The sequence below is a fragment of the Osmerus mordax genome, chromosome 6 (genome assembly GCF_038355195.1).
Source record: "Osmerus mordax isolate fOsmMor3 chromosome 6, fOsmMor3.pri, whole genome shotgun sequence".
NCBI lineage: Eukaryota > Metazoa > Chordata > Actinopteri > Osmeriformes > Osmeridae > Osmerus > Osmerus mordax.
In genome coordinates this window covers 13,897,197-13,999,742 of record NC_090055.1, presented here as the reverse complement: position 1 = coordinate 13,999,742, position 102,546 = coordinate 13,897,197, and the positions used below count along the sequence as shown (strand labels likewise).

Here is a 102,546-nt window from a genome sequence, read left to right as displayed (position 1 = left end):
TTGCCTGGACGGAAGGCCATTTTGATCTTGATGAAGGCCTCATTACAATCGGCTAGCAGATACTTGGCCTTCCTGTGGTAGATCCTAACCACGCCCAGCAACAGGTGACCAGATGTGCGCAGAGCCATTTTCACCTAAAAACATATTTCATTTTTAATTGGATTTAAATCTGTTTTTGAACTTAATTTAGGACTCATTTGTATAAAAAAAGTTTCACAGTTCTTCCCATACCTTGGGTGAGATGATGCTCTCCACACTGCTCTCAAGGTTGCATTCAAACACGTGAGCCTTGGTCAGCTTCTTGTCCCAGTGGGCCGCCAGCCAGATCTTGGCTAGCGGCCCCCTTTTGCTGAGGACAAAGTGGGCGTAGAACATTGCCCCTGTTCGTGGATCTCACACAAGGGGGCTACTCCGCCTAGGGTAGAGATTGTGCAGAAAAACAGGAGTAGCTCAAATGTCTGCAAGAGATAAGGCATGTGACTTCGAAACAAGAAAATTATCAAAAATCAGTCAATACATACAATTTGAACTTTAAGTATTTGATAGCAACCGTTTTGATGAAAAACCACGTATTCCCGGCACATTTCATGATTTGAAATGCCATGTAGAAAGTACTCTACTAAATAATGGGATTCTAGATAGTTGGGCATAAAGCAAGATAGCTGATGGATCAGTATAAACGTGTTAATAAGCGAACAAGTGAATCACTCCGAGATTTTGCCAGGCATCTATGCTACCATTAGCTCTAGTTATATTGGCTGAGCAGCCATGGGAAGTTTCAAACGTCAATGTGCGCAAATCTAAAACATTATGAGAACCGTTGTTATTGTCCGCTAACTAGTTCGATTGTAGTTAACTAGTTAAATATGTCGATGTCGAGAGATGAGCAAACTAGCTAACTACTTAGCTAGGGTAGCTAGCTAGCCTTGTTGCGAGGTAGCACCAACTAGCTAGACTAGCTGTCTTGCAAAAGATGGCTTCGTAAATAATTATGAATAACTCGCTGGCCAACAAGCAAGTACTACAATAAACGGATAACCTATACCTATATACACAAAGCTACCATAGTAAGCAAATGCGTTGCACTGGTAACATATTTAACGAGACATGGAAAACGCGCGTGCTAACTAGCTAGCTTATTAATTAACGCAACTGTAAACATTTTTTTGCGCCGCAACTCGAGCTACCGTTGTCGGTAGGCTGTCTATTCAGTGGCGTGGAGGCCATGATTTGTAAAACTCAACAATTCATGTTGTAAATGTAGAGCAAAAAACCACACACCGATTCATAAACGGTGCAGTACAATCTCAACTCACCTATTCGACCCCCAAATTAAATATAAATGTTTATGTTATTTCTCCCTGCCAATTCTTGCTTGTCGTACTCATTAATACAACCAAGATGGCGCCAGTTGCCTTCCTCCCGCTCAGTGTCCTTTTAAATGAGCAGGATGTTTACAGTCAAAAATGGCGAAGGAGGAGTCTGTTGGTTTGGCCAAAGCAAACGAATGATAGGGGGCGACATAGTATAACTCTTAACAGTTATTTAAAAAGCAAGTGTTAGCTACCAATAATAACGTCTGGGTGTGTATAAGAGAGCTTTTGATTTAATTACAATGTGAGCGTCAGTTCATCTCTGTAGCAGGTTTAGGTTCACACAATGAGTTAAGAACCAAGCAAAACGGGATGCAGGGAACACATTGGATGTGGACTGACCGGAAAAAAAAATGACAGCATCTGTTGCAGTTATCAAAGCCAATCATATTAAATGCGTTCATGATGGTCTGTCTGCCGTTGTAGCCTAGTTTGTGTTCGGGTTAAAGATCCTGTAAAGCAAATTCCATGATTTGCTTCTCAGTACAGTATAAACGTGTGAAATGAGTTCCTGAAATCACGTGCAAAGCGCGAAAACTTTGTCGCACTGAAATGTGGAGTCAGGCTGTAGAACAGTTTCTCTTCCGTTTACAGATCAGGTTTTAATGGGCGGAGCCAACTAATTACCCATCTATGTCAGATCACTGAATGGCTCCTCCTGCTGTACTGTTATTGTAGCCTACATCAGCTAGCTAGCTAGCTTCAGGATGTCTCCCTCCACCCGCAACTGCATCTTCCCTGGATGCAAGAACTTCAGCTGCGCTGCAACGCTATTTAATTTCCCTATTGATGAGGAAAGGAAAAATAGGTGGATTGATTTTGTGAAGACCCACGCTGATGGAAAGCTTCGGATAAACTCCAACAGCCGCTCTGCGCTGACCATTTCATGGCGGATAATTTTAACATGGATCAGAGACAGACGGGGTTCAGGGACACATGGCTTCTCTTGCAGCGCGGAGCCTTACCGAGCATCGCCCTCCCGGCCGTTCCTCCTCCGGTCGCACCTGGACCATCAACCGCCGCCAGCCATTCATCACTCAGTTCTGTGTGCTTGTTATAATTATACTAGATAACTTTTCCAGAGGTATCTCTGCTATGAGTTAGTGCAAACCGCTAACTTGATATTAGGCTGTAGAATGATGGTATTTTGGTGAAATGGTAGCTAATGTGCTAGAAGTAGTTGAAGAGCTCACTGTCTGCTGTCTCTGGTGTCCATTTTTACTCCTGTGTTACAGCTCAGGGGAACAATTCATTTATATGCATCTGTATGTTTCACTCATTGAACAAATAAATTCAAATTCTATACTGTTTTGTTCGGCTTGACGTAGCGTCCATTATCTGGGTCGTAGGTAGGCAGCGAGGGGCGGAGCTTCTGCTCCTTCAGGCGACACGCCCCCCCCCCCAGTCTCAAGCAGAGAAGAGTGCTGATTTTCTCTCGATTTCAAAGCCTAATTTAACATACTTGTCTGTTTTTTTCCATTCGAATTTGGATGGGTAGTTAATAACACATTCTTCTGTGGTGTGGAGAACTTAAAACTCGTTTTCAATTCCACTTTACAGGATCTTTAACTGAGATAAATAGATGTGTAACGTACGTCCCCCTAGGGGTGTCCCGTGGTATTGGGTAGTGATGGGTCCAATAGGGTCAGCGCAGAGCCATATAATTTTTTTTTCGACCGCTTCGCTTTAGGCATTTTAAATGCACTAAAAGCTAGCTAACGATAGACTAGCAGAGCAAGTGTAATATGTATACTAGCGATCACGTGCAGTGAATGGTTAATATGCTTTTATGTCCATTTTGGTGAGCCCAGAGGGAAAATATGGCATTTTGAAAGTAGACTTAACAGTAGCCAGCTAACGGTAGACTACAGAGAAAGTGTGAATATTTTACGTCCGTTTCGGAGTGACAGAGTGAAAATATTTCAGTCGACACATTATGTGGAACCCAAATGATTAACCGAAATGTGTGTTTTAATCCGGTCCGATTCCTACCGGATGCATAGGAACCGGTTCCATAGGGGAACTGGGTTTCGGTACTCAACCCTACTTGCAACTAGCTGTATACGTCATACTTTGCGACATCTGGTCGCGAGCGTGTGAGCTAAGGCATTGCAGTAGAGTCAGAAAACTTGTAGAATGGGGAAAAAGTCAGATTAAGAATCAGATACAGTACATGATGCGAACTCAATCAAAATCAATGCTATCACTGTATACTATAGTATTGCGTTCACTTGGTTTTTAGTAATATAAGCCTGTTCTAGATGGAATATATGTTCCACATACGACTCAGACTCACCACATATACGTTGTTCTTTTTGCTTCGTGTTTTTAGTATGACTGCTTAAGTATTGTGTCGGATTAAAGAAACTGTAAACTTGAATATCTGGCTCCTTCGTTGTTCTAGCTCGGTAAAGAAAGCTAAGTTAAATAGGCCTATGTATATGTTACTATTATGATGATGATGTGTTGTTTTACTATTGCTAGCTTACTGTTATTGTTAATGCCATCATTTTCAACTGACATAACGTTGCATAACCATAACAATATTGTGTTTATTAGACATGATTTATTCTACATCTTTGTATTTGCTCCAGAAGAACATGTCAACAATCTATAATGACGGTAATTATATCGGTGTTAATACCTCGGCCAGTGTGCGAAATACGGGGGGTCCGGGGGGGCTCGACCCCCCCGATTAACCCATGAGCCCCCCTGAAAGCCTCAAAAGCAAAGGTTTGAAGGGGGGTCTCAATTGTTTTCTGAATAAATAAATATTGTCACTAATGGTCACTAAAATGTTTTTAAGATCACCATGTCCAGTATTCAGAAATCAAAACATTTATTCACCATTCTTTTGGCCAAGCGGAGCCAGCAAGTCCTGTGCGCCAAACATAAACGTTGAGAAGTCAATGGCTAGCAAGCGAAAGCTAACCAGAGTGTATCATTCACACACTTTGGGTTCACATCCAAAAAGGTGGCACTCAGAGATGAAGAGGCACCGAATGACAATGCTGTTGCAGCTAGCACAGTGGGCCCACTCACTACCAGAACAGAGGATCCTCTCCCACCCAGTGATTCCCCAGAAGAAACGCGCCGAGTGCTCCGAAGACGCAGCAGGTGCTGAGGTAACGTTAGCTGCTACTGCTGTTAGCACAAGTGACTTGCAGGCTGGTTGGTCAACGAAGCAGGTGGGCGCATGGAAAGACCGCAACTGTCTCCGATAGGCTATACCTGGCATTTATTCAGTTAATTGCTCTTGTAAGTGCGCCAGATTGATGCCAATCATTGTCATGTCTGCATTGTAATGCACAACTTTGCCTCCTTGTTATGAAACAACGTGCATCCAAACAACTTTAGCCAATGCAACCTCTTATGTCAGTGTTGCTTTACGAATACTAGCCTACCATATAGAATAGTGGAATAGTAGAATACTAGAATAATAGCATATCGGATTATCAAAAATGGTTAAGTGTGTGCGTGTGTTGTCATGTAGTTTATCGACTGATTGTCTTAGCTTGCATCCATAAAATAGTTACTGTAATGTTATACCTACTGCCAGTAGCGGACTGACCATCGGTAGCGCCATGTTTATTTTACATAAAGCTCCCAAAAAATGTTTGCGCTCAAATCAGCCCAAAGAATTTTCTCGCGCGCCGTGCGCGCTCGCATTAACTGTAGAACTCTCTACTAGTATTACATCAAACCCAGAATGTGCATGCATTAGCAGGGCACTTTGGTGGCGTATACGGGGCCGGTTCTGGTGGGCCGGTCTGGATCAAAGTCCAAGGCCTATTTTTACTCCCAGTCCGTCCCTGCCTACTGCATATTGAGCAAATTTCGATCGGTATTGCGCATCAATCGAGAGATGGGGACCCCCCCGAATATTGACGGGTATTTCGCACACTGACCTCAGCTACACCTGAAAAGAGGGGCCTGAGGAGAGAGTTCTGGTTTCAGCGGCCTGAGAGATTCCGGTTTAGAGGGGCCTGAGGAGGGAGAGCTGCAATTGGACCCTTCTCGAAACCAGAGCCATGTAAAGAGAGAGTTGCGTTCACTCCAATGGACCTGTTTTTTAAAACAATGGCGGATCATGGAGCCTTTCTGTAGTTCCCGGAGGTTAGCACCAAATACTATCAATGCAATAGCGTTGCAGCGGAATAGAGCGTTTGTGCGCACTGTTGAAGGATAAGACGTTTCAAGAATCAGATTGTATATTATTAGCACATCTGAATGTGTATTAAAGCATGTTAGTGGATTATCCCCCACTAAATTAGTACATTTAGGGAACACTATAACAGATTTGTCTAGGATACTGGATAATGTTGGCAACAAATGTCGTAGATTCGAGTTTTTAGGTTGTGCTACCATGGCGACGTTGCCACCTCGTAGATAGTTGGATGGCAATGAACGGAGATGAAATGTATAGCTAATGTGTATAAGGCAAGGAGAGGGAATGAATCAATGCCGATGGATTGGTCTTGACAAATCGTTAGACAGAGTGAGAGTGGAGTCAATGTTTGTCTCTATCAAGTAATGTACAGAGTCGTCGGATTCAAAGAAAGTACAATAGTTTAATGCTTGCCGGTGTAACCGGTGTAACTTCTGCGTTATAAACTGCGTAAATAAATGTGACCCGTGGACAACCGTTGCTGAGACGTGATATTTATTTCCTGGCAATATTTATTAGATTGTTTATCCCACTGAAACTCAACCGCCTACCACATTCCCAGCATATATCAAACATGAAAGAGGAAGTGGGGGGGGGGGGGGGGGGGGAAACAAAACAAGGGGAGACAGGGGGGGGGCTACCAGAGACCCCCAATACCAGTGTGCTTGTGATTTCAAAATAAAAGATTAAAAAGAAACTGAAATACACATAACAGAATATCTTGTGCAATTATTCAAACTGCTTTTCTAACCTGTTACAATCACCCCTTCAGAATTGCGCAAATATCTGCAACCTCCCCATACAAAGAATACAGGCCATTAGAAACCCCAGCCCTAAAAGCTGTCTAAATCGCTAGGCTAAGAGGAGTGGCGGCTGGGACTGTTCAGAGGCCTCCCCGCAAAGTCGGAGCTCGAGGCCCCTCCCCTAAATCCACTCATAATGTATCTCCATCTATTATCTTATTCAACTGCCAATAGACTGCTTTCTGTCTACCTTTAGCATATATTCAGCAATGTGAGAGAGAAATAAAAAAGTTTAAAAATAACAAAAACACAATTGCGTCAGCACAACAGCAGCCTATTTGTCATTGTTCAAAAGACAGCGCTATAGCCTTTTGATAGTTCAGCATCGCCACTGAAATAACACAATCAATGGAGGGAAAGGAAAACATTCATTCTTGACAATAAGTAAGCAAGTATATTGGTTGCTGGTGAAGACGTGGTGCTGCTAGCTACCTGCTGCTGCGGTAGTGTTTCGTCTGTGGAGATGCTGATGATAGTTTCCTCTCTGGCTGGTCTAAATAAATGTGTAATCTTTGGGTATTTTGCTCGAGCTTGTTCAGACAACAGTTTCTTGCTGCGCTTTTGAGCACCGCTTGCATATTTTCTTTTACTTAGGCTATGTCTCTACCGTCATCTAGAAAAATGTAAAGATTAGCATTTTTGAAATGTGCGCGTTCAAGAGGCGTAATTGTAACCAGAACAGACTCGGATCCAAGGGCAGAGGCTTTTATTTTAACGGGGTAGTCCAGGAACAGGCAAAAGTCGGTACACAGGCAAACGGGGCAATATAGGTAATTCTAATTCGTGGTCAAAGACAGTGGCGGCTGGGAAGCCCCTGCAGCCCCCGCAAGACGGGGGGCCCCCACGCCCTAAGGGCCCCGCCCTGCATATCAAAAAACAGACTAGGCCTATATAAAAAAATATATATAAAAAAAAACAAGGAAAACACTTTGAGGGCGCTCATTTAGAGCCCCAAGTTTCAACTGCCAGGTTAAGGAATTCCGTAATGTAGGCAACGTAACAGACCTAAATAGGCTAAATAGTCTCAAAATCCCTGAATCTGGCAACAATGGCTTTTGCGTATCTTACGTGCCTTTTGGGCCATTACGCCTATTGAACGCGCACATTTAAAAAATGCTAATCATTAGGCTACGTTCTGCTAGATGACGGTAGAGACATGAGTAAAAGAAAATATGCACGCGGTGCTCAAAAGCGCAGCAATAAACTGTTGTCTGAATAAGCTCGAGCAAAACACCCGAAGATTACACACTTATTTAGACCAGCCAGAGAGGAATATTATCAACATCTCCAGACGAAACACTACCGCAGCCGCAGGTAGCTAGCAGCAGCACGTCTTCACCAGCAACCAACAATAAATATACTTGCTTAGCCTACTTATTGGCAAGAATAAATGTTTTCCTTTCCTCCATTGATTGTGTGTTATTTCGACGATGCTATCCTTGGTGCTGAACTATCAGAAGGCTAGTGCTGTCTTTGGTTTTGAACAATGACAAATGTGTGGCGGCCTGCGGAAACTTTTCACATCGTGAACATTTGGGTCTTTCTGGTATTATACATATTTGGAAACTACAAACTATCCTGAATACAAATATGTTTAAATCACTCAGATATCTTTATCACAACTGAAGTTACATAATTTTAAAGTTGACCTTTGTCAATAAAGTGATAACCGAGAAAATTGCATTCCACTCCACTTTCATTCTAATTCTGTGGCGAATATGGAAAGTAAATCCTTTTGTTCGTAATCACGTTGTGAATGTAAATGTCAGTTTAAGTATAGGCTACATTAATAACTTCTCAGCAAGTTATTTTTAAGTTTAACAGCCTGACTTCATTGATCAGTTGTTTGGGGCTGCTGCAGCACTCAAAAGAGCAAACAAACTGAGCATTTGATTTGAAATGGCTTGGAAATCTTGCTAGCTGACATGTCCAAACAACTTTGAAATTAACAGTTTTTCAGAAGCTATACTTTTTGTACATTACAATGAAGTTTAGGGTGTTAACTATAGAAAACATCAAAAATCTAAATTTTGACAGAAAACAATTTTCGATCTTTTATGGCTTATAGCAAGCAATGACCGCGCGGCCGCGACATCCGACTGGTTTCCGCAGAATGCCACACAAATAGGCTGCTATTGTGCTTTTGTTATTTTTAAACTTTTTTATTTCTCTCACATTGGTGAATATAGACTATATTTAAAGGTAGACAGCAATGTATAAGATAGGATGGAGATACACAACCTAGAATCAATTTTTGGATTTAGGGGAGGGGCCTCGAGCTCCAACTTTGCGGGGGGCCTCTGCAAAGTCCCGGCCGCCACTGGTCAAAGACAGGCAAGTGGTCGATCGGAGAAACGGACAAAACAGAATAACAAGGCTCAGACTGACTATGCAAGAAACGAGTAAGACTTCGCAAAGAAGCTACTAAACACTGGGGTTTAAATAGGAAACTAAAATGGGTCAAACAAGCAACAGGTGAAATCAATAATCTTAAAAAGGGGAAGCAGAGTACGGAGGCGTGACAGTAATGGTGTAGTCGTGCACGTAAAATACCAAAAGCCATTGTTGCCAGATTTAGGGATTTTGAGACTATTTAGCCCATGGAAGTGGATGAAGATCTGTTACGTTGCCTACATTACGGGATTCCTTTACCCGGTAGTTGAAACTTGGGGCTCTCAATGAGCGCCCTCAAAGTTTTTTCTTTTTTAAATATATATATTTTTTATATAGGCCTAGTCTGTTTTTTGCTATGCAGGGCTGGGCCTGGGGTCCCCCCCGCCTCGCGGGGGCTGCGGGGGCTTCCCAGCCGCCACTGGTTGAGAAAAAACAGAGGTTGACCAAGTCTCATTTTCTCCATAGGAAAAAGGGATGACGTATACACCCCATACACTAAGGCCTACCTACCATGCCATGATGGTAAAGAAACAAAAACATTAAATGTAAATGCGTACCTGGGGGAAACATGCTATATCACAACCCATCACTAACTGGGTTAACCAACTATGTGTCGAGAGACACACAAAGTCAAACATGGATGGCAAATCTCTCAAGAACATCGTCATTCAAAACTGACTGGAGCTGAGCCATAGACTCAATTAACCTGAACACAGGCTTCATAACACAACTAAACCTAGACGTGTGAGGTGCATGTGGTGGGAGTGTAGGCTGCGGTGTGGGAATGTGGGACTGTGTGGATGAACTAATGTCAAGGCAACTAGAAGTATCAGTCAGACCATGGACCCCTCAGACTCAGGAAGGGAGTCTGAGGGGGCCTGGACCAATCCTGGATCCTCAGTCAGGTCTTCCGACACCTGTGTCGTGACATCTGAGTGCTTCGAGACCCATGACAAGGTACGTCCCTCAACATCTGCATCAGGAACGGAGATGGCGTCATCCAAGGGAGAGGCAGATTCCATGTCACTGAGGGCTGCTTGGACAGAGTGAGGACCATCGGGCACAGGATCTCCATCAGGCTCGTCGCTCTCTGTTGAGGTTGCATCAAGCTGGCCGCTCAGAGGAAGAAAGTTTACATCCAACAGCAGATTCCGATGTACTCTTTCCTTTCCTTCGGAATCACGAATTCTGTAAACATGGATATCTGTCTTTGCGGCAACAACTGTGTAGATTATGTCTCCCCATCGGTCCGCTAATTTGCGCTTCCCGCGGCAGCCCTTATTCGCCATCAGCACTCGGTACCCTATTGTCAATGACTGACCTTTCACTCTCTTGTTGTACTGATCCGATTGATGTTTCTGCTCGGTCTCTGTATGCTTCTTAGCAACAGAAATGGCAGACTTGAGGTTTTTTAGCAGAGAAGCCACAAAGACAACAACACTTTGAAACATCAGGTCCACTGGCAGACACGGTATACGGCCAAACATCAGATAAAAAGGAGCAAAGCCAGTTGTCGGTGGCCAGTTGGAGGTGCAGTTATAGACGAATGTCATGGTCTGGATCATGTGAGGCCACTTGAGCTAATGTCTCGGAGGCAAGGAGCGGAGCATGCTACCCAACGTCCTCTTGAACTTCTCGGTCCCACCATTCCCCATAGGATGGTAGGGGGTGGTGTGAGACTTTGAGACGCCAGCAAGTTGGAGAAGCTCCGCAATCAGCTCACTCTCAAAGCTCGTCCCCTGGTCAGAGTGGATGCGGTCAGGGAAACCATAGACACAGAAAAACTTCCCACAGCGTCTTAGCCACTTTCTTTGCTGTCTGGTCCCGAGAGGGAAATGCTTGGGCTAGCTTTGTGAAATGGTCAGTGATTACAAGGACATTCACAGACTTGTTGTTATGATCTTCTGCAGACCAGCAGTCGATGCAGATGAGTTCGAGCGGGGCAGTGATTCATTGTGGCTGTCCAGCAGTGTAGACACCTCATCTTCTGAGAGAGACGCGCGGGAGCTGGCTGGAGACACATCCATGGAGCTGAGTGCCTGTGGCTGATTAGTCGAGTGGAAGACGTCCTGGATGAATCCGTCTCCAAGATCCTTTGCACACTCTATCAGACGACTGTATGGCTCTGAAAGCAGGCGCTGGCTCATCGGTTTGACAAAAGGGTCCCTGCTCAGTGCATCAACAACAACGTTCAATCTGCCTGGAACATGCTTGATCTTGAAGTTATATTGGGCCAATTTAGCAACCCAGCGCTGTTCACAGGCGTCCAGCTTGGGCTTTGTCATGATGTAGGTGAGTGGATTGTTGTCAGTCCATACCATGAAATGGCTGCCCTTGAGCCAGTGGCTGAACTTATCACACATTGCCCATTTCAGTGCCAGAAATTCTAGTGTGCTGGGTAGTTGGCTTGGCTACGGCTGAGTGACTTGCTTGCAAACGCCACGGGTCTTGCTCTGTCTTCACCATCCTGGACTTGTGAGAGAACAGCACCTATGCCGTCAAGAGATGCATCAGTGCAGAGGATACAAGTCTTCTCAAAATCAGGATGGGCAAGGGCCACACACTCGACCAATGCAGACTTCAGGTCATCAAAGGCCTTGTCACATGCGGCCGTCCAGTCTTGTGGAACCAGTCGGTGGAAAGTGCCACTTTTACCAGTTTTAGGCACTCTGCCCCTACGCTTATAACCAGCGGTCAAACAAAACTGAGGTTTCGTTATGGATGAACAAATGGGGATGAAATGCTGGTAATATAAGACCATGCCCAAAATGACCTTATCCTGTTCTGAGATGGGGTGCAGCCATCTGATTCCATCAAGTCACCCTTGGCAAAGGGCGAGATTACAGAAACCTTTTCCAAATCCACAGAGACCCCATTGCTGTCTACTATATGTCCCAAAAATGTAACTGACTGCCTCAGGAAGTAGAACTTCTTTTGTGAAAGTTTGAGATTGTTGACCCGGAGACGGCTGAACACAACTCTTAAACGTTCCAGTTGCACGTGATCAGATGGGGCAAGGACGAGCAGGTCATCCAAATAACAAAGAAGACTGGAAAATGTAAGTCATCAAAATGCTAAGCGTCACCCTCATAAAGGACGCGGGACTGTTACAGAGGCCTTTTCTAAACTATTGTATTCATACAACCCCAGTGGCATAGTAAAAGCAGTGAACTTCCTATCAGCTTCATGGAGGGGAACATTGTAAAATCCAGACGTCGAGTCCATTGTGCTAAAAAGAGAATTGCCCCCAGGCGCAGCAAGGCAGTCAGACTGATGGGGGAGAGGATGGGCATCTTTAATGGTCCTGGCATTCAACCACCTGAAGTTTGTGCAGATCCGCAGGTCCCCATTTTTCTTCCGGACCATGACTAGAGGGGAGGCATAATCAGTAACAGATTTCCTGATGATTTCGCGCTCCTCCACCTCAGTCAGCACCCGTCTCAGTTTGTGATAGTGCGCTGGTGGGACATGCCGATAGGGAAGTCGAAAAGGGCGGTCATCCGAAAGATGGATTCTGTGAACAAAGTCTTTGGCCTTCCCACAGTCAAGGGAGTCTTTGGAGAAGATGTCACTGTACTCCAATCGTAGGGCGGCGAGCTTGGCCTTATCAACAGGGGAAACTTCACAGCCCTCCAAGTCAATATCGCCCAAACCAGCCTCCTTCAACGCCTGGACAGGATCAGTGGGCTTGCTACCCGACAGCACTAGAACAGAGGCTTCGTCCTGAGTCTGATACATTCCCTGGGTGATGTTCAATTCTTCCATTGCCAGACAGGGGGAAACATCAGCTATCTTCGTGTTGCGACGTAGTGTGATAGGATCCAATGTCGGGTTGAGGATCTTCATCGGAACCAAACGATCACCCCACATAGCAGTGACAAGTTTTCCAACAAAAATGTTCTTCGGGGCAGAGCGTGCTGAAGTGGGCTCAACAACTATGGAGTCAGGTGGCTGAGCGGTTAGGGAATCGGGCTAGTAATCTGAAGGTTGCCAGTTCGATTCCCGGCCGTGTTAAATGACGTTGTGTCCGTGGGCAAGGCACTTCACCCTACTTGCCTCGGGGGGAATTTCCCTGTACTTACTGTAAGTCGCTCTGGATAAGAGCGTCTGCTAAATGAATAAAAATGTAAATGTAAAGGTAACTATGGTACTCCCAGGGGACACAGGAACATCAACAGGCAGCCTTCCCCACACTAGGTGCTATTGTTGTGGGAGGAGTGTAATGCTACTCGCAACCTTCACTGTTCCAATTTTGTCGCACTCGCCTGGACCCTCCCACCTGGACACACTGCTCAGTAGCTCAAGAAAGCGGTCAAATTCAGGGTCATCGTTCTTAGAGGAAAGGAGTCACCAGTAGTCTTTTCTTTTTCTCATGTCACATAGAACAGGCTTTATCACGTTAGTGCCAATTATGAAGTCATCTCTCTGGCCCGGAACAATTAGAGTAGGTACGATGAACTTTGATTCATACACTTCAACTTCAAGGTCATAGAAGCACTTCGGGTAGGTCGTCTTGCCACCACAGCCCACAATCACCACATTACCAGGGATAGGCTGAGCACTGGGCAGAACACCAGCAGCTTGAAGTTTCTTCACTGCCTCTTCACTGAGTGTACAAGACATGGACCCAGAATCTAACATTCCTTTCAATGTGACCTTGCCACTCACCAGCACTGGTGCATAAAACAGCTCACTTGATCCTTCGAGTTTCTGCGAGCCAATGAGAATCGGCACCTGGTCTGCTTGCAAGAGTTGACGGTTGTCACTGTAGATTGAAAGTAGATCTGGTTCCCTGGTGAGGGCTTCGGCACTGCTACCCACACTTGCCCTCTCACAGTGTGGGCTACCTAGTTTAACTGCATGTGGCTGGGCTTTGCGGGCGCTCCTGCCGGACGAGAGGCACTTGGACAGTTGTTTTTAAAGTGGACAGCTTGGAAGCAATGACGACAGAGTTTCAGCAGTCTACAGTGGCTGAAGGTGGAGTGGTCAGAGCTGCTGCATACCTCACAGGGAGAGGACACAGAGGGCCGGGCACTGATGGTACAGGGGCTGAACATGCCTAACACTTCACGCATACCTGGCTCTTCCTCTGCATGGTTCACAGCCATTGATACAGCTGCGGGCGGCCGACGGTCACGGCACCAGTGTTACCGGTGTAACTTCTGCGTTGTGTAATAAATGTGACCCGTGGACAACCGCTGAGATGTGATATTTATTTCCTGTGTAAGCACACCAACAGAAACACAGTTTGGTGAGCCTCTCCCGTTTGCTAGCTCCACTCTTAATGGTAGCCCCCACATGTAGCAAAAGGAAAAACATAAACAATATGTCAGAGGGATATTTCACAAAAATAGTTCAGGTATATTATACACATATTAATAATCAGTTGTAAGAGGATAGATAATAACATAGATGACTATTTTTAAAGGCAATATTTATTAGATTGTTTATCCCACTGAAACTCAACCGCCTACCTCATTCCCAGCATATATATCAAACAGGAAAGAGGAGGGGGGGGGAGGAACAAAACAAGGGGAGACAGGGGGGGGCTACCAGAGACCCCCAATACCAGTGTGCTTGTGATTTAAAAAAGAAAAGATTAATGAAGAAGAAACTGAAATACACGTAACAGAATATCTTGTGCAATTATTCAAACTGCTTTTCTAACCTATTATACCAGCAAGGAGACAAATCTGATCGCAATACAAAGCTGCCTGGTTCTCAAGTGCAAGGACCGCTACTGACTCTGTCTTACCCCTACCCCTAATCCCTAGCCTTTAGTTTACCCCTAGCCCTTAGCCCTCGAAACTGAGGGGTAAGAATCTGAATTGGTTTTTATTCACCATGAAAGTTTTCACAGACAAGGAATTTACTTTGGCCGGAAGGTGCCGACCGAGGCAGCCATCATCGCCGCCATCTTGAAAACTTCAGCAGAACATGAGGAGAGGGGAGGAGAGAAAAAGGCAACCCCCAGACTATGCTCCTAGAGGAGTTCAGTGTGGGAACAGGAAAAAAAAACACCTCAGCACATAAGCACATACATTGTACAACATTACATAAACAGACTTGCAACGGGGGTGAGGGGGTGGGGTGTAGAGGTAAGCCATTGCAAACAAGCAGCACTGGACCTGCAGCCATAATAGATGCTGGCCACAGACCCGCCTGCCACACTGGGGGAACGAAGCAGGCGAAGGCGTTGGATGGGGTTCGGTGGGCGTGATGGCATATCTGTAGTAGGTGAAAGTTAGTGTATGAGTAGGCCTGGGTTGTCGCCTTCGCCTAGGCCACAATCAGTCAGATTCTCAGTTCGCAGATTGTATTGCCATGGAGACAGCCTTGCTCATGTCCCAGACAGAGACAACAATCCACAGGTGTCTGTTGGAAGGGGGGAGGAAGAGGGAGGAAGGACGGCAAGAGAGTCTTGCAGCAGCACTCTCCAGGGGAGTTGTTGTTCCAGCAACAGCCTTGGCCAAGGCCTGTGCTGGGTACGGGGCCGAAAGCAGATAAGATCGGGGTTGTTTGGGCGAGTAACCGCATTAAATTTTCTTGTCTACTCATTTTCTTTGTCCAACAGGTCTCCGAGTCGGTCCAACTTCCTTTGCAGAGCCCGAGCTTCTCCGTGTTGTTATCCATAGTGCGGTTAAAAGCCACAGTCATAGTCACATTTAGGGTTCCCTCCTACCGGAGGAACCCTAAATATAGCTGCAAGCAGCGATGCGGGTTCCTCTGCAAAATGTACATTGTAGAAGGTCAAGAGTTGGACAACAAGAGAGCAAAATTAATACATGCTTGGAAAACAACAGACTGAATGGAGATTCGAACTCAAGAGCATGTGCTTACAAAACAGCCTCTCTATCCTCTCTGCTACACATCAACTGTTGAGTTTTTATGAATAGAAAGGGCAGGCTATTAGCTTTGGTCAGCTTTGGGACAAAGTTTAAGCAGTTTAAGCAGATTCAGTCATCTTTTGACATATCAGGGAGTCAGGTGGCTGAGCGGTGAGGGAGTCGGGCTAGTAATCCGAAGGTTGCCAGTTCGATTCCCGGTCATGCCAACTGACGTTGTGTCCTTGGGCAAGGCACTTCACCCTACTTGCCTCGGGGGTATGTCCCTGTACTTACTGTAAGTCGCTCTGGATAAGAGCGTCTGCTAAATGACTAAATGTAAATGTAATATCAAAGGCTAAATTGTGCACGGTACTTCAGAGTAATGTCCTCTTGAAGTCTGTTAGGTAAAATCATCTGTCAAAAGCATTTGCATTCTTGACACATAGATATTGAGGTAATATTGGGATATTTACATAAATAAACTTTATGCAGTCATTTTGTATTTCATACCTTATTCCTGATCACCCTATACGAAGACATGTATCCTACACATGAAAAACCCTGACTTAAATCAATTGGACCTATGGTTCATGAGGGGAAGATATTTGAAGGTTTTCCCAAGTTTTCAAAGTACAGCAAAATCTATCATGGTGGACCTTAAGGGTCCTTGAGGCTTTTTTGTTCCATATGAGAAATAAGGCATGTACACCAAGTTTCAGAAGAATTGGAGCAAATTAGAACATTTTTGACCAGGGACCTTTTGAGATATTGGGGCGCAAGGAGAAGATAAATAAATATAGCTGCAAGCAGCAATGCGGGTTCCTCTGCAAAATGGCAAAATATTATAAACATGTACACTGTTGAAGATGGAGAGTTGGACAACAAGAGAGCAAAACTACTTCATGTTTGGCCAACAACAATAGGCTGAATGGGGATTTGAACTCATGAGCATAAGGTCACAAGTCAGTCTCTCTATCCTTTCTGCTACACACCAACTGTTGAGATTTTATGAGTAGAAAGGGCAGAGTATGAGCTTTGGTCAGCTTTGGGACAAAGGTTAAGAAACGGTTGACATGTCAAGGTAAAATTGCATAAAATTGCGCATGGTACATCAGAATGATGTCACCTTGAAGCCAATAAGGTTTGAAAAACCATTAGTCAAAATTATATTTGATTTATTGACACAAGGATATTGAGGCAATGTGGACATTTACATAAATACACCCCTTTCAGACATTTTGTATTGCATTTCTCATTCAAATCAAATCAAATCAAATTTATTTGTATAGCCCTTTTTACACGCAAGCATGTCACAGAGGGCTTCACATATGCCCATAGAACTGCCCCTCAACCAACCTAAACCCTCAAGGAAGACAAGGAAAAACTCCCAAAAAACTCTCAACAGGAGAAAAATGGAAGAAACCTTGGGAGGAGCAATTCAGAGAGGGATCCCCTCCTCCAGAGACGGTTGGTGAGAGAGAGGAGCAGAACACAGGCTAAACATAGTCATACAGTGTCGGTGGGTTTTTAAAACACCAAAATCCATTGTTCAACTTTATAGATGTAGGACAGGACCGGGAGACTCGCGACCAGGTCCAGCGTTGGCTGACCGACGACCAGGCAGGTGCTGACAACTCAAACCCCCACACCACAAGGGATGTGTGTGGGGGGGGACAGAGAGAGGAGAGCAGGGATTAGAGGATGCCAGGAGCAGATAACAGTTACAGTCATAATAGAATGAGATCCCCACCGGTCAAGTGTGGACTGGTGCAGCAATTTAACAGAGCAAAAAAGGGGAATTTGATGCAACCCCACACACCAAGACAGCGACAGCCCCCCCCCCATTTGGAACATGAAATCTGTTCCAGGGGAAGAGAACTCTAAAATAAGTTATACTTATAGAATAAGGATGGAAGCAACCCGTCCCCCATTGCCTCCAACTAGTAACATACTTACCTTTAACAGTCGTAGAATTGACTAAACAATAACGTTTTTAACCTAATTTTAAATGTCGAAACAGTATCAGACTCCTTAATTGAGACGGGTAATTTGTTCCAGAGAAGAGGTGCTCTATATGAGAACGCCCTACCATTTCCCCTCCATTTCACCCTATATAAAGACACATCAGCCCGCAAACTATCCCCATCCATGCTGTTTCCCTCTCTCCCAGCGCAGGTCATGCCAAAGCAGAAATGCTGCAGCAGCCGCATGAGGTTTAGATGTAGTCCAAAAATTACCTCCCACAAACAATACATATCAACGGCAACATTGTTATTAAACTTTCTCAAAGATGGCTTGAAAACCACGGATATTCACTGTCTTCTTGAATAGATCTGAAAATAGCCTCATAGGCAACTGGCTAGGGTACAGCCCACGTCCAGCTCCTTGCGAGTGTAGCCTCTGACAGTAAATTAGCCGACTCTCTGTTCCCATTAAACTACACAGCATGCACACTCAGGGTGACCAACAAGATGATATTAACTAACAAACAATAACATTACTGTGGTAACCTAGCCAAGGACACAGACCACGAAGAAGGATATATCAAGCGGTAGCTTTATATGAAAGAGCCGCGGTTGCCATACAGGGTATACTCAGGTACTTTCCTCGTGCATACGAGAATCAGAGGAAGTGCTAAACTGGTGTTAATTTATACTAGAGCTCCCCCCTGGTGGTATAACGAAAGAACCATTACAACACTCCTCCCCCACCAAATTCCAACATTCCCCGCATACAAATCAACTCGTCAAATTAAGCTAAGTTAGTGTCCTTGTCTTTCATAACCCTAATTTCAACAACATTTCTATTTGGCATATACACTTACAACTGGCACAGTCAATTCAATTTAACCCATACAGTGATTAACCCACAATCAGTCTGTCTGGAGACTTTCGAGCACGCTGTAACCTGCGCACCATCTCCGGGGCTGTAGCTGGCACTGCCGGTGTAGGTGGTTTGGGTGGTTCAGGTGACGGGGTCACCGGAGGGGTCTGTGGGTCCATAGTCAACTGTCCGTCCCCCCCAGGGACCGCCGACCCGTCCCCGAGTGACCTTTCCTCTGGTGATACTCCCACCGTAGGCTGGCTCACCAGGGGGCACTCGGAGGAGCGGATGATCTCTGGGCTGATGTCATGACGTACGCGGACATGGTCTTGATGTCTGCGGAACACTCGTCCATCAGTCAGCTCAACAACATAGGAGAGAGGACCTCTCTGCGTCAGGATACCCCCAGGCAGCCATTTCTGACTAGAGTTGCAGCTGAAATTTCTCACATAGACATTGTCCCCTGGTTTCAGATGTCTCTCTTGTGCATGTTGATCATGTCCCTCCTTCTGCTCTTCCTGCTTCCTCATCACCGTGGCCTTTATGTCTGGACGCAGTAGGTCCAATTTTGACTTAGGCCTACGCCCCATCAACAACTCTGCTGGAGCCCGAGCAGTAGTGGTCTGTGGCGTCAGACGGTATTTAAACAGAAAACTGGAAAGCCTGGTGCTTAGCGTGTCACCTTTCATTCGCTTCAGACCCTCCTTCACCGTCTGGACAGCTCGCTCCGCCAATCCATTCGAGGCTGGGTGGAAAGGAGCTGTACGAACATGCCGAATTCCATTCTGTTCCATGAACTCCCCAAACAGCTCACTGGTGAACGTCAGACCATTATCCGTGACCACAGCGTCAGGCAGCCCATGAATTGCAAATATTTGCCTAAGCTGGTCTATGGTTTTGGGGGCTGTTATGTTGCTCGTGATGTGCGCTTCTATCCACTTGGAGTGGGCATCCACCATTATGAGAAACATCTCCCACATTTACATTTAGTCATTTAGCAGACGCTCTTATCCAGAGCGACTTACAGTAAGTACAGGGACATTCCCCCCAAGGCAAGTAGGGTGAAGTGCCTTGCCCAAGGACACAACGTCAGTTGGCATGACCGGGAATCGAACTGGCAACCTTCGGATTACCAGCCCGATTCCCTCACCGCTCAGCCACCTGACTCCCCCATGAACGGGCCAGCGAAGTCCAGATGTAGTCTAGACCAGGGGTGGTCTGGCCACTACCAGGGATGCTAAGGGGCTGGTGGCGACATGCGCTGATTAGACTGACATTGTGTGCATGATTTCACCTTGGTCTCCAGGTCTAAATCCATCTTTGGCCACCAGACATAGGACCTCGCTAGGCTCTTCATTCGCGACACCCCCGGATGGGTCTCATGTAGCTCCTCCACAATCTGCCAGCGACCTGGGGGAGGGACGACTACTCTCGCACCCCAGAAAATGCAGCCATCCTGTAGGCTGAGTTCAGTCTTGCTCGTGGAAAATGGTTTCAGTTCCTCACTGTCCACCACCCTGGGCCAGCCCTGTAGCAGGTAAGTCTTTACTTTGGACAGCACCGGGTCTCTCTTTGTCCACTGCTTGACTTGGGCGGCCTTTACTGGTGTCTGTGACAACTTCTCTAATGAAAAAACTGTCTCCAGAGGCACATATGTTGAGACCGGTGTCTCAGGCAATGGCAGGCGACTCAACGCGTCAACGTTTGCGTTGTCCTTCCCTGCTCTGTACACTATGCTGTATTGGTAGGCTGACAAGATGAGTGCCCACCGTTGTATCCTTGCTGATGCTAGCGGCGGAATGCCACGCGTTTCACTGAACAGGCTCATCAGGGTTTATGGTCAGTATAGATCTTAAAAACACGCCCATATAAGTACTGATGGAACCGCTTTACTGCAAAAACAATGGCTAGACCTTCTTTGTCCAACTGTGAGTACCCTTTCTCTGCAGCTGTCAGTGTCCTTGAAACAAATCCCACAGGTCTCTCTGAGCCCTCTTCCATGACATGTGAAAGGACTGCCCCCACTCCATAGGGCGAGGCATCACATGAGAGCACCCTGTCTTTATCTGGATCATAGTGAACGAGCAGCTTTGCTAAATGAAGGAGTTCTTTCACCTCGGCAAACGCTTTCTCCTGCTCCGCGCACCACTGCCACTTTGTGTCATTGTGCAGCAGCTTGTACAGTGGGGCTAACACCTTCGATAGATCCCGCAGGAATTTTCCATAGTAATTCACCATACCCAGGAATGAGCGGAGTTCTGTGACGTTCTTAGGGCTTGGAGCTTCCTTGATAGCCCTCACTTTGTCCTCAACTGGACAGAGCCCCTCTGCGTTGATCGCATGTCCCAGATAAGTCACCCCCTCTGCCATAAACACACACTTTTCCCGTCTCAGGCGCAGCCCTGCGTCTGAGAGTCTCTTGAGCACCTGCTCTAAGTGTTCAAGGTGCCTAGCGTCAGTAGCCCCTGTGATTAATATGTCATCTAAGTACACGGCTACATGGGGAATCCCTTGCAATAGAGTGTCCATTGTCCTTTGGAAAATGGCCGGGCTGGATGCCACTCCGAACACTAGGCGATTGTACTTGAATGATCCTTTGTGCGTATTTATGGTGACATACTGTTTTGAATCCTCATCTAGGAGTAGTTGCTGGTACGCATGGCTCATATCCAGCTTTGTGAACGGCTGACCTCCAGCCAGTGTTGCAAACAGGTCGTCCACCCGTGGCAACGGATACTCCTCCAGCTTTGAGACTTGATTCACGGTCAGCTTGTAGTCTCCACAAATCCTTACGGTTCCATCTGCCTTCAAAACAGGAACGATGGGCGCTGCACCTTGAAAACTGGACAGGCTCCACGATGCCAAGCACCTGCAAACGTTCCAGCTCCTCCTCCACTTTGCTTTTCATGGCATAGGGCACCACTCTGGGCTTAAAGAAATGTGGCGCTGCCTCGGGGTCAACATGCAACTTCACCGCCACGCCCTTAAGTGTGCCCAGTTCTTGTCTGAACACCTTACTGTAGCGCTGCAAAATGTCCTCTGTCGTGTGAGCATACTTAACCTCATGCCAATTCAGTTTAATTTTGCGAAGCCAGTCCCGACCCAATAAACTAGGCCCCTTACCCTTGGCTATTACACATCTGCCTTGAGCCCTCTGACCTCCAGCTGAAATGTTCACATCCAACACCCCCACAGGAGGTATAGCCTGACCTGTGTATGTCCTTAGTCGGAGTGTTGATGGCTTAATGGGAGGTGGCTCGTGTCCCCATGTCCTCCTGTAGGTCTCCTCACTGATGACTGATGCTGTAGCCCCAGAATCAATTTCAAACAGTATGTCCTTTCCTTCGACAGTCACTGTTGCATAATAGGGCATGGACGGTTCCTCATTGGTATCCACAGCAAACATGTTGAAGGCACAGGCTGCCTCTCCTTCATCTCCTTCAAGATACTGGGTGGGCGCTTGATTCTGCTGGCTTTTCCATCTTTCATTCTTTGGCCTATTTTCAACACCCCTGCATTTTTTCGCTAAGTGTCCCTTTTTATTACAGGCATGACATACAGCTTCTTGGAATTTGCAATCATTTGCATAGTGTGCCCCTCCACACCTAAAACATTCAACTCTCCTTGCTGGTTTCACAGCCTCTCTCTTGACGTGGTGCACCGCCTGTGATGGCGATCCCACCTGACCACTTTGAATGTCCTTGGCATTATTCGCCGCCTCTTCCATCCCTCGCGCCATTTCCAGTGCCTTCTTGAAACTCAATGGTGGGGGTTCCCCCAGCAACCGGCGCTGAATGGCGTCATTGTTAATGGCGCACACTAATCTGTCCCGGAGCATGTCATCTAAAACTGTCCCAAAATCACAATGTTCTGATAGCTGCCGTAATTCTGCAACAAAGTTAGCTACAGACTGACCTGACTTCCTAAACTTGTTGTGGAATTTGAACCGCTGGACTATTACCGATGGCGTTGGATTGTGGTGGTTCCCAACGAGCCTGACCAGGTCAGCATATGGAATTTCCCCCGGTTTCCTCGGTGTGGCTGAGTTCCTTATCAATTTGTAAGTCCTTGCCCCACACACACTCAGGAGAATTGAGCGCTGTTTAGCCTCCTCTGTAACTCCATTAGCCACGAAAAAGTGTCCCAACCTTTCCTCATACTCCGTCCAGTCCTCGTCCCCCTCCACAAATTCACCGATCGTCCCAAACGTAGCCATCTGAACACGAGGCTCTCCTGCCGCCACTGGTACTCTGAGCTGTTGGCTCCCGTCTCCAAGCTCCTCTTCACTGCTTTCACTCATGGAGAAAGCCGCCTAACTCGCACACTGTTTTTAGCTAACGCTAACAAACAACACGGAATGTAAAAAAACATCTTCCAATTTACCTCGTCGCCAAAATATGTGGTAATCTAGCCAAGGACACGGACCACGAAGAAGGATATATCAAGCGGTAACTTTATATGAAAGAGCCGCGGTTGCCATACAGGGTATACTCAGGTATTTTCCTTGTGCATACGAGAATCAGAGGAAGTGCTAAACTGGTGTTAATTTATACTAGAGCTCCCCCCTGGTGGTATAACAAAAGAACTATTACAACAATTACAAACATCTAACTGAACGAAGACAACAACTGAAATCCCTCGCATGTCCGTTGTAACTGAACTATTTTCCATAAGTCTTTGCGGTTTTTGACATGCCGCACTGCATGCTGGGTACTCAAGAGCGCTGACAGCTGATTATCTAGCTGTGCTCCGACTGCGTGATATGACGAGATGCTAGTGACGCGCTAAGGTCTCTGAGTCTCCTGCATTAACAAGTTCTGCTCGATTAGCAAGCTATTTTTACTAATGTTTTGTTAGCTATTGAATGGTAATGCAAGCTAGCTAAAAACAATGTTAGTTAGCTTGGCTAAACTGGTTTTCATAGCAACAGAAATCAACAAATCAGATCAGTTGAACTTTATTCAGAAAGGGGGGGATCTGTATTTTTTACTCTACTCTTAACGCATGACTATGTTTAACTTAATGTCAGGGGCGGTTTTAGGCACGGGCGGACCGGGCAGCCGCCCGGGGCGGCATTTTTTCATGTCACGTGGGGGGCGCACGAGCATAAAATAAATAAATAAAAATCTCTGCGCCGCGAAGCGGTTTTCTCTTTTCTATCATTTCACTGTGTGGGGAATTGGCAAATTGGCGCCCCCTTCAGGCAGCTGCAGGCACCCCTGCTTGCTGAGAAGGTGCCTTGCACAGAAGCTGTGTGACAAAAGGGGAGGGACAGACAGCTCATCTGACTGGGTCTCCCAAATGGAACGGACAATTCATAATATTATAAATATAGGCCTAAAGTTCCTACACATTTTAGTTTTTTTTAATTGTGTGAAATGGCGAATAAAAAAAAATGGGTTTAGGCTAACTCTTACGTTTGTTAGCCTTTTTGCTATGATGCTTGCTATGCAACAACAATATTTCGGTTTTAACTCAACAAACACGAGATAACATTTCACCATAACAGTGTGCTTTGCAACAAAACTGTTACAAGTTCAGTTATTATTTATTTTCATTATTTAGGTTAGACCCTGTAATTAGCCAACGGAATTTTCAAATCTGTAGGTAGTTTCAAAGACGAACATTTGCTATTTGCTACAACTATATTTCGTGACAAAGTATAGTTTAACGTCATAACTAAAAGTGTTCCTCCCTAAAAGTTATATTAATATAGCATGTAATAACATACATTTAGCGTGTAAGGGCATGTTTATGTAACCCTCCTATTATGTTTGGTGCCAATTTGACACCAGGCTGTTTTACCTGTATAGAACATAATCGGTCTTACCACAACAGCCTTTTGATTTCAATGGGGGGGGGGGGGCGCGAAGGGCGTCTCGCCCTGGGTGTAATTCAATGTAGAACCGCCACTGCTTAATGTCTGCACCTCTCTGTCACCAACTGTCTCTGGAGTGGAGGGTGGGGGCTTCATGTCCAACAAATTACACCCCTGAACTTTTAAAACAGATCTAATGGCCTACTACAATTGTAAATATCCTATGGCTTCTTCTCCAATTGGGCCACGATACAATGTCATCTAATATTTTCTGCCCATTCTGCACAGTTTTTGTGGACTTTCCACACCAGCACCCTTTGCCCAGTCCCTCTATTCTGCCCTTCTACATGTGTTTTCCAACACCAGTTACAATCAACCCTGGGCAGGGACGGCGCCAGAGAATTTTAATACAGGTGCTGAGGAGGTGCTAGATCATTGACAGGGGGAGCTGCGCAATTATATATACATAAATACTATTAATAAAGAAGCAGTACTTCTCTTGAGTGGTTTTTATTCAGATGAATAATCATTGGATTCAGGTCAAAAGTCTATCACTTGAACTGGTTTAATCACTTAAGACACTAAAAGTCAGCAGCTTGGCATACTGGGACATGGAAAGGATTAAACATTTAGACTTTCATCAAATAAAAAAATGCTGGTTTTTCCTTTTTCATCAATGTCCTCAAAAAAGCAGTCTGCAGAGCTGCTGTGTCTGTGGGGTGACTGTCTGTCTCTGGAGGGCTGGCAGGCAGGGGCAAACAGGGCCTGCAGGCAGGCAGGCAGGGCAGGCCAGCTGGATGAAGCTGTCCAGGGGTCAGGGCTGAAGAGAAGCTGTCCAGCTAGAGAGGGGTAGTCCAGCAAGGGGTCTGTGTTGATCTCAGCATCCTCTGTTGAACTCTGTTGAGCAGGCCTCTGCATGACCCTCCAGACCTGTAAAAGTGAAGAAAGGATCCATGTCACTTCAGTTGTGAAAAACAAAGCTTTTTCCATCTACACTTGACATAAACTACAGTTTTGACTGTGAAATGCAGTGGCATTACTTGAACTTGAATCCAAATGTGTTGACCTGATGGAGACCCATGCAAAGTCACTCAAAACAAGCGAGGTGAAGTTAGTTTCATATTCGACATTCGTCTCACATTCGGAAAACGCTACTTTGCAGCATCGAGTTAGGGACCGGGTGAAAATTACCCATGCAATTTTGAAAAATGATTACTTTTATAATATTTTTTGGGATATTTAAACCAAACTGTCACCAGATTATTCTAATAATGTCTGGCCTACTTCCACACCCTTTTTTTCAATAAAGTTTTGAATAAAATTCAAATTAATCGTTAATCTATGAAAATAGCATGAAATCCTCGCTAATCTCAATATCTTTTTCAAACTTGTGTCAAAAAATCTCAAATATACACCAGATTATTCTAATAAGGTCTGGCCTACTTCCATACCCTTTACTTTTTCAATAAAACTTTTTTTTAAATTATAGAAAATTGCTAATCTCTGAAAATAGCATGAAATCCTTGCTAATCTCAATATCTTTTTCAAACTTGTTTCAAAAAATCTCAAATACACACCAGATTATTCTGATAATGTCTGGCCTACTTCCACACCCTTTACTTTTTCAATTATGTTTTTAAAAGAATGATAGAAAATCGCTAATCTCTGAAAATAGCATGAAATCCTCGCTAATCTCAATATCTTTTTCAAACTTGTTTCAAAAAATCTCAAATTCACACCAGATTATTCTAATAATGTCTGGCCTACTTCCACACCCTTTACTTTTCAAAAATTGTCTTGAATAAAATTCCAATTAATCGCTTATCTCTGAAAATAGCATGAAATCCTCGCAAATCTCAATATCTTTTTCAAACTTGTGTCAAAAAATCTCAAATATACACCATATTATTCTAATAATGTCTGGCCTACTTCCACACCCTTTACTTTTTCAATAAAACTTTTAAAAAAATGATAGAAAATCGCTAATCTCTGAAAATAGCATGAAATCCTCGCAAATCTCAATATCTTTTTTAAACTTGTTTCTAAAAATCTCAAATATACACCAGATTATTCTAATAATGTCTGGCCTACTTCCACACCCTTTAATGTTTCAATTATGTTTTTAAAAGAATGATAGAAAATCGCTAGAAAATAGCATGACATTTTCACTAATCTCAATATCTTTTTCAAACTTGTGTCAAAAAATCTCAAATATACACCAGATTATTATAATAATGTCTGGCCTACTTCCACACCCTTTACGTTTTCAATTATGTTTTTAAAAGAATGATAGAAAATTGCTAATCTCTGAAAATAGCATGAAATCCTTGCTAATCTCAATATCTTTTTCAAAATTGTTTCAAAAAATCTCAAATACACACCAGATTATTCTAATAATGTCTGGCCTACTTCCGCACCCTTTACTTTTTCAATTATGTTTTTAAAAGAATGATAGAAAATCGCTAATCTCTGAAAATAGCATGAAATCCTTGCTAATCTCAATATCTTTTTCAAACTTGTTTCAAAAAATCTCAAATTCACACCAGATTATTCTAATAATGTCTGGCCTACTTCCACACCCTTTACTTTTTCAATTACGTTTTTAAAAGAATGATAGAAAATCGCTAATCTCTGAAAATAGCATGAAATCCTTGCTAATCTCAATATCTTTTTCAAACTTGTTTCAAAAAATCTCAAATTCACACCAGATTATTCTAATAATGTCTGGCCTACTTCCACACCCTTTACTTTTTCAATTACGTTTTTAAAAGAATGATAGAAAATCGCTAATCTCTGAAAATAGCATGAAATCTTCACTAATCTCAATAACTTTTCCAGACTTGTGTCTAAAAATCTCAAATATACACCAGATTATTCTAATAATGTCTGGCCTACTTCCACACCCTTTACTTTTCCAATAACGTTTTGACTAAAATTCCAATTAATCGCTAATCTCTGAAAATAGCATGAAATCCTCGCAAATCTCAATATCTTTTTCAAACTTGTTTCTAAAAATCTCAAATATACACCAGATTATTCTCATAATGTCTGGCCTACTTCCACACCCTTTAATTTTTAAATTATGTTTTTAAAAGAATGATAGAAAATCGCTAATCTCTGAAAATAGCATGAAATCTTCACTAATATCAATAACTTTTCCAGACTTGTGTCTAAAAATCTCAAATATACACCAGGTTATTCTAATAATGTCTGGCCTACTTCCGCAACCTTTACCTTTTCAATTATGTTTTTAAAAGAATGATAGAAAATCGCTAATCTCTGAAAATAGCATGAAATCCTTGCTAATCTCAATATCTTTTTCAAACTTGTTTCAAAAAATCTCAAATTCACACCAGATTATTCTAATAATGTCTGGCCTACTTCCACACCCTTTAATTTTCCAATTATGTTTTGAATAAAATTCCAATTAATCGCTAATCTCTGAAAATGGCATGAAATCCTCGCTAATCTCAATATCTTTTCCAGACTTGTTTCTAAAAATCTCAAATATACACCAGATTATTCTGATAATGTCTGGCCTACTTCCACACCCTTTAATTTTTAAATTATGTTTTTAAAAGAATTATAGAAAATCGCTAATCTCTGAAAATAGCATGAAATCCTCGCTAATCTCAATATCTTTTTCAATTTGTGTCAAAAAATCTCAAATATACACCATATTATTCTAATAATGTCTGACCTACTTCCACACCCTTTAATTTTTCAATAAAGTTTAAAAAAAATGCTAGAAAATCGCTAATGTCTGAAAATAGCATGACATCCTCCCTAATCTCAATATCTTTTTCAAACTTGTTTCAAAAAATCTCAAATTCACACCAGATTATTTTAATAATGTCTGGCCTACTTCCACACCCTTTACTTTTCCAATAATGTCTTGAATACAATTCCAATTAATCGCTAATCTCTGAAAATAGCATGAAATCCTTGCTAATCTCAATATCTTTTTCAAACTTGTGTCTAAAAATCTCAAGTACACACCAGATTATTCTAATAATGTCTGGCCTACTTCCACACCCTTTACTTTTTCGATTGTGTTTTTAAAAGAATGATAGAAAATCGCTAATCTCTGTAAATAGCATGAAATCCTCGCTAATCTCAATATCTTTTTCAAACTTGTTTCAAAAAATCTCAAATTCACACCAGATTATTCTAATAATGTCTGGCCTACTTCCACACCCTTTACTTTTCCAATAATGTTTTGAATAAAATTCCAATTAATCGCTAATCTCTGAAAATGGCATGAAATCCTCGCTAATCTCAATATCTTTTCCAGACTTGTGTCTAAAAATTTCAAGTATACACCAGATTATTCTAATAATGTCTAGCCTACTTACACACCCTTTACTTTTTCAATTATGTTTTTAAAAGAATGATAGAAAATCGCTAATCTCTGAAAATAGCATGAAATCTTCACTAATCTCAATAACTTTTCCAGACTTGTGTCTACAAATCTCAAATATACACCAGATTATTCTAATAATGTCTGGCCTACTTCCACACCCTTTACTTTTCCAATAACGTTTTGAATAAAATTCCAATTAATCTCTAATCTCTGAAAATAGCATGAAATCCTCGCAAATCTCAATATCTTTTTCAAACTTGTTTCTAAAAATCTCAAATATACACCAGATTATTCGGATAATGTCTGGCCTACTTCCACACGCTTTAATTTTTAAATTATGTTTTTAAAAGAATGATAGAAAATCGCTAATCTCTGAAAATAGCATGAAATCCTCGCTAATCTCAATATCTTTTTCAATTTGTGTCAAAGAATCTCAAATATACACCATATTATTCTAATAATGTCTGACCTACTTCCACACCCTTTAATTTTTCAATAATGTCTTGAATAAAATTCCAATTAATCGCTAACCTCTGAAAATAGCATGAAATCCTCGCAAATCTCAATATCCTTTTCAAACTTTTGTCAAAAAATCTCAAATATACACCATGTTATTCTAATAATGTCTGGCCTACTTCCACACCCTTTACTTTTTCAATAAAACTTTTTTTTAAATGATAGAAAATCGCTAATCTCTGAAAATAGCATGAAATCCTTGCTAATGTCAATATATTTTTCAAACTTGTTTCAAAAAATCTCAAATACACACCATATTATTCTAATAATGTCTGGCCTACTTCCCCAACCTTTACTTTTCCAATAAAGTTTTGAATAAAATTCCAATTAATCGCTAATCTATGAAAATAGCATGAAATCCTCGCTAATCTCAATATCTTTTTCAAACTAGTTTCAGAAAATCTCAAATACACACCAGATTATTCAAATAATGTCTGGCCTACTTCCACAACCTTTGTTTTTCCAATAAAGTTTTGAATAAAATTCCAATTAAGCGCTAATCTATGAAAATAGCATGAAATCCTCGCTAATCTCAATATCTTTTTCAAACTAGTTTCAAAAAATCTCAAATACACACCAGATTATTCTCATAATGTCTGGCCTACTTCCACACCCTTTAATTTTTAAATTATGTTTTTAAAAGAATGATAGAAAATCGCTAATCTCTGAAAATAGCATGAAATCCTCGCTAATCTCAATGTCTTTTCCAGACTTGTGTCTAAAAATTTCAAGTATACACCAGATTATTCTAATAATGTCTAGCCTACTTAGACACCCTTTACTTTTTCAATTATGTTTTTAAAAGAATGATAGAAAATCGCTAATCTCTGAAAATAGCATGAAATCTTCACTAATCTCAATAACTTTTCCAGACTTGTGTCTAAAAATCTCAAATATACACCAGATTATTCTAATAATGTCTGGCCTACTTCCACACCCTTTACTTTTCCAATAACGTTTTGAATAAAATTCCAATTAATCGCTAATCTCTGAAAATAGCATGAAATCCTCGCAAATCTCAATATCCTTTTCAAACTTTTGTCAAAAAATCTCAAATATACACCATGTTATTCTAATAATGTCTGGCCTACTTCCACACCCTTTAATTTTTCAATTATGTTTTTAAAAGAATGATAGAAAATCGCTAATCTCTGAAAATATCATGACATCTTCACTAATCTCAATATCTTTTTCAAACTTGTGTCTAAAAATCTAAAATATACACCAGATTATTCTAATAATGTCTGGCCTACTTCCACACCCTTTACTTTTTCAATTATATTTTTAAAAGAATTATAGAAAATCGCTAATCTCTGAAAATAGCATGAAATCCTTGCTAATCTCAATATCTTTTTCAAACTTGTATCTAAAAATCTCAAATACACACCAGATTATTCTAATAATGTCTGGCCTACTTCCACACCCTTTACTTTTTCAATTATGTTTTTAAAAGAATTATAGAAAATCGCTAATCTCTGAAAATAGCATGAAATCCTTGCTAATGTCAATATATTTTTCAAACTTGTTTCAAAAAATCTCAAATACACACCATATTATTCTAATAATGTCTGGCCTACTTCCCCAACCTTTACTTTTCCAATAAAGTTTTGAATAAAATTCCAATTAAGCGCTAATCTATGAAAATAGCATGAAATCCTCGCTAATCTCAATATCTTTTTCAAACTAGTTTCAAAAAATCTCAAATACACACCAGATTATTCTAATAATGTCTGGCCTACTTCCACACCCTTTACTTTTTCAATTATGTTTTTAAAAGAATTATAGAAAATCGCTAATCTCTGAAAGTAGCATGAAATCCTTGCTAATCTCAATATCTTTTTCAAACTTGTGTCTAAAAATCTCAAATACAAACCATATTATTCTAATAATGTCTGGCCTACTTCCACACCCTTTACTTTTTCAATAAAACTTTTTAAAAAATTATAGAAAACTGCTAATCTCTGAAAATAGCATGAAATCCTTGCTAATCTCAATATATTTTTCAAACTTGTTTCAAAAAATCTCAAATACACCCCAGATTATTCTAATAATGTCTGTCCTACTTCCACAACCTTTACTTTTCCAATAAAGTTTTGAATAAAATTCCAATTAATCGCTAATCTATGAAAATAGCATGAAATCCTCGCTAATCTCAATATCTTTTTCAAACTAGTTTCAAAAAATCTCAAATACACACCAGATTATTCTAATGTCTGGCCTACTTCCACAACCTTTATTTTTCCAATAAAGTTTTGAATAAAATTCCAATTAAGCGCTAATCTATGAAAATAGCATGAAATCCTCGCTAATCTCAATATCTTTTTCAAACTAGTTTCAAAAAATCTCAAATACACACCATATTATTCTAATAATGTCTGGCCTACTTCCACACCCTTTACTTTTCCAATAACGTTTTGAATAAAATTCCAATTAATCGCTAATCTCTGAAAATATCATGAAATCGTTGCTAATCTCAATATCTTTTTCAAACTTGTGTCAAAAAATCTCAAATATACACCAGATGATTCTAATAATGTCTGGCCTACTTCCACACCCTTTACTTTTTCAATAAAACTTTTTTTTAAATGATAGAAAATTGCTAATCTCTGAAAATAGCATGAAATCCTTGCTAATCTCTCCTTTTCAAATTTGTGTCAAAAAATCTCAAATATACACTTGATTATTCTTGTAATGCCTGGCCTACTTACATTTACATTTAGTCATTTAGCAGACGCTCTTATCCAGAGCGACTTACAGTAAGTACAGGGACATTCCCCCGAGGCAAGTAGGGTGAAGTGCCTTGCCCAAGGACACAACGTCAGTTTGCATGACCGGGAATCGAACTGGCAACCTTCGGATTATTGGCCCGACTCCCTCACCGCTCAGCCACCTGACTCCTACTTCCACACCCTTTACTTTTTCAATAATAAATAATAACATTTCAATTAATCTCTAATCTATGAAAATAGCATGAGAGAGATTGAGGTGTATGTGTAAGATTATTCTGATGTATCCCCTCGACACACCCATCACATGGAGTGTCTGCCTGTCAGAAAAATTGAAGATGTAACTTTTTTATTCTGTATAAAATGATACTGTGTTCAGCATTCCTTGTGTGCAAAGAGAGGCCTACCCCCAAATCTGAACTCTGGGTACACACACAAGACCCTTATCTTGGGGCTGAGGACTAAGGGTTTTTTTTTTGTATCAGAGATACTGTTTGACAAGGGCTAGATGGAGACGCAAACTCTGGTGACCATTTGCTTGACACCAGTGGCGGCCGGGACTTTGCAGAGGCCCCCCGCAAAGTTGGCGCTCGAGGCCCCCCCCCCTAAATCCACTCAAAATGTATCTCCATCCTATCTTATACATTGCAGTCTACCTTTAAATATAGACTATATTCACCAATGTGAGAGAAATAAAAAAGTTAAAAAATAACAAAAGCACAATAGCAGCCTATTTGTGTGGCATTCTGCGGAAACCCGTCGGATGTCGCGGCCGCGCGGTCATTGCTGGCTATAAGCCATAAAAGATCGAAAATTGTTTTCTGTCAAAATTTAGATTTTTGATGTTTTCTATAGTTAACACCCTAAACTTCATTGTAATGTACAGAAAGTATAGCTTCTGAAAAACTGTTAATTTCAAAGTTTTTTGGACATGTCAGCTAGCAAGATTTCCAAGCCATTTCAAATCAAATGCTCAGTTTGCTTGCTCTTTTGAGTGCTGCAGCAGCCCCAAACAACTGATCAATGAAGTCAGGCTGTTAAACTTAAAAAGAACTTGCTGAGAAATTATTAATGTAGCCTATACTTAAACTGACATTTACATTCACAACGTGATTACGAACAAAAGGATTTACTTTCCATATTCGCCACAGAATTAGAATGAAAGTGGAGTGGAATGCAATTTTCTCGGTTATCACTTTATTGACACAGGTCAACTTTAAAATTATGTAACTTCAGTTGTGATACATGTGTGAAACATATTTGTATTCAGGATAGTTTGTAGTTTCCAAATATGTATAATACCCATAAAGACCCAAATGTTCACGATGTGAAGAGTTTCCGCAGGCCGCCACACATTTGTCATTGTTCAAAACCAAAGACAGCACTAGCCTTCTGATAGTTCAGCACCAAGGATAGCATCGTCGAAATAACACACAATCAATGGAGTAAAGGAAAACATTTATTCTTGCCAATAAGTAGGCTAAGCAAGTATATTTATTGTTGGTTGCTGGTGAAGACGTGCTGCTGCTAGCTACCTGCGGCTGCGGTAGTGTTTCGTCTGGAGATGTTGATAATATTCCTCTCTGGCTGGTCTAAATAAGTGTGTAATCTTCGGGTGTTTTGCTCGAGCTTATTCAGACAACAGTTTATTGCTGCGCTTTTGAGCACCGCGTGCATATTTTCTTTTACTCATGTCTCTACAGTCATCTAGCAGAACGTAGCCTAATGATTAGCATTTTTTAAATGTGCGCGTTCAATAGGCGTAATGGCCCAAAAGGCACGTAAGATACGCAAAAGCCATTGTTGCCAGATTCAGGGATTTTGAAACTATTTAGCCTATTTAGATCTGTTACGTTGCCTACATTACGGAATTCCTTTACCTGGCAGTTGAAACTTGGGGCTCTAAATGAGCGCCCTCAAAGTGTTTTCCTTGTTTTTTTTTTATATAGGCCTAGTCTGTTATTTGATATGCAGGGCGGGGCCCTTAGGGCGTGACTGCGTCACTAACGTCACGAAAACACGCGTGACTACCTTTGGCAGAACATTCCTTTTGCATCTGTTAACTTGGGGGATAGCTAGGCTAACTATAGCTTTACTGCAAGGCAGCTGCAGAAACGCCACAAGCAAAGAGTCCAGGGTGATAACTATTTACTCATTTTACTTTGTGATATGACACACAATTGTGATGTGTAATGTACAATATAAGCTGATATTATTAAGGAAGAATCTACTTTCGGAAACAGTAGTCTACTATTTCACTGAAGTATTAGCATCATGACATTAGCCTGTGTTGCCCGGGCAACACATACTACAGTGGTCTATGATGTATCTGTTTTCAATCGTTAAAATAAACATTCCTCACCTAAACATTTTCGTTGTATGATTTATTCTGACATTAGTAAACGATTTGTTGGTGAAATTACCATTACCTGTGGTTTCAAACCAGTGTAGCTCACTGCAACGCTGTAGCCTACCCGAGACACTAGTGTGAGTAGCTAACAAAAACTCCTCAGCTGTTCAAGTCAAACGGCGACAGAACATGTTCGGCACTCGCCTTACTTAAATCAAAAGTCTTTCAATAGGTGAAAATATCTGACTACTAACCTGAACTTCATTGCCACAGCACACACTAAACTTTGTCAATCTGTTCATGAAAATAATAAATTTCAGCCTAAACCGTACAACGGAACGTTAAATCAAATTCAACCAACGCAATCGCTACCAAGACGAACACAGCAGTAGTCTAGTACTGTACTGTAGTAGTACAATTTACTGGGGCAGCTTCTCCACACAGGGCTATATCGCATTTTGCGTTGTTACTGACAATGATCGCTACCAGTGAGCTTTTTATGAATGAGTGATTTTCCACTAAATAAATGTCAAGCTTATTTACGTTTTGGGGGGCATTTTTTCAGTTAGCAGATGGTAATGTTTGAATCGCGATTCCATCTTCTACTGCCGGTAACGTCGTAGAATAATCTTCAAAGGGGGTTCTTTATTAATTAATGAATGCAATATGACTAGGCTAAATGCTTGATCAGTTCATCTTCTCCCTTTAGGCCACGGGAACTCAAGAATCCCCCCAACCTCCAGACCTAACTAAGACCCTCTGGCTCTTAGTTAGGTATCATAAATACCTTAAGACAATCTGACTGTCCGTTCTACAGAGTAAACCACACCACAGAGCCTCACTTTCTTACATTCGTCTGTCTATAACAAAGGAACTTACTTTTTACCGCTTAAAGAAAGATATTGATATATATATAGATATTGTAACTATGTCAAAAACTGCCATAACAATGCACCGTAGCTTGTAAGTGCCCAATTGTGCTTTGGTGTCTTGTTGCTGCTTTGGTCAAAGTTGGCAAATCCAGTGTAGCTCCAAACACCAAATCAATCAGTTCCAAGCAACAAGAATTCCCAGCAGTATAATTTGTAGCGTTTCTCAGAAGCTGTGAACCAAGGGTACCGTTTATAGTTGCTAGTTTGAAAATGGTGGACAAACCCTTTTCCTTGCTGGGACAGGCTAGTTAGCATAGGGGTTGGCCGACCTCTTCTCACAAGCTCCAGATTTTCCTCAAAGGTCCGTCTTGAAAATGGCGTGGCAAGTATATCTGCAACCAAATCTAATTCTTGTCCTTCAGCCATCATGGGTTTAAAAAAATGAACACTAACAGCAATAAGCGACAGCAGTTGATAAATATAACGGATCGATCTCTCTCGCTAACGGATTGTCCTCTTTCAGGTTCTCATGAGTGCTTATCCAATCACAGGACGCGTACATGTCAAGTTCAGCGTAAGGCCTTCTAGCTGGCCTTGGTGTTGAAGACTCGAGATCTGATTGGCTGTTGCAATTGACCGTCTCCGTTCATTTACAGCATACGGGAGCCTGCAATGCATAACTTTAATAAGCACAATATATTCTTTAATCCCTCTTTTGATCTCTGAAAACACCAGAGATCAATCAATATAGCCCGGACCAACCACCGCCTCCACGTCCTGGTCAGCCAGGCCCAGCAACGGCATTTGGAACCCCTTCGTCGGGTTCTCCTCAGCCGAGACAATGATCCTGTTACACAGGGACCTGATACATGGGATACAGCAACAGTCATGTTGATATTGATATAGCACACTCTTAAGTAAAATAGCGGAAACCTTCTTAGTCCAGTACAATTCTAGTGTGGTCAAGCAGTATCACTCTTGGCCTAGTCGTAACCCTCTTTTCCGGACTCTCACATTCGTAGCAATAGCAAAAGGTTCACTGGCCCTTCTCCACCAACTCCTGCAACGTACAACTGGATTCTGGAGCAGCACAACACATGCTCCAGTGGTACCACGTACTTCCTTTCCCCAGCACCCTTAGGGCGTGTGAGGTTCTCTCACACGCCCTCAGCCTGTTGTCCATAAATGTACAACAGGCTTCCCCGAACATCTGATGATGTATTGGAGCAGGTGGAACAGGGTCTTCAAGGGGAAGGGGGGGGCAGATCACTCATAGGTCAGATGAGGCATAGGGGCAGATGGGGCAGGGTCTCCAAGGGGAAGGGGTAGATCATCCAGTGAGAAAGGGGGGGGGACATGGTCTCCAGGGGAATGGGGCCTTAGAACAGGGGTTAGGTAGTCAGACCCGCCGGTCTGACTCGTCCTGAAGCAGAAAAGAGTTACAGTACCAGCATCACCTTATCTCCCATGATAAGGTGATGCTTACAGTCGAACACCAATGATTAAACACAGATATTGAAATCAAGAACCCATTTAAGGATTTAAAGTGGATATTGGATAAGTTCAAATAAATCCCTCCTTTCACACCCTTTTAGGGTGTGACAACAAACACAAATTTAAAAATATCCCATTACTGATTACACAATGTTGGCATACAAATCAACAATAATGATGAGACTATGCAGCGTTATGGCCAAGTGGTGAGGACACACTGGACACAGTGGGAAAACCCACCGTCACTCCACAGAGTGGACATTCAGAATCAGAATGGGATTTATTCGCCATGAAAGTTTGCACAGACAAGGAATTTGCTTTGGCAGGAAGGTGCATACAATAAACATATACCTAAAATTTAAATATGTGGACTATCTATACTAAGGGTACATAAACTAGCAGTACTAAGTGGGATTAGAATAGAATTAAATATACAATAAAATAAAATATAAGTTGCCGTAAATTACAATATAAAAATACAAATATTACAAAAAATACAAATGTACAAGATACCATTATTTTAATGCAGTGCAAAAAGCAGTGTGTTTTAAGCAAGAGTCATTAGAGTCAGTGTGGTCCCTTGGCCTTGTTGAAGAAGCCAACAGCGGAAGGGAAGAAACTGTTTTTGTGGCGTGAGGTATTGGTCCTGATGGACCGCAGCCTTCTGCCGGAGGGGAGTGACTGAAACAGGGAGTGTCCAGGGTGGGAGGAGTCGGCCACAATCTTCCTCGCTCGCCTCAGGGTCCTCGAGGTGTGCAGGTCCTCGAGGGTAGGCAGATTGCAGCCAATCACCTTCTCAGCAGTGCGGATGATACGCTGCAGTCTCTTGTCCTTGGCAGTGGCAGCAGCGTACCAGACGGTGATGGAGGAGGTGAGGATGGACTCAATGATGGCTGAGTAGAAGTGCACCATCATTGTCTTTGGCAGGTTGAACTTCTTCAGCTGCCGAAGGAAGTACATCCTCTGTTGTGCTTTCTTGATGAGGGAGCTGATGTTCAGTTCCCACTTGAGGTCCTGGGAGAGGATAGTGCCCAGGAAGCGGAAGGACTCCACAGTGTTGACTGGGGAGTCACACAGGGTGATGGGGGTGAGTGGGGCTGTGTTCCTCCTGAAGTCCACAACCATCTCCACTGTCTTAAGAGCATTGAGCTCTAAGTTGTTCTGGCTGCACCAGGTCACCAGGTTGGCCGCTTCCCACCTATAATCAGACTAGTCTCCACCAGAGATGAACCCAATAAGGGTGGTGTCGTCCGCAAACTTCAGGAGTTTGACGGACGGATGACTGGAGGTGCAACTGTTGGTGTACAGGGAGAAGAGCAGAGGAGAAAGGACGCAGCCCTGAGGTGATCCGGTGCTGATGGAACAGGAGTCAGAGACTTGTGTTCCCAGCTTAACGCACTGCTTCCTGTCAGACAGGAAGTCTGTGATCCACCTGCAGGTGGAATCAGGCATGTTCAGCTGGGAGAGCTTGTCCTGAAGCAGGGCGGGGATGATGGTATTGAAGGCAGAGCTGAAGTCCACAAACAGGATCCTGGCAGAGGATGCTGGGGAGTCCAGGTGCTGTAGGGTGAAGTGGAGGGCCATGTTAACTGCATCGTCCACAGACCTGTTGGCTCTGTAGGCAAACTGCAGGGGGTCCAGTAGAGGGTCAGTGATGGATTTAAGATGTGCCAGCACCAGGCGTTCGAAAGACTTCATTACCACAGAGGTCAGGGCGACGGGTCTGTAGTCCATTATGTCCTGTTGGCCTTGGCTTTTTGGGCACAGGGATGATGGTGGAGGACTTGAGACAGGCTGGCACATGGCATGTCTCAAGGGAGGTGTTAAAGATGTAGGTAAACACCGGAGACAGCTGGTCAGCGCAGTGCTTGAGGGTGGCTGGAGAGACAGAGTCCGGTCCAGCTGCTTTGCGGGGATTCTGCCTCTTGAAAAGTCTGTTAACTTCACCCTCCTGAATGGAGAGAGTCGTCACTGTAGAGGGGGGGAGGTGGGAGGCCTCCTGGGTGGGAAGGGGTAGTTCAGGACTGTCCAATTGTCTTTCAAATCTGCAGTAGAACTCATTCAGGTCGTTGGCCAGGCGGGAGTCGTTAGTGGAACATCCACTAACGACATCCATGTATCCACGGCAGACCTGGACATGCTCACAGGCCCCCTTTACCACATACAACTTTAGCCAAGCTTTTAGAATTGTAATAACATAAACTAAATTCGAAACAAATAGAAAAACCAGAAATTAGACAGGATATTTTTCATAAGATCCCTCCTTTCATTGATAACTTTAATCAATACCCAATCTCCTCGTTTGACTCCTCCACTCTTTGGTTTACTGCTTCACCTGGAACATAATTTAGCAGAAGACATCTCTTTTCTAGTTAGCATTTTTTATAAAATTGGTTAACCGTTTGATTCGCCTCTTCATCATGCTATGTGAAAGGTTTAAGTTGTGGTATTACATATGATCTCCAATAAATCAATTCAAATGGTGTTATGCATCTGGTATAGGACTGGGAAAGACTTCAATTCACATAGTAAACATACTGTATCTATAATTACCAGGCAGTATTGACCCTTCAGTTTTCTTATTGTTGAGCAAACACATGTAACAGCATCTAATAAGACCATACATCATCATTTGATATTCAACTCCTATTAGTCATGCCTAGAAATGACAATCTGTTTCTTTGTTCCCTTCTTTAGAAAATCAACTGTTAGTCTAATTTCTTTCACTCCAAAAAACCTTTTTTGTCTTTTAAAACAGTTAAGTTTAAGACCAATATTATTTTAGATTCTCTATTTTACCAAATCACAGCTCTTTTTATCAAAGATATGATCAAAGCAATTTTCATTATGCCAAACCAGAATCCGTATGCTTCTTAAATGAAATATAAACCAAATCATATTCTTAATGTAGCTATTAACCAAACAGTTTTCCCAACTATATTTTCTATAAAGGTCAGATAGGTAGAACTTCATAACTCGTTTTGCTGCAGTTCAAAACGAGCCAATTAGCTCAAACCATCATAACCACAATTTATCAGAATTGATGAGTCTTCCCAAATTATTTCAGAACTGAATGTTATAATAACCCTCTTCATAATACAACATTATCACAGCCTAACTGTTTATCCCAAACAGTATGCCAGGCTCTGATAAAACTCTCAAATAAAACTTAAAACCAAATTATAATTAAACTCCAAATAAAAGTACATTTAGTTATTTTCTCTTTCTCATTTTTAACCAAATTATATCTAATACCTTTATCAAAACTCTTAAAAACCCTAGATTTTACTATTTTGACTTAAAATGTTATCCCATATACCATCAAAGTATATTCATAGTTTCCTCTTCAAAACATCAGTGTTTAAACCAATCATCTCTTCACATCCACAAAACGTTCTTGTTTTATTTCATAACCTTCCATGATCCTCTCTAAACCAATCCTTTATGTAACTTTCCAATTGCTTCCTCATCATGTTTCACATACATTTCCTCAAACCATTCTTTGACCAACACAGCTGGTTTGCTCTAGTATAACTCTTCCAATTGTATTAGAACCAATTTATAAACCAAGGGTTCAATTTCTGCATTTTTACTGAATACCATCACACATCACAGATTTTCCGCCTATAAATCCAAGTTCTGGTCGGAAAGGCTTCAAAAAACCTCCCTGTTTGTCTAGGAATTATACCAAATGTTGATCACGCATTTGTTAACCACCAAACTTGGGATTCATCCAAACGAACACATCTATCAGCATTAATACTCACATAATTATGCAGAACTATACCCTCTGGGATCACCTTTGTAAGATCTCAAGTGACAGGACTTTTTTAGCCCCCACCTTTCTCCAACTCTCCTCGGGATTTCTGTAACTTCTTGGTCAAAGAAAAAAAGCACAAGATTGATAAAAGTGAGTGATCTCACAATTTGACAACTTGTTAGATTTTGCACTGAAGGCAATTATGGTCCTTGGAGGACACCTAGTGGATCTTTTTTAAATTTCTTTTTTTTTTTTTAAAGAACGACAGATCTGTTTAAAATACCGTTCAATTCAACCCGACTCCACACAAATATTACTTTTTCACATCAATTCAATTCTGTAACCCTCTTGTACCGGAGAGGACAAAGAAAAGACACACCACACTCCTCTCTATTTGTATTAAACTCAATCTGACTCCACACAAATAGACAGTGTTCAGGGATTCTAACCCTTGGAGAGGACTCTAACCTCCCTCTGGACAAAGACAACGAGTTCAGGGACTCTAACCCTTGGAGAGGACTCTAACCACCCCTTGGACAAAGACAACGAGTTCAGGGACTCTAACCCCTGGAGAGGACTCTAACCTCCCCTTGGACAAAGACAACAAGTTTAGGGACTCTAACCCCTGGAGAGGACTCTAACCTCCCCTCTGACAAAGACAACGAGTTTAGGGACTCTAACCCTTGGAGAGGACTCTAACCTCCCCTTGGACAAAGACAAAACACAAAAACAGTTGATTTCCCACCACTGTTGGTTTGACTAGGTACGATGAAACATAGTAATCGTCTAAATTTAGTTCTCAGTTCTGAATAGCAGTACTTTGAATTAACAGGTGTCTGCTTACCTTTTTTTTATGTTGAGGCGCCTCTGACGATTACGTCTGCCTCCTCGTACCGGTGTATGGGTCTCTCTCCCGATCTGTCGGTCGGGCTGGAACCCTCTGGACTCCCTCTTTTCAGCGTCGGGGTCACCATTTGAAGGATACAAATTCTATGTGTCTATTCCAATATGTAATGATGGTATTCAATGACACAAATCTGTGTTCTAGAAAGAGTGGTCTGGAGTCGCAGAGGTCCGATAATATCAGCTTTAATGCAGCAGTTGGAAATCAACAAGTACAGAGCTCTGGGGTTGTCTACGTTTCCCTACCCGCAACAGAGTTTGGGCTGGTTCACGAAGTCCAACTGGCTATCTGTCCTCCCCAGCATATATTTATACAGTGCAATTGAAACACAAGTATTAAAAAAGGGTTGAGCTTGTTCTCTCGTGCATCAGGGAGTTGTTCTTGCCTACGCGTCCCACCTGTTCGGGTGCCGTCTCCACCCGGTTTCAAGGTTGTTTCTGAAAATGAAGAGATAGAGACACAAAGAACAGCCTGCTTCCCACACCCAGTGTGAGACCCAATGTTTAAGCCTGAGCACACTTCTAAGTTCATAACTTTAATAAGCACAATGCATAACTTTAATAAGCACAATATATTCTTTACTAGCTAGCCAGTCACTGACTAGTCTAGACTGTTGGATAAAGACTAGCTATTTGCGTTTAGTTTTTATCCGTGAAAGCTGCCATGTTAAGGCTGGACAGTCCATATCCAACTATCTGTCCCCTAGTTATGTAGCTAGCTAAATGAGTTAGCCTCAAACCCCAACCATCTGCTATCCTCAGTAGTCAGTACAGTAGGCTCCAGTGCTGCACATTCTTGACATTCATTTTTTGTTGTTACCTAAAGTCGATTAGTCTAGCTAGCTGGTATTTTGAGGCAAAACCACTGCTGAAGGCAAGCAAGCTCAACCTTCAACCTAGGCGACTATTTGTTCACGTTCTTATGAGATATGGTCGATAAATTATTACTGGTTTAGATACAACAACAAAAAATACTAGCCTTGTCTACTTTAACACCATTGTCTTCTTTCTGGCTGGAAACAATGCAGTGAAGCCTAGAGTGGGCAAAGGGGCTCTTAAATGTTGCTTCAGCAGACGGCCTGATAGCTGAAGTGTCCGAGCTCATGCAGGAGAGTCGCACCCATGGTCGGCATGCACAACCAGGTGGGAACCATTTCAGTTGGGGTGGGTGCTCACAGCTCAGATAGTCCTTTGAGTTGTTTCACACATCGTTCACTTGCTGCCCATTGCATTTTCCCTTGTGCAGTATTTTTTACTGCCCTAATTCATTTGTTGTTAAATTGCAGTGGTATTTAACAGTGCATGCCTAGAGCTTGTGCAAGTTACAGTCTCTTAAATGTTGTAAGCACAGCATTGTATTATTGTTGCAGCCAGTTCCGGTTACCAGGCTCCATTGACTTGGAGTGGAGCTAGAGGTGCTCCTCATTATCACATCACCGGAGAGCAACTGAGGGGTCTGATGATAGATGGCAGATATTCTTCACGTGTTCCATTCTACACTCAAACCACATCTAAGGTCAGTTGTGCTTGGGGTTGAATGCTATGAAATGCAAAGCTTTTAAATGCATGGTTTCCACAATTTTGGCATGAATGGGTTGTCAATAATCAAGTACTCTAGTGATACATGGTCTCATCTGGGCATTGTCAATCTTTCTGTCTTGTCAGGCACTTTGCATTAACCTGAAGGCAGCTGCCTTCCCATCAATGTTGCAGAGGCTGCACAGAAGGTACAGTGTTGCTGCTCTGAATTCTTTATAACACATCGATGGAAATTACAGACTGAAGGTAGATGCTCGCTCACCCACTCACTCACTCACTTTCTTGGTATATCTTGGTTATTGAAACTGTAGGTTGTAACATCTCAAATGCTATCAGGTAGCTCACTTGTTTATCAATTAGAGCAAGAACTGACATGGATATGTGGATAAGAATAGTTTTATGATGTTGCTGCTACTTTGGTTATTGATACAGTAGTAGCACCTTGAAATATACATGCTTATATTGACAGTCCAATGTTATGTTTTTTGTGATTTCAGGTGGAGGATAGACATTATGTGTATCTGCCTTGAATCAACAGAGACATGGCAGACTTCTGCAACCAGTGGAACCACCATGGTTTACGGACTGAGAGGCACCAGTCCCCTCTGCAGATTTTCATTAGGACTTGCCTTGCACAACAAATGCTACCTAACACTTCACGGTTCAGGACGGGGCCGTTCAGGACGGGGCGGCTCAGGATCTTTGCAAAAGATCATTCAAAAAAACATCACATTTAAAAGCAAACCTTAATACAGTGAACACCATACTGTCATTGAAAGTAGTTACTGATTGAATACATCTAGTAGAGATGCTAGATACTGAGAACTTATGTCCTGCTGAGTTGTGAGTGATGAGGTTAAAATGATGTGATAATCACAGTTCGTTTAATCCTCACATGTATAAAAACTCACTGCTCAAAAGCATCCCTGAGCCTGCTTTTCAAGTAGACTTTTGTGGTCCACCAAGGCATCCCTCTCCTCCAAGGTCCACTTATCGGACTGAACCCAACACGGAGAGTTCCTCAGAGGCCTCGCTGCAGTGGACACGCACTGTTACGGCTGCAGCCGCTTATGAAACAGCTGCAGGCGCTTCCTAAACGGGTGTCCAGTCAAAAATACGCGTTTAAATTACGAGTACATTTGACCCTGTCGGCGTTCCATATTCTCAAGCCTCACGCGCATTGACCATTAGACACGCATTTCAACCAGTTCACACGCTCACACGCCACACCTTGTATTTCTCATGCTGAGAAGGTAACGCCAACCAAGTTGTCCTGCTAACGTTGTATACATTAATGGACTAGGCGCAGGCACACAGAATGAAGTTTCCTGCCACCAGCACGAAGCCTATCGTTTTCCCCTGTGTCAAAGAATATAGAGTTCTTTGCGTGTGTTAAACACAGTCTCGGCCACCGTGCATTCGTTACTAGGCAACATCGATGCGCGAACACACGGAAGAGTCTCGGTCACCGTAAGCAACTTAAGGTGCATTCGACTTCATGCAGCGCCGGCGGCGCTGACAGCCGTCTGCAGCCAGCTGCCTTGAAGCTGAGAGTGCCATTGGCTGCTTCAAGTCAGCTGGGTTGCAGGCGACGCCAGCGCTGCATGAAGTCGAACGCACCTATAGAAACGCGAACACACGTGACAGAGAAGGTAAGTTGGAAGAAAGCTTGTCTAACATTTTTACTCCAGAGAGGCTAGAACATTTGGTAATATAGCCCATTTTTGGCTAAATTATTATCGATGCAGTCAAAAACTCTACAACTGCTTTGCAACCAGAAGCTTTGGCTCAGTTTGGCTGGCTTAGGCCTACGTTATCTGAAACTAAGGGAAATGTTAGAGGGTATGGGAAGGACTGAAGATGTATTTCTTCATTTTATTTCCAATTATATACTGTATTAATAGTCTTTCTAGTTAGTGATATCCAGAGTGCTCTGGATATTATTTCTGTAATGTTTCATATCCTGTCAAAACATAGGCCTACATTAAATCTCACTCCAAGCTTTTGATCAAACTTGAGGACCCTGTCTAAAATAATAAACTAATTGCAAGGCAAGGATGTGGCGGCAGATGACAGGTGTAGGAAAACCCGGAGGGCAGACACCAACACAAAAGAGAAAAACTGGTGATGAAACCAAAAATGAAGAGGAGACAAAGAAAAAGAAAAGACTGTTCAACGAAAATTGTGGCTAATGAAATTGCTGAGTGGCTAGTAACTTTGGAAAACCACTAGCCACAGTGGCTGGTGAGCAAAAATTTTAATGTCAAGCCCTGGTTACAAGTTAAGTGTACAAAGATTACAGATTAAAATCATGTACACAAACAGCTAACAGCAGTTGCACTGTTAAAAATGGCCGAATTACATACATTACTGAACCTGTTCTCTTCTCCTCCATGTTTAAAGTTGAAAGGTAATTCATCTCTGGAACTCAGGTATCAAAATTATCTCAGTTTCCCACTGGTAATTACGATTTGAGCGGGCGTTCATGTCTGATTTCCCAGTCGGAAACTCGTATTTACCATAATTTTGATAGCATGTGAAGGCAGCATTAGTACCTGGACTTGGAACCCTCTTCTGAGGATGCCCTAACAATTTGGTGTCAAGTGACCACTGGAAGGGGCCGCAGGAAGAAAAAATACATTTTAAAATATGTAAAATAATAATGTAAAAATAACTGTTAATTTGTTAGCCTTATTTAAGTGATTTATTTGTCTCGTGATTTCATGGAAGATCCCATGTCTGACGCATGTTAACTCGCCGCCATTTTGATTTCATGTAACTAACGTTTTTTCAAACATAGCAGCTAAGCCATCACACAAGAAGTTAGGTCATATTTAAGAAACTCTTTGAGATATCAAGACCAAACTCGGTATTTCCACTGAGAACCATCCTCTGAGAACAAACATTTTTATTTGCGTTTTGACTCCCGACTCCCTAACTGCTGAGCCATCTGACCCCTGAGTTAGCCTGCTGTAAGAGGAAATAGCATCAACACATTCGTGCTAATTACAGTTTAACTAGTAACAATGCAGTTCACAATGCGTCAGACTTGTTCTGATGAGCCAGGTGAAAAACTGACACTAAAATGCCCATCTTCACCTCTGAGATATACATCTGCCAAAATAGAGGATTAACACTGATTCAGTATTTAGGATTCCAATGCCCACTATATTTGCACTTTGGAAGTTTGTGCATATTGAGATGAATGCAGTACAGGTGATGCTATACTGCATTTACTAGTGAGGGTTGGCCAGGTTGAAGGAAGTTTGAAGGGTAATCAGATTCCCATAAGTACAATAATGACATTCAAATATGCATTATTCATAGTTAATTTTTTATTACAAAATGCTTTACAAATGGGTTTTTTCTTTTCCTATTTTCATCTTTGTCTCTACAAAAATTAGGTCTGTAATTACACAAGCGTCATTGAAGCAGGCAGAAAGTAGATGAGACAAAAATCTATCCCATAAAGGTGAACAACGTAGATTTGTCTTTTTAAGTCTCACAAGCCCCCAAATGTTCCTATAAAGGCAGGAATGTCAGTTACAGTTGTCATAGTAGGCCAGTGTTAGACTAGTTATACTATAAAACTTATGTGTTATTGGACTTGAACAAATCAAAAAAGAAATACTACCCATGACAATTGGGACTTGTTTTTTGATCAAGGCATATATCCCAAGTGACTCTAAAGGCACATTAATATTATTAAAAAACAATAGAGGGAAAACAGAAAGCAGTCATAGAAAATCTAGAATGTCCCTCCAACTACACCCAATCAGCCAACCACATATTGCACCAGAATAAAACGCAAAGTCGGTAACTGTGTCTGACAGTTCACACTATTCCTCCACTCTGTGGACAGTACATATAGCCCTGTGTGTGGTTGTAATAATACTGAGATTGCTCCTCGGAAATCCTTTTGCCTATGTACAATCAAACGACAGAGAAAAGACTAACTCATATTCACTCTCATCAAACATGCCCACGCTGTAACATTCAGACACAAACATTATTGGTAGTAATATCCTTGATCATGAATGGATATATATGGAAATCCGTAGAATTCTTCATTGAGGATGTGAAATCAAGAATGGAAACCAAGAAACATGAATGAACCCTTGTCTTACAGTAACTATTATTAAGAATAATAATTATTACAGTATGTTAAAACAAGTCTGATGATGGACAACAAAGTAAAAGAACCAATAGTTAGTTACTGACTTCATAGTGGTGCTGTATTTGAGGTTGAAGAATAATTTCAGAAGAAAATGAGATGATTCCAAAAGCATATACAGTTAGGTCCATAAGTATTTGGACATTGACACAATTTTCAGCATTTTGGATCTGTATACAACCACAATGGATTTGAAATGAAACAATCAAGATGTGCTTTAAGTGCAGACTTTCAGCTTTAATTTCAGGGTATTTACATCCAAATCAGGTGAACGGTGTAGGAATTACAACAAATTTTATATGTGGCCCCCCCCTTTTTAAGGGACCAAAAATAATTGGACAAACTAACAATCATAAATCTAATTGTCACTTTTAAGACTTGGTTGCAAATCCTTTGCAGTCAATGACAGCCTGAAGTCTGGAACCCATAGACATCACCAGACGCTGGGTTTCGTCCCTGGTGATGCTCTGCCAGGCCTCTACTGCAACTGTCTTCAGTTCCTGCTTGTTCTTGGGGCATTTTCCCTTCAGTTTTGTCTTTAGCAAGTGAAATGCATGCTCAATTGGATTTAGGTCAGTCACTTTCGCAGTATGCTTCGGGTCATTGTCCATCTGCACTGTGAAGCGCCGTCCTATGAGTTCTGAAGCATTTGGCTGAATCTGAGCAGATAATATTGCCCGAAACACTTCAGAATTCATCCTACTGCTTTTGTCAGCAGTCACATCATCGATAAATGCAAGGGAACCAGTTCCATTGGCAGCCATACATGCCCACGCCATAACACTACCTCCACCATGCTTCACTGATGAGGTGGTATGCTTTGGATCATGAGCAGTTCCTTCCCTTCTCCATACTCTTCTCATCATTCTGGTACAAGTTGATCTTGGTCTCATCTGTCCATAGGATGTTGTTCCAGAACTGTACAGGCTCTTTTAGATGTTTTTTGGCAAACTCTAATCTGGTCTTCCTGTTTTTGAGACTCACCAATGGTTTACATCTTGTGGTGAACCCTCTGTATTTACTCTGGTGAAGTCTTCTCTTAATGGTTGACTTTGACACAGATACGCCTACCTCCTGGAGAGTGTTCTTGATCTGGCCAACTGCTGTGAAGGGGTTTTTCTTCACCAGTGAAAAAATTCTTCTGTCATCCACCACAGTTGTTTTCTGTGGTCTTCCAGGTCTTTTGGTGTTGCTGAGCTCACCAATGCGTTCTTTCTTTTTAAGAATGTACCAAACAGTTGATTTGGCCACACCTAATGTTTTTGTTATCTCTCTGATAGGTTTGTTTTGATTTTTCAGCCTAACGATGGCTTGCTTCACTGATGGTGACAGCTCTTTGGACTTCATATTGAGAGTTGACAGCAACAGATTCCAAACACAAATACCATACTTGAAATGAACTCTAGACCTTTTATCTGCTCCTTGTCAATGAAATAACGAACTCCCTTTATGAGGGAATAACATACACCTGGCCATGGAACAGCTGAGCAGCCAATTGTCCAATTACTTTTGGTCCCTTAAAAAGAGGGGGGCCACATATAAAATGTATTGTAATTCCTACACCGTTCACCTGATTTGGATGTAAATACCCTGAAATTAAAGCTGAAAGTCTGCACTTACAGCACATCTTGATTGTTTCATTTCAATGGTATACAGAGCCAAAATGATAAATTGTGTCAATGTCCAAATACTTATGGACCTAACTGTACACATTCCAGTTCAATCAAACTAAACATTACAAAGACTTGATAGTACATTTCAAGACCAAAGGAGGCATACTTTAACCCTTGTGCTGCCTTCGGGTCACATGACCCAAAGGTTCATAACGAACCATCGTTGTGTTTACCCAATTTTACCCAATACAAAAACAAATAAAAATAATTTTATTTTAACCATTCCAATGTGGGGGGTCTGAGACAGCCCGACAGTTAAAAGAAAATGCTTCACTTTGTTTTTGTATGAGGTAAATTTGTCGCAATACGACGGTGGGTCACAATGACTGATGGGTCAGAATGACCCGAAGATAACACAAGGGTTAAGGTTGATCAGAATTAAAACCTATATTATTTATTTTCACTAAAAGATGAGAAGGCCATTCGTTTGACACTTGTTCATTGTGGAAGTGAAGATTAATCAGGGCTTTTCAGCAGATGAAATCTGAAGGACTCAGGAAGTAGCTGGTATCACCCATGTCCATAGTTTTGGTTCCTCACAAAACTTAGGTTGACTTTACTTCATAAAAGGCATGTTGTACAGTTCTCCCGTCCTCAGGTCAGCAAACATTCAAGTATGGAATAAAACAGAGGAAATGGAAGTTGTTGATAATGGACTGCTATTTCTAAGTTCGTAAAACAGAAAATACATAGGAAGATTTAGGGAATGTGTGCTGTTTCGCCATTCTTCATTTTACACTCCCTGTTTTTTATCTCATCGGCTTTGAGGCTTGTGCACTTTCAGGGTTCTCAATCAATATCAAATATTAATGGAAATCATCTTTAAGAATATCGGTGGATCCAGTATTAACAGACCAAACTTCTGTGATGCTCGGATATTATAATATTGCTCTGCATAGGCTTAGTGTCACACAAATGCTCTAATAAAAGAATTCACAAGCCATGTGAAGCATACAGATTCGTTTGACATTAAGGAGGAGGATGGTGAGGTGGCATTCATATGTGTGTTGCTAGGTAATCACTGGCCCAGATAAAAGGACCGCCATCTTAGATCATTTACTACATCTGGAAAGTAATTGCTGTCTTTCACAGGTGAAAAGTAGGAGAAAAATAGAACTGATACAAAGAAAAACACTGTGTAGAACAGTAAAAATATATAATAACCCCCATAATACCCCCCCCCCAAACACACACAAATAATTTCACCAAATCGAAAAGAAGCAGCATGATCAAGGTGCTAGTTCATTCACACTTAGCCCCCCCCCCAGACTGAAGAGATACTACACTCAAACTTGAGGCACAGTGAAACCTATCTTAGTTCTGTGTATGCATCCCAGCCTTGTAGCAGAATACAGATCCAATGCTTTAAGACATTAGAGAGCAGTGTTGATGGCCATTGTATAAAAATAGCCTAACATCAAAATAGTGTTAGCAGACTCAGCAAATCTCTCTTGATTGCAATTGTGCATAGTGTGTACTTAGGGCCTGCAACTGTCCATTGTGATCAATAGACCGGGCTTGCCCAAAATGAGACCTATGTAGCATTTACACAGATGCCTTGTCTGTCATGGTCTTCCTCTGTCCAAATGTGTCTGCAGTAGACGTGCCCAGATGACTGTGGTCAGATGAAGCTATGGTTCTGTGTGTACACACCCCTTCTCACACAACCTGTTTCCTGATGGTCCCTGCTGACGCTGGCAACGTTGGCATATGGAGGGTAGAATGGAAGACGAAATAGAGGTGTGGAAAAGTATGTTTCTCTATCCACAGCCCCTATCAAATCCTTCCCTTCTCTTTTCTCTGGTTTGACTTAATCCAGTCTTCTCTGAGAGAGTCACATAACATCTCCTACCAAGACCCAGCCTTCTGGTCAGGGTCACCTGGGCTTCAGTCCACCCACCCCCCGTTTGGCCTCTTTGGGGAGGGGGCTCAGGCGGGCTATAGCCGCTCGATGTCGCGGTACTTCTTCCTCAATATGGACACCTGGTCCTTGAACAGCACCGGGTCCAGTCTCATGCGGGAGTGGACCAGGGGCATGGTGCCAAACCAGCTGGCAAACTTGTTCATGCAGGTTTGCCGCTGGGCAAAGTGGTCTGGGTCTGCCCACCGAGAGGATCGCGATGACTGTGAGGAGAGAAAGATGAGAGAGAGATAGATGAGAGACAGAGAGAAGATGAGAGGGAGAGAGAGAGAAAGAGAGGGAGAGAGAGAGAGAGAGAGAGAGAGAGAGAGAGAGAGAGAGAGAGAGAGAGAGAGAGAGAGAGAGAGAGAGAGAGAGAGAGAGAGAGAGAGAGAGAGAGAGAGAGAGAGAGAGAGAGAGAGAAAGAGAGGAGATGAAAGAACATAAAAAAAATTACTCCAGGATAAAGATGTCTTGCTAGGGGGGGGAAACCAACTCAGTAGCAGTGAGAATAACAGGGTCTAAGGAGGAGTGTAGCATTCTTCAGTTCTTTAACAATGGAGCAATCACAATAAAAAACAATAGGCCAAGGTGATTTTATACTAAAGTAAACATAATAGTAAATAACAAAACAGTAAACAATAAAGTAGCAAGACAGACTGTGTGTGTGTCTTTCACACGTCTATGGAGGAGTTTGAGGCGCTAATTGACATGTTCTGCTTAGACAGTCTAAACTAGTGGGTGCGCTTCTCTTCCCCTCACCTGTCCCATCATTGTCTCTTTGTACTGCTTCTTCTGTGTCACTTTGATGGGTGGTAGCTTGGTGACTGCAGACACCAGGAAGTTCATGAGGATGTCCTCACAGTTGGATAACTGGTCTACCATGCCCTTCAGACTAGTAGGTAGGTAGTGGGTATACAAGTGATTGTAATATCTAGAGGAGAGAGGCCACCAGTCAAACTCACAATCTTCTGTTAGCTTAGGATAGGTCCGTATTGAATACGGTGTAAAACGCAGCACAAATATGCATCACAAATATGTAAACAACATTTTGGGAAACAGTCAGAGATGAAGGCAAAGTGAACACAAAATATCCTTAGCTCTTGTCATCCCCATGTGAAAACAGGTCCATGAACTGGTTCATCAATAACAAGAAACAAGCACCAGTGCAACAACCGGGTATGTTCAGTAAAATCACTAAAGGGGTTGCCTGCAGTAGCGGACTGACCATCGGGAGCACCGGGAGAATTCCCGGTGGGCCGAAACACTTCTGGGCTGGAGGGCCGCTTGCCTTATAATTTTTATAGTAATAAATAATAAACATGTCAGCAGACGATTGAGCAACGCAGTCATCCGGCCCCCCTTTCCCCCAGGCCGGTTGGTCTTTTCCAAATGAACGTCTATGCAGCCCTTAGCCCCACCCCCTTTGTCTCGCTTACACACGATAGTGACACTGACATATCGAAAGTTAGCTAGTAGAGACTATATAACGATGGAAAACCAGGCTAAGAAACGTAAGGGTGGGGATGAAAAATGAAAAGACAAAAAGACATCACCTTCACCAGACAAGGTTTTACCAATTGAAAAACGGCTATGTATATTTTACATAAAGCACGCGCGATGCGCACGCTCACTAGCGTCACATCAAACACAGAAAGTGCATGCATTGGCAGGGCAGCTGTGGTGGCGTATACGGTGGCCGGTTCTGGTGGGCCTGTCTGGATCAAAGTCCTGGGCCTAGTTTTACTCCCAGTCCGTCCCTGGTTGCCTGAAGAATACTCTCAACTTGTAAAGAATGAACTTTAGACAAGAGTTGACAAATACATTTACGTTTGATTGCACACAGTGACAGTTTAGCCATGTGTCCACATGGGAACCCAGCCTTCCAGGGTACAGCCAGATCTCATTATAACTAGTGCACAGTGCCCATAATGCAGTCAGTGATTAAGATGTCAGTGAAACACACAAATATAGATTACTTGAACTATAGATATATTGCATAGTGCCCATGATACCATTTGTGGTACACACACACAAAGATTCCTGGAATTATAGACAGGGCACAGTGCCCGCGATGATGTCGGTGACACACACAGATTTCTGGAATTATAGATAGACTGCCATCTGGTCTGATTATGTAGCCTTCATTTGTCTGATGTTATAAATTGCTTATGTTATGTTGATAAAAAATATACTATATTGGTTCTCTGTTAAATTGTCTTACCACTACAAACATCTAAATATTTAGTTCATAATAGAAGTCATTACATGCACGATGGTTGAGCCAGTTGTCATAATTGTAGGCCTAATTCACCATACAGATCAGTTTTTACATAAACACATTAATTTATGTAACACAATTCACTGATCTATACTTCAAGAATATCCCATTTATATTGTCGTTTTGTTAGCTAACCATTTTATCCATAAAGAAACCCCTTTGAAAGCAGAGATTCAATGTTTCTGCTATGCCAGCAGTCAGCACTCAACTGGCCATATCGGTTGTAAAACCGAATTCGCTTCTAAAGAACAAAACAGAATTTCCTTTTTTTCCTTACTACCAACTCCGGTGCATTAAGCGCTTTGTTTCATTTAATTGCAAATGCCTTTGTTAGTCGCATTACTTTACTAACAAAATTCACTGAAGTTATGGACCAATCAAAGTGAAGGGGCTGGGATTAAAATTCCATAATGCCCGTGGAGGCACATGAAAGATGGGATTGTATTTAAAAATTTTGAAATGCTAATATGAACAATGTCTGCACTTTGTTGGATTATAAAAGAGGACACCTGTGACATTTTGACATTTTTAGAGTGCCCGGTTCTCCAGATAATCGTGGAAAACTAACGTGGGACACACAAACAAACACACACAGACAGATTCCTTGCATTATTAGAGAGATGGAGGGACTATGTACGTAAAGCCCTATAATTTGTAAACGGTTTATCCAATATGTATCAAAATACCTACAACTAAATGCTGACTGTGTTCACTTTAACCTTAATGTATCCTGTAAAACCTGGCCAAGAACATTGGGTGTTTTTCACATCTTAAATCCCCTTCACTGTGCCCTAGTCTCACCTGTGGTAGATGGCAGCCCCGGTGAGCACCATGGAGTAGTCGTTGGTCCACTTGGATGTGTATCCCCAGCGCTCCTTGTTGCTGTCCCAGAAGTGGCTACGTGCCGGGTATCCCACAATCCTCTCTGGGAAGCTCTGCCACACTGTGAAAGCAAAGTCCACCTGAAGAGGGAACGGGGTTCATACTGAGAATCAGAGAGCTGACAAACCCCCAACACTTAGCTCCTTTCTCCAATTTTTAAGAGTGAGTTGTCTGAACAAACCGTATGAAGGGGAAACAGCTTATGGTAATGTTCTACTGAGAAGTAGTATACTGATATCATTTCGACAATTAAGTTGAATTAATTGGGAAGAATTTTCCAATCCACCTTTAGAAGCTGTGATAGGGACACACAAGGTAAATAAAATCATTCTAGGTCCTCCCAGTTGTCTTACCTCAGTGGTGGACAGGACTGTGTCTTCATCCAGACTGAGAACGGCATCCGTGGAGATGGTGTCATAAGGTTGGAACCGGCTGCTCATCACCTGAAGAGACAAATTAGTATTTGTGTACTCAAACGCAAATACTCACTCCTTATTACGAAGACAGACTAAATAGACAGAACAAGACTAACAACCAATGGCCAATGACGTCAGATGGTTCTTAATGAGCTCATATGGACCCTGGGTGCTTTTCAGGTCCACAAATGAAATATATTTTCATCTCCAGCCAAAGGCAAGGTTGTACAAGAGGGATGTGATATACCTACTTACACACAGCTTTAAATGTCATCAAAAGGGGTTTGGCTAGAGGTGCCCGGATTTTCTAAAGGAGTTGTTAGTCTTTGCTTTGAGTGTGTGCTGCTTACCTTGCTCTCGCCCTCTATGACGACAACAGGTGCTAAGGTGGCTGGCCAGCGCTGTTTGGCTGGGAGGGGCTTGTCACAGTTCCACAGCACAATGACCTTAGAAACAGACACAAACTTACACAAACTATCAGACCACACTGGATTGCACTTGTAAAAGTGTCTTCCCAAGCCTTCTGAAATACCTGCTACGTCAAGTCAAATTGTCTGTTGATCATATGACAAAATCTAAAACCATGACCAGGCCCAAACGTAATTTGCGAGCACAGAATTCCGAAAATTTAGAATTCCGAAAACCCGCAGAATTTCAAATAGAATGCATTGGTCTGAGGCAAAATTTAAATAAACTTGTCAACTCATATTACGCCTCTATTCTTTTGAAATATTTAACCTGTAAACAAAGCCTATTGCCACCAGTGTAGGTAGGTCTGTGATAGTAATCGAAGGAAGTCTGTCAACCCTGAAACTGATACAGTAACGTTCTTGTTAGACTATAGCTACTGTAGCCAATATTAAAACGTTATTAAAACCAAAAATGCAGAGATTCACCCTTGAAGAACTGACATGGAAACACTAATAAACCAAAATTACAGCAATAGACAGGGCCATGGAGTTTTCAGGCGATCTTTATGAGGATGGATCAATACTTTTTTGCAAAGTCTGTCAACGTTCAATCGACCATATTCTGCGTCAAACTGTTGTGAAACATCTTCGTTCGCTACGACATAATAACAGGAAGGCTAGCGGAATTCCGCAGATTTTCAATCTGAATAACCGCAGAAAATGTAAAACAAATCAGCAGATTTTTGTTTGGGCTTGACCATGACTTAAAAATACTACAAGGGTGAAAATTATTATTTTAAATAATAACAACAATAGCAACAGCCATTTGCTTAGGATGTTCTCTTTGATAATCTTAATTGACAAATTATTAATGTAATTTGTTTGTCTCTCATTAAACAGGTAGTATATATATATTCCATGACTCATGCAGGCGGCATATGGACACACAGTGCCTTCCTGCAGTGGCATTACCTTTGCGCAGTACTGAGATTTGGCCACTGCCACAAGAAGCTTGATGATTGGTTGGGACTGTGAGACCAGGGGCGTCATTGTGTGGATGACCGCTGTAAACTTGGGGAGGGGCTTGATACCTGAAAGATGGCAAGGAGACAGTCAACTAGCTAGTTGACGTAAGAATACCCTAATAAATACATACATGAACAACACTTTCAAGACAGAATGGAGGGAGAGGGAGAGAGATAGAGACTCATTGATCTCTGATATTACAGCGACATGATGAATGACTCAAGATAACACCCAAAAATGGGCATTGTTCACTAATATGTAAAGGAAATGTTCTTACTTTGCATGCAAAATAAGTGTGCATGCAAAATTACAGTCAGACTCAAAACGTGCGCATGGATCAAATGTGTTCTTAGCACCATGTGTATGTAATGAATCAGAACTATTCTAACAGGCCAGTTTCCTTACTTGCAGCGTAAGGAAATATTGATGAATCCAGGATTGGTGCGCAAAACGTTCGTATGTACGGTTTAAACAGATTTGTGCGTACGCACAAATTGTGATAGAGGCCCATTAAGGGCAATTTCCTGGTTGGAAATAAGCCCAGACTAAGTCTATGGCATCGACATTCCCTTCATACAAATGTTCATTTACTCTCCGATAAGCTGCTATCCAACTGCACTGGTGACAAAATCAATTTTTGTGTCGTGGTGTTCAGTCACCTTTAAGATCAAGCACCTTTAAGAGACAGCACATCAAGGGTTGTTTAGTTGGGGCTGCTAAATGGAAGACAAACCTCACACTCTTAATGTCAGCAGGACAAGTATATGTTTAATTAATCCCAGCAAAGCCCTCTACCAGATCCTTTGTGGTCGTATTTATTGGCGACTCCAATGCGTTTGAATGAATAAATTAAAAGCTGTTTTGAATAATTCAAGGCTGGTGCCAGGGTTGTTTGTGTTTTCATCCACTGTAGATTTGGATCCAGCTGTGCTGTTATGATTAAAAAGTGAACCATGGAGACCCGTTGTTGAGGACTAACAAGGCTGTTGACGTTGTGTGTCAATATTGTTTCTGCACAAGTGATCCAGTAGGTAGGTCAGGGTCTCTGAGGGAGTCCTGCTAGACGTGGTTCCCTTGAAGAGGAAGACTAGCAGCTAGGTACGTGTGTGTGTGTGTGACTCACCCAGCTTGACGTGGTAGAAGGGGAAATCTATCAGGTATATGGGTGTGTATGTATATTTTGTGGTAGAAGGGGAATTCTACTAGGTGTGTGTGTGTGTGTATGTGAGTTACTCACCCAGCTTGACGTGGTAGAAGGGGAAATCTATCAGGTATATATGGGTGTGTATGTATATTTTGTGGTAGAAGGGGAATTCTACTAGGTATGTGTGTGTGTATCAATGTTGGGGGAAGTTACTCAAAAAAGTAATATATTAGTTATTACTTATTATTGTTCAGTAAGAGTAGTGTGATTAAGTTACATTATTACTTTCTGTACAAAGTAATATTATGAATTACTATATTACTTGTACTATTACTTTTAATAGCGAGTTGTGGAAACGGGTCGCCATCTCTCTTATGGTTTAAAGTGGATTTTTCGCTAACTTCCAGCTTCATTTCTCTGTGGACACTTTACAGAAGTTTGAAGTGTTGTTTTTGGCAGTAGATAATATTTTGTTGGGGCACAGTTTGCATTTCACTTTAATGTTTTTTCCCAATATCTTCAATGAAAGCGAAATAGTGTGAATATTTCCACGCCGAAAACGTAACACGTTCTGCGGCCATGATTGCTGTTGTGTTTGCCTGCAGCGTGACTCAAAGGCAAACAGTAGGCTAACTGCAAGACTGTGCCCAGGAAATGTTGTTTAGGCAACAATCTGTATTTATAAGGCTATTTAAGTCCTTTGTTGAATTCATGCAGTAACTTGGACAAGTAACGCACGTTAGTTAAATAAGTAACTGTAATAATATTACTCCATGTCAAAAAGTAACACGTTATATTCCTTTGTTACTCACTTAAGTAATAATATTATGTAACGCGTTATATTATGTAACGCGTTATATTACATAACGCATTACCCCCAACACTGGTGTGTATGTATGTGTGTGTGTGTGTAACTGACCCAGCTTGACGTGGTAGAAGGGGAAGTCTCCCAGGAATGCCTGGGGTGTGTGTATGTGAGTTACTCACCCAGCTTGACGTGGTAAAAGGGAAATTCTACCAGGTGCATATATGTATGTGCGTGACTGACCCAGCTTGGCGTAGTAGAAGGGGAAGTCTCCCAGGTAAGTGGAATACTGTGGCAAGGTGAACAGCCCTCCTGGCAGGCTGTTCCACATCAAGCTGCTCCTGGAGGCCTGCTGCAGCACCCTGTCCTGGAGGATCTGGGAATACACAACAACACATGCTCACATAGGGCTCACCAAGGACACAACAAGCAGAGTTAGCAAAGACAACCGCGAACCAAACAACCTTATTACGGAGCAAATATCTCAGGATCCGGCATTGAACTCCTTCAGAGTGGAACTGCCCCAACCAGCCCTTATTGGTGCAGAGGGTGTAGCCCCTGAGGCCTTGTTAGGGAGCAGGCCAGTCCTGGTGCAGATACTCACCTCCAGAGTGGTGAGGACTATCCTCTCTACAGAGGAGAAGTAAGCCTCCCACAGGAACTGGGTCTGCTGTCTCAGAGATAGGATCCGGTCCTGGTGGATGGAGTGCACTGTGGATGGGATCTGACGAGTAGTAGGGAGGAGGAAGAACAGACAGAAAAGTAGACAGAGCAAGTAGGAGTGCATGGTTTGTTTACCCCACATCAACGAGTCCCCCTAACACAGGCGCCTGAACGCACAGACCCTATGGCCAATCCTCTCTCAACAGACGTAAGTCTGCCCCTGCCCCTTGAAGAACCATGAAAGATGGGAAGTTTTTTAAATGCAATCATTACAATCAAAGACTATAAAAAGTTATCTATCTCATTTATTTATTGAATGAATCCCATTCAGAGTCAGAAAGGAATGTGTACGATGCGGAAGCGAGCACTGCTGTACCTGCAGCAGTAGTCTCTCGTCTCCGATCACAGCTGCGGTGTTCCAGTCGATGATCTCTGAGAAGGGCAGCTCCCAGCCGTTACTGAGCATGACTGGTACACACGCAGCCTGGGCAGGAAACGCACAAACACACACACAGGCGCACACACAAAGATGCGCACAAACACACTCACAGATGCGCACACCCACACAGACGCACACACACAGATGTGCGCACACATACAATTCCTCGATTTTCAGTACCTTCTGTTCATCATTTAGGGTAAATGTATACTCATTTAGGGTAACCTAAAACCTAATGATATAGGAGCTTATAAAAGACAATTTTTTTTTTTTTTTGTGTGTGTCTTTGCCATTATGAAGGAAGTTGGTTAACTTCAGTTAGCTTCTAATTTGTTGGCAAGACAGTGATATAACTGCACAACCTTCCTTAAGTTATTACTATCCATGATAGTCCACCACAGGATCCACATTATAAACACACTGATTACAGTCAACATGATGACAGCGTATTATTGCAGAAATCGAATCAGCACTTTGATGCTGAGAAAAACCGCACCATCTGTCTGGCATTGCTGGGTCATATTGGTTCCAACATCTTCTATTTTCCAACCTCCACTCGACACACTGGCAAATGGCTGAGAGCAAGCTGAATGTGAACTGCAGGCTTGTTACATTACTGGAGAGTAATGCATTCTAAATGGATCAGGCCCTTTGCTGAACTTGCACTTTTCAATTGACGTACATTGCATTTATCATGAATGTGTATCACTGGATACGCTACGTAAATGTGTATGTGAATATGCAGTGCAGATTTTGCATGCGCATGGTTAGGTGTGTATCTGTGTACGCACATTGAATGTGTGTATAGGCGTGCAGGGAGTGTGTGTGTGTGTATCCGATAACAAAGCCTGCCATCCTGTCGCTGTGTCCTGTTGCTAATCGGCTCAGCTGGCCTGTATTCAGTGATTGGCCATCACCAGGCCACTCTCTCTTTCCAGCTTCATACTGGGCACTAATCCCCTCAGTGTCATTAACCAGAACCACAATCTCTTGAAATACAGCCTTCCATACACACACACAGGCACCCACACACAGCCACGCACGCACCCACCCACCCCTAAGCCTGGACTGGAGGCTGTGCTCAATGCTCAGCTAGTACAGTCAGGTGAAACACCTATATGTAGTAGAGTATTTCTAATCCTGCCCTTGAAGGGGCAGAGCCAGCGGTGCTTCTTCCCTGTTCAGACCTCTTCCTGAGACCAGCCTGGACTTAATTAACAGCCCGGAGCTCCACTTTAATAATGCAGAAGAGAGAAACACTCTGCAGGAGCAGCTGTGTGTGTGTGTGTGTGTGTGCATACTATAGCAGATGCAGCCCCAGGGATCCCTGAGGTTCTTATTCTTTCCGCTTTCTGTATATATGCGTGAACATGCTAGTATGGAGGTGTGTGTGTCTGTGTACTCACCTGCAGGGCCTCCAAGAAGCGGAAAGACCCAAGGCGTCGGCCCCTGGGCACCAGGCAGAAGGTGGAGTTGTGCAGCATCTCTCTGTAGTCGTACCTGGACAAACACAGCACAAATCAGGCGAGCTGACTAGAGTATTTGATTCATAACAATCAATACCCATTCACTGGTCTATTCATTGAATGCCCCACCTATCAGAATGAAGAATTCAGTGCTATAATTTGACTTTTTAAAACACGTCTTAGAGGAAAGTTACACAGAGTGGTTGAATGACAGAATGTCCTGGACTGGGCCCCACTGATGACAGAGCAAACCTCTCCCCCTGTACTTCCATATCTGGACGGAAAGTTCTCTTTTGAGGTAAACTGCATGTCTACAGGTTACACCCCCCCACCTTCCTCTCTCCCTCTTTTCCTTTCTCCCTACGCTCAGTGAACCCTATGCCCTCTCACCTGCGTTTCTGAACATCTCTGCTCTTTCTCCCCAAACCCCCTTTCCTTCCCTCTAAGACTCAGTCAGCACTTGGATTAAGTAGCTGCTTGGAATTCCTACTGTGACATTCCCCTGTGTGTGTGCTGCACATAAATGTGTGTGTGTATGCATCTAAAGGTTTCTGAATGTGTGTGTCCTACACAGAAGAAAGTGTCTATCGGTGTGTGTATGCTGTGTGTCTGTGTACTAAGTATGCTGTGTGCGTGTGTGTGTGTGCCTGCCTGCCTGTGGCTCCTCTCCTCTGACCAGCAGGACTGTCCCAGCTAGCCCCTGCTGTACCAGAGGTGCATTCCTGTGGGCCAAGACCCCACAGCAGACCAGATTACATACAGTGTACAGACTAGTGTACAAACACAGCCACAGTTTCACCACAGATGCGTGGTAATGTAACCTAATAGTCTAATACAAGCTACTGTACAGATGATGAGTGCAGTGCTTCACTATGTGAAAGGGTTTATGGGGATTACACAGCGGACATAAAAGCCATTGCTTAAACTGTAAGATGCCATTTGGAGATCACAAACACTTCCGGGAATGTAAACATTCATTCAATAATTATTCATATTCATTATTATTCAATAATTATTCGTCAGGTTATTGTGGATTTATCATAGAGTTTCTAATGGTATGGTGGATGAACCTATTGCACTCTTGTATTATCTATGATGATAATTACACACAAGACTGCAGGTCTAATTCCTGTATGGGAATTGAATGAGATACATTTAATTTCAGAGGGAATGGTTATTGCCATGAAAAGGACTATTTATTTTGTGAAAGAGCAAAACAGAGTCGTCGTCCCCCCCCCCCACACACACACAAATGTAATCCCAGCTCTGTTTTGAATATGAACCTTCATCCTTCCAGGCAGTGTGGATGACGGTGCTAATGGTAAATGCAAGGTTAACCACCACCGCCTGCAAGAATGAGAGAGACCTTCCCTGAGGAATGTGGAAACGTTTGACCCTGGCATTACCATGAAGAATCTGGTAAACCAGCACGGCTGCTCCAGCGAGGCAAAATCTAATTGGTTGGACCGCGCCGCGCAACTTGACCTTGATGCTGTGCTTGATATGCGTGACAGAGAGGTAGAGGCTACAGGGCTCAACATTAACATTTTTTGGCACTGGCCCCATCGGGCCAGTGGGTTTGAAACTTACTGGCCCCAAGACAGTTTTTACTGGCCCCCCCTCCAAAAGTTGTAATTTATCATTGTTACAACAAAACCAAAGACTTATAAATTGTGTTATTCTGTTAACGTGTTTAACCATTTATTAAACACATCCTGGATATAAAAAGAACTCAAATGAAATCACATTTCTAGTGATAAAAAATTAAAAGGTAATAGTCAACAAAACAATTTACTTTTAACCTCAAACATGACGTGCTCTCTTCCCTGCTGACAGCTATCTCTGCACAACTCTGGCTGGCTGAAACTGGTCCCTCAATGCTAATATATAAAAGTTTCCATAGCATTTCATCAGTATGATACTAGGTACCCAAGTCGACACCATTCTTCTGCTGCAGTTCAATAGCCTGGGGGAACGAGACGAACGGCTAGTCCGTCTTAATTACGTGATATGCCGTTGTTATAAGTCGTGCAATAACACGATGGGCATCTACATTTAAATTCCTGACAACTGACCAGCATGGTCAACGGCCTCGAAGATGGATTGTCAACCATCCGCTTAGCTGTCACGCAAACCAGGTGCTGTCTGCTAGCATGGCTGGTCAGGTATTGTTTTCGAAAATTGTCGGTGCCTCTGTAAAAATATCCACTTTTGTCTGCTTTAGACGGGAACATACGACAGACGACACAGTGCATCTTCGTTCCATAAAAAAAGTTTCCTCCGTTTGAGCTCGTAGCTCTACTTTACTGCCATCTTCACTTTGTCTCGCGCCAGTTGTTAAAAAATGTATCGACATTAGAGAATTACAATTTGACAACCAGTCGTCACTCACTACTCAACTCTTGATTTGCCAACTGTTCGCCCCACGAGCTGCAAAGTTATTTATGCATTTAGCAGATAGCAAAACATATGAAGGATGTTAACTTTTACAATGCAATTTTTTTTTCAATCAATAATTTGCAGTGGTTAGGGTTGCAGTGACTTGCTAGTTTAACTTTTAAAGTTACTTTTAACTGGCCCCGGGCCATCGTTATTGTCGAGCCCTGGATGATTAGTGTAGCACTGTGATCTGATCTTGGGGCCAGGCAGGCTTACACCAAACAACCAAACTCCACAGCTACAGTTTCCAAAGGGACATGGCTGGACGAGACTGCATGACATAAACCTGTATTGTAATAAGTAATTAACCTTGCGTTCAATTATTCAATTACAAAACCTAAATGGAGCATTGTATTTTACTGTTCCGACAGAGGTCAGTATTTATCGATGAGAGGTTTAGCTATGATTTAAACATTTCTCAGAATTGCTTTACCATGTTGGTGACGTCACACAGGCTGCAAGCCAGGGCAGAAAATCCTGCAGCAGCACTATTCCTAGTTGTCTAAAGTCTTTCCTAATGGAAATGGAAATCAGCCATGTAAGCTTGGCACACACATTTCCAGTGAAACATCCAGAACCAACACATCGCAGCAAAGTGATTTCAGATAAAATCTCACGGAAAGGTCGAGACACTTGAAATGTTAGCCGCACCGAAAGTGATTCTATCTGGATGTCATGTGATAGCATTAATGACACCCCCCCCCACTGATTAAAGAGAAGTCAAGTTCATGTAGAAGTCCTATATTCATAATTTAGTCCACATAAGACATTCTTCTCAGTTGCTGCAAATTATATTCCACTATTGCCTTCAAGGCACTTAATCTCCTGCTCCTCATTTGCTGCAAAAAGGAGATCCTCATAAAACATTTACTGCTGCACAGAATGTGGTCCTCTGCCCCATCACAGCCATACACAACCCTGAGTTAATAAAGCCAATTACTGTGCAACACAAACTAGCTGGTATCACACGCAAACACCAACCTCACAAAGCGGTCTGTAAACGTATTCTCCCCTCGGATGAGTTAAAACAGGAGGATATTAAAAAAGGGCTGTCCATAAAAAATGGGGGAGAGATTTACGGAATGAGTGCTCGAGTTAATGATATGTGTGTAGAACAACCATCAACTAGGCTAGAGGAATGTCCGTCTGGGTTGTGGAAACGTCCAATCACAGGACGGGCCACCCAGGCATTCCATCTCCTTAATCAATAACAACTGATGCATTGATCAGTGATTCTTCTTTCCTGAGGAAAACACATCAGTGATAGACAACCAAAAAATCAAAGACCCTCAACTGAGCGAGAGATAGAGAGAGAGTCAAAAGAGAGGGGCGAGAGACAGAGCGAGGTGACATACAGAGAAAGTAGTGTGCGGAGCGAGTGAGAGGGCTCCTGTGTTCCAGGTTTGGAATGTGTCTGTTCATGGGCCAACAGGGACAGGGTTCGACAGGTGTGAGAAGAAGGGCGATAGAAAGATATAAAATAAGTGTGTGTGTGTGTGTGTGTGTGTGTGTGTGTGTGTGTGTGTAAGAGAAAGGAGAAAGACCAGAAGCACACCAACAGGAGCCACTGGAACACATAGTCAAACCAGTCATGCCAATATTGAGCAATCAGTGGCTCATTTCAATTTGGTTGAATTAGGTAAATAAATTATAATTATTAATGAATAGAATTATCAAGCATCTTGTGCTCCCCTCAGTTTCAACCTAACTATAACATTGGTCCCTTCCTATATCAAGGATACATTTATAAAAAGCAAAACACTGGACCAAACCGATGACGGTAGCATAGAATTTCGGGGTAAAAAGCTGTTTGGCAGTGTGAGGTAAAATGAGGAATGCCTTGTCTGCAGAAAAGAGTGAAATTAGGATTTCACTAACCTGCCAAAAGATGTATACAGCATTTTATCCCAGGGAGGTCAAATGTGATTACCTTACAATTACATGGCACACATCTTTCTGTGGGATTGTGACAAATTATAGGGTGGTAATGATTAAAGGAGTGGAAATTGGCATTACGGTGATAGAGGGATTTAGCAATAGCAGTGGCAATAGCAACAGGCTGAGTAGCCTGATAGAGTGAAATACTGAATTATGAATCTGCCATGAAAGAACCTCCATGTTCTGAATTGCAGGCTGTCCTCTCTCCATTCGGGTACCTCAATCCCTATTCACTACTAGCCCTTAAGCATGAGCAGGGCTTTACAGTGCGAGAATTTCACTCGCATTGGCACCTAAAAATATATATGTGTGAACCGTATAATATAAAAAATAATATGTATTTAAAAAATATATATATTTGTAAATAAACTTATTTTTTAAACGAGCAGTGTGCGACTAAAGATTACAAACTACAGTAATCTATTTACACCCCCATTTAAAAACTACAAATCCCACATTCCACGAGCGGAATGCACCAACACAGTAGAGTTTTCTGTGATGATGCGGTCCAGTCAGAGAGAGAAAGGTGAACACTGGAAAATATAGCTGCAAGCAGCAATGAGGGGGCCAAGCAGTCAAATGACCCAAAAAACCTTGGAATAGATTTGCTGAAATACAACCCTACTTCCTTCTTCTTGGGATCTCCCATGATATCATGAGACAGAGGAACCACTTAATTAAGGCAAACAAATCAACAGTTATTGGCCAAAATAATTTTTTGCTGCCTGCAGCCCCTCCCAGTGATCACATGACACCAAATTGTGGATGTCCTCAGAAGAGGGTTCTGAGTCGAGGTACCAAATTTTGTGTTGATATCTCAAAGAGTTGCTGAGATTGCAGCGCCCCCTAGATGTCAAATGGCAAAACCGAGTCAATACATTTCTAGGGAAATTGTGAGGTGTGCTTGCGTCCGTTGCTGATGGGTCTGTTTTATTACTTACATTTTACAACTAATATTTCTGTACATTTTAAATATTTGTGTAGGCCTTCTTATTAGCTTAGCTTTGATGAAGATAGATAGATTAAAAAGCGTACATTTGTTGCTGCTCATTTACACTTGAAAATAATACGAGTGAAGTGTAGAATTTAACAGTGTTCTCTTCTCATTTCCCTTAGATTCTTCTCATACCCTGCAAGAGGGAATGGTGATAGGCTATGTGGCAGCCTCACATAGTTGAAACAGTTGGATGAAAACTAAGAAATTGGGCAATCCTGTGTAAAAATGGTCCTAACCTATATCAAACTAGAGAGGGTAAAATTTCTGGGGAAATTGTGGGGTGTGCTTGCATCCGTTTGAAAAGTGCTGTGGGAAACCCAGTTTTTTGGGGGAGGTGGGGTCGTGCATTATAGGCCCCTGTGGCCTAAGCTTTTGTCCTTAATGGCATTTTTCCCCCTTACATTACTACTTTTACTTTTATATTTTAAGTAGTTTTGAAACCAGTACTTTTATACTTTTACTTGAGTAAAAAGCTTGAGTTGATACTTCAACTTCTACAGAAGTATTTTTAAACCCTAGTATCTATACTTCTACTTGAGTAATGAATGTGAATACTTTTGACACCTCTGGCTGTTCCACTATGGAAATCCATATGTGCCAAAACTTGTGATTTAGCGCTTGCGTTAAGACGACACATTTGGCCGTTTTAAGATTACAGAAATTGCTGTCTAAACACGTCTGTTTTGAACATCTTACATTATTCCAAGGATGTGTCTCTTAGTAGGCTACATGCACACACACTCGCACAAACAGTAAAAATATGTATGTAATAAATAGTTTGTAAAGCTCAGTTACATTTTTCACTGTGGTCCTAAATTTCTTTGTGTCCAAAATGTTTTCATTTAGGGGTGCATGTACTCCTTGAGGGAAGAAAAATAGTTAGCGTAGAGCCCTGAGACAGAGACCAGAATTCAAGTCCTCTAGCAACGTATCAACACACACATACCCTTCAACTCAACTCAAAACCATCAGGCCACATTGTTGGAAAAATAGAAGACGTAACTGTTATCCTGTATAAGAATGATTCTGTGTTCAGTATTCCTTGTGTGCAGAGAGGCCTACCCCCAAATCTGAACTCTGGGTAACACTAGGCTTACGTAAACAAGGGGACCTGGGCTTGATCACTATCTTACTGGAGAGGCCATAAAAGAGTTGGTCAAGCTTAGAGGGGTCAAAGAGCGCACACACGCACACACACTCAAACACTCACACGCACCAGGTCTATGCAAGGGAGCCAATGAAGAAGAGCCATGGGACATTTGCATGCCTTTGTTTTAACCAATAACTGTCAAGAGTGGTTCTGTTTAAATAGCTAGCTAGCACAACATGCTAGCGGACAAACTTTGTAGCACAATGGCGTGTGATGTTTTTGTCTCCTTGTGGGCCGGCCGCAAGCAATAAAGCTTTCTTAAACTTGTTCACCGACTGACTGTGCAATGCTTGATGAATAAATATTCCTGACACACATCACTTACAATCTGTAGGTCTTATAGATCCAACATGGACAATTATTCAGAATACAAAAAGGTACAGATAGGCACGGAAAGGGTCTCAACTGTTCTCAAGACAAGCCTAATTTAAGTATGCAAACAGAGGTAGACTGCACACAACCAAGATATTTGTTAAACAAGGGGCAAATGTATTCCTGTCAACAGACCATCCTTTTCTAGGGTCATGAGGAGGGCAGGTGGGATGATGGGGGGTGCAGGGGTGGGTGTGTGAATATGTGCTTGCACACTCGCAAGATACAATGGGCTCCTGTCAAGCGAGAGGCGATGATACTCCCCTATGTACACTCTGTGAACGAGGCCTGCAGTGCAGGAAACACAAGTGGTGCTAGCACCTCCATGTGAACTCTGGGGCTAGCACAGGGCTAGATCCACCGCAATGACACCCCATGGGGCAGTAATGGAAGATTATAAAGAGTTAATTATAGCATGCCACAAAAGAGGACTCTGAGCAGCACTCGCACTGACCTTCATTTTCTTAAATTACGCAAACCACTGATTATGATTACAAAGACAGGTCAGATGGAATGCAGAGTTGCAAATGAAGTCAGATGTATCATAAAAAGCCAGGGTAAATTCAGCAAAAGTTCAGAAGCGGCCAAGGCGGTTCATTTATTCAATGGTGGGTAAAGTGTGTGCTTCCTGGACAGGCCCTTGGTTATGACCTCACAAGGGAAAAGCCTAAAATTTCACTGAGGTGGCAGACAGCCCAGTGGATTTTATGAGCCAACAGCTGATTTAGCTGTCTGCAAGCCTAATATCTCCTACAGACACCCAACCTGCAATCTCAAACTCGTAACATCAGCTTCTATTTAGTAATCTTAAAGGATGTAGGCTATGCTATACACATTCTGAACTGACTCAAAATAACCTTGTTTTTTTCAGCTTGGATGTAGATCCTGCTAGGACTTGGATTGCAGGAGTTCTGTCCCAAACCCAGTGTGGAGAGAAATACTTGAAATTAGGTTTGGAATTTATCCTATTTATAGGTATTACATTTACAATACTGAATCCTTAAAAAATACTTCTATGTAAACAGTGGAAGAGACACAAGTCGACCCCTATCAACATAACTTAATACTAGTCTACAGGGGAAAAGTTAAGATAGCCTTGTTAGCTGGGAATGTGGACGAGGGCATGCTAGCCTGCAGTCAAAGCCTTGAGGAGGAGTTTATCTTCAGCACTGGAGGAGTAAATAATGGGATTTTTTCAGTCTGTCTGGTGATGTCTAAACAGGTTTGGAGCAGCCAAAAAATGAAAAAGAGTAAAGTAAACTACTAAGGTGAAACCAGGGTCAGTCCACAGTGGCCGAGAAAGTCACAGAAAGCTGTGCAGTCACATTCAAAGAGGAAACGAACTTGGGAGACAATTCCACAGCAATATGCTAAACAAGTACAACAAGGACTAACTTCCTCAACATTTAAATGTTGAGGAAGTTAGTCCTTGTTGTGAGCCTCAACAGCATTATGGAAACAGCATTATGGAAACAGATATATCTGTTTCCATAATGCTGTTGAGGCTCAGGACTAGGGTTGGGTACCGAAACCCAGTTCCACTATGGAACCGGTTCCTATGCATCTGATAGGAATCGGACCGGATTAGAACACTCATTTCGGTTCCACTTAATGTGTCGAATGAAATATTTTCCATCTGTCGCTCCGAAACGGACGTAAAATATTCACACTTTCTCTGTAGTCTACTGTTAGCTAGCTACTGTTAAGTCTACTTTCAAAATGCCATATTTTCCCTCTGGACGTAAAAGGATATTAACCATTCTCTGCACGTGATCGCTAGAAAACATATTACACTTGCTGTGCTAGTCTATCGTTAGCTAGCTTTTAGTGCATTTAAAATGCCTAAAGCGAAGCGGTCGAAAGTGTGGCTGTAATTTCACAGCCAAGGATTCCGACAATCGCAAAATGCTACAAATGTTTCCAAACGATTATGTGCAAAGGGGGAAGCACGTCAAATTTATTGAAACATGCGGCGAGACACAGAATACTTCTTAAAGCAGAGGGATGCACTGTGTTCGACAGCTTGTAGACATCAGTCCCTAGTCCCGGGACAGCCTCCCCAATTTGTCTGCCCTTTCAAACTCATACCTGTGTGTACAGGCCTCTGACACAGAGTTTTTCCTGTGCAAGACATGCCATAAGTCAGGAGAGGTGTCGTATCTTGCCAGAGAAGGCAAATATGGTCATTTTTCTGCAAAAGAACTGCTGAAGTCTGAAGCTGGTTTAGTTTGCATACCAACTCAACATTTATTTTGTTGTTACTTGTTAATAGTGTAACTGCTATTTATTGTTAAATTATTGTAGTTGTGTGTTAGGTGACTTAGGTTTACTTATTATATATTTAAGTAGGCTACTTTAAAACGTTAATATATAGTTACATTTAAATAATTTCTCATAAAAAAAAACTCTATAAAAGACCCTTTCTTTGATTACTTTCATTTTTTCAAGAATCGGTTTAGGAATCGTTTAGGAATCTGAATCGTTTTAAAAGTACCGGTTCGGCATCGGAATCGTATAAATCCAAACGATACCCAACCCTACTCAGGACAGGTTCTGTACGCTAATACATCTACTCATACTTGTTGGCTACTAGTGCTGATTAATAGTCAGATAAGAGGGGAAAGGGAGGGGTGACTGAAGCTTGAGTCATTATCCGTCAGTGTGGGTTTAAAAGCCACAGGATTTGCCTGAGAAGTGGACTTAGCACTGCTTAATTCTCTATGTAGCTTTCAGAACATATTTCATTGTATATGAGGGATAATTGCAAAAGCCCTTGTCATACTTGAGGAGGAAAGTTATCTGTGGGATTGGAAGCAGCGGAAATGCTGCCTCTTGGTCACGCACACAGCTTGGGTTGCATGCCCATGTGTAAATTCTTGCCACATCCTGCTCCCAGCATTCCGTGAGGAATACATCACCTGCGAGGAGCTGCCAAGGTCCACAAATACATCAGCCTGTCGGGGGGGGGGGGGGAGGAGCAGAGTATATAAACAACGATGCCCTCTGCCCTTCCATATGAAAACCCCTTGATACAGGCACAAACAATCTCCCTCTCTCTCAACTTACACAGGGACTCTCTTTCCTAGCACACAAATACAGTGTGAGCTCGTACTCAACTGGAATGTTTCAATGACTGGAAATGAGACTGCAGAGCATTAGGTTTTGCTATATGCAACTGACCACAATAGCCTAGAATACTGAGACCTTGCTAGCCTAGTATCTGACCTTGCTAGCCTAGCAGTGTAACTGACCTCGCTAGCCTAGCAGAGTAACTGAGAGCTTGCTAGTCTAGCAGAGAAACAGAGCTTTCAAGCATGGCAGAGTTCCTGACCTCGCTAGCCTAGCAGAGTAACTGAGAGCTTGCTAGCCTAGCAGAATACCTGACCTCGCTGCCTAGTAGAGAAAATTATACACTTATCCATGAACGACAGGTCGTATGCAGAAAAACACTTTATTCTGTGACTGACAGAATGTGTGTAAGGTTCATTCCATATCCATCACTGGCATCTTCCATTAGATACTGTCACTGAAAACAGCTAGATCTGACAAAGTATCCTTCTGTAGACTCTCCTGGTAGGTGACATTGGAGTGATGACATTAGAGTGAAATGGTAATACTTGTAGTACTTGTCTATAAATCAGGGACTGCTTGACATGGGGTAAATCGGTGGGGGTTTTGGGAAAGCGCTGAGAGGCTTGTACATTCCTAACTTCCAGGATGAAAATAATACACAAAGCCACGCACCGACAGCACATACTTCGCATCCTCAAACTTCTACCCTCTGCTCCACCCACTCACACCCATAGAAAGACACATCCAAATACAACTATTAGCATCCATACATTTGACACCCAAAATCCGTGTTCAGCTGCCAACTCACTCAATACCCCACTGCTCCATATGGGAGAAGGAAATAGCAAGCATAGCTGGAGATGGAGAGCTGTGGGTGGATGGCATGACACGCCATCTTGAATGACAATCCCGTCCATGTGATTGGGTGCCTCCTTATCAGTTTTTTTTTTCTTTTCCACACAGCTCGTTTACTGTAAGCCCCTGAGAATGAGCAGCCGCTTATCCATGTGCTTTATTGAGTCCTTGCTCAGCAATCCATCTACTTTATCCCATCCTGCAGCCTACACAGGTCTTTTTTACTGTAGTCCAGTACGCATTTTACAGTCAGTGTTTCCTCTAGGATTTTTGTATAGCCCTATTTCTGATACCGTGGCAGCAGACATTTAGCCGTGGCGGTCTGCCACGGCTAAATCAACATAGAAGAAACACTGACAGTACAACCTTTAAACCTGGTCTCCAATACACTATATAACCTAGACCAAAAAAATACACAGGTGAACCCATATAACGTACGTATGCAGTACACAACACGCTTATAACAGGCTTGTTATAAGCGTAATTTTAATTTTATAATTATGCTGGATATCCAACTGTTCAAATTCACCAACATTTACACTTGCAATATGATTTACTCAGCTCTATTCTCCCAGCAGCTGGAAGAGACGAATGTCCATAGAGATATGAAACTCTGGCATCGCCTCCCTCTGTCTACTATAATTCATTGTTGGCATTGTGCCATTTTAGCTTTCTCGAGATGAAATCTGTGTACAGCCACAAAGCCTGTATGGAAGATGATGGCAGCAAAGACAATGAAGACGAATTATAAAAGAGATGTGGAGAAAAAAAAGTACCACACTGTGGAATGTCAGCCCTTCAACAATCGCTTCAGACAGCTGGGCTCCATCTAAAGAGCTGCTACTTCCTAGTCCTATTGCCCATATCTCAAAAACCTGCAAATATTGAAAGAAGATTGTAGCAATGTTTCCACCATAGCCACCAAAAAGCTTTATACCTATTCAATCTTGTCAGATCGACACGCTAAGTGTTGAGGCATAGAGATGTTACAGGTGTCATTGCGTCGTTGAACTGTATCGCTTCCTCCCAATCTTGCTCGTGCTGGGTTTTGAACTCCTTTGAACTCTTGGTTGACTTATTGAGCTGTCAAACTCAGAGTTGACGGTATCAGAACAGGTGATCAAAATTTGTTCAATCGTGGTAGCCTACTGCACTCCGTTGGATTATAAAAAGGACACCTGCAAAATATTAACTTTGCAGAGTGTCCGGTTCTCGAGATATCAGACCAGACTCGCTGCAGACAAGAGGACCAATCAGAGTGAAGGGGCTGGGACGCAACTTATTTTTCTTTCTTTTTCATTATTTGATGTCTAAAAGCTTATCCAAACAACGTCAATCGTGGTACTGCACTCCATTGAATTATAAAGATGACACATGCGGAATATGAACTTTGCAGAGTGCCCGGTTCTTGAGCTGATCGTAACTGAGAGATTCCTGGCATTATCATTTTAGTCATTTAGCAGACGCTTTTATCCAGAGGTCTTATTACTATAGGGGAGTCAGACGGCTGAGCGGTGAGGGAGTCGGGCTAGTCATCTGAAGGTTGCCAGTTCGATTCCCAGCCGTGCCAAATGACGTTGTGTCCTTGGGCAAGGCACCTCACCCTACTTGCTTTGGGGGGAATGTCCCTGTACTTACTGTAAGTCGCTATGGATAAGAGCGTCTGCTAAATGACTAAATGTAAATGTAATGTTATAGAGATTATATGGATTTAGTGGCTACTTGGATTCAGAAATCAGGAAAAGGGGATACAGAAGTCAAAAAAGATTGAGAACCACTGGTATATTGTATCTCTGACTGCTCACCCATCTTATTCCACTTTTGTGTTCTGAACAGAGCATGTCCACATTGTGTCATATGAACAATATGAGGGCTGCGAATATTGTTCATATACTGTAACTGATTGTGCAGAAAAAAACTTTACCACTCGAAAATATATTCATCAGGGAATTATAAAACATCCAGTCGGGGTCTCACCCTCTCCCGATAGAGATTTCTGTGGAGTATTTGTGCTTCAGAATCAACTAGCTCTTTGAGAAAAGGACACACCATGTCTGACACATTCAGATGGCAGGTTTTAGTTAAAGAGTAGGACAAACTCAGAGTTAGTTGAATAAAACTTGCAAGCGAGCATGTTATCTTCACGGAGTCTGTAGCCAAAGTAACTGACTCAGAGAAACACTTAACTGGAACTCTAGGTTGGCCTTAACCCCAGCCTAAAGTGCTCTCTAGTCTGGTCCAGTGAGAAACTGCTCCATCATTCAGTCCCCCCAGGATTTCGCGGGCCTTTTTTGTGATAGTTGCGGGCTAAAATTCCTGATTTCGCGGGAGCTTTTCAAAAAGGTTGCAATGAAAGTTGCGATGTTTTTTAGGTGTTTGGTGCGATTAAATTGCGGGAGCAAGTGAAAGTTGCGATAAAAAGTTGCGAATTTCCCTCTTTGTAACTTTAATTTGAGTTATTGGTTGAAAATTAAGTAATTAACAAACATTCATCAAAAAATAAAACCATTGAGAAATAGTCCCCTAAATAACCTTACCAACATGCCAATTTTCATCATATCCCATTTTTTATCCTTATCCAACCAGGATTTACATTCGCATGCATTGAAGGGAGGAATCTCCCTTTTTTTAACAAAAAAGATGGAAATCTCTATCTGTCTGCAATACCGCTCTCGGCCTCTACGCAACTCGGCGCTGTCATGCTTGCCAGGCATAGACAGTAGAAGAAAGCAGACGCAGCAATTGACTGGTTGGGCAACCCTGAATACAGGACTGTTAACGGTGTGTTTTTCTCCTGGAAGTCTCTAGAAATCTGGCACCTTATTGAACGAAATTAAAAAGAGTGAAAGAGTTCACAGACACCAGAATGAACGCGTTCACAGTATCGTTCATCTGGCAGTAATACAGTACGTTCAGTTCACGTTCACCAAAATTATCAACAAGTTCATGAACTTTCGTTCAATGAACGCGTTCAGGCGCAACACTGGATTTAACCCCTAATGGAGAGAGTTGTGGGAGACGACGATGATTGGTCAAAGTTGCTGGAAAATTGTGGTGATCGGTTGAAATTGCAACGTTGCGCTGAATTTGCAGGGAATCGTTGAATTAGCGTGAATTTGTGCGATCGCAACATCGTGAATTCCTGGAGGGTCTGATCATTGAGGCTGTGCTGACCATGCCTTCCATCTGGTGGCATTCCTGCAGCTTCTGTCCTATAAGCTGTATGCTAGTCCAGATGACAAGGCTGATGTAGTGTCTGTGTGCACTTTGTGAGGTAGTAGAAGAACATAGGACAAAAGAGGTGCTCTTTGTCTTCATCATTTTCTGCTTTTTGATGTTTTCAAGAGATCAAGAGTCAACATTCATCCAGAGCTCTGATAGGTTCAACAGCATGAAGTATCTACTAGACCAAATCCCACTTAGGCTACACTTTCCTGTTATAAAGGTTATTGTGAAAATAAATAAATAATATCCTTTACTGCAGCTAATTCTTTTAAAGAATCTAACTTCCTTCCACCCAGTCTTTGATGATTGGTCTGACAGGAAGCGGTGCGTTAAGCAGTGCGTTAAGCTGGGAACACAAGTCTCTGACTCCCGGTCCATCAGCACCGGATCTCCTCAGGGCTGCGTCCTTTCCCCTCTGCTCTTCTCCCTGTACACCAACAGCTGCACCTCCAGTCATCCGTCTGTCAAACTTCTGAAGTTTGAGGACAACACCACCCTCATTGGGCTCATCTCTGACGGGGACGAGTCTGATTATAGGTGGGAAGCTGACAACCTGGTACAGCCAGAACAACTTAGAGCTCAATGTTCTTAAGACAGTGGAGATGGTTGTGGACTTTAGGAAGAATACAGCGGAGTCCCACTCACCCCCATCACCCTGTGCGACTCCCCAGTCAACACTGTGGAGTCCTTCCGCTTCCTGGGCACCATCCTCTCCCAGGACCTCAAGTGGGAACTGAACATCAGCTCCATCACCAAGAAAGCACAACAGAGGATGTACTTCCTACGGCAGCTGAAGAAATTCAACCTGCCAAAGACAATGATGGTGCACTTCTACACAGCCATCATTGAGTCCATCCTCACCTCTTCCATCACCATCTGGTACGCTGCTGCCACTGCCAAGGACAAGAGCAGACTGCAGCGTATCATCCGCACTGCTGAGAAGGTGATCGGCTGCAATCTGCCTACCGTCGAGAACCTGCACACCTCGAGGACCCTGAGGCGAGCGAGGAAGATTGTGGCCGACCCCTCCCACCCTGGTCACTCCCTGTTCCAGCTACTCCCCTCTGGCAGAAGGCTGCGGTCCATCAGGACCAAAACCTCACGCCATAAGAACAGTTTCTTTCCATCTGCTACTGGCCTCTTCAACAAGGCCAAGGACTCCCACTGACATTCATTCATTATTTAACCCAGTATCTGATTGCACTATGTTGACCACTCATGCTGCTCATTCTTATTCTTATATATATTGTATTTTATATTTTATTTGTTTTATTCTTAGATTGTTTAGTTCTTAGGAATAGTTAAACTTTTGTACCTTTACTTAATTTAAGATTCATATATGTTTAGTGTTTGCACCTCCCTGCCACAGTAAATTCCGTGTTTGTATAACATACATGGCGAATAAACCGAATTCTGATTCTCTGCTACTTTCAGTATATTTTGCGAATGTGCCACGACACAAAAAAGGTAGGCCTGGGCGAATAAAAGACAGACAACAGAATTTTTGATTAAATGTTCAATAGTTTCACTTAAATGCATTAAATGTGAACCGCCAGAAATGCACATAACAAATGGTGTCTCTATTTGCCCTTTCTAGAACTAAACTTATCCAACAATGACATTATAGTGTTAACATTAAAATAATCAACTGTGTGCCTTGAGAAATAAAGTGTTAAATAACAAAAATAAAAATCTCCTGGAGCCAGTTGCATAAAAAATTGACCTATCTATAGACTTAAAGATCCTGTAAAGTCAATTCCATGATTTCCTTCTCAGTACATTATATACGTGTGAATTTAGTTCCTGAAAGCATGTGCAAAGGGCTAAAACTTTGTCGCACCGAAATGTGTAGCTTGACCGTAGAACAATTTCTCTTCCGTTTTCAGATCAGGTTTTAATGGGCGGGGCCAAAAAGTTACCCATCTACGTCATTTTGACCCATCTACGTCAGATCAGGTCCGCAAACGCCTGACTGCTGTACTGTTATTGTAGCCTACATCAGCTAGCTAGCTTCAGGATGTCTCCCTCCACCCTCAACTGCATCTTCTCTGGATGCAAAAACTTCAGCTGCGCTGCAACACTATTTAATTTCCCTATTGATGAGGAAAGGAAAAATAGGTGGATTGATTTTGTGAAGAGCCACGCTGATGGAAAGCTTTGGATAAACTCCAACAGCCGCCTCTGCAGTGGATAAGAGTCTGCTAAATGACTAAATGCAGTGACCATTTCACGGCGGATAGTTTTAACATGGACCAGAGACAGACGGGGTTCGCGGACAAACGGCTTCTCTTGCAGCGCAGAGCCGTACCGAGCATCGCCCTCCCGGCCGTTCCTCCTCCGGTCGCACCTGGACAATCCACCGCCGCCAGCAGTTCATCACTCTGTTCTGTGTGCTTGTCATAATTATACTAGATAACTTTTCCAGAGGTATGTCTGCTATGAGTTAGTGCATACGCTAAATTGATAATAGGCTACTCGGTGTAGAATGATGGTATTTTGGTGAAATGGTAGCTAATGTGTTAGAAGTAGCCTAGTTGGAGAGCTCACTGTCTGCTGTCTCTGGTGTCCATTTTTACTGTTACAGATCAGGGGAATATTTCATTTATATGCATCTGTATGTTTCACTCATTGAACAAATAAATTCTAATTCTATACGGTTTTGTTCGGCTTGACGTCGCGTCCATTATCTGGGTCGGAGGTAAGCAGCGAGGGGCAGAGATTCAGCTCCTTCAGGCGACACGCCCCCCCAGTCTCAAGCAGAGAAGACTGCTGATTTTTTTCACGATTTCAAAGCCTAATTTAACATACTTGTCTGTGTTATTTTTTCATTCGAATTTGGATGGGTAGTTAACACATTATTCTGTGGTGTGGCGAACTTAAAACTAGTTTTCAGGTACACTTTACAGAATCTTTAAAAGTAACTTTATGTCTGACTTGCCATAGACACTTCAATGTACCTGTTGCATAAAGCTTCACTATGAGTGACTAACGTAAGACTGACTTGGACAGCCTGTCGCGTTTTGCATTATGGGTAAAATAAGACATCGAAAAAATTAAACATGACGGACAAAACAGTGACACAGCGGAATATCGACACATTTAAGCCTGTGTCTGTTTGTATGCGTTTTTAAGCTTCAACCTAATGCTACTTCCATTTATCAACAACTCCGCTGCAGATAGCTAGCGTCAATGCAATGACTTATGTCTACTCACTCGTTTAATAAAATTTGATTTTAGCGGAAAAGCAGACCCCAAATTAAATGTTCTGAATTAACAAACGTAATTCCTTTTGTTATGTATTATGCTAAGATAATGACGTACAAACAGATCGTTAGCATAGCAACAATCTTACCACAGGCTTGGGGAGGGGGAGAGGTGGCTAACTTTCCTACCGCAAATTAAGTCAGTATTACTTTTAATGCAAGACAGGCTTAATTAGACAAGTCTAACCAGACAATTTAAGACTGTCTAAGGCCAAGGGGGCCGTTGGGGGGGCAGGGCGCCCCCCTAATAGAATGGTAGGGGAAACACTGGATTTACATATATCAAAATAAGTATTGCCTACATAGCAGGAAATGTGAAATGAAATTTACACTTTCTATTAAATATTCAGCATTCCCTCTGCAAGTTTGACTTTTCATTGTAAATTGTTTCCAATAATAAACAGCAAATGTTTACTCCTCGACAGGTCTGCAAATGCCTTTGTAAACCGAGATTTGTTAAAACGTTTGCTAACCGAGACAACAAATCGTTTTAACAAATCGAGGAGACAAAGCGTTTGCTGACCTGTCGAGGAGTAAACATTTGGTTTCTTATATACTACAACAATACGTGGGAAGATCACAAATCAAACACGTCGAATCTGGAGCAGACGCCATGTTGTCAGAGCAATCAACTGCACTTGCACTGGTGACTACACTACACCTCCAAGGCAACATATCAACAACATCAATTCGTCTTCTGTCTGCTTCAGATACTTCTTTAAAACGGGAAGCGATTGCGGGGCGTTTGCGGACCTGTGCAGAAACCATATTTGGTTGTTTTAGTTTTTTTGGGGGGGCAATTTAGGCTACTTTCTTGCCGAGCAGATGCCACGTTGTTAAGGTCAATGGCTACATCTCCAAGGCAACAGCTTGTTGCTAGGTCCATAAAACCGTTTATTTACCTCTGCGAACTTTCAGGAGGTATATAAACCATAGATACATATATATCTATGATATAAACGGTATTATTAACTTTTGAGAACGTCTTCTGGACCAATAGGAACAGCGTATTGGTCCAATTATTACACTAGTATATAAGAAACTAAATCATCACACATTCTGCCGATGCTACATACAGGCAGGATACGTTAGCATTGCTAGTAACTGTTAGCGACAACATCATACAGCTTGCGGTTGTGCTCAACCTAAGGTCGGAACAGCACCTCTTTTCAGCAACAGCTTCATAGCAAATCCTGCTTTACATTGTCCCAGGTTTTTGAAAGTGTCCTCGGTGACATGGTCCGAGCAAATTAATACTTTAGCGTCGTACTTAATAGGGATATTCCCATAGATAAACATCAGCCATGCCTGTCTAGTGTCTTGTTCTTTGGGAAGATAGTGAAAAGTGTCAGGTTTCCCGGTGCAGCCTGGCACACTGCATTTACGGTGCTCCATTTTCAATATCTTGAAAACTTATGAACTTTCTTATTTGTAATTCCTGTGGAAGTACCGAGCAGCGCGCAGTTAGCTAAAAAAGTGTGGAGATCTACGCGACCTCCGTTTATGTTCCTGGACCAGAAAACCAGAGGGCGGGTAAATGTAAATTTTGGGGCGTGACAAAGTTGATGCTGCAAAGTTGTGACGTCACAACTTGCACTGTGTCAAAAGCTAGCGTTTGCAAGTTGCAGTTTCAAAAAGTGAAATTTTGATAGGAAAGAGGTTTCAATGGACTTTGAGATTCACTGTATGTCTATTATACACACCAAACTGTAATTTTTCAACTATGACAAGGTAAAATCGGTTTTGCAATCAATCGCCCCTTTAAAGTACCAGCTACAGTTTACTATTACCTACAGTTTGGCATTTAACGTTAACTATTATCATATCGTTGTGAATTACAGTGGCTGTGAGGGTGCATACACTGCACGCTGAAAATTACAACCCAATGTTTTAACCTAACAGATGCGGGACTCAAGTCCCAGAAGCCACCCACCCGCTCCGCCCATGGCCTCTACGGATACTTTTCCAGTGTTGTTCACCTTTCTCTCTCTGACTGGACTGCATCATCACAGAAAACTCTACCGAGTAGGCGCACACCGCACTTGTGAAATGTGGGACTTGTAGTTTTTAAACGGGAATAAATAGGTTACTGTCAAGTTCGCTTAATAATGCGCGTGAGACAGACTGTGTACTAAGGTTGACATGTTTATTCAGTTGCTCACCCCGTAACTGACCCCCGCCCCCCACATTCACTCCCTCATCCTATTGGTCCCCAGTCTATCAACATAGGGCTCCCTATTGGTTAAACCTACATGTCAATCAACTATTATGAGTAACATTGAACAACACCACATCTTCCCTTTTAAGATAACAAAGAGTACACTGTTGTTTCCATCGAACCATTCAAGTCCTTATTAGCTTCAACTAAGCTTTCACATAACCATGACACCATAACAAAACAATAACAACATATTTTTTAGAGATTTCTTTCATTTCATTTAGTTCACAAGTTAAGCCTAGCGGGCTCTATGATGGCTCTCCCAGACCTAGTTCTGAGATTGGGAGTCTCTGCAGGTAAGACTGGAGGTGTCGAGGCAGGTGACATGGGAGCCTGCTCTGACATGTGCTGCTGTGGTGGTTAGGGATGGGTATCGAGTGAATTGATTCCTTGGAATCGTTGGCAAAATTCCTTAATGATTCTGTTAACGATTCTCTGTGCCGTTAAACAATTAAAATGCTAAGTTTAATAATGGATTAAAAATCGATATGCTCAGTTTAATAATGGGACACGCGAACGTCTGTCTGAATAAACTATAGAAGTTCGCGCACGCATGCGCGAAGACAGACTGCAGCAATATGGCAACTAGGAAGAAGCGTTCTAAAGTTTGGTTGTATTTCACACGACAAAATCACAACAACGCCACTTGTAACGCGTGTAAAAAGTCTAATTCGTCGAAGGGAGGAAATACTACAAATATGAAGAAGCATTTGAACACACAGCATGGAATGAAGTTACTGGAACGTCATGTGTTCGATGCATGCAGCAGCGCAGCTAACGTTTGCGCTTCATCTCTAACTATCTAAGGTAGAGCTAAATTGCTCAAAAGTGATCACAACCACTTGTTACTGTGTGAAGCAATTTGCCTTTATTGTGTGTAGTCGATCTAGTTATCTTCTGTCCCGTCGTTTGAAGCATACATTTTAGCTCCGGCATTCGTCTCCCATTAGTATTGACCTTATTGATCATTTCACGTTATCGGGGCGGCATGTGTTATCAGCAAACGTTCGCAGGTCGCATTATTAAACTGCGCATATCGATTTGTAATCCATTATTAAACTTAGCATTTTAATTGTTTAACCTTTTAATAGTCCTGTTAAATGTGCCTGAAAACGCCTAAACAACATACCCAAAGTACATCGAAAGCTGTTGTTGAACCATTTGGAGTACATGCATGTAAATGGTCTCTTTTGAAAGGTGACACTGAAGTTAATTTCCCCTGTTGTTAGGACCCCTGCAAGTCCTACTGGTGTTGAGTAATAGAAGCTTGAACACAAGGAAACTGAAAGTTTCTATCTCCGACTAGATTTTGTTTTGAAAACAGGCCTAGAGGTGTTAGGTATTAGCTCATTTCAGGCCAGTCAAAGCCAGTTTGAGAAATTTGTTTAGAACGAGTGTGTGTGTGTGTGGGGGGGTGCAGGACGCACAAACCTAGTTGGCTGTAGAGGGGAACATCGATAAGAGAATCGATAAGGAATCGAATCGATAAGCAGGAATTGATAAGGAGTCAGAATCGTTAAAATCTTATCAATACGCATCCCTAGTGGTGGTGTCCTCTCTTGTGTAGGCTCCTGTAGAGGTATCAGATGCAGGCGGTTGAGTCTCACCACCCCGAGGTAAATCCACCAAATAAGATCTCGGAGTAGAGTGGTTCTGAATCACAGTTCCAGACGTCTTAGCGTCGGTGACCCATACAAGTTCTCCTGGTGATAAGACACTGTGCGTTTTTGCACGGTGACGCCTGTTGTAGTGTGCAGCATCTGACATCCTCCTTTTCCTTCTGAGCCAGTGAGTGGCTGTCAGGCAGTGTAGGGTCCAGATGAGAGGGAACAGTTGGCACCGTGGTGCGTAAACGTCGGCCCATGAGAAGCTGAGCCGGGCTATATCCATTCTGAAGAGGACTGGGTCTATATCCGAGTAGAGCCAGGTAGGGGTCATCTGCCTTCTTTAAAAGGTTTTTCACCGTCTGGACCGCCCGTTCCGCTTCACCGTTACTTTGCGGGAATCTTGGGCTGCTGGTGACATGTCTTAATCTGTATGCAGCCGCAAACAAGGCGAAGGCCTGTCCAGAAATCTGAGGTCCATTATCTGACATCATCACCTCCGGGATGCCATGGCGAGCGAAGATCGACTTTAGATGAGTGATGTCGGTGGACCTGGTGTGAGATAAGAGTGCAATCTCAATATATCTCGAGAAGTAGTCGACGACAAGTAAGTACGTCTTACCTAACAGTTCAAAGAGGTCCGCCCCAACCTTTGCCATAGTCGATCAGGGTGCTCTGAGGGCATGAGCAGCTCATTGTGATTGTGTCTCTCTTGTATGCATGTTCTGCATTTGAGTACCATGTCGTTTATCTGCTGACCAAGTCCCGGCCACCATACAGACTGGCACGCACGTGCTTTACATTTCACGACACCTTGGTGTCCTGCATGCAGCCTGGCTAGCACATCGTTCCGCAGTGTTGCAGGTATTACCAGCCGTGAGTCTTTTAGGAGCAACCCGTCTTCCACTGTGAGTGTGGCTCGCTCTAGCCAGTAGTTTTTCAGCACCGATTCCTGTTTGACATGCGCTGGCCATCCTTCATTGCACAGCATCATGACCCGTGAGCAGACACTGTCAGCTTTAAGCTGCTCTTTCAGATTTTCTATGTATGAGGGACTGGCAGGCAAATTTCCCATGATACAGTCCACATATATGTTTGTGCTCTCCATCAGTTTGTTTTCATCTGGGGAAATGCTCGCTGTCACAGGCGAGCGTGACAGCGTGTCAGCTGTCCAGAGTGACTTCCCTGGCGCATGTATGATTGTATATGAGTAGCGCATGAGCCTCATTCTAAAGCGCTGAATTCTTGGCTCCCAGTAGGCTCGGAAGAGTTTTATGGTCGGTCTCCAGGATGAAATGCTTTCCGAGGAGGAAATCCCATGAGACCCAGAGCCTCCTTTTCAACTTGTGCATAGCGTTGTTCAGTTGGAGATGCATAAGCCACAGGACGCCATTCACCGTCCACCTTCTGGAGAATAACGTCTCCCAAGCCATACGAAGATGCATTTGCTGATACTTTAGTGTGTCTGTTTGGGTCATACATGGCGAGCATTGGAGGAGAAGCAAGTGCTTCCTTCAGCTCCTTAAAGGCCATTACCTGGTCCGTGTCCCACACCCAGCAGTTCTTTTCCGAGAGGAGATCACGGAGTGCTTTGTACTTTTCAGCCAGCTGAGGAATGAATTTTCCTAACTGGTTAACCATGCCGAGAAAGCTCCTCATCTCCGTCACATTTGTGGGCTCCGTCATCTCCGTGAGAGCCTCTGTCTTCTTCGGATCAAGCTGGATGCCCGTGACTGAGATGATGTGGCCCAAAAAGGCCATCTCGCTCTTGGAGAGTTCACACTTTCCCACATTCAGGGTGATGCCTGCTTTCTCCACTCTTTGCAGCACAGCATAGAGTCGAGTGTCATGCTTGTCTTGGTCCCGCCCCCACACTAGTAAGTCATCGATGTGGCAGACCACACCCTCCAACCCCTCTTATGACTTCCGCCATCATGCACTGAAAGTGTTCGGGTGCAGACTTGATGCCAAAGGGAAGGCGATTTAAGTGGAACCGCCCGAAGGGTGTTATGAACATGTACATGGCTGACTCTTTAGCTAAGGGGACCTGCCAGAACCCCATGTTGGCATCCAATTTACTGAACACTTTTGCTCCGGCAAGCCTTCCGAGGGACTGATCCACAGACGGCAGAATATACTTTTCCCGGCACACAAACTCATTCAAGCCGGTATAGTCCACACACAGTCTCAGGCGTGGACTGTTTTTCTTTGGTACGACCACCATACCGGCACACCAGTCTGTTGGCTCCTCCACACGGCTGATGACGCCCAGCTCTTCCATTCGCTGGAGCTCTTCCTTGACTTTCCCTACCAGCAGCAGGGGAATTCTCCTTGGGGTTTTCAGTGAGAAAGGCACAGCGTTTGGTTTAAGTTTGATGTGATATGCCCGTTTCACCTCACCTAGCCCACTGCACAGTCTAGGGTATGTCGACTTGAGTGTCCAAATCTACGCTGTCAACACTTTTGAGCAGGCCAAGGGCTGTAATGGCTGGAAATCCAAGCAAGGGCGTGCTCAGTTTTTTGACCCAATAAACCTTCTGCACGGTCTGCTTGCCTCCACTCCTCAGCTGCAGTCTGGCGAACCCTGACACATCCAGCGGAATCTGTCCCGGACCAAGCAAGGGTCTCTCTGCCTTCTGGAGAACAGGCTGCTGTGTATCGGAAAATATGCTGTTTATATCAGTCTGTGACACAGCAGTGACATCCTCTCCGGTGTCGAGTTTGAACCTGATTGTGGTGTTCATTATTCTTATGTTAGTGGACCATGCAGCTTTGTCGGACGTCACAGAACCCAGGAAGAAACTTTCATCCTCCACCTCCGTCTCAATACCGTCCACGTTTTCGCCTGCACGACAGACACGCTGAAAATGACCTTTTTCCCCACATGAATGACACTTTGCATCGTTGGCAGGGCACTCATGTCTAGGATGAGGTGGGCCACCACATTTGCACTGGGAGCTGTGTGGATGTCTACTCTGGCTGTGTGTGTGGCTTTGCTCCATCACTTTTGTATTTGTTGAATTTGTGCGTCTCTCTTTGCCTTCTGACTTCAAACACACTGTCCACAGTGGCAGCATACATCTGCACTACACTACTGGCATCACTCCTCAGTGTGTTTTGTTGCTTTTTTATCTCCTCTGTCTTGCCATGTTAATGAATTTTTCCAGGTTTAAATCCTTCTTTATTTGCATACGCTCGGAGAGCTTTGTATCAGAAAGTCCCACTACAATCCTATCTCTGATTAGCTCGTCATGCAATGTCCCATAATTGCAGTACTCTGCTAATGCATGTAGGGCAGTTACAAAAACGTCAACTGTTTCATTTGCTTCCTGTTTGCGCATGTTAAAACACGCGCGCTCATATACGATGTTCTTTCTAACAATTAAGAAAGACTCAAATCCGTCTCTCACTTTTGCGTATACCTGCTGGTCTGCAGCACTTAGTTTTAAGCCTCTCAAGACGTCATCTGCGTCGTCTCCCATGCAGTATATCAAGGTATTCACCTGGTGGACTTCGGAGCTTGCAGACAGGTTACTTGCCTGACGGAATCTCTCAAATCTCTGAATCCATTTTGTCCAGTCGTTCAGCTTGGAAAAATCAAAGGGCTCCGGCGGCTGGATGTTAAACGTAGCGCTGGGAGTGTTAGCCGCCATGCTAGCTGCTTCCCGGTCTTGCTCGTTATCGCTCATCTAACTTCACCGAACACTTCTTCCGAACTATTACCTACGTCCCTACAGTTACACAACTTTTAAATATCCTGCTTTAGCTACACAGCACTTCTGACACCATGTCAAGTTTGCTTAATAATGCGCGTGAGACAGACTGTGTACTAAGGTTGACATGTTTATTCAGTTGCTCACCCGGTAACTGACCCCCACCCCCGACATTCACTCCCTCATCCTATTGGTCCCCAGTCTACCAACATAGGGCTCCCTATTGGTTAAACCTACATGTCAATCAACTATTATGAGTAACATTGAACAACACCACAGTTACAGTAGTTTCTAATCTGAAATTGCTCATTAAAGAAATCTAGTTCCCACATTATCTATTTTAATGCACAAAAGCAAGTGAAATATTCGCACTGTAGAGCCCTGCCGTGCACCTGAAGTAAATCTGCACTGTCATGTTGTCAAGATGACACAACACACAGCATTTAAGTGGAGACAGTTGCAAAAACAGCAAGACCCGTAATCAACCAACTGAAGAGGGAAACCAGGAGACCCAGCCTCTGGGGATCTACACATGGACCTGCAGCAAAGCCAGTTTCCAGACTGCTCCAACATCCATTATTACCCATCTCCATTCCTTCATCCAGCCATCCTTTCATCCAGGGCTGAGAGGTTACACAGATCTGGAAACAGCACATCACCAGGGCTTAGCCAGAACCCAGGATTAAAACAAGCTAGTCTATAAATATACCACAGAGACTAACCCCCTCTCCCCTCCCCTCCCACTTCAAGCAGAAGCTCTTAATTGGACACAAGCTGTGAGAGCTTTCACTTTCAGGATAACATTGGACTGGCTCTGCTTCATGGCAGTTCACTTTATTTGGCTGTATTTTTCCAAGGTAGTGGCAGCTTCACTGCTGAACTGGAGCTTGCAAATGAACAGAGAGAAAGGAGTGACGATAAGCTCTAGAGTAATTCACATTGCTGAAGTCCTTCATTTTTTCAATAAAGACATTCCAGATATTTCGAAATAGATAGTTATTTGATGACAGTGGAGATAATAGCACCACCTGCATGTAGATATTATCATATCGTATTTCTAAAAAACTATCCAAAGCTCCTGGCAACCACAGCAAAGGAAAATGAATGATTTATTAGACCCAATTCTGTTAAACTTACAATTATGTTGTTCTTGATTTTCAAATGAGGACAGTTGCTACTCAGTGCATGTGGATATTATAATGGCCACTTGTAATGTTCTATTTCCTCAACATACGATAGATAATTTATCGAACCCGATTTCCTATAGATTCCCGGAATCCCCAAAGCTCCCTGTTTGACATGTAGATGTGTAACTCAAATCTCATCTCGTGTAGATGCCGAGCTCGTCGAAATCCTTCAGGAATGCCTGGGCCTAGTGTAGAGGAGTCTGAGTAAATTACCAGCCAGCCTAGTAATGCAACCATAGAGCCAGCCTCGTCCTGCAGCTATACAGCCAGCCTAGTAATGCAGCCATACAGCCAGCCTGGCCCTGCAGCTATACAGCCAGCCTAGCCCCGCAATTATACTGCCAGCCTGGCCCTACAGCTATACAGTCAGCCTAGTCCTGCAGCTATACATACAGCCTAGTCCTGCAGCTACACAGCATATTGACTGGCCTGTGCCACAATATAGGCCTAGTTATTTCATAGCTCTGAATATCTATTTACATTTACATTTAGTCATTTAGCAGACGGTCTTATGCAGAGCGACTTACAGTAAGTACAGGGACATTCCCCCCGAGGCAAGTAGGGTGAAGTGCCTTGCCCAAGGACACAACGTCATTTGGTTGGCATAGCAACCTTGGAATCGAACTAGCAACCTTCTGATTACTAGCCCGATTCCCTAACCACTCAGCCATCTGACTCCCATATTATTTTGGCACAAATAATTTTTTCTTAATTACTTAAGCTCTCTAGTCAAGTTCAGTTCCACTTGTTTGCAAACTTAGTGTGACAAGAGTAAGAGTTGCATCTTACTGATCCCTCTGGATTTCAGGCACTGTGTGTGTCAAGGAAATCATTCATTACAATGTACGTGGTATAGGCCTAAGCATGAGAGGGTGCATTCAGGCTATTCACAACTTCCTTGCTGTCAGTGAGAGAGGATAAATGGGATTTGTTCCACAATGGGCCATAGCCAGGGAGAAAAACATTTACTTCCACCTAGTTAAACTACAGACTGCACTGTCTGACCCACTCCCAGTCAGTCCCTACCCAGCAAACTCAGCCTGATAGAACATACCGCATGGGCCGTACCGCGGCATGACCACATAAATAATCTGGGGAGATTTTATAAGAGGCCATGTCTATCTAGTGCCGCAATGGAGCGATAGAACATTGCAGGAAACTCTAGCTACTCTATTGATTACTGAATTGAGCCACAATGGTAAATTTACAACATTTATATTGCACTTTTCTACCTAAACAGCACTCAAAGCGCTTTACATGTTTTGCCTCTCAATCACCCATTCCCACTCATCAAGGCACTAGCCTGCCCATCGGGAGCAACTTGGGGTTCGGTGTCTTGCTCAAGGACACTTCAGCACATGACCTGGAGGAGTCAGGGATCGAACCGCCAACCTTGCGTTTCACAGACGACGATAATGAATGATGAAGAAGACGTCCTTCAGAACCTAAACACATTTAGAAAAACCCTTAATCCAGAAATAGGTGCTTTCTGCACCATTGTCACTTTGGATGTGCATTTGCAAATGTAAAATGTAATGTGCCTGGATGAGAACGTGAACCAACGCCTAAGCTCGGTTCCCTCGATTAGTGTTGTGAAACAACCTTACTAAGGATTGGGAGACATTTAAACTTATTAGACTGGCTAATGTGGCTAGCACGATGTGAAGGGGTCATTAGTATGGGTGTCATGATACCAAAAATTCAGTAGTCGGTGCCAATACCTTCTTTGAGAAAGAAGTGGCTGACATTAGCAGTCGGTTCCCTGAACCCACCTTTCCTACCCACTCACCCTCTATGACTGACCCAACTAAATGTCTAAACGCTTTCTCTCCCTTGTCCGAGGCAGAAATCTCTGACCTCATTCTCTCTCATCGCCCCTCAAAACCCTCCAGTAACCCAGCTGTCCTCCAGAACTACAGACCGGTATCACTACTACCCTTCTTTTCTAAAACAATTGAACGCGCTGTATCTAACCAACTGTCAAACTTCCTCTCTCAGAACAACCTGCTTGACCCCAACCAATCGGGCTTCAAGACTGGCCACTCCACAGAAACTGCCCTCCTTTTCAGTCACCACGGCCCTCCAGTCTGCCAAAGCGGCTTCGAGGTCATCCGTCATCATTCTGCTGGACATTTCTGCAGCGTTTGATACGGTTAACCATAAAATCCTGCTGGCCAGACTTTCTGAGATGGGCATCACTGGCACTGCACTTCAGTGGATCTCATCCTAGTGGCAAAGTGTCAGGCCCCCGCCAGCTCTCCACTGGTGTCCCACAGGGATCCGTCCTTGGACCCCTCCTCTTCTCCCTCTACACCACCTCGCTTGGACCAATCATCACCTCCCATGGCTTCTCCTACCACTGCTATGCTGACGACACGCAGCTGTACCTGTCGTTCCTCCCGACTGATCCGGGGATCTCAGCTAGGATCGAGGCCTGCCTCACAGACATCTCCGCCTGGATGACCGAGCACCACCTCCAGCTGAACCTAGCCAAAACAGAACTCCTCATCATCCCGGCCAAACCCTCCATCTCCCACGATCTCTCAATAACCCTGGGATTGGCGACGGTGACCCCTTCATCCTCTGCCAGGAACCTCGGGGTGACCATGGATGACGAGCTCTCCCTCACAGCCCACATTGCTGCGGTCTCCCGGTTGTGTAGATTCACCCTCTACAACATCCGGAAGATCAGGAGATACCTATCTGAGCATTCCACCCAGCTGCTAGTCCAAGCACTTGTCCTCTCAAAGTTGGACTACTGCAACTCGCTGCTCGCCGGTCTCCCAGCATGCACAACCCGCCCTCTACGGGAGGACTCAGAATGCGGCGGCCCGTCTGGTCTTCAATCTACCCAGACGCTCCCATGTTACCCTGCTCCTCATCTCCCTCCACTGGCTTCCAATCACGGCCCGTATCAGATTCAAGACTCTGGTACTGACCTTCCGAGCGGTGAACGGGACTGCACCCGACTACATCAAGTCTCTCCTCCAGCCTTAAACCCCCCCCCCCGCCACCTACGGTCTTCTTCTGACAACCGTCTGGTGGTCCCACCGCTCAAGAGCACCCGGTCCCCACACAAGCTCTTCTCCTGTCTGGGCCCCCAATGGTGGAATCAACTCCAAACCTCCATCAGGGACACTGACTGTCTCCCACCTTCAAGAAAAGGCTCAAGACGCACTTGTTCCGGGAGTACAACGGCACTTAGGAATGCTTGGCTGGACCTGATGTTAGTTTCCTCCAGGATCACAATGACTCGTATTGAGAGACTTGTTGCTCTTGTTGGTTAGTTGTAACGGTTTCAGATTCTTGTACTCGCTGTGAAATATTTTTACTGTTGATTGTTTTTTCTATAGGTAAACTCTTGCACTCTTGTGGGGAGTTTCATGTTGTTAAACTGTAACTTGTTTAACTGAATGCTCTTATGGTTCTTCCCTTTGGCACTTATTTGGTTTTCCACAATGTATGCTTCATGTTTTGGCTGCTCGCAATGTTTGGGGCTATCTCGTTGTTATGATCAGTGACCTATGCTCTTTTGTAAAGCTCTCTCTTGGAAGTCGCTTTGGATAAAAGCGTCTGCTATATGCATAAAAGTAAATTTAAATACCAGTAAAATAACACGATTCTCAATGCCGATTTCGATACCACGTAAAAAAAAAGTTTGTTCTAAGATTCCATGTACTTGAACTTCTTTATTAACCCGTAAAGGAGTAGCGTCGCACATATGTGATCGTTCAAATGCGGGTCTCACATATGCGATTTCGAACATTCCAACTGAATATTTTCCTATAGACAAAAACGCTTTAGTATGGCTTCAAAATGTACTAATGAGAAGGCTAACAAGTAACACTAGCATGGTAGTAGCATTGCTACGAGTATTATGCTAGCTAATTTAGCCCGGAAGCTAATGAAAGCTAGCTAGCTACCGTTTCGGATAAATAACTTGCGCTGAGTGGACCGTTTAGTATAATATTTAGAACTCACGTCTAAAATACTTGAAAAATATCTAAATGTCATAACAATATATAAAAACATGTGCAATATAGCAAAGAACAACATAATAAAGTGCAATTAATGCTTATAGTGCAACAAGTACTGGAACACTGAAGCGTATGCTGCCCCCATCAGTTCCGGAAGAGGCGCAGCACCGATGCTGCTAACACTGGCATCGTCGCTAACGGTGCCTACGGTGCTTCAAAAAATGGGCATCGTCGGTGATTTGTCATTTTAGAACCGGAAGGAGTCTCATATTTCATCTTCCTCCTCCGTCTCAATACTGTCCACGTTTTCGCCTGCACGACAGACACGCTGAAAATGACCTTTTTGTGAACTGATGATAAAACTACACATTTGTATTATTTGTTAAAAGCACACCTATTTTGATCAATAAATCATCATTTGAGCAGCCAATATTTTGCCAGAAAGGCCATGCAGGATAACTGTACAAAAACCTCAGCATTCATCCCAAACAGAGAGCCTGGGGCTAAGACTCTTCGCTGAGTAGTTTACAGTCAGCACACTGAACACACAGATATTGGAGATGTGACGTAAGCATGAGAAAGGAAATGGTCTCCTGCACACTATATGGACCCTCCAAAAACCAGGTCAGCCCCTTCAATCTCCTCCTAAAAGATGCACAGATTTTGCACACGTAAAACTAAAAACACCAACAATCACCGAGACACATTGGAGTAAGACGTGGATCACACCCCTTTGGGTGTGTAGGAAGTACTGGCTGGAAGGAGAGCTGAACTTGCAGGGATAATCGTGCAATAGTGCGAGTTAGGGCTGAACGAATAATTGCATTTGCGATTATATCGTGATGTGACAAAACAAGATTTTGTAATTGCAAAGGCTGCAATTTTACTTTGGTGCACGTTACATTTTAAATTGACCTGTACGATGGCCTCAGGCTCAACAGAACCTGACACTACAGAGACTTTGTCCATTTTGCCTTTAAAAAAAGATGCTGCGCAGTGTCAAGTATGTTGCAAAACCTGCCTGGCTAACGTTGCTACCTCAAGGGGCAACACCACAAATCTAATTTGGCCCTAAAAAAACACCACAAAGCCGATGCATAACTAAAATGCTGAACACCAGTGTGTCAAATAAGCCAAATAACACCCGACAGGATCACTGATCGAAATGTTTCAAAGCCTAACTCCATTCATGTACGAAATTACTCAAGCAGTAACATCGTTTATCACGAAAGATATGATGCCCCTCGGGGATATACAGTAGAATCACTATGGCTGTCAGTGCCATACTGTTTCTGTTAGGCTACTGACTGGATCAGAAATGTTCAGACAGTGTTTCTTTTCCTTTTAAGATTTAACATTTAAAGTTATCCATGAATAAAAACACAACAGCGCAAGTACAGAAAAGCACTTTCTGCTCACTCAGTCAGGCAGTGACAAACAGGGCAGAGGATAGGATACTAGCTAGCACTAACTTTAGCTAGCTACAGTAGCACTACTACTAGTAGCCAGCAAACTCGGGCTGTTCATTTAAATTGTTTGTGCTTTGTGCATTTTCAGGGTTTCTGCAGGTTTCAGTAAGTCAAATTTAAGACCTTTTAAGACCATAAAGATCGAAATTTAAGACCTACACAACGCATTACCAAAATTCAAATCAAAGAAATTCTGAAAAAATAATTTTATTTAAATGAATTCAGTCATTGAAAAAGCATTAATTTTACACATAGGTTAATCACATTAGTAACCTTCCACACCCAACAACGTGCCAAATCCCCAAAACCTTACCCCCAAAATGAAAATAGGGTAAAACAAACTTGCCCACAAATAGAGAAAGTGTGTGAGTGAGTGTGTGACTCCAGCGCCTTCACACCCAATTGAATATTTTTTGGGCAAAGTTTGCAGCGAGCCTCGTACCTGGAGCCAACAGCGGAAATCGCTGTGATCTAGGCATGTCTCATTGAAAGTACACTTTCCCATTTTCCACACGTAGCCAAACATTAACAAACTGTGACGCAGACGTATTTCGTGGGCAGGTATTGCATTTATCACAGGATTTGTAGTTTTATCACCGCATACATACCAACACCAAGATCCCACAGAAAGAACTACAACACACCGAACCAATGTTCTGAGGGCAGCGTTCTGCTGGTTTTGTAGCAACGACTCTAGAGCTCCGCTCTGTAGGCTACGACTCAATAATTTTTTGCTACTTTATAATAACTTTCTGCGGCCAGCGTTTCTGTAAATGAACGAGGGTAAAACTTTTTTTTAGACCTGACGAGATTAAATTTAAGACCCAGGACGAAAATCTAGCCGTTTTTAAGATTTTTTAAGGCCTTAAATTTTAAGTTCAGAATTTAAGACTTTTTAAGACCCCGCGGAAACCCTGATTTTGTATTTTAGTTCTCAATGATTAATCGATTATTGATTGTTAAAGTGTTCAACTATTGGTTAAGGAAAATGCACGAAATGTGCAACCAGTGTGCGAATTACGGGGGTCTGACCCCCCGATTAAGGCTCGGACCCCCCCAAAAGAGGTTAAAACCACAGGTCGAGGGGGGGGTCGATATATCGTTCTTACCTGTAATCGTAAATATTACAATGTATTTACCATATTCATTCAATAACAGTTTGGCGATACACAGAAATGTTGACTTTATGGCAGGGAATATCACACACCTACCATAGTCAAAATTCACTCAAACAGCGCGAGTGACAAGTTCCCAATACAACTGAAGAAACACTGCGCGTGAGTGACCAGGCAGTGTGCAATACAGAAGCTGGTTGAATCACCTCAGTGTGTTAATAATAGAAACACGGTTAACCACCAACTTAAAGATAGCTATCGCTAGGTCTGTATCAAGCAAGATAGCTTCATTTTTCTGTCTCATTGCTTGTCAGAAACTGGAGAGATTTCCAACTTCCCTATTTTCTGATGAACAGTCAGATAGGTTCCTCGGGTAATTTTGTAAAGATCAACTTTTTTATTTCAGGGGGGGGGGGGGGGGGGACACCGAGTAGACCCCCTCCCGATTGTCATTGTATAATTCGCACACTGTGTGCAACCCTACTTGGCAGGGATGGACCTGTCAAGTTCTGGACCTAGGATAGCCATGTCAGCACAAACCAGACGTCAAAAGGAAGCTGATAGACCATGGGCAGTGTACAAATATACTAGGGGTGGAACGGTGCATGTATTCGTATTGAACCGTACGGTACGGGCATCACGGTTCGGTGCATGAAATTACAGAGAATACACGGTATAAAAATGAATAAAACTTGCGTGCAAATTAATTAATGTAATGCGGAACTGACTGTTAGATACTCGTGTTCTTTAGGGACATCTAATCTGTAGCTCTGATTGGCGCCGCCGTGATTCAGAGATAGGTTAGCTAGCAGCACTAAGGACGAGTATGGCGACCCACAAGAGATAGAGGACCCGCCGGCCTCTTTAAGATTGCAAGTTTGGGAAAACTTCGGTTTCCCTTTCAGTTACAGTAGTACAGGCGAGAGAGTGGTGGATAAGACAAGCACTGTGTGTCGGCGTTGTTCAGCAGTTGTGGGCAATGACGTGCAGTCTGGGTAGGCAAGGTAGGCACTGCCTACCCTGCCAAAATTCAAACGTAAATTTTTTTATTAAATCATTGTATTTCATAAACTTGTATTTGTATTTTTACTGTTTATTCTTGTGATTTATATATGCAATATGTGTCATTCCAATTGTTTAGACGTTACGATGACAAATGTAGCGTTAACGCATAATCAAATACCCCAAAAATTGTAGAATAAGCGTGCTTTTACTGTCCGTTCACTGCGGACGACAAGCGAAAAATTCACTTGCGCACTTCGATTCTTCAACATGTACGTTGAAAAGCACAACTCTGCTGTGCCTTTGCACATGTTAGGCCGTGTTCATACTTGACTTCTTTTTTACCTTCAGCGCTTTTTTACATGCAACCCTATGGGAAAAGGAAAAAAGCGTCCGCCTTTTAAAAACATTTTTGAAAGCGCAGCGTCCGACGCCTTTTTGAGTTCAATTTTCTCAACTTTTCATAAAAGCGCTGGGTGACGTCAAGCGCCTTTCTGATAGCTGACCAATCAGGACGAGGAGAGTAGGTAAGCGTGTATCTTCCCTAGTAACCTTCTTCCTTAGTTACCAGGCTATGGCTCCTCAAAACGCCAAAGCTAAAGCAAGTAATTGCATTTTATTTGCCATAGTAGCTAGCTATCAATAAGTAACCAACGTAAAATAACGGATAATAATGTATCGCTAGAATGTATGATTCCCGTTCAGGTTACAGAATTCTCGCACTGAAAGCGCTCAAAAGACGCTCAAAAAGGCGCTGAAGGCAGCGCTTTTTTCTAAAAAAAGAAGTCAAGTGTGAACACGGCCTTATGCCAGTAATCACCTACGTTACGTATCAAACATGGACCAATTAACCCTTGTGTTATCTTCGGGTCATTCTGACCCATCAGTCATTGTAACCCACCGTCGTATTGCGACAAATTTACCTCATACAAAAACAAAGTGAAGCATTTTCTTTTAACTGTCGGGCTGTCTCAGACCCCCCACATTGGAATGGTTAAAAGAAAATTATTTTTATTTGTTTTTGTATTGGCTAAAATTGGGTAAACACAACGATGGTTCGTTATGAACCTTTGGGTCATGTGACCCGATGGCAGCACGAGGGTTAAAATCAAGATATTACTGGACATTTGCGCAGCTAACGTCATTACACCAGCTACATTGTAAGCGTAATCCCCGCAAAATTCAAGTCAAAATTACAGCAGCGGAGTCTGCCGATATCACGGTGTTGAGAAATTTCTCCAAGCTCGATTTTATTGAAAAAATGAGTTAATGGCAAGAGGGAGGTCTACGCCAGACCTAGATGGACTACTGCAGCAAAAGGGACAACATTTTTTCGATTGTTTCAAACAGACTGGTATGAAGAAAAGATTGGCTATGTGGCTGTGCTAACAGTCAGCGGCTGTTAAAGTATACTATAAGTGTACTAAAAAATGGATAGTTCACTTTTAGTTCACTTTTGATATACTTTTAATAAGTATGCTTAGAAAATAGTTCACTTTTGATATACTTTTAAGAAGTATACTTAGAAATAGTTCACTTTTGATATACTTTTAAGTATGCTTTGAAAATAGTTCACTTTTGATATACTTATAAGAAGTATACTTAGAAACAAAAAATGGTATACATTTCTTCTGGAGTAGGATGTAGGCTACGTGTTCTTTAATTATACAGCAAAAACGGTCAAAATACCTTTAAAGTACATTACAAGTTACATTTTTTAGATACATCTTGTACATTCTAATTATTCATGTCTAGGAAAATATATTATGCATTGCACATTTAATCTTGTTTGTTACTGAAGCTGTAACCTTAATTACGAAGAAAAACATTTTGAAGCCCTATACTCTTATACGATACTAATAATTATCAATTGGAGTATTAATTGAAAAAACGAAAATACTTGAGAAAGAAGCAGACAGAAGGGTTGCATTATGCATTTGAAGGTTATACTGTCAAACTGACTGAAGAACAACGTGAAACTAGAGGGTACAATTTCTGGGGAAATTGTAGGGTGTGCTTGCTTGCGTCGGTTGCAGAGGGGTCAGTTTTTTAATGACATTTTTACAACTGATATTTCTGTATATTTTATATAAAAATGCATAGCCTACTTATTATTTATAAAGATTAAATAGATTTAAAAGCACAATTTGTTCTGCTCATTTACAACTCAAAATACTAAGAGTGAAGAGTAGAATGAAATAGTTGTCTTCTCATTTCCCCTGCAAGAGGGAATGGTGATCAGCAGCCTCATAATTTTATCAAAATGAATACATTTGGCAGACCGATGTAAAAATGGACCTAATATCTCTATGACTTAAACGTCATTTTAAGTTTTTCCCTTCTCGTGATATTTTCAGGCATTTAGCCTACTCATATTGCATTCATTCATTTATAAAGAACCCCCTTTGAAGCTTATTCTAACAACGACGTTACCGGCAGTAGGTATCTCAGATGGAATCGCGATTCAAATAGTAGGCTACCATCTGCTAACTGAAAATATGCCCCCAAAAACGTAAATAAACTTGACATTTATTTAGGGGAAAATCCCTCATTCATAAAATCTCAGTGGTAGCGATCATTGTCAGTAACAACGCAAAATGCGATATAGCCCTGTGTGGAGAAGCTGCCCCGGTAAATTGTACTACTACAGTAGAGTACTAGACTGTGTTCGTCTTGGTAGCGATTGCGTTGGTTGAATTAACGTTCCGTTGTACGGTTTAGGCTGAAAATAATTATTTTCATGAACAGATGGACAAAGTTTAGGCTGTGGCAATGGAGTTCAGGTTAGTAGTCACTAGTCAGATAGTTTCACCTATTGAAAGACTTTTGATTTAAGTAAGGGTAGTGCCGAACATGTTCTCTTGCCGTTTGACTTCCTACTGTAAACAGCTGTGGAGATGTTTTTGTTAGCTACTAGACTAGACTAGTGTGTCTTGCGTAGGCTACAGCGTTGCAGTGAGCTACACTGGTTTGAAACCACAGGTAAAGATAATTTCACCCACAAATCGTTTACTTGTAATCTAATGTCATAATAAATCCTACAACAAAAATGTATTTGTGAGGAATGTTTATTTTAACGATTGAAAACAGAGGCTAATGTCATGATGCTAATGCTTCAGTGAAATAGTAGACTACTGTTTCTGAAAGTAGATGTACTTCCTTAATAATATCAGCTTATATTGTACATTACACATCACAATTGTGTGTCATGTCACAAGGTAAAATGAGCAAATAGTTATCACCCAGGCCTCTTTGCTTGTGGCGTTTCTGCAGCTGCCTTGCAGTAAAGCAGTTAGCCTAGCAATCTCCCAGAAGTTAACAAGCTGCTAAACTAATGTTCTGCTAGAGGTAGTCACGCGAGTTTTCGTGACGTTAGTGATGTTAGTAGCGTCAGTGACTGTGGCTAGCAAGTTAGCCACTTTCACTAGCTTCACTTTTCGCCACATAAACTTAATTTCTACTTAAACCGTGCAACGGAACGTAAATAAAAATACAAGCAACTCAATCGCTACCAAGACGAAACTTTTGACACCTAGGTTGTCTATGTAGTCCAAATATTGATGAAGACTTAGGGGTGGGAAAATAAATAAATAATAATAAATATATATGTGAGAGAACAAAGGTTGTGCTCTTGCCGAAGGCAAGCACACATCACCTTGAGGGTTTAGGTTGGTTGAGGGGCAGTTCTATGGGCGTATGTGAAGCCCTCTGTGACATGCTTGCATGTAAAAAGGGCTATACAAATAAATTTGATTTGATTTGAAGCACACCCAATAATAGTAAAGAAAAGGTAGAAACACTTAAGTTCAAGTGTATCAAGGTATCAAGTTACTTACTGTCTGAAAAAAACGGGAATGCTTGGCTGCTGGTCCAGTTTTCTCCGCTTTTTAGGTAACCTCAAATCCTCCATTACTACCTCCTCTCCAACAAGTTAACTAACGTTACTTTCTTTGCGCTCAACTGTCTGACGAAAATGTGTCAGGTAACCATGACAACGCAGAACGACGCAAGGTGGATTCAAACAAAATCACACAAGTGTACAATTAGGAGGGGGGATTCACACACTTATGTTTTTCTTAACAAACGGAAATAAAGACATAACAAGAGACCGATCCATTGACAGGGTTCATTAATGGAGAACATATATTTTACATATTTTCTGCTGCATATTGGGGGGGACACGACACCCAAAGAATGCCTGGTTAAGCCCTTGATTGTAACCATGAGTTAAATGACTGTTACGTTTGATAAGAAGAGCTGGATTAAAGCAACATGAGACCATACGCAGGAATTAACTTCTTTCAGCTAATAATACGTGTCACTTGGCGAGGGCCCCCGTTCTTGTCAAGTGATGCAAGATCGGTGGCGTTGGAGGGGCCCCTAAACATATAAATATTATAGTAAATCATAGTAAATGGACATTTATTAAGTTTACTTCTTGAAGTACTTACATTAATTGAAAGTGCACTTGAAAGTCTTCCAAAGTATATTTTGAAGTACTTTAGGAAGTATACTTCATGAACTGAAAGTGCACTACACAGGTTACTTTAGAGTATTCAAAAGGTATACTTTGAAGTACTTTAGGAAGTATACTTCATAAACTAAAAGTGCACTACACAGGCTACTTTACAGTATTCAAAAGTAAACTTCAAATACACTATAAGTGTACTTTAAAGTGTACTAAATGACCTAAAAAGTGTTTTTTGTAAGGGTAGGCTACTGCTTGTACTGTTTACTGCGTTTACTGTTTTGACATATCTTAACAATAAATTAGGTAATCTGGCTTTCATAACTCAGTGCCGAGTCTCTTACTGACATCACCGCACGTCACTGGTTGTGGGGTATGTGAGTGGAAATACATCCAACATGCTTACGCATATAACGCATTTGGCGTGTGCTAAATGACTAAAAATATCCGACGCCATCACCCAGGTGTTCCAATCACTGGAACGAGACAAAAAAGATTGGACAAGACCACAGTGTGGGAGGTGGACCCAGTCACTCATTCAAGCACAAGGCAACCTCAAACCATGACAGATAGGCTAATCTTACATGGGCTGAAGCGTACACCAAGCAGACCATTGTCTAAACTGGGGATGACGTTGGGGTCACAGCCCCGTAGGGGTCACAGCCCCCTGGGTGTAGAGTCATACAGGGCAATAGGCATTTTTGCACGATGGGGTTGGTTCTGGGAAATGACTGTGCAAACATGGGCCAAGCAGCTTCCCCACTGGCACCACTGGCATTGTTCCCCCTAATCCTCCAAAGAGCCACAGTCAAACCCCCTGCGTGCCACAGCCCCTAGTGAAAACACCACGGGCAGGCTTTTGGGGGATGCAAAGCTCCATGACTAAACAGAGACACCAGTTTGTTTTAGTCCACTGTCAAACAACAGGAAAGTGGGCCTCCTAGACATTGAGAGGGATTTGACCCCACAGTTGCATGACATGCAACACTGGTCTTGCTTATGGTCAGTATGACACACACTCACACAAAAGGTGCACAGGCAAGGCTATGACACATTCAAGATTAAGGATCAGGTTTACACATCAATAAACCGGGATATCAAGGCTCAGTAAACAGGCAGGCAACATAATTCAGAATAATCATCTGGAATGGAATTGGAAGGGAATAGTAAAATAGTCAGACCTGCAAACATGTTTGTTGCAGAATACTCACCTGTCATACTCTGAATTGTCACGGTCACAGCGGGCATCTTTATGCTTCTGCCAGTCTTTGCCGTGTTTACATGTTGTGAGGAGCACCACATCCTCCGAGTTATGGACATGATACAATGCATTCCTTGTGTCTGACCCTATTCCTGTGAGGTACCGTTTCCCCTTAAATACAAGCATATACTTCCTGAAAGGGGGAATGGTATTATATTTTAAATAACCCCTCTCCCCTCCTGTCCTCGGATGTTCCTTTGAGAAAAGAGGAATAGACACATCAAAGTTGGGTCGGAGGTTTTCCGTGCTAATGCTGGCCTTGGCAAGCATAGCTTCGCCGATGTCAAAGCCTAAGTCTTCTGTGTAGTCAGGCCATGTCCCAGAGTACAAGTTGAAGATAATGTGGTTCTTGCCACCATTCCAAAGAGGCAAGTTTTGTATTTTTGTTTTCAGGTTGTGAACATACTGAGGTGAGAGCTGATCCCTGTCCAAAGTGTCCAAACTCAAGATGAAAAGGCAAGCCTGCCCCGGGTCAGAGGTGTAAAACCGAGAACCCTCAATGGAGGACAAAATATTTTGGTAACTCTCTGAAATTTTCTCCCCCTTCTGCTGAGGGTAAACATAAACTTTAAATTTGTTGTTTTTGCACTTAGAGAAATCAAAACAGGACTCCATTCTGCAGCCTTTCTCAGTGTAGATACCTGGCACAACATCCCTCTTTTGCCTTGGTGATATGTGAACATTGTAGTCTTCGGTCTCCAGTTGATCGAAGGGGCTGAAGGGCTGCAATGGGCCCATGTTGTGGGGCCACAGCGAGTTGGAGTGGCGGTGCTCATCACCCTGGCTTGTGCCCTCTCTGGATAACGGGACGTGTACCCCTCCAATGTAGAACAAAAGCAAGAGACATGCACCCGTGGAGAACAGAAATAAGTACCGTTTTTTGGCCTGCATGTGTCCTACGGTCAGGGTAGATGTTACCAATAAATCCGACGACTCTCGAAGTTTTACGTTTAATACTTCCAATGGAAAGGCTCCGCCATCCTCCCTCAGTCTGCAAGGGCACGTCTCTCTCCGTCTTCTGATTCCTTACCCCAATCCAACGATCGATAGAGCGCATGTGGGCGATTTTTAATGACCATCTATCTTTATCCTCGTCAATAGATTTGTTCAATAATTCTAGCCATCTGCACTGTGGGGTATCTACCTCTGCCAAATGGTCAGTGATCCAAGTTGGACCCCTTTTGTTTACCTTTCTTTCCCTAGGTTTTCATCCTCGCTTTTAGGTGTTCGAAGCACTTTCACCTAAAGACTGACTGATCTGAGTCACTCCGGGTAAAAATTAAATCTAGTAATAGACAAAATATATTTTCTTTACCTTGCTGCTAACTAGCCAAAAAGATACGTGGAGGCTGACTACTTTTTTGCAAGTGCAGAGGCACGCAATCGAGTAGAACCAACAAAGTCACAACTGAAAACATTCCACCATGTTCCACAAGACCACGTTCCCGACGATATTGAGACAAGAGATAGTTGGAAAGCACTTGTAAAATCAATGTCAAGTTCCCAATGTAGTTCAATAAAGCTATGCAGCTAGCTAGGTGTTAGCTAATCGAAAGGAATCATATGTGGCTTCACTTTGATATAGAACAGCTCTCTCGCCGTCTCGCAACCAGAGAAAAACTTAGTCTCTTTGGCCATCGAAAACCATTACTTCGCGTAACTTATTTGTGTGGCTAGGTTTGAACAACATAAAATAAAATGTCCTTTTAAATGTTCAGAAGTAGTAAGATGGTTTTCCAGTAGTTCCCACAGAGCTATTCCATCCCAAAGGTGGTCCAATCCTATGGCAGCCGCTGGTGGTGGTGATGTGACGTCCATCTCCAGCGCAAGGTGCTTCCATCAGTCTCGTCATATCCGAAACAGGCGGAGCTTCCGCAGCACCCATTCTTTTATTTTTATTTTATTTTTTTATTAGCAATTTCAACAATGTGAAATGCAATTGAGTTTACAAGATACAAAAAGTAAAAAAAACACAACAACATTTACATTAAGAGTATACATGTATCAATACAAATTAATATAACCAAAATTAACGCTAGGGGATATAAAAGTTTCTATAAATATATTTAAATTAGTACAGATTGTTACTGTTTTAATTGCCAAGGATTTCTTCCCATGAATTTATATCTATGAATATGATACTTGGCCATAATAATAATAAGATTAATTATGTATACACAAATGTTTTTTCCTGGGGGGTATTCCAGGTAGCGGGTTTAACAAACTCTGAGCCTAAACCTGAACTCTGAGTTGAGTTACTTTAAAATTGGAAACTCTGAAAACTCGGTTCCAGAAAAGCTGTTTTGAATTTGTTAACTCAACTCGGAGTACGTCAACTCTGAGTTAAGCGCGCGCATGAGAACTATGAAAAGCCAACATCAATGGAGCTCCGATACTGGGATCAACCATGGCACCCAGCAACAAAAAACCTTGTCCTACTTCACCACACTTCAGATATAAGTTTTATTTCGTGTTCAATCTGAGCACATATTACGGAGAAAAAGCAACACGGCTGTAGCAGCGTATACAATTGGCGTGGGAGACAAACTGCCAAGTCAATGCATACATTTGATGTAATAGCCAGTCCATACCGTTAATATTACAGAAGTCAAAGTGGGAGACTTAATAAAATAGCATGTTCAATGTTATATTAAATATAAAAACATACTACAAACAGGTAAGACATATTTTGCTTAAGCTATACACTTGTGATTGTAGCCTCGAAGTCACCTTGGTTTTAATCATATATCGACATGATACAAAGTAAATATCAATTGGTGCCTATTTCAACTTGTAATAGCAGTTTCCCCCAACAGAAAGCTTTTCAAATCAAATCAAATCAAAATGTATTTGTATAGCCCTTTTTACACGCAAGCATGTCGAGGGGTTCACATACGCCAATTGTGTGGAATTGTCAGTTACACTGACATTATGAGAATAATGAATATAAAAAACGATTTGCACATTCTGATCCTGTTGAACAGAGCATGGATGCAGTATACAGTGATATGTTCATTTAATGGCAGGTGAATTCTGCATGTGGAACTGTGAAATGTAATGCAATCCCATGTATTCCCAGTTACAAGTAAATGAGTTGTACAAATTGCACCTCATGAAGAATTGCCAAAAACTGACCAAGAGATGGTGTAGGCTTACTTAGGGTAGAAGAATAAAGGATAATCTTGAAAAAGATTTACTGGACCAGTTACAGGA

At 42.5% G+C, this 102,546-nt stretch overlaps 2 protein-coding genes and 1 long non-coding RNA gene across 4 annotated transcripts in view; 1 reads left to right on the top strand and 2 right to left on the bottom strand.

Annotated features, from left to right (window-relative positions):
- LOC136944531 (double-strand-break repair protein rad21 homolog A-like) overlaps positions 1 to 1,447 on the bottom strand; it is a 13,297-nt gene extending 11,850 nt beyond the window's left edge. Inside the window, exons 1-3 of the mRNA XM_067238331.1 lie at positions 1,317 to 1,447; positions 232 to 415; positions 5 to 134 (exon numbers count right to left, since the gene is read on the bottom strand). Of these exons, the coding sequence (XP_067094432.1) occupies positions 5 to 134; positions 232 to 375 (274 nt within the window). The 5' untranslated portion in view covers positions 376 to 415; positions 1,317 to 1,447. The remainder of the gene's footprint in view (positions 1 to 4; positions 135 to 231; positions 416 to 1,316) is intronic.
- A 40,794-nt stretch (positions 1,448 to 42,241) lies between these two features.
- Positions 42,242 to 43,755, top strand: LOC136943734 (uncharacterized). The gene is made up of 4 exons (XR_010876718.1): positions 42,242 to 42,333; positions 42,561 to 42,706; positions 42,856 to 42,975; positions 43,227 to 43,755. It is a non-coding gene; the product is annotated as an uncharacterized lncRNA (long non-coding RNA).
- A 6,047-nt stretch (positions 43,756 to 49,802) lies between these two features.
- On the bottom strand, positions 49,803 to 101,058 carry LOC136944564 (exostosin-1b-like). 2 transcript variants are annotated; one of them, XM_067238374.1, is made up of 11 exons: positions 99,284 to 101,058; positions 59,949 to 60,042; positions 58,480 to 58,647; positions 58,045 to 58,164; positions 57,684 to 57,816; positions 55,438 to 55,556; positions 54,406 to 54,501; positions 53,993 to 54,082; positions 53,559 to 53,719; positions 51,239 to 51,410; positions 49,803 to 50,700 (listed from the first exon to the last, which is right to left on the bottom strand). In XM_067238374.1, the coding sequence occupies exons 1-11, from the start codon at positions 100,222 to 100,224 to the stop codon at positions 50,515 to 50,517; spliced, it is 2,280 nt and encodes a 759-aa protein (XP_067094475.1). In that variant the 5' UTR covers positions 100,225 to 101,058; the 3' UTR covers positions 49,803 to 50,514. The 2 variants fall into 2 exon arrangements, with proteins under 2 accessions (XP_067094475.1, XP_067094476.1); XM_067238375.1 differs by having other exon boundaries at positions 58,480 to 58,587.
- Between the last annotated feature and the right edge of the window lie 1,488 nt (positions 101,059 to 102,546).

What these genes read in the sequence shown, in the direction of transcription:
- LOC136944564 (XM_067238374.1), bottom strand. Translation starts at nt 100,224, where the DNA reads ATGCAGGCCAAAAAACGGTACTTATTTCTGTTCTCCACGGGTGCATGT. An exon ending in ACGAGAGACTACTGCTGCAG is followed by an intron (nt 58,165 to 58,479) that starts GTACAGCAGTGC and finishes ACTACTCGTCAG; the next exon opens with ATCCCATCCACAGTGCACTC. An exon ending in AAGAGACAATGATGGGACAG is followed by an intron (nt 50,701 to 51,238) that starts GTGAGGGGAAGA and finishes CTCTCCTCACAG; the next exon opens with TCATCGCGATCCTCTCGGTG.